Source organism: Acipenser ruthenus, chromosome 47 (genome assembly GCF_902713425.1).
Source record: "Acipenser ruthenus chromosome 47, fAciRut3.2 maternal haplotype, whole genome shotgun sequence".
In the NCBI taxonomy this organism is placed as follows: domain Eukaryota; kingdom Metazoa; phylum Chordata; class Actinopteri; order Acipenseriformes; family Acipenseridae; genus Acipenser; species Acipenser ruthenus.
Window position 1 is genome coordinate 4,862,923 of NC_081235.1, and position 121,511 is coordinate 4,984,433.

At 43.9% G+C, this 121,511-nt stretch overlaps 8 protein-coding genes across 16 annotated transcripts; 5 read left to right on the plus strand and 3 right to left on the minus strand.

Annotated features, from left to right (window-relative positions):
- Nucleotides 1–523: 523 nt before the first annotated feature.
- On the plus strand, nt 524–9,315 carry LOC117428830 (Krueppel-like factor 9). The gene is made up of 2 exons (XM_034047788.3): nt 524–1,358; nt 5,796–9,315. The coding sequence occupies exons 1-2, from the start codon at nt 890–892 to the stop codon at nt 6,053–6,055; spliced, it is 729 nt and encodes a 242-aa protein (XP_033903679.2). The 5' UTR covers nt 524–889; the 3' UTR covers nt 6,056–9,315.
- Nucleotides 9,316–10,676: 1,361 nt separating this feature from the next.
- LOC117401416 (AP-3 complex subunit delta-1) lies at nt 10,677–39,310 on the minus strand. 5 transcript variants are annotated; one of them, XM_059014123.1, is made up of 34 exons: nt 38,998–39,309; nt 34,225–34,320; nt 33,435–33,515; nt 32,276–32,356; nt 32,040–32,147; nt 30,421–30,550; nt 29,792–29,931; nt 29,612–29,685; nt 29,153–29,202; nt 27,075–27,124; nt 26,269–26,317; nt 25,774–25,919; nt 25,158–25,306; nt 24,468–24,698; nt 23,020–23,251; nt 22,621–22,766; nt 22,050–22,191; nt 21,787–21,858; nt 21,305–21,380; nt 20,587–20,792; nt 20,371–20,444; nt 18,242–18,398; nt 17,826–17,969; nt 17,467–17,520; nt 16,704–16,769; nt 15,880–16,017; nt 15,411–15,458; nt 15,118–15,150; nt 14,414–14,603; nt 14,065–14,153; nt 13,716–13,801; nt 13,459–13,580; nt 13,220–13,299; nt 10,677–12,642 (listed from the first exon to the last, which is right to left on the minus strand). In XM_059014123.1, the coding sequence occupies exons 1-34, from the start codon at nt 39,091–39,093 to the stop codon at nt 12,544–12,546; spliced, it is 3,735 nt and encodes a 1,244-aa protein (XP_058870106.1). In that variant the 5' UTR covers nt 39,094–39,309; the 3' UTR covers nt 10,677–12,543. The 5 variants fall into 5 exon arrangements, with proteins under 5 accessions (XP_058870106.1, XP_058870105.1, XP_058870110.1 ...); XM_059014122.1 differs by having other exon boundaries at nt 16,698–16,769; XM_059014127.1 differs by lacking the exon at nt 17,467–17,520 and having other exon boundaries at nt 38,998–39,310.
- Nucleotides 39,311–46,920: 7,610 nt separating this feature from the next.
- Nucleotides 46,921–84,426, plus strand: LOC117401515 (histone-lysine N-methyltransferase, H3 lysine-79 specific-like). Of its 3 annotated transcripts, XM_059014118.1 has the most exons (29): nt 46,928–47,493; nt 54,695–54,738; nt 56,845–56,919; nt 57,763–57,826; nt 58,748–58,976; nt 59,403–59,497; nt 59,881–59,943; nt 60,992–61,047; nt 61,897–61,976; nt 62,735–62,803; nt 63,013–63,119; nt 63,647–63,688; nt 64,300–64,392; nt 64,696–64,930; nt 65,422–65,535; nt 66,166–66,257; nt 66,575–66,676; nt 67,281–67,418; nt 68,496–68,621; nt 70,100–70,530; nt 70,881–71,007; nt 71,421–71,567; nt 72,219–72,342; nt 73,398–73,933; nt 74,124–74,335; nt 74,851–74,918; nt 75,238–76,014; nt 76,890–77,530; nt 78,434–84,426. In XM_059014118.1, exons 1-28 carry the CDS (start codon nt 47,413–47,415, stop codon nt 77,480–77,482), a joined length of 4,920 nt encoding a protein of 1,639 aa, XP_058870101.1. In that variant the 5' UTR covers nt 46,928–47,412; the 3' UTR covers nt 77,483–77,530; nt 78,434–84,426. The 3 variants fall into 3 exon arrangements, with proteins under 3 accessions (XP_058870102.1, XP_058870101.1, XP_058870103.1); XM_059014119.1 differs by lacking the exon at nt 71,421–71,567 and having other exon boundaries at nt 46,921–47,493; XM_059014120.1 differs by lacking the exon at nt 76,890–77,530 and having other exon boundaries at nt 46,933–47,493.
- Nucleotides 84,427–88,015: 3,589 nt separating this feature from the next.
- On the minus strand, nt 88,016–93,647 carry LOC117401294 (pleckstrin homology domain-containing family J member 1-like). Its single transcript, XM_059014143.1, has 6 exons — nt 93,099–93,647; nt 92,006–92,073; nt 91,370–91,436; nt 91,118–91,208; nt 90,820–90,883; nt 88,016–90,116 (listed from the first exon to the last, which is right to left on the minus strand). The coding sequence occupies exons 1-6, from the start codon at nt 93,190–93,192 to the stop codon at nt 90,051–90,053; spliced, it is 450 nt and encodes a 149-aa protein (XP_058870126.1). The 5' UTR covers nt 93,193–93,647; the 3' UTR covers nt 88,016–90,050.
- Nucleotides 93,648–93,955: 308 nt separating this feature from the next.
- On the plus strand, nt 93,956–98,858 carry LOC117428980 (splicing factor 3A subunit 2-like). Its single transcript, XM_034048054.3, has 8 exons — nt 93,956–94,056; nt 95,253–95,470; nt 95,874–95,920; nt 96,094–96,203; nt 96,689–96,738; nt 96,981–97,121; nt 97,947–98,015; nt 98,290–98,858. Exons 2-8 carry the CDS (start codon nt 95,273–95,275, stop codon nt 98,707–98,709), a joined length of 1,035 nt encoding a protein of 344 aa, XP_033903945.3. The 5' UTR covers nt 93,956–94,056; nt 95,253–95,272; the 3' UTR covers nt 98,710–98,858.
- A 156-nt stretch (nt 98,859–99,014) lies between these two features.
- LOC117401371 (muellerian-inhibiting factor-like) lies at nt 99,015–105,369 on the plus strand. The gene is given in 7 exon segments (XM_059014130.1): nt 99,015–99,990; nt 100,875–101,059; nt 101,661–101,781; nt 103,097–103,190; nt 103,455–103,476; nt 103,478–103,892; nt 104,263–105,369. Coding segments are annotated over 7 exon segments (1,830 nt in total). The 5' UTR covers nt 99,015–99,458; the 3' UTR covers nt 104,724–105,369.
- A 59-nt stretch (nt 105,370–105,428) lies between these two features.
- Nucleotides 105,429–112,511, minus strand: LOC117401378 (junctional sarcoplasmic reticulum protein 1-like). 3 transcript variants are annotated; one of them, XM_034916098.2, is made up of 8 exons: nt 112,240–112,511; nt 112,014–112,107; nt 110,112–110,236; nt 109,340–109,389; nt 108,738–108,837; nt 107,768–107,923; nt 107,102–107,193; nt 105,429–106,535 (listed from the first exon to the last, which is right to left on the minus strand). In XM_034916098.2, exons 3-8 carry the CDS (start codon nt 110,227–110,229, stop codon nt 106,068–106,070), a joined length of 984 nt encoding a protein of 327 aa, XP_034771989.2. In that variant the 5' UTR covers nt 110,230–110,236; nt 112,014–112,107; nt 112,240–112,511; the 3' UTR covers nt 105,429–106,067. The 3 variants fall into 3 exon arrangements, with proteins under 3 accessions (XP_034771989.2, XP_034771988.2, XP_034771990.2); XM_034916097.2 differs by lacking the exon at nt 112,014–112,107 and having other exon boundaries at nt 112,240–112,505; XM_034916099.2 differs by lacking the exons at nt 108,738–108,837; nt 109,340–109,389; nt 112,014–112,107 and having other exon boundaries at nt 112,240–112,509.
- Nucleotides 112,512–114,023: 1,512 nt separating this feature from the next.
- On the plus strand, nt 114,024–119,855 carry LOC117401526 (ornithine decarboxylase antizyme 1-like). Its single transcript, XM_034002299.3, is given in 6 exon segments — nt 114,024–114,204; nt 118,052–118,109; nt 118,111–118,197; nt 118,501–118,670; nt 118,989–119,074; nt 119,376–119,855. Coding segments are annotated over 6 exon segments (651 nt in total). The 5' UTR covers nt 114,024–114,085; the 3' UTR covers nt 119,507–119,855.
- The last annotated feature ends 1,656 nt before the right edge of the window (nt 119,856–121,511 follow it).

Genomic DNA, 121,511 nt, shown 5'->3' on the forward strand with positions numbered 1-121,511 from the left:
CCGGATACACGATGCAAAGCTACATGTAAAGCATATCTGGTACACTGAAATGCAGTGCGTACCCCCTCGATGTCGTGTCACTGCACAACCTGTAAGACAAGAAATCTAATGGATTGATAGTGCCTTCATCTCTTAATAAAGTGTCGTCGATGTTGTCTGACTTTCTGTTCCTTTCATTCGTTCTTCCTTAAAACTCAAATTTGCCTTTGTGTGCCCCTCAGGGACCGTATTGTTGTGTGTGTGCGTGTGAGTGTCACGTGTGTGATTGGGGCGCACCCACGGTTTCTGTGCGCTTCCAGTAATCCCTGTATGAAACATAGGAAGGGCGCTGCGTGTAATATCCACGTGTGTTTCCTTTTGTGAAGAAACAGTATTAACGCTAAAACAAACGTAATACCCATACAGCCAATGAGCGAATGATATTACATTGTTAAATTATACATCATTGTTGAAATCTAAATAAATTTTAAAAAAAACACACAGAGGGCCGGTGGTGTCTTTGTTACCTTTTTAGATTGCTTTTGTAAAACAAACATCATTCTCCAAACTTGCACTCGTGTTAACAATCCACCCCCCGCACGTCCTTATGTAACATCCCTGCGTCTGTTATGAAGATATCGGGTCAAACCGCTTAAGAGTACCCAGCCTCTCCTCTCCTCTCCTCGCCTCCGCCCGGACGCGTCACTCGCGTCATGGCGCAATCTGCCCCCGGGAGGAGCGAGTGGGCGTGGGCACCATCGGCTTTTCAGTCGACACAAAGAAAAACTGCCCTTCTTAGCGCTGCTGCTACTGGTTTCGGGTTTAATCTAAAGCAGAGAGAGAGAGATACACACACAGCACCTCGATATATATATATTTTTAAAAGGTGTTTGGTGGAAGTCCAGGAATAATGTCTGCTTTCGCGTACTCGGATTATTTAGCCGCGGAGTGCCTGGTGTCTATATCCAGCGGCGCTGTGGTGCATACCCCCTCTCCCGTCACCAGCCACCGCCAACAGACAGAGCTCGAAAGTTCAAGCGAGGACAAAGAAGTTAGAGACACGCTGAAAGAAGGTGCCAGCATGCTCGCCGTGGCCGGGATCCTAACCGACCTCCACAGCAAGTTCCGACCCATGTCTGCCTTGTCGGAGAGCAGTAACTCGTCTTTGGGGGACCCGGACACTTTCTCCTGCGGGGAGAGCGGGTACACCACGCTGTCTGATTCCACGACCCCGACCCCGACCCCGACCCCTGGCCAGAGGGGAGACGGGCGATCAGATACGAGATCGCCAATGAAACGACACCAGTGCACCTTTGAAGGATGTGACAAGGTTTACGGCAAATCGTCTCACCTGAAAGCGCACATCAGGACACACACAGGTACGCAGAATCGTGCGTTGTTATATTGTATTCGCCTACCTCCATTTCACGGGTAATAACATTCGTTTTAAATTAATATAGTCGCTGTCTTTCTCATTTGCAGTTAGACCAACCGTACTGCGTTTCTAGTTACGGCGGTACAGTACTAATTACACTATTTTATTTCGCTGTGTTTTTGAAGAAAATGTTCCTATTGTGGATAATGTTTTACGACATTGTAGGTTTGGTTTTATAATGAAATTACGGGTCATTTAAATATTAATTCTTTCTTTCTTTCTTTCTTTCTTTCTTTCTTTCTAACGGAAAAGAGACGGGGGAGGGGATCATTCAAAGCATTATAGTACAATACAAAGTGAACAAAGACAACTGGTATAAACTCTTAGAACAAAAGACACGCTGACCAGAAAGGAGGAAAAATGTTTTAAAAAAACTGCACTTAAATTGAACATATTAGTATTGGCGCTTAAGTTATACAATTTGACGATCTATATTATTATTATTCAATATTAATAATAATAATAATAATAATAATAATAATAATAATATATTATTATTATTACTTTACACGTTGCTTCTGTTTCATCATTCAGTATCTCCTGACAGTATATACGTGTGAACACACTTTCTTAGGAAATTGCTTTTAAAGGAACAGCATTCATTTTTAATACTTTTAAATTCTACGTTATCAACAGTACTATTATCTAATGTACTGTCCTAATAACATAATCAATAAAGAACCCAGCAGCGCATTGCTGTAATTCAGGCAGTACTGTAATAAGCCATTATTAAAAATACGCAGGCGGCTTTACATACAATAGGTTATTAATAATGATATTGTACACGATAAAGGACAATCCACAAGTGGTTTCTGTCCTGCAATCCCCAGGCTGCCATGTTGCTGAGTACAGCACAATGCGGTACACACGTTGCTTCTGTACTTGCTGGGCGTCTTTCCTGCCCGCCCTTGTCGCAATCCCCAGCATGGGCAGACTTTTTCTGTAGATATATATACGATGTGCTGTGATATATACGAGCAGCACACGTGTATAGGGGACTGGACGGGACGACAAACGCATAAAACACAGAAATATAACCAGTACACTATATGTGTGTGTGTGTATATATATGTATGTATATATGTGTGTGTGTGTGTATATATATATATATAATCATGCATTATATATATAATCATGCATTATATATATATATATCATGCATTATATATATATATATATATAAATGCATGATAACTAGCATTTGAAAGCCCTGGCCCGCTGCCAGCACGTTTGGACACGCCCTCTTCTGGTAGACGCGTGCTGAGGCCGTGTACAGCCAGTAGTCCTAATAGTAAAGCTATTGTTTTTAAGTGACTTTTCAATTATGAACCGGTCTCGCTTTCTGATGTATTATTATGAAGTCAAGTTATCCGTTCTTTTTTGTACGCGCCTATATAACTAGCTTTAACTTTATGCCGAAACTAATGTGGACATTATAACACGGTGGGGATATTTTAAAATATGCCTGTGTGCTAGGAGGAAAAAAAAGGCCCCAACCTACAAATATGCTTATTGTACATATTAAAGAAAAAAATGTAATCTCTGGGCTAGTTTTATATATGTACCGTCCTGTTCAGTATCAATGTTCGCCAAACCGCATTTCCACAAATCGTTACTTTTCGTTGAAAGATGGGCCAGGTCCCTATTCACAAAACATCTCAATTTAATTAGTGTTTTGTTAAGCACAGTTTTTATTTTATTATTTTATTTTTAGATCCCATTTCCGCTCACTAAATCAAGTCTGCAGTTTATGCTGATTTGTTTTTAGAGAGGTTTAGCAGTAAAAAAGTCAATTTTAAATCGCAATATATTTACATATTTACTGTATAGGGCTCACGCGCTGCTGCCGTGTGCGTTTCCAGTTGCTTGAATCACGACAGCGTGTCGGACGCGGTTATCTTTTTATTTTCTGGACTTTCCTGGACTTGTTTCCTATTCAAAGTGCATTTAGGAAGCTTCTCTAATTTAAAACAGACGCCCCAGCTGTTTGTACAATTACTACGTTTGCACGCACAGGGATGGAAGTGAGACTCCTGTTCCATAGCAGCTTCACCCATTCCAGGTTTTACTGCCAGCTTGATTAGACACAGTGTATCGGTAACAAGCTCAGAGAGTAAAACCAGGAATGGATCAAACCGCTATGCAATAGGGATCGTCACTGAACTCATTGTTTTGAACCCGAAAACCAGTGTGCAGGGTTTGCATCACCATCCCAACCCCGATCCAGCTGCAAAATAGTTTCTATGCAGGAGATATATTAGGGGATCGAGTCTCCAGTCAAATGTGTGTATTGTGCTCGCTCTCTAATTCTCTATCTGAATTACACACACAAAACCCGAAAGACTGAAAACCGTGTGACTGGCCCTTGCACAGGAAAAAAAAAGACTTCCAATTTTGTGTCCACGTGTCCTAACTGGCTTGCCAGCTCGCCCCATAATTCCGGGGACACTTTAAGACGGGTCAGGTTTTTTCAACTCGTCTCTGTAAACGGCAAATTAATTTTACTGAACGTGTAAAGTGAGTGCGAGGTGTTGCTAAAGAAGTGAATTGTTTTGCTAACTAGTTACTAAAAGCACACACTTGTCCGGGGACGCGGAATTACTTCCTGTGAGGATCGTGTCCATCAATCAGACCGATACAGCTCGCTGATTTGCTGTGTGTGTCTGAGTGTGGCGGGACTGTGTGAAGCAGGAAGACATCTTAAACAAACAGAAACTTAAACACACGGTTAAAAAGAAAGCATGCGGGTGAGTGCAACATTCTCTGTGACGGAGGAATTGCACTGTTATGATTAGATATCGTGCACCATATTATAACATTGCAAGCAATACGATTTTAATACATGTTGTTAATATGCTCTCCGGATAGAATCGCCACCGCAATTAAAAGTTCACACCCACTTGTTGATTTTAAAATCGACCCAGAGGTGAGTTTTTAAAAAAACAAAACCTGACCTGTCTTAGTGCCCCGGAGTTATGGGGCCAGTTGACAACCCTTGTCCTAACTGACCTATCGAATTTCTGTCTCACTCCCCTCTTTCTTTCTTTTTGGCTTTCCCTCTCCTCCCCCTCCCTCCCTCCCTCCATTTCTGTCACGCAGTAAGCTGCTCTCTCTGCGGTGTAGCTTCACGGTTGTATCCGTTACAATAGTTCCCAGCATGGCTGGTCAAACAGGTTCCTCCCGGGGCGCAGAGTTTGTGTCGTTGTTAAAATGGTACAGTGCTGTTTCTCTCACAAGAACACTGTCTTTTAAAAATACAAATGGGTAGTCAAATATCTAATTAAACCTCTGTTTTTATTCATTTAAAAAAAAAGTGTTCTACTCCTACACATTTGACGCAGACCAGTGAATTGACTCTCGCATCTCAGCGCTTTTCTATTTAGGGGGTTGTAAACCTAACGGACCGTCACTTCTCAAAGGGCTAGCAGCAGTGGACTACACGCAGCCTGGGAGAGAGGCCTGCAAAGCTTTGTAAAGGAAGCTGGGGGCCAGTGAAGCGGGTCAGCCGTCGAATGGGTTAATTGCAAATCATTCGAGAGAGAACAAATAGAAGAGAGAGAGGATGATAACGAACAGGGATCAAAACACAAATCTAGTTAAAAAAAATAATAATTAAAACTCCCAACATTAATTCTGCGACATAAATCCATGTGTTGCCTTCAGATTATACTGTGTGTGGGGGAGGTAATTGAAAATCAGTCGAAGACAGATGAGCCATTGTTGTCCGTAAGAAGGGCACGGCTATCTGTTGCAGACTGGCATCTCCGACAGTGAACATGTGCCTCTTTCACAGCCAGGGCTTATCGCTGTGTCTCTGGACAGGAGCTTAGAGGAAGCACCCTCTCATCCCTCTCATCCCTCTCATCCCAGTCTCTGAGCTGCTGGGAGAGGGGGGACAGGAGGCAGGCAGATGGACGGGGTCTGTCTCTGCAATACAGGGGGACATCTGTAGCTATTGTTTGTTCTATAAAAAGAACTGTATTTTATAATTTCATCCATGGTCTGTATTTATCGTAATGCTCGGACATGAATCTTGAAACAAAGCCACGTTGTTTTTGTAACTCGTCCTTCTTGTAGATCTCCCATCTTTGAGACATTGTATAAAGAATACTGGAGGTTCTTCACGGCTCTGGGGCTCCAGTACAGAGACTGCATGCAGTTAGACACGAAGCAACTGCAGCCATAGGCACTGCAGTGTGTGAACCAGAGCTGGGGCAGTTGCAACTGGAATTGAGCAATTCAGAATTCATTACAATTAGAATGATGCCATGTAATTGATTGATCACAGTTCAATTCCCCATTTATTTGACATGTGATCACTGTTCTTGTATTTTCTAGTAAGTTTAGTATGTTTCTGTATTTATTTTATTTTATTTTTTAGGAGAACGTCCTTTCCCGTGCACCTGGCCGGCCTGTGCCAAGAAGTTTGCCCGTTCGGACGAGCTCGCCCGACACACGCGCACCCACACCGGGGAGAAGAAGTTCTCGTGCCCGCTGTGCGAGAAACGATTCATGCGGAGTGACCACCTGATCAAGCACGCCCGCCGCCACCCCCACTTCCACCCCAGCATGATCCCCCGGGCCGGCAGCCGCAGCATGTCCCCCACGGGGTCCCTGCCCAGCCCCACCGCCTTCCTATAGGCAGGACCCAGCCCCCACACATAGCAGACTGGAGCCCTTCAAGAACATCACCCATGATCCACCTGGAAAACACATTTTAAAAGAAGCAGCAGCGTGTTTGAACTGCATTATCCCCTTTCGAGCAACACTGTGTGTGTGGGGCGGAGTGTCTGGCAAACCCCCTGTAAAGTTTATTAGTAAAACCCCTTTCTTATCCCCGGTATGTGGGACATACAAGTGAGCTCTGGTAGCAGAAATTGCCCTTGCAGAGCGCATCCTCTTAGATTAGCAGGGTATGGTTGACCAGAGCTTAAGGTTTGTGTTGTCCGATCTGGTTCAAACCGAGATCTGCAATTTTGATGATCTAAAACCGCTTGTAAATATGAATGCAGGGCTCTCTCTTACCCTGGGGTTTCGGTGGGACTCCACAGTGTAGAAATCCGGTGAATAACAGATGCAAATTCACGATCCGCCTCTGCGCTCCCAGTTTGGTTAAAATGTTTTTCTGCATGTGAGAAAGTAGTTTTAAAATTTGAAAAAAAAAAAGGAAGTGGCGTTGTCTTGCAATCTCGGGCGCTGTGCTGACTTTTGTTAAATTTGTAGTCGAATTATTGGCACTGGCTTATCCCCACTGTCTCGCTGGGATAGACGTCACTGAGACTGGTAGAGTTCCACCCCTTTGGTCAAGCTATTGGGTCATTCCAGATCAAAGGGTTGTGGGGGTGGGGATGGCCCTGCAGTCTCTTCAACAGAAACTGAGCCTTGAGTGAGGCTGTGCAGTAAGCCTGAGTGAGGGGCCGGTCCATTTGGAACCAAACAGAGGGGAATGAACAGCTATTCAAATTTAAATACGTGAACCTGTTCAGCCAACCGCCTTCTGACGAGATTTGTTTTAATTTTGTTAACATTCTAGCATTAGAACACAAGACCAACGTTTCTTTTTTTTTAGTGCTGCTAATTGAGCATCTAAGGCTGTGGATAAACTTACAGCCACACGGTCAGAGTGCACTACCTAGTGGTCAGAGCTTGAACAGCATCCCCCGCCTGCAGTCTGGGGAATACAAATGTTAATACTGAATACTAAAAATATGCATGCTGGCCAGGGTACAACCGCCCCCCTGTACTGTAGACTGGACTGGCCCCACATTCTGCCCATGGTTTTGTTTGTACTGAATCCGCTTATCCAAGGCTCAGTTAGGCAGGTTAGAAGGGTTTGTGATGTGCCTGTTTCGACATTCCTCTCATTTACGTAGAACCTCCAGTGTCTCAGGGTCTGATGCTGAATGCAGTAAGTTACATATATATATGCACATTTCCTCAATGCAGATTTCCAGGTAAGCTTATAGCTTCTCCTGTTATCGTAGTCCTTATATTAGGGTAAAGCGTATTCCTTCTCTGTTTCTTAACTAAGTTACAAATCTCTGCAAGGATTTAGAAATCGAAAAGCAGTTTCAGGTGTCATAAATTATGATGTGTGTGTTTTTTTTTTTTTGTTTTTTTTTTTAAACAATACCTCAACTCAACAGCAAAAGTCTTAAATATTTTATTTAAAATATTTGAGCGATTTTTCTACAGATATATATCTCTATTTATCACAATCAGCACATTGACAATATTGCACATTTTATTTTTTTTTAACAATGCTGCCAGTTTCACATTACTGCACCACGGGGAAGCGGGATTCTAGTTTCTATCCCTGACGTTACTTTAAATGCATGGATTTATGCTACTGTTTTATTTATTTTGTAGTATTGTTATTATTATTACTATTATTATTTTGTTTAGCGAAAACTGATTAGCAGAAGGAGCCGTGTGAAAGATAGACACTAATGTCACTTTTAAAAATAAATGAAAAAAAGGAAAAACAAACCTGCCGGTAGCTTTTTATTTTTATTTTATATATATATATATATATATATATTAGAAACAACTTGAGTCCCATTAATCCAATATTGAATACTGCCCTTGTTTTATAAAAGCATAACTTTTACTACTCCTTATAAAATGGCAAGACTAGAGGGAGCAATCTGATTCGCTAACAAGTGTTCCAACCTATGCAAATATATCGGTATCCCGGCACCGCTCGGAACTTTCAGAACCATTTATTCCTGATTCACTTGACAACCCATTCATTTTGCTGCGCGGTTTTATTAAATTGTTCCCATTCCGAGCCTTATTCCCATTGTTGTGATGGATGCAGGTGGCTCTTTGAGTATTCCGAGGTCACTCTCTTCCTGACAGTCACTGGGACCCCTCCTGCTTTTACTGAACAAATAAAGAATGTAAAAAACTACAGAAGGGATTGTTTGATGTTGTGTAAGCGCTGACCTGTTGTGTTATTCTGGTTCCTGTTGTAAATCCGGTTGCAAATCTGTGTTATTCTGGCTACACATTTCAATAGTGTGTGTGTTTTTTTTTTCTGCTTTTAAATAGATGTTTTCTGAAGCCAGATTTCAAAACGGGATTCTCATTATTGTATTTAATTATTATTATTTTAATTTCTGTGCATCTCATTGAAAACGCTTCACCGTCCCAGCTGTGTAAAGATGGAAAAAAACAGCTGTGGGTGTTATTCAGCCACGGCCTATAAAACAGGTGTCAGTATTCTCGGTTCAGGATGAGAGTCAGTCATTCTTCTGCTTTGGTTTCATATGAATCAGTTTGGAGACAGTAAGAATTTTGATGTGCATGTGTGTGTTTTTTGTTTAATCTATTATTATTATTATTTGTAGCTGTTTTCATCAGCAGATCTGTCTGTTTTGAGCTGCAGTGTCATTTTTATTTACACTTTCCACACCGTTGCAGAATGCTGTTTGTTTGTTTGTTTATTTAAGTATTTCGTTTTCTTAAATGTTCAGATGACTGAAGCAATGGTTCAGGTACTAAGTGCACGACACAGTCATGTCAAATTCAACTATCAGAACATTTTGAAATCTGAGAGCAAGAAGTGTTGCACTTTAACTCTCTATATACCGGAGGCATTTGGCAAACTGCTGGCAGTTGCCTTGATTATTATAAAGTGTCGTGACTTCAGGATAGGGGGGCTCCTATTGTATTGGTGATTGAGAGAATCAGTCCAGGATTCATGTCCAGTGAATTGAGTGTTTATTAAAATTCACAAGAACAAAGGCCATATTTTCAAAGTGTTCACTCCTATTTCTTTGATTAGAAGAAAATTCAACAGCAATGTACAAAAACAAAAAACAAACGACTTGAGATGCTTGAAGAGACCTCGGATTATTTGACTCGGATGTCTGTTTAAAAAAAAAAAAAAAAAAGAATAGGAGTTAAAGACTGGAGTAAACTCTGAAACTATGAGCCACGTTGTCTGTATTTAGCTTGAAGTAGCATTGAAGAGAACACTAGTGTTTTATAACACACACACACTGCCTCCTCCTGTTCATTTCATGTACTGCAGGCACTGGTGAACACGGACAGGAACGTCCTGTGTTTGCAATGAATAAACTATAGTGTTGTGAGTGGAGACGGGGACGTCTTCAGTCCAGTTTGAACAGTTCCGGGTTTTACCTTGAGCTTAAATTGATCCTGATGGTTTATCCTAATTTAAGCTCCGGTGTGGGTAATTAGTAAAACCTGGAATGGCTCAAACTGCTCTGCTACGGGAGTCTTGCTTGCACCCCTGCAGCTACTCGAGTTAAAGAAGCATGCGCTAAAAGCAGCAAAGACTGCACGTTCGTTCCAGCCAGTAAGAAGTTCTGAGCTCTGATCAAATCAAATGCAATAACTATAACGTGCTGCACAAGTAGAAGCAGGTTCTGTACTTCCTTGGGATCCTCTGTTCTGTATAATTGACTTCCTTCCCATCTGTGTTTTTGAGTTGTGTTTTATCTCATTTCGTTTGAGGGTCTGCACAAACCCTGTGCTCGTGTCATAGTTGAACATAGACATTGCTTGCTGTACAAGATTTTCTTTTTCTTCTTTCTGATACTAGCTTGTCGTGGTGTAAATATCTGTCTGAATTGGTCTTACTGGATTTAACTGTCACTGGTTCTTTTAAACTAATATTAATAAAAAATATATATACAAAAAAATGACTTCTGTTTGGAGTAACTAATTCAAAGACTGTTTGTCTTTCATTAATGGATTTACATATGCATTCAATTTTATTTATATATATTCTAAATAAAACCTTTAAGAGCTAAACAAAGCGATTTAAATGCAATATACAGAACAAAGGAAATTCCATTCTGAATCGGCAAAAATGTCCTGGAAAAGCTTAGTATTTTAACATGGGACAAACATTCATACTCAGTTAATCTGGTCTCCATTATCACTTTATCAATATAATATTTTTATAAGGTAAAAAAAAATAGCCTACTTAAATATGGATGGCTCTGGAATATCTTTTAATTCCATTTTATTTAACATTTCGGAATAAGCAGTTTAGCTAAACATGGAGAGAAAATGGCTTTATCAGAACTTCACACTTTCAGGACCATTATAAGAGAAGACTCCCCTGTACCTGGTTTCTATTCATTGAAATAATTCAATCTATAAGCATTACCCTTCAGCCTCTGTAGTGCAGTGGGTGTTTCTAGACCCAGTCCTGGAATAGTAACACATTACAAATCTCTTACAAAAATAAAATTAAATTAAAAAAGGCTGAAAGCAGAGACACCTGGATGGTTGAATCATTTCTTATATTTTTATTGGTTCATCTCGACACAAAACAAAATAAAATACAGCAGCTTGTCATGTTTTATTATCGTAAAGGGAATGTGGATAGCAAATTAATTATTTTATTACGAATTATATAATAACACATCATACAGTTCAAAATGTATAGAATCACCACACAGGGTTCTGGAATAGAGGAAAAAAAACAAACTCTACAGGCTAAAATGAGAGGCGTATCCAATCGACAGAACATCACTACGAATAACCGGCATAGACACGATTTAAGACATTTGTGTTTGTTTGCTTTAATATGTAGTTCATTTCAAGAGACGTTTATCCACAGAGCTGACTGAATCTCCCTTCTCTGACACGCACAGACACACCCACCCCACTCTCCCTAACCCCACACACAAGGAAACACAACACTCAACAGCAACTGCCAGCGGAGCAGACAGAGCTCTGCTGAAGGCATCAACGACAGAGCTTTACTGCAAAACAGAAATAGGAACGTGTCCTTTTGCTATTTTTTTTACAATGGTAATGCGATTGTTCAGTGATCTTAGTACAAGATCTGTTTCATCCACACCTTTCTACTGCAGCGGTGAAAGAAGCGATTCATACACACCCAACTGAATCTGCTTCCAGTTGTGGAATTCAAAGACAGTGAGCATGTCTTAATATCTAAAAGCACTGTGCTAGGGAGGTACAATTAGGTTCAAGAGAAATCAGACACGAACAACCAGGAAGCGTTCTTCCACTACAAATCAATGACACAGGACTTATAGGTCAGGTGTTTAAGGCAGGTTTGAATGCACACCATCATAATCATACAATCTACCACAAGAATACTTTCGGAATGGGACCATGCTGGGCGCCTAAACCTGCCTGACTCCAGCTAGCAGTGTCACAGTCACTACTGAGCGGGCCGTCCTGGAGGGGGACTTCCCAACCCAGACCCGCTTCCCCAGGGAGCGTCTAACAACGTGCCACCCTCCATACAGAACTCTTTAAATAAAAAAAACAGGATGGGTGGACACTAATTAACATCTTCAGAAATCCCATCCAGTCCACAGAACCCCCCAGGACGAGATCGCTTGACGTTAACCAGTGTTTGTCTACAGAGGCCACCTGAATCCATTTAATTAAAACCAGCCATTCACAAAACCGTTTTTTCCTATAGATATGACCCCTTACGATGCCGAATGAAAACCCTAACAATTCTTGGCTGGCTATTTACAGTAAGGGGCAGTTGGGTATCTTAAGGCTATCCCTGTTCCTCTGTAATCCCAGTACAGCATTCCAGTTATATAGTTTACAGGGACATACAGCTCAGAGAACAGGCAGTGTGTATGCCAGTTTGTCTGCAAAAAATAAGGATTTAAAAAGAGATCCGTATCTATTCAAGCAAGATGCACTTTATTAAAGGAATTGTCAATCTATCAAAAATACCACCAAGGGATTATTTCCTGGTTTTTAAATAATATAGGACAGGCATTGCTTAGATTTCTGTGTTGCTTGCTTGGGAGTGTTACAGATATGGATACAAGGGCAGGAAAGAAAGAAAGAAAGAAAGAAAGAAAGAAAATCTGGGGATGACAAAATACAAACTAAAAAATACCCTGGGTTGGAAAAGGTTTGACATCCAGAGAAAAGCATGAAAAAACAAACCAACAAACAAAAAACTCTTCTTAAAACATACAAATTGAGAATGCTGAAACTGCAAAGGACTGTGGATATAAAGTGAAGCGCGTGCCGCTACAGTACATGCGCAGGGGAGAGTGGGAGCAGGGCTCTTCTTGTTTTAGTGCCTTTTTCTTTGATTATTATTATTATTTTTTTTTTTTTTACAGTTGCAGAATTCAAAAAGACAATCAGCATGTCCCAGCAAATGTCAGCTTGATTTCATCCAGCACGTTACTGAGGAGGGTCGACTCGTCACATTTTGCATCAATGGACACACTCTTGTCCCCCTGCAAGAAATAAAAACATGCATATATATATTTTTACATTGCAGACCCTGGTATTGATGTGATAGAGCCATCTGAAAACAAATTTGTATCAGACAGTTAGTACCAGATATAGATATTGTATATGTCACTGATCTGCAACAGTCAGTGCTCTTAGCCACAAAAACTTCAGTCAATACTGCTGACACAGTCATAGGGCACAGATCATTTCAAGATCCTATAAAAGTATGGGAATGTAACCCATGGTAAATATAGCCGTTACCCCTATGGCTGGTTTCACAGACCTTGGTTAACACAATGTAATCCCAGGTTAGTCTGTGAAACCAGCCTAGCTCTTTACACAGCAGTACGTTTGCAATGCAAGACTATTTCATTTCAGATTTACTATGCATTCCATGGAAATTCACCCTAGAGGGCAGCTCCTGCTGGCTTTTCTGGTTGCAAAACACTGCTTGTTAAAATAAAATAAAAGGTAAGTCCTAGGAAATTCAACGGAACACAGCCACCCTGCAGTAACGATGTTTGGAATCAGGCTCCCAGTTGGCAGGACAGCGCGGGTGAGTCGCTGATTGACGCTTACCGTTTTCACTAGAAGACACACGTGATGCCCCTGGATAGAGCGGCTGTACATCGATGAGCACGAGTCGATCCGCTCCACCACTGCAAACGGGAAAACAAACCACGCTTCAATCTCCCTTTCATGAGCGAGAACAGCAAAGCAAGCGAGGAAACTGACCTGCGTCCGTAACTCTTATAAACGAGTCCACGCTAAAGGAAACCTTTCACTCCAGCCTTCCTCGTGCTCCCTGCAGCTCGTACCTGAGAAGTGGTGGTGGAAGCAGATCTTTGCAAGCAGGTGGTGGAAGGGCATGGTTATTCCTTCCAGTTTCAAAGAGTTCATCTTCAGCTCACCAGACTCCAACAACTTAGCAAAAGCATCGCTGGGGAGGGAGGGAGGGAGGGAGGGAGGGAAATAATATATATATATGAAACATTGTTCAAAACACACTATAGATTTTTTTACAGATGTGCTCTTTCAATGGCACGGAGGAGCAGATATGCACACCACTACCAACCTGTAACAGGGCGTTGTGATCAGGTACGACGTGCATGTGAACAGCAGTTTGAAATCAAGTTTTTCATGAGATGATCCGTCTTCTGTCTGTTTAAAAAACAAAAAAACAAGTACTCTCTGTGTCTCCATAGTATTTGTTGGTTTGCCTGGAGAGTGTAGATCTGTACTATTTAAAACAGAATACAAGTTATGACATTTTGAATGGTTTACAACACAGCAGAACACTGTTGTGGACATGCTAACAGTGTGGACTGTCTCTAGATTAGTAATGGTTTTTGCTGCCGATTTCTGGTTTAGCGACAGAGTGATCACTAAGACCCGCAGCGTTGCAGCTGTGCTGCTACGCTTACCTTCACGATGAAGGTCAGGGTTCCTTTCAGTTTCTGAGGCATGATGATGCTCTGGACGGTGAACACAAACCGGGCCTCGTTCGAGACGCCTGAGAGGAGAAACACACACTGCTCTTACCTACAGTACAGCACACCCACATACCGCACAGAGTGGAATAAAAGCCATCAATTCAATGACAATCTCTTAATTTCTTGGAAGATGCATCTAATCTAGAACTGTTGTTACACTCCTACCTCGCTTGTATTATATTCTTATTAGAATTACTTTTATTGGGTTTAAATTGAACACTAGAACAAACACAGGGAAGTATACTGGTACCCCCCCACCCCCCCGGGTTCCCCCTCTTACCCGGGGGCAGTTGGAAGGGCACAGCAATGCCGTCATGCACACTGGCTCCTTCGGGCCGCACCAGCTTGGTGTTGAGAGAGTCCATCACGTTGAACTCCATGGACTTGAGGAAGCTGCTGCCCTTGTTCTCGAAGATGACCGACACCACCACCTGACTGCCGTCCTGCAGGTTCCCCTGGATATCACACACCTGCAGAGAACCAATCACATCACATGACTGGCGAGGACAGGCCAAATCACATCACATGACTGGCGAGGACAGGCCAATCACATCGCACACGTTTGTGGGACAAACCACACAAAACGAGCGCTTAGGAGTCTAACCAGTCACATCACAAAAAAGAGACACCAACCAAAACACACTCTTAACATGCCTGCAGAAGAAACAAACTGATCGCTATTCACACCACTGGAGGATAAACCAATCAGGTAACTCTAGCCAGCTACACCAATCCCATCGCAAGCCTTCATGGATCAAACCAATCACGTTACAGGGTAGGTATGGCTAAAAGAAAACCAACCAATCGCAACCCACTCCTGCTGGCAAGAAACCAATCAGCCCCCCTTTTCACAAAGGCCAGGTGGTTGCAAGAGCAGGCCCCGATTGGCTACCAAAAAAGAATAGTTTTATAGGCCCCTGCTAATCCTTATTGCACCACACCCCCCCCCCCCCCCTGCATGCATTTTACAAACAGCACACAAACCTTTCCAGGTACCGGTCCTTGTTCCTTTATCAACTTAAGAAACAAAAAAATATGAAATGACATGATGATATGACTTATATGATATAGGACAAGAACTCTGCCATTTCTGAGACATCATCCTTCCCTATTAAACACTCAATAGTGCCAGATTTAGAGAGGTTTAAGGGTTAAGAGACTTAATGCATTCTAATCCGAATTCTAATTCTGAGAAACGTGTGGGTAGGGAAGTAGGAAGGCGGTAGGCAGGTGATTTATCTAAACCAGCCGAGCTCCCGGCTGTGCCCTGTACTCACCATTTTAATGTCCGAGTTCTCAGCAAGAAGGCTGTAGTTGGACATAGGCTGAAAAAGAAGAAAAAACAGCTGCGTGTCAGCACCTTGTCAAAAACACACATGTAGGACACAAAAAAAAAAAATACTTATTAACAGAGGGGCGCGACATTAAAAAATGTGAATAGCGAGGTGAGCATGCAAAAGCGTCATCATGTTTGCTGGGTTCCTAAAGTGTAGCATCTCAGGGCGCCAGGTCAACTGCTTTCACAGTATGTGCAGCAACTTTTAAAATAAAACTGCAAAGGACTGCGATCACGGATGTGGTGTGCAGACCAGCTGTGGGAATCGAAGGAAGGAGCACGGGTACGTCGGGCCCAGCAGTGCTTTCGAGGGCATTGAGGATTAACGACCTGCTGTACAGACCAGTAGAGGAGACTGGAATAAAGAGCAGGTGTGCAGGGAAATATGGACCGGCAGGGGGAATACGGACCGGCAGGGGCTCCTCCTCTTCCTCCAGCGTCCCGTTCTGCACAGACTCGGCCGCGCCCTCATCCTGGTGCTTCTTCTTCTTCTTCGATTTCTCCTCCTTCTCCTTCCTGTGTTTCTTCTTCTTGTGTTTCGAAGATTTCTGGAGTTTAAAACAGGACAGAGATCGACGTGCATTATTATAAAAAACGAGTAACAAAAAGTGAAAAATCCCAACACGTGGGGTCAAAGTTCAGGTTTACAACGATTCCTTGGCGTCTCTTTAATTATTATTATTTTTTAATATTTGAAGCACAGACAGTGACACTTCGGTTCTAATCTTTACTATTCCCAGATACTCAACGACTGTGATGCAATGACGTCCCTGCAAGGCTCTCAGCAAACAGAACAGCAAACCAGAACACGCCATCTGCTCAATATCTTTAACAGTAGCAGATCCTGGTATTAACATGTTTACAAACCCTATCAAGATACAAGGAACATTTCAGAGAGACAGACAGTATAGCTAATCTTAATACGACTCATTTCTGTCTGATAATTCATATTTGAAGTATATTTTATAGGGTGCTGCGGAAAATAAAAGCAGATAATTATCAAATTGTATTGTACAGCACCTCAGGGACAGAAATACGACTCCCATTGCATAACAGTTTGATCCATTCCTGGTTTTACTATGAGGCTAATCAAGCTTGTAGTAAAACCTGGAACGGGTGTAACTGCTATGCAACGGGAGTCTTATTTCCATCCCTGGGTCACCCTCTACGATATTCTGTAAGTATCAGAGGGAAATGATGTCTGGATGATCGGGGACGGGGTACTCACGCTCACCTCCCTCTCCTCCTCGTCTTTGGGCTCCTCTGGCTCGGACGAGGGGGCAGGATCTACTAGCTCGGGCTGCGGGAACAGAAACCAGAATCCCACGTGAGCAAAAGACACCATCAAACCAGCAATTAAACATGAAAATGAATGAGCAGTGAAGTCCCTGCACCACCTGAAGAGACTGCAACAAATCAAACAGCAAAGACAGCAGTGTTAATCCAAGCCCACTAGGGGGCGACGACACACCCAATCTCACACATGCTGTTGATAGACGGTGCTGCAGGTCAGACTAGATCTGGCTGAACAAGTGTGTTGGCTACACACACACACACACACACACACACACACACACACACACACACACACACACACACACCCCTGCTGCTACGACTGCAAAAAACGAATCAGATCCATCAGTATTGTACGCATGTAGGTAGAGAAGGAGAGGGACGAACAAAAGGACAGGCGCCTTCATACACCCCAGATTCTGAAACTGTCAATAATTTGCGCTACGGAATGTCCTTACCAAGTTTTAGCACAATTGCACAAGCGGTTCTCTAGAGATACTTAAAAGCGTGACCAAGTGGGTTTCACAGAGAACAGGTCATAAATCCTATATAACTAACTGTCGGGATAACGCCAGTAAACCACCATACTGACAGTGTGAGTTCCAATGAGAGAAAAGAGAATTGCATGGAGAAATGGGGATGTGGTTGCATGCAGTATGGCACAGATTATGGCACAGATTATGGCACAGAAACACGATTCCAACCTGGGACTGAGAGGGCACTGGAGCGCTGGAAAGCCAGAAATCCAAATCAGAGTCCTGCAAAACGAGAGAAGGAGGGGAGGTGAGGCAGGAAGGCATTTCTGGCCATAAAGAGGCAGGGAGCGGCGGGGCTGTGAGATCTGCACTGGGATCACAAACAAGACAGGAGGACTGTACAGTACAGGGAATGGATAAGACCAGGCTTCTACACAAACCACACAACAAAAACAGGTTATCATTCGCATGTGTTTAATCCTTTTACTCACTTCCAGTAGCACCGTGTCCACCCCCCTCCCTCCCTCCCTGTACTATCCCAGTCCCTCCCCACCCCCCCGATCTCGGTGCCTGTTTCCTGGTTTTACCTCCGTGGGTGGGGCTGCGGGCGGGGCTGTGCTCTCGCTTTCCGCTGCTGGAGGGGCGAGCTTTTCAACTTGTCCCTCCTCTTCCACTTCCTTCCCCGAAGCAGACTTCCTGTGCTTCTTTCTCTTCTTCTCCTCTTTGCTTTTCTGCAAACGGAGGAAGAAAACGCGACCGTCAGAGGACCCGCTGAGACGGCACACAGCAAACCACAAAGCAACACTGTGTATTTGAAGCCTAATTAATCTCGTTCACGTTTGCTTACTTTTAAAGCACAAACAATGTCCCCATGTTTAAATCAGTTTGTCCCCCCAGTCCACAGGGGGTCGGATATGCGACCCCCCGGAATAAAGGTTAAGATTAATGTTGCACAAGCATTACTCAGCCCCCACACATGGCGTCCTCTCCTCTCCCCTTGTACCTTCCTCTCCTTGTCCTTCTTCTCCTTGTCCTTCTTGATTTTCTTGCTGCTCTTCTTCTCGCCCTGCTCCTCCACTCCCGCCACGGGGTCGGGGGATTTCAGCATCTCCGTAGGCCTGTGGGTCCGCACTGGGAGCTTGTCACTGTCCACCAGGGGCCTGTGGGGCCAAACCAAAACATGAGCATGGGGGGGGGGGGGGGGGGATTAACAAACACTCCGGGCTGCAGCTCTCAGCCACGCCACTGTTCAGCACCGTCTTAGAACAGAAGAACTTAAGATCTGCTTGTCCGGTTCCTAGTATCTGACTGATCCCAAAAACAGGGAACTGTGTCCTCTGGTCAAAGTATTTGGTTAGGGTTAGCTTTGTCAGCTACTTTTAAGATTTTAAAGACTTCGATCACTGCGATCCTGTAAGACTGGAGTAGGAACTGGACAAGCACTGATGGAGTGGTAAGTCCTCCTCTCGTTCGGATATTATCTTACACGCACACATGAGAGTGCATCGGGTTCACTGTGCTGCACTGCTGAGCCCAGGCGTATCCTTCAGTCCCCTAGGTGGATAAATAGCCACACCACTGCGGATAAAACCAAAACGAAATGCACAGGCTAAAATAGAACGTCCTACTGATTTAAATGTAATGATTTTGCCAATACATGGGAAGGACATTAATATAAGGTATGCTGGGCAGGTCAATTCATCCAAGGTTTCCAAACTGCGTCTCACATTCCTGCAGGTTATTAACTAAACAGACTGGTGCAAATACATGTGCGCCGAGACACAGTACCCAGGGATCGTACAGACCAGGATGGGGTTAACCCTTTACGGTACAAGGGACACGTGCGTCCCACAAATACAAATGATTCGTTTTGTAATGGAGGTGCACAAAACAGGGTTTAAAATTTACTGACAGGTTGGATCTTGTGCTCCAAACTGTCCGATTCCTCGTGATCCTCGAGTCACTCTCAAATGGATTTTAAGAAGAAACTGTTTGAACTGCTCAATTTTTTGTGGACCTCAACAGGATAATTGACAAGGAGGTGTGTGTGGACCCTTTGCAGCACTTACCGCCAGACTCCACCTCCTGACCCCAAACTGAACAGCAGAAGAGTGCATGGAAGAGACAGAGAGAGAGAGAGAGAGAGAGAGAGAGAGCGACAGAGAGAGAGAGAGAGAGAGCAAGACAGACACACACAGACAGAAAGAGATAGAGATGGTAAGGAGAGCAGAGACACGGTGAACGGGTGAGAAGAGGGAAAATAAACAGATCAGCTGCAACATAAACACAAACATGCCGCCAGCTCTCCCCCTGGGGTGGGGAGAAGAAAACGCGTCCGACTGTCTGTCAAGCCACAAACACGTTGGTTTGCTTAACCTGCTTTAGATTTTGAAACACAATACAGAAGGTGTTTTGCTGGTGGTATGAACATAGAGTTTTCTGTTTTTAGTTACTGAAAACGATGCAGGCCATTTCTTTTGATTGTAATAAAAACATGACAATAGGGGTAGGGGTTAAAACGACAGGTAGGGCAGGATACAGCAAACCAGTGTGTTTCAGGATTCAACTGTAGACAGTGACGCAGACAGACAGACAGACAGACAGACATGCAGAGGCCATAAGCAAACAGTCATGTTGTTCTTCAGTTACAAATCCAGTTCCTATACAACACTGATACAGAGTGTTCCACACGTCAAAGCACTGTGTCAGTTACAATCATACTGCAGACTTAAGTTAGTGACAAAATGTAAGGTATTTTAGTTTGTAGTGTAAATACAATTTAAGGTATTATTTAAGGTACAACTACAAAAGTCAAGCACACTATAGATGGCACTAGCTAAACCTGACTTGCTTTCATCTCGTTTTAGCTTAGAATTGTATTTGGGTTCTATAAAGTTATGGATCAGGTATAAAAGAAAGGCTTACATTGCACAGCAGTTTAAGTGGAGACACACCACAGACCTCTAGTACAGGTCATTTTCAATGAAGGCTCACAGGAAAGCCTGGACTGGCTCAGACTGCGATGCACTGGGGGTGTTGATTATGATTAGTATTGCCTGGGCTTGGTGGCGCTGTGAGAGCTGGATTTGTTGCTGCAGCAGCGTTACGCAGCGAGTGGGGCTCGGCACCTACTTGTCCAGATCGATATCCAGGGCCCTGTAGGGGTCGTTGGGGTCTTTATCGTCCTCGTCGCTCGGCAGTGCGTTCTGAAACACAGGGGCGGACAAACACACAGCGTTAAAACCACCAACTCAGTAGAAAAAAAAGAAGAATTACAAATATGAAGCTCCTGTCCTGTTTACCGTTATCCAGGCCTGGATTGAGAGTTACCTCTCCCTTACCCCTCACCTCAGGCATCTCCTCCGTCATGATGTCCACACTCTGTGCCGGCGCGATGTCCTCCTCGCTCTCTGTGTGCGCAGAGTCCAGGCGCCGCCCCTTCCCTCGCTTCTTCTCTTTCTCTTTCTTCTTCTTCTTGTCTTTCTTCTTGTCCTGTTTCTGCTTCTGCCGTCTATCCTCCTCCAGCTTCACGTACTGGTCTGACATGGGCATGCCTGCCAGCACACAGGGGACAGAGGGGGGCGTTAGAGGGACACCTAAGGGGCTGGAGGAGGTACTGCACAGTTAAGACTGGGCTACACTGCAGGGCAACAATCTAGAACAGGGGGCCCATTTAATGACATGAACCTTCCTGATTAGGTGCAGGAGGTTACTGTGGTCTGCTCATGCAACACTCGCTACCTTGACTTTGCCTCAATCCTCTGGAGCACTGCAGGCTACACTGCAGGGTTACAGAAACCTCTGGAAGACTGGAGGTTGCACTGCAGGGTTACAGAGACCTCTGCAGGACTGGAAGCTGCACTGCAGGGTTACAGAGACCTCTGGAGGACTGGAGGCTGCACTGCAGGGTTACAGAGACCTCTGGAGGACTGGAAGCTACACTGCAGGGTTACAGAGACCTCTGGAGGACTGGAGGCTACACTGCAGGGTTACAGAGACCTCTGGACGACTGGAGGCTGCACTGCAGGGTTACAGAGACCTCTGGAGGACTGGAGGCTGCATTCACCTGGCACTTTCAAGGGCACCGTGAGGTCAATCTGCACAACAGGGATGTGATCAACATTGGCCGTCTCCTGATAGCACTGAACAGAAAAAGAGAGAGAGAGAGAGACATCAGACAGAATGATTGCATTGTCATAAAGAGGTAAGCGAAACAGTAGATGCTCTCTAAAAGCGAACAGGTCTTGAGAATATTCAAACTGTTTTTTTTAACAGTGGCATCCATTTCAAGCAGCAGGTACTGAGCACAGCGCCGGAATTTAATGGTCCTAAGAACTGGGATCAGCTTGGTTCTGTGAAACAAAGAACGTAGTTCTGGAGGACTCCGTCCAGCTTCTACGGATTTTGGGGATCCTCACCCCAACTATCATCGAAATAAAACTACCAGAAACATCATGTCTGCTGCGTTTTCCGAACGCGGCCCCTGCGCTGTGATGGATTGCTTTAATAAACGGCTTGGAAAGCCCGGCCTCGGTCTGCACACTTTACCTTCTGCGGGGACGGGGAGCTCTTGATGTAGAACGGGTTGCTGGCCTGCTCCTGCTTCCGGACTTCACGGCGCTGGAACGAGAGGAGAGGAGCAGAGCGGGTCAGAGAGTGGGAGAGGGGAATGAAACGTGGAGATCAGGGATGCGTACACGTGTGAGTGTGAGACTGCAAAGGGGTGTAGCAGTGGTTGTGGTGCACGCTGGGTTATCCTGATCTGTGTTCTTGTCTAGGGGGGGGGGGGGGCGTGTCCGAGGGGGCGTTACCTTGGCCAGCTCCTTCTCGTCTATCTCAGGCAGTCTGGGTCGGCTGTGCTGTGGCTCCTCCTCGTGGAAGATGGCTCTGGGTTTCTCGTCCTCGGATTCGATCTCACGGAGGGGCTTATTGATCCACGAGTCCAGATCCAGCCTGCAGGTGGGGGTGGGTAGATGGGTCAGAACCAGGACAAGAAGCAACAGCATCAGAAAAGCAGCAGCTCACTGATGACACAGAATATGTGAGAATAAAAGATGTAACAGTATGCTAAACCTCAGTAAGACTCAAGTGTGACTTATTCAAGCTGTGATAAGAAGTGCAGTTAATTCAAAGCAAATTTACCAGGACGTTCAAACTCATGGGCACCTGATCATTTCAATAAAGAAGGAGAGTTCTGAAACCCAGGACTGGGTGCAGCAGCGGGGCTAGTGCAAGTTTCTAACCCTGCTCAAACGCCTGGCTCCTGATCATTTCAAGAACAGACTTCTGAGGGGAGTTCTGAAGCCCAGGACTTGGGTGAGCAGGGCTGGCGTGAGTTTCAAGCCGTGGAATGGGGTTGAGCGGAGTGAAGTCCTTGCTTACCCGTCTGGGATGGGCACCTTCTTCTGCGCTTTGGGGGCCACGGGGTTGAGCTCCCCAGAGAAGAGCGCGCTCACCTCCTCGGACACGCTCACCTCCTTCGCCTGCAGCTTCTGGATGTACTTGATGAGCTGCAGGATGCAGGATGCCTGCAGGGACACACAGACAGACAGACACAGTGAGCGCCGCGCTGCAGAACCGACACCACAAATATATTTGTATAGACTCCATCAGAAATCCCAATATACACAAAAAAAAAAAGTGAAAAAAAAGTTCATATCAGTTCTAAGAGGAACCTTTTTTCTCCTCCAAATCCTGCCAACCCTCCCCCCCAAAAAAAGAAAAGGTGCACAGAAGTGCATGCCCAGGTCATGGCGCTCTGAAGCCCTCTCTGTCTCTTACCCTCTCCTGCACCTCCAGGTCTGAGCTCTGTACGAACTGTGGCAGTTTCTCAATGAGCAGCTCTGTGGTCTCCTGCGCGGCCTGCCTATCTCCTGCCCCCTCCTGGCGAGCCAGCACAGTGGCGAACAGCTTGACGGCGTTCTGCACGTACACAGCCTGGATGTGCCCCGGCAGGGTGGTCACCTTGGGCCGCAGCATGGCCTCCAGGGTCTGCATGGGCTCCTCCAGGTGTCTGGAGAGGGGAGGGGGGGGGGGGGGGGGGGGTTGGGTTAGAGACTCCTGGCACTCCCACTGCAGTGCGTCTCAATGTTTCTAGTTTGAAAAGTGGATATGGTGTGATCACCCTTCCTCTTATTCCAAAAAAGCCATTTACTGATAAGCTTCAGGAATGGAAATAAGACTGGTTTCACGATGGGTCTAATAAGACAGACCTGAGCTTGTTACCTATACGCTGTGGCTAATCAAACTTGTGTAAAACATGGAATGGGTGAAACTGCTATGCAATAGGAGTCTTATTTCCATCCCTGAGCTTGTTATAGAAATATCTAAATCTAGATATACATGAACAGCAATAAAAGCAAAACCAGTTATTTTTAGTTACTATCAGTGTCCCAATAATGTTTAACCCTTTGCAGTCCATTTATTAACTGCGCGTCAGGCACGCCAGGTCTAATTAATTTTCACACGCGCAGTTAATTTTAGACGCGCTGTTTAAAAGTATTTTTTTTCACAGTCAAACGGGTTTAAATGGCCCTGCATATCAACAAAGCACTCACTAGGCATCTCCAGCCCCGCCCCACCCTTTCGTTTGCTATAGCGTTCACCTATGTAAGAAATAAATAATAATAATAATAATAATAATAATAATAGTCGTACATACCGATCGATCATCTCCGGATCACTCGTTTTATCACCAAACTCCTCAATAATGCGATCCAAGTCATTATTTTATTACTATAACATCTGAAAAAAGCTCTGCAAATGTCCATGATAGTCTCTGTGCGCTGACGCACTCAGCCAGCTTGTTTACTATGACCGCCCCGTTATCTGATACCTGATACCATGTATGACTATTCATGAGATACGCCTTTTTTTTTTTTTTTTTTTTTTCGACTTGTCTCGGCTCCTGTCGCTCCCACTCGGCAATTGAATGGTTTTCTCGGCTTTTTCCGGAGAAAAAACGACTAAACACCCGTTTATTGCGTTGCTATAATGATGTCGGACCCAGTCCGACAAAGGACCTGTGAGGAATAATTGCAATGTTGGACCCAGTCCGACAATGGACTGCAAAGGGTTAAAACAAAACAAATGATATAAGAAAACATTCAATGCAGGGGGCGAGTCAGTGTCGGAGTCTGTGTGTCCGTGTGTGCACGTGAGTGTCTGTGTGAGAGAGTGTGTCTACGTGTCTGATTTGAGTTTCTGTGTAGGAGTGCGTCCGTACGTACTCTGAGAACTCCCCGCAGATCCAGGCCGCCGCGTACAGGACCTCACAGATCCCGTTGCGCTGCGTGTTCCCGGCCAGCAGGTGTGCGTTGTCCAGCAGCATGGCCATCTGGGACACTGCGAAGGAGCGGATAGCCTTCACTCGGATCGCAACGTCCAGCATCTGAGAGGCAATGAGGTGACCGTGCCGAGTCCCCTCCAAACGAGTGAGCTCCACCAGGATACTGATATACCTGAGAGAGAGAGAGAGAGAGAGAATCAAAGATCTCCCAAAAAATCTCACTGAAGGACGAGGATGGTAATTATTCTGGGCGAGAACAGTGACACGGCACTCACAGCCGCTGAATATATCAGACAGTGTCATGAGCGAGACAGGCGATCTGCTCCCAAGAAGTATCTTTACATGTGTCTGTTTTATTTGAAATATTTTTATATAGATTTATTTTCTGTAATAATTTGGTATGATGTTTTTATTTGTATTTTTATTATTATTTAATGAGTAACTGCTTTGGCAATACTTCTGCTGTAGTCATGCCCCAATAAAGCATCTTTGAATTGAATTGAGAGAATCAGAGAGAGAGAGAGAGAGATGCCATGGTTCTTCACAAGGACAGAAAGGTAAACCCTTAATGAAACCACACAAAGCAGGCGCTGCATCTTTGTGAACGCAGCAGTGGCAGGAGGGAGCGTACCACTCGAAGTTGGTGATGTACTGGTAGTTGGACTGGCTGCAGATGTCGATGATCTTGGTGAGCAGCTCATCTCGGTAGGTCGTCCCCTCTGCCTTGTCCACGTGGATCATCAGCTTCTTCACTATCTCCATCAGGTTCTTCTTGGACACCTGGAGGGGGAAAGAAAGGGGGGGGGGGGAGAGAAAAAGAGAGAACGAACGAGAGCGAGAGAGAGAGAGAGAGAGAGAGAGAGAGAGAGAGAGAGAGAGAGAGAGAGAGAGAGAGAGAGAGAGAGAGGACACTTGTTCAGTCACTAGCTCCAGAACATAAGAACACGAGAAAGGGGCTATTTGGCCCATCAATGCAGTCGTTTTCAATTTGTGTCTGCCGTAGAGCAGGTCAGTGTTAGTGTGGGGGTCCTGTCTGTACAGAGTCAGGGTTAGTTTGGAGGTCCTGTCTGTACAGAGTCAGGGTTAGTTTGGAGGTCCTGTCTGTACAGAGTCAGGGTTAGTTTGGGGGTCCTGTCTGTACAGAGTCAGGGTTAGTTTGGGGGTCCTGTCTGTACAGAGTCAGGGTTAGTTTGGGGGTCCTGTCTGTACAGAGTCAGGGTTAGTTTGGGGGTCCTGTCTGTACTCACCATGCCGTAGAGTAGGTCGAGGGCTCGTAGCCGGATGGACTCGTCCTTGTCATCGAGACACTGCAGAATGAGGTCCTTGTGGGACTGCACAGACTTGGGGTGAGTCTTCAGGATCTTCGACATGGCCAGGAGCCCGAGGTACTTCACTGCAGCACACAGACAACATGCATTAAACTGGACTCCCAAAAACAACGACTCCAAAGTGCAAAAAAACCAACAGTTTCAGTTCTAAAATGAAGACACAGCTTCGGACTCCTCACAAGCCCCAGCCTGTTTATTTCTGGTTTGGTAAGTAAGAACTGTGCTGATGACAGTCTGTAGTAAACAGCTCTGAGAATCTAGGCGGTGTTGTTTTCAAGCTCCACTGAAGTACTGCGTGTCAAATAAAAACATAACGTGCTGTAATGCGCGTTGAGTTAACATAACGAATTCCAGCGCGTGAAAGACTAAAGCGCGTCAAAAAAACATTGGAAATGTTGCAAAATGAATACTTACGGTTCTGATCAGAGTCTTCAATCAGGATTCTCAGTTTCTGGACACACAGCTGAGGATGGACAGACAGACGGACAGAGAGTCAGACGGGGGGGGGGGGGGGGGGGGGGTCAAATCAGCAAGTGCATCACAATGCAACATTAGCAAACACCAGTGCTGTACAATGCTCTAAATTAATCCAGCTGACCCCTGTGTATACCAATGCATGCATGCAATAATTCTTGACTTTCCGGACCACTTCTGAGGTCTATTCAACTGATCCATTTAAAAAATTGTAAAAACGGGTCCAAACTTACTTGACAAGACAAACAGACTCACACACACTGTTCAAGACGTTCCTGAAGCCCGCTTCTTTTAATGATTTAAATGGCAGCAGAATAGCGCTCCCCCTTTTTATAACGCTACAGTCGGGAGCCGCAGTTACAAGACCGTTGAGATCCTCTGAATGGCTCTCTTGTTCTTCAGCACAGTGTAAGAAGTCAGGTGCTGACCATCAGGTGAGGGTCACTGGTGTCGACTGGGATCATTTACCATTCAAAGTGAAAGAAGTGAAGCCTCTTGGATTTGTGACGTTTGCTGCTTTTCTTAATGTGGAGAACAGCGATCCACACAAACCCAAGCAGCTGTTTCTTCACCTGTTTCACCTGGAATGGTAAATCAGCCCGATCGACACCAACGACCCTCTACCTGTGGAGTTTGATCTGAATAATGTTAGGATCGGTTCGTGCAGCACTACTACGGTCTATAGTATTATGTTCAGTTTCACCCCTAGTTACACTGTATAGCGCTGAAGACAGACCGGGACCTACCTGGATGCTGGCGCTGTGATTGGGCATTCCGGAAGACAGGGATATTAAAACTGGGAAGTAAAAAAAAAAAAATCATGAGGTCTACAGAAATAAACACCCCTCTCCAGCCCGCCACCCCCACCAAGAAACTGTACAGATGTTTCAGGGTCAAGGGTTTCAGGGATGGGAAAAAGACTCCTGTTGCACAGCAGTTTCACCCATTCCAGGTTTTACTACGAGCTTGATTAGCCACAGTGTATAAGTAACAAGCTCAGGCTTGTCAGAGTAAAACCAGGAATGGATCAGACTGCTATGCAATGTGGTCTCATTTCCATTCCTGCTTAAATGTTATTCACCAAGAGCTTTAAATAAAAATACCATAAAAAACCAGACACACACACACACACACGTACCATAAGGTGTGTGTCTTTATGTTAGAGAATTAAGGAAATACATATTAGGTGAGATTCGGGTGACAGGGCTTAGAACATCTTTAAAACATGCATTTATTTAACTACTCTATGAAAAACTGTGCCATCACTTGAAGCAGCACATAACATACATTTGAAAACTCTGCTAGGAAGTGGCAGCGATGTTTTACATTGTGATGTAATCCCTTTCCAGAACTGCTTTGCAAAGCAGTGCCATGAGGTAATGCGGGGTTGCGAGGGGAGAGCGGACGGCTTTGTTTTCTCACATTAATCCGAGGAGACAGACACCCCAGTGAATGTTCCTCTGCCAGCCTCCCTGGCCGTGCAGAAACCAGGCTGCGTTTCATTAGGGCTCACAAAAGGACAGCAGTGTTCCTACAATTGAATTAGCTGGGAATGTGATCACAGTACTCTCTGCCGGGGGCCAGTAGAGGTTCAGCTGTTTCTTCACTAGCGCTTCCTCTAAATGCATTATTATTATTAATGTCTTAGCAGATGCCCTTATCCAGGGCGACTTACAGTCGTAAACAAAAATACATATTTCTCATTGTGTGCCATGCACACCAAGTCTAATTTCTGTGGGAGAGTGATGCGTTGCTTGTGCAGTATGAATCACTGAATTAGGGCTGGAACAACAAGCAAGTATTGTGTTATTATTGGTTTGTTAAATCTTTATTTTTTATTGTACCGACAAGCTATTATCTATATTTATTTTTCCTTGTGTTCTCTCTTTCTTTAGACAAACTGACTTGTCCATAAAGAATTGCTCTCTCCCTTACTGCCTAAGAGAAAGGGTGCTCCCTCCAGTCCAGGGCAGGCTTGAGGCATGGAGACTGAACTGCTCCCTCCCACTCTCACATCTCTAAGAGGTGCTCCCTCCAGTCCAGGGCAGGCTTGAGGCATGGAGACTGAACTGCTCCCTCCCTCACTCACATCTCTAAGAGGTGCTCCCTCCAGTCCAGGGCAGGCTTGAGGTATGGAGACTGAACTGCTCCCTCCCTCACTCACTCCTCTATTAGAAAGCATGCTCCAGTCCAGGATAGACTTGAGGCATGGAGACTAAACTGCTCCCTCCCTCACTCACTCCTCTATTAGAAAGCATGCTCCAGTCCAGGGTAGACTTGAGCCATGGAGACTGAACTGCTCCCTCCCTCACTCACTCCCCTATTAGAAAGCATGCTCCAGTCCAGGGTAGACTTGAGGCATGGAGACTGAACTGCTCCCTCCCTCTCTAACATCTCTAAGAGGTGCTCCCTCCAGTCCAGGGCAGGCTTGAGGTATGGAGACTAAACTGCTCCCTCCCTCACTCACTCCCCTATTAGAAAGCATGCTCCAGTCCAGGGTAGACTTGAGGCATGGAGACTAAACTGCTCCCTCCCTCCCTCACTCCCCTATTAGAAAGCATGCTCCAGTCCAGGGTAGACTTGAGGCACGGAGACTGAACTGCTCCCTCCCTCTTTCACATCTGTAAGAAGTGCTCCCTCCAGGCTGAACTGCTCCCTCCCTCACTCCCCTATTGGAAAGGGAGCTCCCTCCAGTCCAGGGCAGGCTGGCTAATGCTCGCTTTGTGTACAGAGATTAAATTATTTTTTTCTTGCTAATCGACACAGTCACTTTCAAGAGCAACAACAAAAACAGATAAAAGAAAACGCAGGAGTCTGTGCTGACCTGCAATGACCGTGTTCACACACTCATACAGGAGGGACATGGCTGAGGTGCTGCAAAGGAAGCACACAGAAGCAAACATTATGAACACCTTAAACATGGTTAACATTACTAACAAGTCAATGCAATGCAAGTCACGGCACAGGGACCTGATCAGACAGGCAACACATGGGTACAACATTCGCTAGACTTATTTTTAACCCAGTAATTAGAAATATTCAGATACGATGTCTAAATTCAATTAATTAAAATATATTTCTCCACAACCGACTGCACTGCAATGCACACAAGAGGCTTGTTAGCGTCTCTCTCTCTTACCTGTGTATGAGGTTTGTTAGCGGCTCTCTCTCTTACCTGTGTATGAGGTTTGTTAGCGGCTCTCTCTCTTACCTGTGTATGAGGTTTGTTAGCGGCTCTCTCTCTTACCTGTGTATGAGGTTTGTTAGCGGCTCTCTCTCTTACCTGTGTATGAGGTTTGTTAGAGGCTCAATTAGTTTCTTTCCCAGTCTGGGTTCAAGTGGAGTGAGGGCTCCAAACTGTGGGGGGGGGGGGGAGAAAATCAGCCATTACTGCAACTATAAAACCCTCAACAGGGCTTGACTTTTCAACTAGGTCGCCCCAGTGTTTTTCGGGGGTACGCACCAGCTTGATGATCTTGATAAGGACCCAGTTGTTGGTGGAGGAGGTCATCAGTTTGAAGAAGAGTGGGGCGAGGGACAGGTAGTTTTTGGGGTTGCGTCTGGCGAGCTCACAGATAACGTTCACAGCAGCTGACTGTACCCCTGAACAGCAGAGAGGGACAGAGAGAGAGAGAGAGAGAGAGAGAGAGAGAGAGAGAGAGAGAGAGAGAGAGAGAGAGAGAGAGAGAGAGAGAGAGAGAAAGAAAGACAAGAGATATTATATTAAACAGGTTCAACTGCTGGGAACTACTTGTTAACATTCTGCCGCTAGTTCCAATGATTTCATCACTTTGTCAACAAGAGCCTCTACTGCCAAGGTACAATGGTACGGTTTATCCTATAGGATATACTGTGACTCATGAGACATGCTGGTGTTGACATGGTAGGATTTGTCTTAGCAGTCACCTTATCTGATACAGCACAGGGCAGTGTTTTTCAGTCATTTCAAGAGGTGCAGAATAGACAGGAGTCAAAGTGTTGTCTCTTAGGAGTTGGGGGGTCCACAATAAGACAGGTCTCATGAGACAGCGTCAGTATCAGGGTAATATCCAGGGGTTCACAATAAACACTGTTACTCTGAGGGGTACTAACCTGGGTCGGGGTCCTCCAGTTTCTCTTTGAGCCGGGGGAAAGCGGGGCGCAGAGACTCGGGATACTTCAGGAACACCTTGTACATGATCAGCACTGCCTTCTTGCGGATGTAGGGCTTTGTGTGTGACATCTGCAGGGAGGAAACACAGAGTCTACCAGGGGAGGAGCACACTGTAGCCAAACCTGCCGACAGAGAGCCCAGCAGACACTGGACTTTGAGCACAGCAGATCTTTAATTAATGTGTGAAACCGGCCACTTTATTAGGACCGACCGTGCCAGAACTGCACTGGAATGGTTTGAGGAGCACAGGACTGGCATGATCTAGGACGAGCATGTTTAGGACGAACTCTCCAAAGCATTCATCGGAGCTATCGTCTTCCTACCCTTCAGTTCCAACTGCAGGAAATATTAATGACTGCATGGACCCCTCGAGACACCTCCCAGCACCTTGTGGAGTCCATGCCACGTTGTGTCAAGGCTGTGATGAAAACAGCTCCGGGCATCAGGGGAGATGTTCGTGTCTGAGCTGCATCAGGGGAGATGTTCGTGTCTGAGCTGCATCAGGGGAGATGTTCGAGTCTGAGCTGCATCAGGGGAGATGTTCGTGTCTGAGCTGCATCAGGGGAGATGTTCGTGACTGAGCTGCATCAGGGGAGATGTTCGTGTCTGAGCTGCATCAGGGGAGATGTTCGTGTCTGAGCTGCATCAGGGGAGATGTTCATGTCTGAGCCCAGCTTTCATGGCACAGAGGTGTTAGTTTCTGAGCCGCATCAGTGTAGATGTTTTTTACAGATATACAGCTAGCTGACGTAATTTCATTAAAAGTTACATTTGCGTTTCTTCTTTACCAATGAACAGCAGAAACCCAGTTAACAAGAAGTTACATTTAAGAACAATGCTATGAGTTTTGCTCAATTCTCGCAGGCAGCAAAGCGCTATACCCACGCATCACAAGGTCGAACGACAAGCCTGGTGATTGCAAACGTCTGATGTGCACCAGCTATGCACAGATTCATTTTATGACTTCATTAACACTGCGTTGATTCAGAGCTTACATTAAAACACAGGAAAATCACACAATGTTTACAGACAGTTTCAATGATTTCTCACTTCCTTCATCATTTAAATGGGAAGCATAAATAACGAGTTGTATGATGAAAAGGAACAAAGGCTGATGAAACAGTAAGAGCTTGTGCAATTTAACTGGAACAATGTGTACCCTGCCCCACACCAGGTGCGTGCTTATCAGAAAAAGCCTACGTGCTCCAGTAGTGTGTTTCAATTGGTTTGATTATGGTTTGTATATAGGTTCAAAACAGTTTATTAAAGCAGAAACAATTTATGCGAAAACAAAAGTGTTATCTGTCCCGAGGCCACAGCTGCAGGGAGTTATGAAAAGCCAGTCACTCCCTACATGGGTGTGTTTTGGGCCACATGCCAAGCTAAAGAGCTACAAGGTCAGGGAAATACAAAGGCAAAAATCCTTACATATATATATATATATATATATATATATATATGAGGTACTGATCTTTTTTCTGAAGATATAATTGGATCAGGGTTGCTTGCTTGCTTGCTTACTCACTGGCCATGCTAAGCGCTCACTGTTAACACTCACCAGCGTCATTATGTCATTGGCCAGGTCCCTGGCAAGGTCCGGGGTCACGAAGCAGGAGAGCCCAGTCAGCGCCACGCCCGTGTCGTACTGATTGGGGCTGCTGAGGTCCTGCAGGCAGAAAAACAGGGTGCTTAGGGTACTAAGGCATGAGCCAAACACAGTACAGAACCAAACCGATAAGCAATCAAAACAGTCCAGCACATCGAGCTAAGCAACAACAGACCCAAAGAGCTCACCTTGCGAATCTGATTGGTTGTCAGCATGATGACATCAGTCCCCTCGTGGAAGCACTGAGAGGCAGCCAGGTAACCTATCCGCTGGAGAGAGAGAGAGATGGACAGGGAAGAGCAGTCAAACACCTACTCTGACCAACTGTCCCAAAGTGTTTAATGGAAATGAAAGTAGACTGAAGGATTTTGAAACAGAAATTGTAATTGTAAATCCATTGTAAATAAAGTAAATAATTATATGCAGACTAAGACTAATAATAATCATAATAATAAAACACATAACTTCAAAAACATAAATAATTAAAAGCTAAATTCAAACTGTAAATTCCTATAGGAAAAAAAAAAATCCTTGTTTCCACTGCCTGGCGCTACAGCCTTCACCAAAATCAATAAGATTTGGTGCTTTTTTCCAAACCTGGCCACCCTTGGGACTTCTTGCAGTGGTTCAAAGGTCACTGGGGGATTGAGTTTTGTTTTACAGAAACCAGCCGGCAACACTGCATTCAGAACAAAGCAGAGCGAGCTTTCAGTTTGCGTGCTGCTCTCTATTAAAAATTATTATTATTATTATTTATTTCTTAGCAAACGCCCTTATCCAGGGCGACTTACAATTGTTACAAGATATCACATTATTTCACATTAGACAGATATCACATTATTTTTACATACAATTACCCATTTATACAGTTGGGTTTTTACTGGAGCAATCTAGGTAAAGTACCTTGCTCAACGGTACAACAGCAGTGTCCCCCACCTGGGATTGAACCCACGACCCTCTGGTCAAGAGTCCAGAGCCCTAACCACTACTCCACACTGCTGCCCACTGCTAAACACAAAACAATAAAATATACATCAGGTAGAAATGCCTTAATAACCTGTGCAGCCCCCTGACGTGCAGGAACAATGGTTTGTTGGGTTTCTTTTTGGACTAATGTCGCTTAGTTTTTATATATCAAGCTCCACATGTTTCATTATGGCTGTAAACAAACAGCTTAAACACTGGCTAGGTGATGATGCACTTCCTTTGCAGCCAGTCTGGAAACATCCTGTTTTGTTGCCGTGGGCAGCCGTAGCCGGGATCGCCAGGCAATGGAAACGGGGGATAATTCCTAATTGGGTCACTTTCCCCAGCGACAGACCCTCCAAGTCAGGAGCCCTGCCGTACCTTGAAGGTGAACTTGGAGGAGCTCATCACTTCGATGATGTTGAAAGCCGCCCAGCTGACATCGTACCCCAGCATCTGCAACTGCAGAACAAACACAACACAGGGTCACCTTTAACACATGGGGGGAGAGCTATTGAACTGGCCTCAGTATCAGCGCTCCTCACTCGTGCGACTCCTGTTCAAACCATGTCAGTTACATAAATACAGTCACGTGTTGAACTTTGAACAACATCCTGGTTTGGCATTGACTGAAGGGGCCAAAAAGTGGGCCGCATGAAAACTAGCATTATTCACAGTGCCCCTGTCACCAGGTATGGAAATAAGACTCCTACTGCACAGCAGTTTCACCCATTCCAGGTTTTAATACATCTTGATTAGCCACAGTGTGTATGCAACAAGCTCAGGTGTATCTTATTGAAACTCACAGGAAAACCAGAAATGGATCAAACTGCTGTGCAACAGGAGTCTTATTTCCATCCCTGATAACTCTTTAGTGCACAATGCCTGGGGAGTGGAAGAGGGTGTCTTATGTTAATTCAGCCCTTATTTAAACTAGGAAGTCAATGCAGCGGTGGACGATCCCCTTCAGGTAGTTTCACAATGATGAATCACAGCAATGGTATTATGCTTTACTAGTCACTACAAGCTTGTAAAACGTGTCTCAAATGGAGAGTTAAAAAAGAAAGCAAACTTTGATAAACAGTGTGGCATTCTGAAACACGCCTGCTGCTTTCAGTGCCACACACTGCGCTGATGAAAGAAGCCGACTCCAGTATAAAAGCACACTCACGTAGGTCAGCTTGCACACAGCATTGGCCTTCACCGCGATGTTGTCCTGCTTCAGCTCGTGCTTGATCTCGTCGATGCATGCTGAGATGAACTTGGCCTGCGAGAAACACCAGAGGAGAAACATCACTGTCAAGTCAGAGGTGAGGGGGACTGCCGAGTGATGTCATCACTGACGTTAGTTTCAAAAAAAGGAATTGATTCAAAGTGAAACCCAGTCTACCTGGAAGTGGCGAAATGAAAACCAGCATTGCCTTGCTTATTCCAGTGCATTCAACTTCCTGACAATGCTCATCAGCTACTAATAAAGTGGGAAGTGTCAATATAGGCGGTAGACACAGAGACTTGCAAGCACACAGGTTCTGTGGGGACTCGAACACACACAGACACGGCCTCGCTCACAGTTCAGTTGGATTTGTGAGGTCATGTACACACTGTCGTACATGACACACACACACTTAAAATGATGAGCCTGCTCATGTGTCTTTAGTCATGGGACACTGTAGCTAGGAGGGGAGGGGGCGATGGGAGCTGCTAATTACATTTCGCAATCATTTCTCCCAGTAACAGCTGATGGGGGATGGATTCCTTTTCTTTGATTCTGCTCCCTGAATGCTGAGAAGGTTGCACAAAAAGATCAGCCTGGAGTAGACAACAGGAATATACAATAATAATAGCAGAAGGTCGTTGCTCTAGACGAGGCCATGCATGTGGATTAGCCTGCGCCGTTCTGCTGATATTGAGAGATTTTAATTTCCTTTTCATTCAGCCAAGCTCATGGTGGGAATGTATACTCGGCTGAACAGAGAGAAATGTACAGGAGCTCTTGCACATCACTGTAAAGATTATAAACACAGGATTTGATTCGCTGTTTAAGAAAGTATCTCTGTCTCCCTCTCCCTCTCCCTCCAGCTGCACATCATCTGAGCAAAAAATATTAAAAAAATGAAAGTGAAACTGTGACACACATCTCGCTAGAAGACTCACAGCAGGAAGGCAGGCCCCCTGCTCCCCACACAATAAACACAGTCAATGCAATCTAAAACATAAAAGAAAATGCAACGATTCAAAAAGCTTGATTTCTCTCCTATCAATATTTCAGGGATGCGCTGCTCTGCACAGGAACAAGTGTCACCCAATCTCTCCTGGGAGATCTGCTTACACTGCCCGTCAGCACTGTGCTTCAGCTGCACTGTGGATTCGAAGCATGACAAGCAGGCAGGCAAGCCAGCTAGCGTGTGCCTGGAATGGATTTCACTGGACTGAGCAGAACAGTGTAGCCTCAGCAGTAGAAACTAAACGCTGGCTTCCTCCAAGACCTTCCAATAAAAGGGGCCATTACTGTTCATTGTGGCACACTGTGCTTACCAGCCCGCCTCAGAGAAAGAAAGGCATCCAGTTAACTTTGCGGTGGAGTCCCACATTGCTGACTCTTGAAATTCAACGTGAATCCAACAGGGATTGCGTTTCTCCCATTCCAGGTTTTACTATGAGCTTGAGTAGCCACAGTGTATAGGTAACAAGCTCAGGTGTGTCTTATAAGACTCACAGTAAAACCAGGAATGGCTCAAACTGCTATGCAAGTCTCATTCCCATCCCTGTACTGATAAAATCACTGCCACATATCTCGCTCACACAGGCAATGTTAAATTGAACTGGCCTGGGAGGCAGACAGTTACCTATACACACACCGATCAGGACCTTCAAGCAATATTTGAAGGTTGGCTTGTTTATGACTTAACTTGTGGAATAGCTTTGATTCAGCACCATAAGCCTAGATTTTCACTTATTCTTATACTGAATGGGGAACTGAAATAATTACAAACAGGCACATTCTTAAGAACGTCGCTACAAGTTTCATAAGAACTGGACGAGTGGTTTTCAAGTTATAAATAGCATTTGACGCATGACATATGCAAGCATTGGCCCCTCTCCACTCTACTGCAAAAAAAAAAAAATCATGCAGCTAAAAAAATTCCCAACGCAGTAACAACGAGGGACTCACTGGTTGGGTGAGCTTGTGTGCCTCAGGTGTTAATAACTGCGTGCATTCATTTGCACATTGATATTTCAAGAATGTGTTTAATCAAACATCTGCAATGTGGGGAAACTGGTGTGCAACACAGGGCATGCAAGAATCAACTCAAACTGCAATGACAAACAAGCCATTCCAGGTTTGAACAGCACTCCCCCTGTCGACTAGCTCACACCTGAGCCGGTCACCTCTGCGGTTTCTCTTGAAGTAAACCCTGGCTGGCACAGAATCCAATGCGATTCCATGTATAAGACTATATTGAACCCTGTATACTGTTGGTTTGCAAGCTGTGGAGGTTTGCTACATTCAAGGAAGTGAACAGGGCAACTGCTTTCATTATATATAAGCTATGGTGTTGACGCCATAGGCCACCGCGATATGGGGAAGATCGGAATAAATCTCTATGCAAAACTTCATCAAAATGCATTATTCAGAATATATAGCCTTCATTAGCTGAACCAATCAGAGGCCAGAATGCGCAACCATGGTCCAATGATATCCTCTGGAACTTCTGCAAAGGAATGCTCCAATTCTCTCTCAAGATATAGCGAAACCCATAATTAAGACACACAGCACCTCCACTGTGAGATACTCATCCCATCACCCACTGCACTGCATGGTAGTGAAACAGAGACTGTGGCACCCACTCCCAAACTACAGTGCCTGTGAAGCCTGGTTTCTGAGAAGCGAGCTGCATCAATCTAATGCACTTTGACTAACAAGCCAAGAAACACCCCCAGGGAACTGCAGAAATCAATTCACAAAGATCAAGTCTAATGCAGCCAGATATCACCGCGCACGGACCTGCCTTTACTTTCCACATCGCAACCGCGGCGTCCAACAAAAACCACAAATGCTGCGTCTCAGGTAACAAACCCGCTGGCACGAGATCGGACTTCACCCTTTCAAAAGCAACAGCTACACCCCCGGCCCCAGACAGACTTCAATTGCTGCACGGGGTCAATGCGAAGGGGGAGCAGCTCTTTCAACATGCGCAGTGTAATCGCCAGTGCAAACCCACACTCGGCTCACAGCAGCTAACGTGTCAGGTGGGTGAACACCAGGGGTGCAACTACACACGAATGTCACCATGCGATGCGTATCACGACATGCAGGTAGCAATGCCATATGGTCATGATACATGTGACTGTCCTGACTGGCTGTTTGCATGATGCATAAGAACACCAAATAATTAATGACGGACCAAATCCAATTGAGACAGACAGACGATGTAGCCATACCACCTACAATACTCTTTACTCAAGACCCACCTGGTGATCTACAATAAGCTCTGTTGTACAGACTTCTACTGTGATACGTCACGTAAATAAAGGGTCAGGACTCATCGACACAGATGAATCTTTACACCCAGAGTGTAAGCAAAATGATTAGACACCTGCAGTATGTACAGATCTGGATGCAGTGCTGCGGTAATCCACCCTCAACTCAATGTGATCACTAATTAACCAAGCAGGCCCACTGACTGACATGCTTCTTCCTGTGTGCGTGTGCGTGTGTGTGCGTACAGAACAGGCTCTCTGTTGACAGCTGGTGCATACCCAGTTCCCCCAGTAGCACAGCTGGCAGCCTGTTTCAATTCGATTTGAATTCTCTGTCTGCATGCAGGGTTTGTGGGTTCGTTTTTCTGTACTTGGCTGGTTATTTATCTCTTTTTTTTATCTAACTGAGAACTGAGTCACTACCCTGACAGGGTATTTTTAGCATCAGGCAGGCTACATAGAATCATTCCACCAATCAATCTATAAATACCATTTAAACAGATGCACTGAAATGAACGAGTAGGCGAGTAAAATTAGCTAGTAATCTTAGTGGATTTAACAAAAACTGTCTGCAAGGCAGGCCCGTGGGCTAATGTTACACTCATGATGTGGTGTAGTCGAGTCCAATGTATGCAAGGTGGAGAATATAATGAGAAACCATGCTTGCTCCACATAATAATACAGCAGTAAGCTTTATTTCAGTTTGTCAATCTGCATTCGAAGCATGAACGTATTGTATTACAACTTCAGTGAACAGAATTAGCCTACCGGAATATAAATTCAAATGCACTCAAAGGTTGTCTCACCCCCTTTCCTTGGTCGTTTCAAAGAACCATTCCCACATTGGATAAACTTTTCATTCAAAAACACTGCACGGAATATAACTATAATATCATCAATACGTCAATATCGCCCAACACCCAGCTGACTGCCACAATCACAGACGTCATTCCGTCTCGAATTCACGTTAACCGGGGAATGGGTGCATTCTGCACAATAACAATTAACGATTAAATCAATTCAGCCTTGCAATGTGTCATGATATTACGTGCATTTCACAAGGGCCAGTACGAAACTGTATGGTACTTGAGAACAGAAAAATGTAGCGAATGTTTTAAAAAAAAAAACACATAGCGTTGTTTAACCTGTGCAAACGCATCAGAGACTGGAGATTAATTTAAATACGTGTCAGTACGAAAGCCAAGCACAGATTTATGTAAAGAGACACTATATGTTTATTGTTATTCATTTCATTGCTCAGTTGAATTTTGACACATCCCTACCTGACCGGCGGAAGAGCTGCCTTCAATTTAAATAGCTAGCATTATCCTCGCAGATGGGGACAACCGTGTGCACTGTGCTTTGCATTAATAATACGCTAGGATTTCAAAATGACAGCTTGTTGTCGTTATTATTATCATTATTCCCAAACAACTTCCCATTTTCAATTCGCTTTGCTTACCTCGTCCTCCTTGTGATTCCTGATGCCACGTACCAGATCCTGGAGGTTTTTGTCAAACATGCGGTCGATGCTGCCTTTTACCATTTTCAGAGCCATGATTGCGGTTTTGTTGCGTGTCTGCTGGGGGACCCGTCTTATTGTGTCATGCTAAGGGGCCGGGGTTGTGTTTTTTCTCGGGTTGAAAGGCAGGCGCTGCCCAGCACTGTTTCTGCGGCGAGTATCGCTGCTGCTCCGGGAGGAAATGGCGGACAAAATGGCGTCGGGTCAGCTGACACAAAGAGGCCTCGAAAAACTACACCGGGTAAAATCCAGCGAGAGGGAGAGAGGCTGACGATAAATGTGTTTATTAATTTAAATAACTGTGTCACTCAACACTCTGGGACACGTATAGCTGTTTAAAGAAAATAATATATATAATATATATATATTTTTTTTTATAAAAACACAAGATGGTCAGTTACTGCTGTAGCATCTGCTTTTGTCATGGCTACGACGACAGCGGCCAAAATAGGATTTCATTGAATGAAAGCTCAAAGATTTTAATGTAACAAAAAAAACAACATGTATTTCTCGTCTTCTTTACATTGTAGTACATTTTGTTTCACAGATGCCATGGTTCGATATATATATATATATATATATATATATATATATATATATATATATATATATATATATATATATATACACACATATACATATGTAATAATTAATTAATTAATTAATTTATTTATTTTTTTGTTTTTTTTTTGCGGTGCATTTCTAGAAAACATGACTGATCTGTAAATTATTATTATTATTTATTACTTAGCAGACACCCTTATCACATTATACAGATATCACATTATTTTACATACAATTCCCCATTTATACAGTTGGGTTTTTACTGGAGCAATCTAGGTAAAGTACCTTGCTCAAGGGTACAGCAGCAGTGTCCCCCCCACCTGGGATTGAACCCACGACCCTCTGGTTAAGAGTCCAGAGCCCTAACCACTACTCCACACATATTAAGTAGATTGTGCCTGTGTAAGCGTCCTGTCAACCTGTCTTACGTACAGGGTGCCGTTTATATTACATATTAATTAGAATAATAATGAAAAAAAGAGAGATGCTGTGTGTGTGATTCCCCAGGGACGCGTGTAAGAAAGGCTGACGGGTAGGTGGAGGTGCCGCTGCCTGAGAGCTGATTCATTCACAATCTGCGTCTAGAATGTCACAGCAAACCTGACACGAGTTTTATTATTACATTAATATCTATACGCGGAATGCCAACAGGTCCCCTTATGAAAGTGCACCCCAGTAAACGCGTAACAAACTGTCATGTGGACGGAGGTGTACCGTGGTAAACTTTTCAAAGGGTCTAGCAACAAAAGGTGTAGCGACAGAGGCAAAGAAATAAGTCAATTCAAAATGATCCAGATTCAAAAAGTATTTAAACAGGATTAGAAATGGCTGCCAAAATGATTCTTCTGACATTCCAGGTGCATGCCAGGGAAGCTAACTGAACGTTTAATGCATTTGTATTGCAAAGAGAATGGTCAACTTCAGTTTTACTGCAAACTAATCCATATATATATATATATATATATATATATATATATATATATATATATATATATGGATTGTAGATACACACACACACACATATATATATACTGGTGAAATAGCTCACTTGATTTTCACCTTTTGACCGTTGTTCCATAGTCCAATTTCTGTGTTCTTGTGCATATTTTAGTCTCATTCCCCTTTCTTACCAGAGGTATTCTTACTGCAACACATCCTTTAAGTCCTGATTTCAAGAGTGACCTTCGTACTGTTGATTTGATGGACAACGACACCTGTGCCTTCTGCCAGTTCTGTTGTCAATTCAACTCTTGTCTTTTATATTTCTTAAGGATATTATCTTCAAGTATTGCTCATCCTTGTTAGACAGCTTTTTGGGTCTTCCAGTCCTGGGTTTGTCAATTACAGATGATGTTTCTCTGCACTTGTTGAGTATGCTTGAAAACCTTCTTTATGCAAGTCAAGGTTGTTATAAAAGTAGAAAACACTAGTGGAGGCTTTGAGGAAATAGATGCTCATAATCCATGCAACATGTCTAAGACTTTTACACAGCAGTGTGTGTGTGAGTGTATATATATATATATATATATATGTGTGTGTGTGTGTAAATGCATATTCCTGCAAAAAGATACATACACTTTAATAGGACTTTAATATTTTCTTTATAGAAATTGCTTGTTATGTACTCTTCAGACACAATGTAGTTTGTGCAGAATATGACTGTCAGACTGAGAAACGCAGTGATCACCTACAATAACATTTACACACATCAGTTTATTATTATTATTATTATTATTATTATTATTATTATTATTATTATTATTATTATTGTTTATCGTTATACAGGCAAATACCACACACACAGATTACACATTCTATTAGCTGGTTTTGAATTGAACTCGGGCTTGCATTGTTAGAGCTGCCCTCTTGTGGCTACTGCTGGAACTGCATGCTGTAATTCTAGCACTGAGCAGAGGGTGGAGTGCTTTGTGGACGTGATACCCAACCCTCAATGATACAGCACAGCACAATGCACACTGCATGATAAGTGTCAACAGAGGGCAAACGAGTCACCTTCCTCCCAGGGCAAGCGTGGAGCCTGGGACTATAACATAGAGACTGGACACAGATATAGCCGATGCCGTGCTTTGTACAGTGTGAGCAATGGGCAACAGACAGCGAAGGTCCACCATCCAAACCAAAATGAGTCCTGGTGGCTGTGTAGCCTTAATCTAATAAACATTGTGTTAATCGATTCATCAGATCTGCAGTGCCATTTAAATAAATCAGCAAGGAAAAGCTGTAAAATGAATATTTGAACACTGCCCCACTTACGACGTCTATCATGTCTTAAAGATTCTGTCCCGCAGCTTAAATTTAATACAAAAGTGTCTTGTTGCAAATCGTATCGACTTACAGGATATGCGATTTACCGAATACTAATGTCAGCAACATTCTCGAGTAAAATAAAGTTATTTAAAAAAACATTCATTAAAAAGATACTCCTTTCTTTCCCTTTTATAAGCCTACACACACAAGCAGACCCTGCAGCTTCTCCAGACGCACACACGCACTCACAGTATCTGTGTGGAAGTCACATGAGGGCTTCACAGAACAGAGGTCTCTGTCAGCTCACAAAGGAATTTCACACGTGTCTCACTCCGGTGAAGAGAGCCTGTTCGGGAGAGAGAGAGAATTCAAAACCAGCGCACAGCTCTCTATCCCAGGAGAATCTGGATCCAACAGGATACTCATTATTATTATTATTATTATTATTATTATTATTATTATTATTATTATTATTATTATTATTTCTTAGCAGACGACCTTATCCAGGGTAAACAAAAATACATTTCAAGAACCACTAGAAATGCTTAATGGTGAAGTAAAGTCACTGCTAAGCTGAAAACCTGCTATTGTAAAACGATTAGCTGCAACGTTTCGGCTTTCAAAGTCTTCAGCTAGCGAGGTAGAAATAACCTGATGTTGTTTTAAGTTTGAAATTTGCACGGTGACTTTCTGTGCTAAGAACACTGAGACGCAGACAGCTCTGAGCTGAAGTTCCATCGTCTCCCAGGTTCAGTCCATGGAAAGTCTTAAGTCTGTGAATATATAGATATTTATTACAGGTTTTGAAACACTACCAGATTGTATTTTTTCATCAGAACATTTACGAACGAGAGGGTATGCCACTCATCAGTGTTCGTAGCTGACTGATCCCAAAACGTTGTCTTAAAGGATCTCAGTGATTCAGCATCAGTTACGTTTTTACCTACCGCTCTCTTCACCACACCTCCAATCCCTCCTGTCTCCCGACACCCCCGTCTAGCTCTCCCCTCTCCTGGCTGACTGGCCATGCCTGCCCTCCACTCTCCATCCTCCCGAGCCCGCTGCTTCTCTTCCCTAGCCCCTCTGTGGTGGAACCAGCTGCCGGAGAAGTCAAGGACTGCCCCGTCTATAAATCGTTATAATGCTAACTGTATTTAAATACTGATTTTTGCATTATAACCCTGTACTGTCCTGTAACACCCGTAAGTCGACCTTGGATAAAGGCGTCTGCCAAATAAAATAAATAAATATATATATATATATATATATATATATATATATATATATATATATATATATATATATATATATATATATATATATATAAATAAACAACCCCCCCCCCCCCCCCTCCCTGTGATAAGAAGCGCCTCTGAAAACACAGAAGTGCACAGAAGGCAGAATTACATTTCAGCGTGAAATTGGATACAACCGTACGGTGGGACGCTACTGTCTGGAGCCTGATGATGTGAATCATTTGTGGATCAGATTTCGAAAATCCATTGTATTGTATTGTATTGTATTGTATTGTACTGTGTTGTGTTGTGTTGTGTTGTACTGTACTGTACTGTGTTGTGTTGTACTGTACTGTACTGTACTGTATTGTATTGTATTGTATTGTACTGTACTGTACTGTACTGTATTGTACTGTACTGTGTTGTGTTGTGTTGTACTGTACTGTACTGTGTTGTATTGTATTGTACTGTGTTGTATTGTACTGTACTGTACTGTACTGTATTGTATTGTATTGTATTGTACTGTGTTGTATTGTACTGTACTGTACTGTACTGTATTGTATTGTACTGTGTTGTATTGTACTGTACTGTACTGTATTGTATTGTATTGTATTGTATTGTATTGTACTGTACTGTACTGTACTGTACTGTACTGTACTGTATTGTATTGTATTGTATTGTACTGTGTTGTATTGTACTGTACTGTACTGTACTGTATTGTATTGTACTGTGTTGTATTGTACTGTACTGTACTGTATTGTATTGTATTGTATTGTATTGTACTGTATTGTACTGTACTGTACTGTACTGTACTGTACTGTATTGTATTGTATTGTATTGTATTGTGCTTCAGGGGGTGTGTCTCAAACCAACCCTTCCCCGCCCACACAGGAAGCACACCACCTCTGGTCACATGCCAGACTCGCGGCGTCATGTGACCTGGTGTGGGCTGAATGCTTGGCATTTCTGCCAGTTCATGATAACCCTCCTGCCCCTCACCACAGCCCGGGGCACACTGCCAGCCCGCCCGGCTCACTCTGACAAACTGGAAAGGATATATTTATGATTACACTCAGTAACTGGGTTCATTCTATCAAGTCCTTTCCACAGGAGCGCAGTACAGAGAAGAGCCACCAGGGGGCGAGGAGGCTCCTGCAGAAAGTGCGGGCGCTGCCTGTCTGGTACAGATAGTGTGTGTGCTGACTGGCAGCCACGCCATGTGCAATCGTATTAATAGCCGTTTTTATCAGGGCGTTTCTCACGAAGAGCCCACACCCTCGGTGCGTGTGAAAAGCCTTCCTACATAGATACAGCTCCCTCGTGCTCACTATGCTGCCTGCGTTTGGGTTTATTTACCATAGGAAAAGCAAAGCAAAGCGTACTAAGCACAGTGAAGCAGGGGAAGGAATGGGTAACCCATCCCCTCTCTATTTTGGAGGGGGATGGGGGTGATATCTTGTTCACATGTGGAGAGCTAATGTTCCCTCCCAGCCACCATTAACTCCCCACACATGACACGAATAAAGGGTGTTTATTTAGGTGGCTGAAACACTTTTCTCCAGAGCGCACAGTAGTCTGTGTGGTGTTTGTATTATATTAACAGTTAGTGCTTCAGTCCCTCCTCTTTATAAAGAGATCGAAGTGTTCCTAACCGTCAATCCCTTATCTGCTCCATACCCCAGCATGTGTGTTCTGTGTTGATTATCGGGTGATGGTTCTGCTTAGATCAACTTTTACAACAAGCATTTGGGGAGGAAGTGAGGTTGGGGAAGCATATTAGTGGTGAGCCTGTGCAACGTGAATATGCTTCCCCCGGGAACAGCGAAAGCATTTGACTAGTGACCTCAGACAGCAACAGGGAATGATTACAGAACGAAAGGGGATGTTATGATGTAAGAAATCGAATTCAATTAGGGTAGATATTATCCCTTTAATTCTTTAAGGTATAAAGGACATGTGTCTAAAAATAATGCAGACTTTCTTATTTTCTTATTTTTGCAATGAGGTGCACGAAACAGGGTTTAAAATGCACCGACAGGTCGGATCAGGCCATCCAAACGGCCAGTTTCCTCCTCGTGATACTCGAGTCTCTCTCAAATGTATTTTCAGAAGAACGCGTTTGTCAGCCGCTCGATTCCTTGCGTCCCAGGGGTTAGCATTTAGCAATGCGTTCGGTCTGAACAGAGTTGCTGCTGATGTTGCTCCGCGTCTTTCCACATGTTTGTTTTTTTCAGAACTCTGGTTTTGCCAGACTTACTGCAGCGTTTATTTTTGTACAGCATGTGTATGCTGTTGACATTTTTCCTTAAACGGCTCATGATGCTTTTAAATTGTAAACATATGGATTACATATCTTTTTCATTTTAAATTGTTTTCATATTGGTGGCATACGCTTTGCCTGGTTTCATTCAGAAACTTGTTCACCTCCCGGGACACCCACACACAAAACAAGACCGCTGAAACGTTTGTCTTCTTGGTTTAGAGTCTCATGGCTTTGTCTCAGAATTCTGACTCAGCGTTTGAAAGTGATGCGTCCAGCTGTGCAATAATGCTGCAGTTCCATCAAAGAACCCAACAAAAACAAACTACAACTGAGTGCAGTAGTTTCTTCACCTGCCTCCACACTCCAGAGCATGGCGATTCCATATGGAAGTTCTAGAGAAGACCATGCTGAGCACCGTGGGGCTGCAGTGTTAGCACTGCAGTGCTTCATTTGCAGTGTACTCAAGTCAGGAGCTGTCTTAGCTTTTTGGATAAAAGTGTCATTTAATTGAATGGATTAGCCCTCCATCCATCCAGGCCCTGAAGTAGTTCATCATATCATTTGACCTTTTACACCTGGAGCAGACTGGCCCTCCAGGACAGGGCCTGGACACCCCTGTTATAGCCAAAAAAGGGTTTGTTTACTTAAAAGCAGACTAAATAACAGCAACCACACTCTGCAAATACTGTGGGGACTTACCAGTGAGGTGATGAGGTGCTAACAGCTAACAACCAGGGCTGTCAACAAAGCCTGCTTTCTGATACAGCACAGAGTGCAGAAGGCTAAACTATAGTCGAATATTGCTATATGACAAGGCGTTACGTTTTAGTGAAGAGGTTATCATGATTGTAGACTCTGCAGGTTTTTTTTTTTTTTGAGTAATATTATTATTGGATGTTTGCATTTGGTTTGGGTAACGGGTTGCTTCCCTGTCCAAAGGTCGGTCGACGCATATATAATGCTCTAGCAAGCCCTTAAACATGATATGAGCAATTCTATTAAATATATCAGTAATGTTTTGTTGATATCAAAAAATACATTTTTTTTATGTCAACAAATGTTTTTTTTTTTCTATTTTTTATGTATCAAAAATAGAATTGTTGATATAAAAATGTCCTGAATAAATGTTAATAGGGCTTGCCTTACGCTACGTAATTTATTTTTGAGTCACTCGTCTAAATCACATTGTTCTGTTGCCACGATCGCTATGGTAAAATAGTACGCTGGGTGTATTATTAGGGACTCACAACACGAATGTCCCGATTCATGCTGCGCTACACGTCACACGAGATCGATATGAGTTTAGGCATTGAACAGCTTGCGTGGAAATGTGTCATTCGCTCCACAGAAACCCCCGTGTGTGTGGGACTGCTGACTCCACCGCCAGACGGGAGCGTGATGTCACAAGCAGTAGCCAGCTCACACAGACGTATACCAATCGTGTGGTTTTGAATTTCCAATTCACATGAAAAGAAAAACACGAACACGACTCTGCGAGCCCACCCGCTCACCTCCGTGCGTGCAAACAGAACAGCGCAGTTTGTACTGGCTTTGTCTGCAGGGGAGGCATGGAGTCATGGCGCCCCCGTTCCCGGGAAATGGTACGGTCCCGCCCATTGACGGTTATTGGCAGGAACATCACGGGTTTGGGCTTCCCAAATAAATAACCGTTGCTGGTTGCATCGTGTTTTGAGAAAGCAGGTGGCTATAGTAACGGCAACGTCAATCTACCGCCCCGCTGAAGCTTGGAAAAAAAAAACGCGCGGTTGGGCAGACAGACAAACAAATTTCTCACTGCTTACAACCACACCCCCCCCCCCGTGTCTGGACTTTGGTAGCAGCCGCGTTGTGCTCGTTTTTTTTTCACGCCGGTTGAAGATGGCGGCGGCGCTGGAGGGTAGAAGCCGCTAGGACTGAGAGAGAGCTGGATAAACCTCGTTTGAATTCGCGTGGATGTTGTTATCATTAATGCCAATAATGTTTGCTTTCTAACGTCGTTTTCTGGGGTCGGAGCGCGGTGCTGAGATGGGAGAGAAGCTGGAATTGCGGTTAAAATCACCGGCAGGAGCCGAATCGGCTACATATCCCTGGCCTTTACCTGTCTATGTAAGCGTGTAATTTGAATATTTAATTTATAATCCGTCCGGATCATACCCGGGAAACGTGACGGAGTGACTTTTAATATTTTAATGTTATTTGTGTTTTTTATTTTGAGATTGATCAAAGAGCCACGATGAAATAAAAACCCTGAACAAAAGGGCAACATAGAAATAATTCACAAGGGACGGAAGATAAATAGTTGTGATTAATGAATGAATAACATGATTAATATATTAGTCGCTGTAAGAAATAGAATCTGCCTCGCTTCTAATATGAATGATCAGTAAAAAAAGAATGTTGTTCCTATGCTGTTTTTTTAATATATATATTTTTTACGGTTAGACTGTTTAAACAAGATATTTCTAAATTAAAACCTCATTCTAATCTCTTTGTACTGAGGTTTCTGTTTTAATACATACTTAACTCGTGTATTTACTGTTTGGTGTGCAGTTGGTTTTTCATTCAAGCACTAAAGTTTATTGTTTATCGATAAACAGTCGAATGTTATGAGCAGAACAAGTTTGTTTAAAAAATAAACACGGTAAATAAAGCGAGATGTTTTCGTCAGATATATACTCGTTTTAATTGTGACTGCTGCTAGTTAGCGAGTTTGTTCTGAGGCTGTCAAAACACGTAGTAACGTTTCAATATTACAGACCTCCCCGGCGTTAAAATATTTATACAGAACAAATTATTCGAATGGGTGTTTGTTTTTTGTGATTGATTTTTTTTATTTTTATATATATATATACTGTGGAATTCGGAAGGCATTGTCTGTATTTACAGTCCATGGACTCTGTACGTTAATACGGGGCACACGCCATAATTCATATGAAACTATATATAATCAAAGCGAAGCCCTCACTGTACCACTACCTAGTAAAACCAGTGAGATTTTATTGCAGTATTTAGGTTGCTTAAGCATTGAAGTACTGTCTGTACGCGCTGAATGCAAGAGCCCAAACATCAAAGCAATACCGCGAATGACCGACTGTGTCGTCAGTAGGCAGTCACAATTATTTATTTATTTTTTTGTAAATTGTGCAGCCTTTAGTTACGCTTCCGTGCTTGCAGTCCGTCAAATAAAACGCATGCAATACAGTCTGTAGTGTACAGTTCGCTCCAGATGGCCGCTGCAGCTATGAGCTAGTTACTAAATGCAGGCTTGTACAGTAATCAGGTTACCGATTCGTTGAATGAAAACATTGACTTCAGGGGGTCATGTAAGGGTAGCTGCCCACTAAGTGTAATACAGCATGTAGCCTTATGTAAATAACTTCAGTGGTTGCTGTTTCAGATGTGTGTTCAAATGTATTTCTGGAGCACGTTCACTGGATGCAGAGGAAAGCCCAACATTCTAGTCATCGGGGCAATGCAACAGCGAGGATAATGCAATGAGAAGTGTTGAATTTAAATCAAGGGAAGTAATGTTAAAACTTTTCAATGCATTAGTAAGACCTCACCTAGAATATTGTGTTCAGTTCAGTTCTGGTCACCTTGTTACAAAAAGGATATTGCTGCTCTAGAAAGAGTGTAAAGAAGAGCAACCAGAATTATCCCGGGTTTAAAAGGCATGTCGTATGCAGACAGGCTAAAAGAATTGAATCTATTCAGTCTTGAACAAAGAAGACTACGCGGCGATCTGATTCAAACATTCAAAATCTTGAAAGGTATAGACAATGTCGACCTAGGGGACTTTTTTGAACTGAAAAAAGAAACAAGGACCAGGGGTCACAAATGGAGATTAGATAAAGGGGCATTCAGAACAGAAAATAGGAGGCACTTTTTTACACAGAGAATTGTGAGGGTCTGGAACCAACTCCCCAGTAATGTTGTTGAAGCTGACACCCTGGGATCCTTCAAGAAGCTGCTTGATGAGATTCTGGGATCAATAAGCTACTAACAACCAAACGAGCAAGATGGGCTGAATGGCCTCCTCTCGTTTGTAAACTTACTTATGTTCAGTGGTAGTGGAATAACCAGATACTGTAAACACAAACAGACCTTGAACCAGAGGCTTTGTTCAATAGCTTTCAGCACCCCCACTATGAAAGTTGTTCCAGCGCCTCTGCCTTGAACTGGAGGCCAGCGCAACATGATTAAACTCTTAGGTAAAGGTTTGTTTGAGTGCATCTGGGACAGAAGGATTGTGTGTTTTAAAAAGTTCAGATTAGAAACAAACATGGCAAACTTGAGTGGTTTGGAAGCGGCTGGAATTCACGGCAGTGTTTTTAGATTTGTTTGGGTCCCCAGTGCTTTCTTGCTGGGCAGGACGTTTTCCCAGTTAGAACCCCTTCCCAGTCACACCCCCACTTAACACCAATGCTGTGCTGGCCTGCTACGTTCCTGAAACTGTGGCACAGCTGAATGATGGTTCAGTCATTTCTATGACGGGGACACACACTCATGCAGAAGAGGGCTGTCTGGTGGCTACATCTGATCAAGTTGAGTGTATGTCTTTTGCACTCTGCTGTGCCAGGTCCGGGAGTAAAGTGCATGATACAAATTGAAAGAGAAAGTACACTCTCAACTTAGAGGTAGCCAACGCACACTTAAACATAGAAGTCATTTAAGCTAAATAGAAATCATAAATAGACAAACTTGATATAGATGTACTTCGTTTGATTTTATAGAACCTGTTCTGGTTTGATATAGATGTACTTCGTTTGATTTTATAGAACCTGTTCTGGTTTGATATAGATGTACTTAGTTTGATTTTATAGAACCTGTTCTGGTTTAAACATTTAGAATGCTTTGTCACTGGCTTTGAGTGCAAGATCTACCCTCAGCTAAATAAGTGTAGTTGGCAATAGGTCCCAATGTAGACGTGACTTCTCTCCAGTATTGTGCCTTGGTTGATTTTTCAAAGTTAAGATAACTAGGAAGCTATGAATGGAAAAGGTACTCAAGCAAATTAAGGAGGCTAAGGCAAAGTATATGAAATCCTTCATTTTGCTAACTATGTTTAATTTGGGTTCGGTGCCCACAGCTGGTGTTAGGTTTGTACCCGCCAGCGCGGCCCAGTCATCCTATTGCATAGCAGTTAGTTTCACCCATTCCAGGTTTTACTACAAGCCTGCGTGTCAGTTTCAGGGACTGCAAGAATAAGTGGTCTGTCCCGCACTGACGTCGGCACGCCGAGTGTGGGCTGAACGGATGTGGGCTTTCCGTGGGCACAGACCTGAAGTCCTCCAAGGGCAGGCGCTCTTATCAGATTGCGTGCTGCTGGGTTGTTTTAAGGTGTGGGTGTGAATGAGTAAATCTAGACGGTGCGCAAACACAAATGTTGGTGGTGTTTTTTTTTTGAGTGGGGTGGTTGGGGGTGTGGGGCGGGTTTTTCCGCTAAATTCTGTTGCTTGTGCATGTAAATGTGTGTGCAGTAGCATGAAAGTGACGTTGTTTAGGAGGAAAATACACGGTTAGAAAGTGAGAGATGTGGTTTCACTTTGAACTGGTTTTGTTCCCCCCCCCCCCCCCTTGATGTTTTAACGTTGCTGTATTTTGGTGTGGACATTCCACCACCAGTTCTTCAGGGATCTAGACCAAATCAAGTTGTGTTAAATTCAGGACTTTGGCTATTCAGCACTGCTTATTGATTTTATTCAGTTATGAGCTGATTTAAATGTCTAGCCAAACACAAAGTTGGGTTTCAGTCTTGCACATTTTTTTTTGTTTTGCTACATTTTTTTGTCTAAATTTTCAAACCAGACTCTGCAGGGATGCCACTCTTGTGTAACCCTTTACAAGAGATTTCCCCTTTCTGTGGAGAGAGAGAGAGAGAGAGAGAGAGAGAGAGAGAGAGGAGAGAGAGGAGAGAGAGAGAGAGAGAGAGAGAGAGAGAGAGAGAGAGAGAGAGAGAGAGAGAGAGAGAGAGAGAGAGGAGAGAGAGAGAGAGAGAGAGAGAGAGAGAGAGAGAGAGAGAGAGAGAGAGAGAGAGAGAGAGAGAGAGAGAGAGAGAGAGAGAGAGAGAGAGAGAGACGCGTATACATTGTACATAGTGTTGATGGACTGCAGCTGAAACTCAAGGCGAACAGACCAGGAATGTCAGCAGTCCCTCCTTTTCTGAGGAAGTGCAGGTCACAGCACAGCTTAAAACCGAACTTGAGTGAAGGTCGCAGCAGCTTTGAGACCTGCTGTCTGTCGGTCGGTGATTAAGGGAGGGGACTTCCCTTATGATTGTGTTCTAATATGGGGCTTTGTGTGTTTCGTTTGCTGGCCTTCAGGCGGCTTGGCGTGTGTGTGTATGAGAGAGAGAGTGAATGCTGCTGAGCACTGAGCTCCCCCGAGACTGATGTCACGTCACACACTCGCACATCTCCATTTCTTCCTTGGTTGGAGGTCATTGGGAGGACCAGTTTCTGTCTAGGAATTTACACTAGCCAGTCTGCAACAGGGCCAACTCCATGAAAACGTAATGTTTGTTACACTGCCAAGGTCATCCATATTGTGATACAGGGCAGGCTAAAGCTGCCCCTTATTGGGATTGACGTTACACACTGTGCTTGCCAGCCAGAGAAATATACTGAATCGTACTTTTTACGAGCGTCTGTTAACAAAGGGAAGTTATTTAAAAAGAGAGTTGGAGGTACAAGTTCCTTCCTCTGGTTTGATTGGAAGCAGCTGGGACTGAAATTGGTTTGAGGAGATAGTGTAAAATGATCCTCACATGCCAAAACCTACACACACACACCATGAAGGGGACTGCAAGAACATCATCAAACTGTCCTGGAGTCACAACAGACGCCAACTCAATTAATCCCTAAAGTAGACTCTCACTAATCTCAACCAGTTGGGACCAGATCCAGTTTAGTTTAGCGATCTGCTCTGAGTGTAGATTGTACCGCAGTAGAAAACAAAGGGAGAGAAGTGCCTTCTTGTCTAGTCTGTGTTTTGGTTGTAAATGTGTGACTGCACATGCTTGCAGAATTATCAAACCTTGGTTGCTGCAGCTGCTCGCTGCATGACTTCTCATGTCAGCGTGGTTAAAGGGTCAGGCTTAGTGACTTTTTGCTGCTTCAGATAAGTCTCTGGTTTACAATTAAAGAACGGAAGCCCATTTGTAGAGCAGTTTGAACTGTTTTTTGCTGATGGTCTTAATTAGCCACAGGGCTTGCAGGTTACAAGCTGGTGCTTCCAACGAATCCCATTTTAAAGTGGATTAGATCAGCCTCCTATTTAGTGCTAATACCATTCCTGACAACAGTAAGCCAGGATATTGAAATCGACTAGGACAGCCAGCGGATGTGATGATTTGGGTGGAACTCCTGTGAAGGTCTGTGATTACAGGTTTAACTGGTGTGGTGCGGTTAAGCATGTCTCCACCGTTTTACACTTCTTATTTCATCTGTCCTAGCAGCTTGCCAAAAACATAATGATACGTGTGGGTGGGGGCGTGGGTGTGTGACGAGGACGAGTGAGGTTGACTCACTGACGACGTCTTTCTTCTGAGTCACTCTCCCGGCTGTGACCCTTTGGAGAAAAAAAAAAAAACGCTGCCTAATCGTACCTGTTTATTTATAGCAGTGGAGGCTGCCTGTCCTTGTTCTGAGATGCACACAAGACGCAGGAAGGAAACCGTGACTGCTATTTGTAGGGCTGCGTGTGCGTGTGTGTGCGTGTGTGTGTGTGGTGGGGTGCATACTGAAATAAAGACCCTTTCTACTGCAGCCTTGTGTTTTAGTTTATAATGAATTTGCCCAATGCATTAACCATGATAATCCTAGTAAACTTTATCGTGGCAATAGTGGTTTAGCACAGTGTGCATCCTGCTCTTTAATGTCATTGTACAAAAGAAAAAAGCATTGTGTGAAGGTCAAAGCACATTGACTTTTTTTTTAATCCATTTTAATGCAGGCAGATGTTGAAACTACCTTTTGGAGAATGTAAGCAATCTGTCAGTTCTGGGCTGTCTGCTTTCTGATTCATGTGGAATGTGCTGGAGGTTAACCATAGAAGAATGGAAACAAGACTCTCGTTGCTTAGCAGTTTGATCCATTGGAGATTTCACTGTGAGCCTTAAGTATATTAGTAATCCAACCCTCTGCAATTATACCAGTCCCTGATCTGATGAAGACCCAAAAGTATTACTGTGAAACTAAACGCGATTGTGGCACACTGCAGCTTTGGCTAATACAAATAGACAAGATCCTACTGATATCACAGGGATGACTGACCTGATGGGCTGTCGTATACTTCTGCATTTTCAATATTTGTTTTGTGAGCATCTGTCTGTCTGTGCCTGTTTATTCTGTGGTCTGCTGCAGCGTGTGTGTGTGTGTGTGTGTGTGTGTGTTCTACCTGCTGTCTAACTACTAAAGTTTAACAGGACTAGGAAAGTGGTTTCAGTGGGGCGGTATTAGCAACGAGTGGAATTCCTTGCTGATTCAGTTGGCCTCAGTCACTGCCTCTCACATACACAGCAAGCACAGAAGAGATTATATACATGATTATATGAAGTGTGTTTGAAAACAAACAGTGGAGGTGCTTACCTGTATATGCTTTTGATGCCCTGGTAAAGCAACTACACTCACTTATTTCTGTTTAAATCTATTAATGTGACGCTACATAGTTAATGAGGTAACAATCTACTCTTGTTTCCTTCCTGTTTCAGCCTTCAGGCATCAGTATTGAATCTATCCATTTATTTTTCTTTTTTGTGTATTGTGCATTATCTAATTTTGTTTCTTTTTAAAACTCCACATTTTTAGGTCATGTTATTACATTACGCAGCTTGAAAGTGTAGAGTATTCAGACCAATTGTCCTCTTGTATGCCAAGTCTGGGAGCTGCAGCTGCTAATGTATCAAGGTCTCCTGAAAGCAGTGACTGAAATATTTACAGATTGTTCCTCTAAAAAGCCCCACAGCCTGCTGGCTCCAGCCTGTGATTGAATGCTATTGATTTGATCTGCTGCTCAGTCAGCATTTTGAATTGTCTGTTTACCTTTCCACAGCTGGTTCAAAGCCAGTCTTCTCTCGAGTCCAGCGTTGTTTACATGCCCTCTGTTTCACAGAGTGTCCCTATGACAATGTTTGTAATGCTCGAATAATCTGACCTGCTTTTGCTCGACTGTGAAGCAACTGTTAAGATATTTTAGCTGATATTCACGCACAGATAGAAAGGACGTGGCATTGTAATTAGTTAAGTTATTCTCATTTCAGTTAACTATATATTGTTTTAACACCGCGGTTTTGTTTTTCTCCATTCAGGATAAACACCATGATGCTGCTCATGAAATCATTGAAACAATCAGGTAAGAATAAGACCTGTCAAAGTAACCCTTCTAGATCAGCTCAGGATCCCCTTGTCTGCTGGAATTGCAGGCACTACAACTGCAATCAGTAGTGGTCTTAATTTCCATCCCTGGTTAAATGTTTACAGTTTTGCCTAAATGTTTACCATTCTCAAAATACCAGTGACACTCAAAATACCAGTGCCCATTACGTCAGGGTAATTCAGTCATTCATTTGGCTCAGGGCCACCTTTAATCACATGTGATCACTCCAACAAAGAAAAGGCAGCCCAGGGCCCCCGTTTCGATGCAGGACCAGGGACGGGCTTTATGTATATATGAACACACAGCAGACTTGGGCCGCCTTTTTGTATCACGTTACCGATGAGATTTTCTGTGATAACACAGAAATGCAGATTTTTTATGATGTCGGAGATTTTTTTGCATTACATTTGGGTAAGGGAAAAAAAACATGCAAAAAAAAAAACACTTGGCTTTTTTTGTTTGTTAACCAAATCAATACACGTACCATATAGAAACATTAACACAGACAACTTTCGCTTTAAATTTCCATAAACATACCTGTCTTATTATTATTATTATTATTATTATTATTATTATTTATTTCTTAGCAGACGCCCTTATCCAGGGCGACTTACAATTGTTACAAGATATCACATTATACATTATTTCACATTATACAGATATCACATTATTTTACATACAATTACCCATTTATACAGTTGGGTTTTTACTGGAGCAATCTAGGTAAAGTACCTTGCTCAAGGGTACAACAGCAGTGTCCCCCACTGGGGATTGAACCCACAACCCTCCGGTCAAGAGTCCAGAGCCCTAACCACTACTCCACACTGCTTCTGGTATTCAAGTTCTGTGTTGAAAGAGGCTTCAGTTTACTTGTTGGTATCCAGAGATGCCGTAAAACAGTAACAATCACCCCTAAAGATCGGACCAACGAGTTTGGCAAGGACGAATTTCACCTCGATGTGCTGGTTTGTACTTCAAGCAGCAAGGCTGTAGATTGCTGCAGCTTTATTTTACAATAGCCACCCGGATGACTAAGACTAACTCTGAGCTGAACCTACATGAATAAATATGTATTCCACTGGCAGTAGCGCAGTAGTTTATTGTGTGTCGTGCATGTTGTTGATATATGACGGTGTATTGCTGTATTGGATTAGGGCACTTCCCTTAATGATGTTGCTGTAGCTTCTTGTGGAACAAGGGTTTTGTTATAGCCATATGTTCGGTAATCTTCCAAGAGAAGGGGCAATGTTGATGTTCAGTCTTCATTTGTAATGGTTAGGGATTAGAGAATAATAATGACAATGATAATAACGAGTAAACAACAGAACTGCTCAACGATCGCGTTTGTAAACAGGTTAAACAAATATGTATAACTGAGAAGAAACGTATCATGTAAATTATATGAATGTTTATTGTAAATGGAATGAATGTTAAATAATTAATTTTTGTATAAAATGATTCCAGGTGTAAACGTTATTGACTAATGAATTATTTTGTAATGCCGTGTCTTTCCTTAGGAGGGAGCAGTAGTATTAGATGGTCAGTCGTGAGCTTGTCTTGTGAATGCCAGTCCTTGTATGTACAACCTGTTAGTCATTTGCAATTTGAGTGAAGTATCCGTTACGAAAATATTTATACCTGTGAACGCTAGCAGGTTGCTATTTCCTGTGTTCTAAATACCCCCGTGTTCTTGAGAGGATAATGTGATTGTGGCTGGGGGGAAGCTCGGACCGTTACCAATAATGTTTTTTTAATATATACCATAAAATTGCTACTGTGCTGCTTTGAAAAAAAATATTAATAAGAAACATCTGCTACAAATCAAGGATTACTGTATATCCCGGTAGCGCTTCAATTCTGAGTGCAAGCAATCATTCCATCAAAAAAAACAAAAAGCAGTTTGCCACATTTCTAGGCAAATTGTGAACGGGGTTGCAGACCTAAATCTGAGGCGGCCCTGGGCCGTTAGTTTTGAGCTGTACTTTAACATTTCTCTGGAAATACTAAATTGTTAGCTTGTTCCATCTCCCTGAGAGCAGGTGAAGGGTCACTGTATGTTAACCCCACGTTGTCCTGTTACAGGTGGGTGTGTGAGGAGATACCTGACCTGAAGCTGGCCATGGAGAACTATGTGCTGATCGACTATGACACAAAAAGGTGAGGAATTTAACAGAAGAGAGGGGAGGGGGACGGGGAGCAAGCCTTTCAAGAGTATTTATCATCAGAGTGAGAAATTCCTCCCGCCTCTGAAAGAACGAATGAAAGACAGTAGCTGAAAATATTGCTGTGCTTTGTCTGGGGAAGCTCTCCAGGGGAGCTGCTGTGACTCCACTTGTTTCTGTAGCCCTTGCTTTGCCAATTCTTACCCAGCTGTTAAGTAGCGTCGCCAAGGGAGGACAGTTGACCCGCACATCATTCAAAGTCAGTTGCTGAGCTTGCGTTCAGACGATATCTCCTGGCATTTAGACCCGTACTTTTGCCATTGTTACCCAGATAGTGCTGGGACAAATATTTGAACAAATACAGCTTGAAACGTAGTCAGAAATGAGCATGTTCGCATTCGCTCCTGTAACCACGTTTATAAAATATATGATGCAAAAGAAACCAATGCATACCAGTGTCTGAAACTAATCATACATTCTACTGTGCAGGAGAGTATGTCTCTGCTGTCTAACTGGTAGTATGATGGAGGTACCACTGGGTTTATTTTACTCAAAACTAAAGAATAGTCAAACCCCAGCAATAAAAACAGCAAACAGTGTTCCTCCCCCCGGGTCTGCAGAGGTTTTGCCTGTGATGCCCTGCAGAAGGTGCGGCTTGCCAGTGGGATCTGGGTGCCACATAGCGTGTGGAGTAACGAGGGATGTTGGTATGAGAACTGCAGTAAAGTCGCTGATCTCTGTGCTTCCTCAGCGCGGTGACGCTAATCCAGCTTTAGCAGAGCATTGAGGGTGGAGCCCTGGATTCAGCTCATGTCTTATCTGCTTGTCTGTATTGCAGCTTCGAGAGCATGCAGAGGCTATGTGACAAGTACAACAGAGCTATTGACAGTATTCACCAGCTGGTAAGTATTCCTCAAGATAGAGGCCGCTCGACAGGGGCCAGTACTGGCTATACACAGCGGCCAGCCCCATGCTGTGCTTCTATAATGTGTGTGTGTTATACACACTTGTCTATAGTGACTTGTGTGGGGGATTTCCTGCCTGAATGCAGAGATGTGGTGGTTGTGTACAGCTGGGCATTTGTTCATTGTTTCTCACCAGAGTCAATTATTCAACAGTTGACTGCACTACTTGCTGTTGACGTAACGCTTCAGTAGAATTGTTTATAAGTTGTAGAAAGTCAAATCAAGGGTGTGATATTATCATTTTAACCTTCCTGATGTATGCAAATAAAAAGGCTTCTGTTTGTTATCTTGTTAATTCATATTCAGGCCAATTGGCTCTGTTTAGAACCATTTTCTTGGGTTAAACATTGCTATAAAAACAGTAATTGAAAAAGACTTCACGAACTGTGAACTTGATTTAATTAATGAAATTGGACATTAAGAACTTCTAAACTAAATAAATTCAATGACAAAAGTTTCGACAAGAAAAAATAAGGCGTTTCTTTTACGTTTGGCACTATTGAGAGTTTTATAGTTGGATCAAATTGCACATTTGCAAAAACATAAACTGTCCTTAACAAAACAGGGATGGAAATAAGGCTCCCATTGCATAGCAGTTTGATCCATTCCTGGTTTCACTAGGAGCTTAATAAGACACACCTGAGCTTGTTTCCTATACACTGGGGCTAATCAAGCTCGTATTAAAACCTGACATGGGTGAAGCTGCTATGCACTTGGAGTCTGATTTCCATCCCTGCAAAACCTTCCTAAGCTTTGTGAATCGGTCCAAGTAGCCCAGTAGAGCATTAAAAAAAATTGCAAATGTATGAATTAATGAAGGACAGCACATCACACCCTTGTCTCTCCTCCTCCGCGCAGTGGAAAGGCACGACGCAGCCCATGAAGCTGAACACTCCTCCCTCGAATGGGCTGCTCCGCCATATCTTGCAGCAGGTCTACAACCACTCGGTCACCGACCCGGAGAAGCTCAACAACTACGAGCCCTTCTCCCCGGAGGTGTACGGAGAGACCTCCTTCAACCTGGTGGCTCAGATCATCAACGAGATCGAGATGATGGAGGAAGACACCTTCGTGGACCTGGGCAGCGGTCAGTACCCGCGGCCCGCCGGAGCCTGAACTGCAGGGGCATCGGCGTGGGCTTCCTGGTGGCTTATCGTAGGGCTATAGGATGGGGAATACCTGCGTGTCAAAATCAACAGCATCATCCAAAATGCCCAATCAGTATAAACTAGAAGCAGCTACAGAAACAGCTTAGCAAGAAAGCAGGAGACAAAACCTTTGTCCACTTGACTTGGTTTCTTATACCATTGCAGATTTAACCCATACACAGCCTCTCGCCACCCTATAATTCTAGAATTATTTCTGGTCGTAACAAACCTTTATTTTAGTCCGTTGTCACTTAGTTCTGCAGAAGCTGTAATTATCTTTAAGAGGTGCCTAGTTCAGTGTTTAGATTTTGGTTTTCTATGTGCATGCAGTTGAATCTTTCTCTCTGCCTGCTGTTTGATTGCAGGTGTGGGCCAGGTGGTGCTACAGGTGGCTGCAGCGACGAACTGCAAACACTACTACGGAGTTGAGAAGGCAGACATCCCATCCAAATACGCAGAGGTGCGCACTGATCTGTTATATCTTGCATGGCATCAGAACAGGGCTGGAAATAAGACTCCCATTGCATAGCAGTTTCACCCATTCCGGGTTTCACTATGAGCTTGTTAGACACGGTGCATGCAGCAAGCTCAGGTGTGTCTCATTAACGTCATAGTAAAACCAGGACTGGATCAAACTGCAATGCAGTGGGAATCTTATTTCCATCACTGTCATCAGCCAAAAAAAAAAAAACATGAAAAAAATAAACTAGTCAAACCCAACAAATGTCAATAATGCTGGGCAAATAAAATGCTATAGCATGATAAATGAATTTAATTGGTTGACCAACGTTTTTGGTGTGTGTGTGTATATAGGATGTTTTTTCATTGTTAATGCATTTGCAGGCGATGGACTGGGAGTTTACAAAGTGGATGAAATGGTACGGAAAGAAGCATGGCAATTATTCGGTGAGTTTATGATGATAGCCGTATGAAAAGTTTTATATATTGTATATGAAAAGAAGTTAGACAGACATTTAGACGTCTTTTGTGCTGTATGCAAGCCCTTCAACAGAACACAACACGTAACAGGGATGGAAAGAAGACTCCTATTGCGTTGCAGTTTCACCCATTCCAGGTTTTAATACAAGCTTTATTAGCCGCAGTGTATAGGTAATAGGACTGTCAGTTAAGCCTCCAAATAGCAATCGATTAATTGGGCACTCAAAATATAATTCGAAGATATCAATGATTGTTACGCCCACAGAAATGTTCGCTGAGCTCTCAATTACTTAACTAAGCCCTTAACTGAACTCATAATTAGCTTAAATCGACCTTTATAATTGTTCTCGGCTCCTAAAAAGTTGCTGAGTGCAAGTTATTTATAATTTTATAATTTAAGTTGAAATCTCCAACTTGAAGAGCTAAAAATAAATGTAAAAGACCTAATTAAGCATTTTATTAGTGCAGTTAATGGTTTATTTAAGTAATTGCAAGCTGATCTGAAATGAAAACCAGCAGGCACAGGGGACCCTGAGGAGCGGGGTTGGAAACCACAGATCTAGAGCATCAAACCTTTACTTGCATGCAGAAAGCCATCCCACCTACTGGTTCGTTTTTTCTTTTTTTTTTTTTAATGCTGACAAACAAGGTCTTCCACCCTTGACAGGGTAGACATAATGAATGAAAGGCTGGAATGACGAGTGTGTGAGAGAAAGCCCCTGGCAGGGCTCAGGATGGGGATCTGCTGCCATTGTTCTCTCAGCGTTCTGGCAGAATGCTTGTCCCGGATGACTGACCATGCTGATGCGTATCCCAGGGTGCAGCTGGGGTTCTGCAGTCTCTGTCTGTGAGAGATCAGCGGGGGCTGTAGTTGCCATCTGCGCCGCTGGCATCGACACCCATCAGAGAGCGCCATCTCCTGGAAAAGATTATAACTTTTTTTTTTTTTTCCTAGGCCCATTATTAAAATCTTTGAAATCTATTTTATTTTTACTTATTTTATATATTTTTTTAGTTGGAAAGAGGGGATTTCCTTTCTGAAGAGTGGAAGGAGAGAATCGCAAACACAAGGTGAGGATTCTGGTTTTCACATGTTTGACGGGGGAGGAACGGTCATCGTAAACAACCACGCATGGGACCACACAGTGTTAGTTTTGTTGGCCACCCTCCCCCTCCTCTTGTACCGTTTTTTAAATATCTATAATACTTGGATTGCGAAAGTAATGTAATAATGCTCAAGGAGGCTGTGTGGTCCAGTGGTTAAAGAAACCGGCTTGTAACCAGGAGGTCCCCGGTTCAAATCCTGGCTCACTCACTGTGTGACTCTGAGCAAGCCACTTAACCTCCTTGTGCTCCGTCTTTCGGGTGAGACGTTGCAGCTGATGCACAGTTCACACTCCCTAGTCTCTAAGTCGCCTTGGATAAAGGCGTCTACTAAATAAACTAATAGTAATATTTATAATAAAAGCTTATTTGTATACAAACTTTAAAAATAAGCTTTAATTTAATTGTTGGTAGTTATTTGATGATGCTTTCATCTATATTGACATTGATATGTAAATGTTTAAATGTATTGTGTGTGCCGGCATCTCTTTTAATATTTGTATTTATGTATTCAAATCTGTTTGTACAGGGGGGTGCTTGAGATGCAACATCTCCTTTACAAGTACTTCTTGCTGGCAGGCAGCATCAATGCCGATGCAGTAAAAACTAGAACCATACAAGATACAGTATGTGGCCCACATTATATACAGGCATAACATGGTTCTGTTTTGTTTTGGGTTCTGCCAGGAAGCGATTTTGAAATGGATGTTAAACTCTCCCTTTCCCTTTCTCTTCTGCTCCTGGTTGAATGTGTTGCTCTGTATTTCTCTGAATCGTTCCCCTTCTGTACCAATAATCCACAGTGTTGTCTTGCAGTGTGATTTTTGTGAATAACTTTGCCTTTGGTCCCGAGGTGGACCACCAGCTGAAGGAACGGTTTGCAAACATGAAAGAAGGTGGGTCTGGTGTCCCAGCTTTTACTGTTTGTCTCCATGCGTCAGCCCTGAGGTCAATTACAATCGTGATTGTGCAGTTTGTAATGAATTGCAATTGAACTTAGGCACACCTGCATCATTTTAAGTTTAATTGGAATTATACCATACATTTGATCGCTTGCAGTTCAATGACACATGTATTTGCCATGTGATTATTGTTCATGTGTTCTCAAATACTTTTAGTAACCCCATTTATTTCAAGTTCTATAGTGTGTGTCTGGATTTGTACCTGCGATTTATTGCTGGGTTATTTAGAATATACTGAGTAAATGTGTTTGTGAGTAGTTGTTTACGTAATTTTTTTAGTGCAATTGAAATTGTAATTGCTGCAGCATAACTGTAACGGATTGAACAGAAGAGCTTTGTGATTGTAATTTCAGCAAACGAATCTGCTGTGTAATTAAGATCTGCCATGCGTGAGGGTGTTTTTTCAGAAACTCGATGGCCAGTTCCTCGGGTCAAAACAGAGTATCACGTGGACAAATACAATCCACGCACTAACGTATCTTCGGTGTAACCACTGAAGTTTAAACTCCAAACTGTATCGGAGTAGTATGAAGATGAAAAGGATCATGTTTCTGCGTTGTAATTACAGTTGCATTGAAACGTTCGGGCCGGTTGTCAGGTGCAGCAGCTCACTGAATTCTATCTGGTTTCATTTCTGAAACGCCTAACTTTTTTTTTTTTCTTTCTCTCCTTGTTTTTGTTTTTCGTTCCAGGTGGCAAAATCGTATCCTCTAAACCTTTTGCACCTCTAAACTTTAGAATAAACAGTCGGAACTTGAGCGGTATGTGGAAGTCTGTTGCTTAATTTTCATGCAACCAGTTTCTTACATCAGGTTCTTAAACCTAAATTAGTTTGAGAGAGAGAGACTTGGTGACTTTCTTTTTCCAGTTTGTATAGTACTAAAGTAATAAGAAATGTGTGTAATATGTATAATTTGTTTGATTTATTTTGTGTTTTTTTTCATATTGTGCTCTTTCTCTTCCCTTCCAGACATAGGCACAATAATGAGGGTTGTGGAATTATCACCACTGAGGGGCTCTGTATCCTGGACAGGGAAACCAGTTTCTTACTACTTGCATACAATAGACCGCACCATAGTAAGTATAAAGACTATCCAGCAAACTCTAACCACCAATTATAACATGCTAACACCGATACGAAACTAAGGATATCTGATCAGCTTTTTAGAGCATTTTACAGCACCAGGGATTCCCCCTGGATTCTGTCAACCACTTATTTTTAGGGTAATCCCTGGATAACCACCGATGAGTGGTTGACACAATCCAAGGCGATTTTTCCCCAGCAGTGTAAAATGCTCAAAAGTCCATCTGCGGCTTGTACACACAGGGTGTAGGTCACTTGTTTTAATTCAGAATGCGTAAATGAAGTGTTTAAAGGTTGGTGTCCCAACCAAAACCAGTTTTCCACCTCTGAGAAGATGGTTGTACTTTGATCCTGTGTTTTGGAAATCTTGCCACTTGTAGCTCTTCAGTTAACTGACTGCTAAGACCGGGGTAGCTGTTGGTCCGGTGTGCTGCAGAGAGAGCTCTGACTGTTGCTGTAGTAATCTTCCATACTGAGCGTGCCGCGCTCATGTAACTCTTTCTATCATTGTCTCTTTCAGCTTGAAAACTATTTTTCTAGTCTCAGAAATCCAAAACTCAGGGTAAGTTTTTTTTTTTTTTCTTTTTAAATGATTATTATCTTTATTTGGAGAGCTGGCGTGGGAGAAAAGTACAGTATAAACATATCTGGCAAGTGTTTTAAATCCTTTGTTCAAACCTGAGTGTGGGTGGGCTGTGTATTGACACTGTGTAAGGTTCAACTAATAATACCTTGTATGAATTACATTTTTAAAAGAATAGGTGCCGATTTAAAAACAGTCATGACTTGTAAATGTAGCCTCCCAATGTCTTTTCTACATCCACATGCGCTGTTATTGTGAAGGTTGGTAGTGGCGTGTAAGAATGGGGGTTGTTCTGTTTTAGAATTGTTTTTTTTCGTCCGATCTGCCCGTGTTCAGGTTAAGAAGGGGTCCCTGCAGTGGTCTGTTTTGTAACAGTAGCATTGCTGTTTGTAATCAGTCTCCTAGCGGCTGATCGGTCAGTAATGCAGACATCCACGCAACGCTCATGCTTACCTCTCTGCTGCAGAGCTTGCTCTTTAGTTGAATAGTAAGGCGTTGGTCTTTGAACCGTGTGGTTTGTGGTTCACGTCCAGCCCTTGCCTTCCCATTCAAGTCAATGGGCTGAGATTCCATCTTGTTGCATGTTTCAGGAGGAACAAGAGGCAGCTAGACGTCGGCTACAAAGAGAATCTAAAGAGAGCAAAAGCAACACGACTACACCGACCAAGATCCAGGAACACAAGGTAAGCGGACCTTCTGAGTTTCTTTGTGCTCTCGGAGGCAGGGGGGCGTGGAGCAATCCACTGGCCCTCTGTGTCTCTAAATCAGGGCTGGCCAAAGTTGGCCTTTCCAGTCCTGGTATTTGTTCCAACCCTGTTAATTGTTTAAGTAATGAAACCTCTGTCCAGACCCTAAAGTAGTTAATTATATAATTTTATCTGTTAAACCTGGAGTGGATTGGCCATCCAGGACCAGGATTGGACCCCCCTGCTCTAAATCAAGCACATGGTAGCGCTGTATTTCAGTTCCCTCTCTCTCTCTGTCAGGATTCTGGGGGTGAAGATGAGAAGTCGGGGTCCGTGGCCCTGGTGAAGAAGGGGTCCCCCGCGAAGCCGCGCAAGGCCCGTATCGGCAACAAGGGGCGCAAGATGGCCGGCAGGAAGCGCGGCCGCCCCAAGAAGGCGAATCTCATCGCAGCCGCCGAGCGCAAAGCCAAGAAGAACCAGTCAGCCCTGGACCTGCTCCACGCCAAAACCGTGTCCCAGACAGCGCCCCCTCAGGGTCAGTGTGGGAGCGTGTTTCTCTTACTTGTACTGCGTTTTAAAGCTATTCCGAAAGCTACGTGAAGCATGTGACACCAAGCTTTTCATACATGTGCACTGTAAAGCAGACCAGCGTAAGCTTGAGAAAAGAAGAAATATTGTTTTAAGGGTATTATTATTATTATTATTATTATTATTATTATTGCATTTATGCATACACATGTTCCTGTGTGAAATATTAAGACTGTAGCTGCTCTATTATAAAGGGAGTATTCCTCAGTATACATGCTTTACCACACTAAGGGGTCTAGTTTATCTTACTGTATCTAAACAACCTCCATTCTGTGTTCTTATTGTATTCAGTGATGTTAATAATAGGGAAGGTCAATAAATCGATCCAGGGAGGGAAGGGGTATTCATGTAGCTGTGTTTTGACATCTGTTTAGTTCATTAAAGTAGATTACTGTGTAAAGTAACCTTTTTTTGTTTTCTCTCTTGCCTGACTCTCAGATGCATACAAGTCACCTCGTAGCCCATTCTTCCAACTACCTCCCAAAGTGCAACGCTATTCGTCAGGGCAGCTGCTGCTCAGCCCCACCCCCCCTGCACTGCAGCAGCTCCTGGGTAGGAGGGTTACCTTCATTCATAGGCACAGCTGGACTCCGTTACAAATGGAGTTGTCTGATTTTGTAATTAATTATAGTTGAACCTTGGCACGCCTGCTTAATTAGTTCTAATTGTAATTATACCAGATAAGTAATCGATTGTAGTTGAATTCCACACCTTCCCAAGCTTCATTTGCAGTTCCATGTTGCTTTTCACATTGAGTGACCATTATTCTCGTATTTTAAACCACTTTTAGTGACCCTGTTAGTTTGAATAAATAAAAGGCTGTCTAGCATGTTTCTGTATTCGTACCTGTGATTGTTGCTGGGTTATTTTGAATATATAGTGTGAATGTGTGTAGTGTAGTTACTTTTTAGTATAATTGTAATTACTGCAGGATTATTGTAATTAAACAAATATTATTTTAATTGTAATTTCGGCAAATAAAGCTGCTGTAAGTCTGTTAATAGGTATTAAACATGTGATTGAGCTGAATATAGAAATGCTGTCAGATTACAGGCAGAGCAACATTTGTGGGGCTTTTCGCCGACACCATCTTGTCTTTGAGAAGGGGTTGTAATGATAAAAGCACAGGGAGATGGACAAGGTGTATAACCCGCTGCTCTGCGGTTGATTTTTCTCTCACAGACTCCATCAAAGTCCAGTACCTGCATTTCATGGCCTACATGAAGACTCCCCAGTACAAGACCAGCCTGCAGCAGATCCTGGAGCAGGAGAAGGTGATTAAAACAATGCAGGGGTAACAGTATGGTGCACAGTGCTGAGCCTGCAGGGGAGGGGTTCCTGTGATGTAAGGTGATCCTGTAATACTGCCTTCTTCAGTGTAAGGCAGTGGGGATTTCGGATTTACAGTATTGGGGTGTGGCATAAGAATCGTCATTGGGGTCATAGTATGAATTTTATCAGTGATTTTACAAGTTAAATATTAATTTCTGTGTCTCTCTAAATTTGTTGCTGCTTAGGTTTCCCCTTGCTCTAGAATAAACTCTCTTGGAGGGCTTTAATGACTATTCTTTCCCTTTCTCTCTCTCTCCAGCAACGAAACAGCGAGCTGTCGGGCCGGGTTGAGCAGCTGTACACTCTCTGCCAAGCCCAGAAAGAGAAGACCAAGGGGCTCTTTCAGCACAAACTCGAGGAGGTACGTTCCTCCGCGTCTCCCACTCCACGGCAGGGGGAAGGCTGGATATTCAGTAGTTTTTGTTTAGAAGCAAGTCGAAGTGCGAAAGCAAAGCTTGTGTAACCTGGTTAATGAGCCTGTTTGCAACACAGAAGCATTGCGCAGTTCAGTTACTGTTTTGTCATTGAAATGGCTCTTTCAGTCTAAAAGGATGGAGAGCTCTGGCTCACAGCAAGCTTAATTAGACTCAATTTTATTTGAGTCATTTCGGTTTTTACTGTGTGCTTAACAAGGCCTACTTGAGTGGGAGGGGAGGGGAATGATGCAGGTAGTATCTGAAACCATTTGTCTACTGTTTACATGATCCATAACTTGCAAAATACTCAATAATATAAGTCAAAACTTCTGAGAAACTAAATCAAGTACATAGGTTTTGGCTTGTGCCTTCATCGGTGTACACACACCTGCTTTCCCTTGAGTTCCTCCCAGTTTAACGTCTGTGTTCTGTAGTTTATGCAGAGATGGGGGTGGTAAGGCTCCTATTGCATAGCAGTTTCACACATTCCAGGTTTAACGACAAGCTTAATTCGCCACAATCCCTGTGAACTTGTTTCTCTCCCCCCAGCTGGGAGTGAAGGCCCTGACGTACGAGGACCTGGTCCAGGCGCAGAAGGAGATCTCCGCCCACAACCGGCAGCTGAAGGAGCAGACCAAGCAGCTGGAGAGCGACGCATCGGAGCTGAGGGAGCAGAGCCTGTGCCTGGTGAGTGAGCCAGGGCGCTGGGGCTGGAACATTCATCAATACAGCCCTGAGATTGATTGCATTGAAAAATCAATAGTGGTGTTATCGGCGACAGTCCCATTCGTGACGCTAGTCTAAAGCTATAAAGGATCAGCCCCACTTGCTGTAGTCAGCCGATTTGTCCATAAAGAGGTGGTGGGCCATGGTGTAATGATAAAAGGTTTGTTTATTTCTCATAATAATTCCAGTCCTCTTCATGCGATTTTCAGTTTTAAAAAAAAGAAGTTTTAATTCCGGAACAAACAGGAAATCCAGTGATACAGTACAGAACGTAACCACATGCAAACTGCACCAACAAATCTTCAAACAAAACCGTGCTGTAGGTATCCTACAGGACACTCTATCGATCGGAAAACCTTCAATGCCAGCTTGGATAAAGAGAGTAAAGAGTACAGAAATACACAGGTTTAAATAGAAGGCAAAACCAGCTGCCCTTCTTGGAGTCTCCCAGCCAGTCTTTTGAAGATCAAGTCGGCCCAGGCTTGAGACTTTGTACCTGTGATCGTAATCAGTGTTTTAATGAACAAAGGGTTCTCATCCCGAGGTAACAATACTGTACATCATTAAACAAACCAGTTTCTTATCTTGTCTGTGTGATAGAAGCAGGCACCAGCCCAAGGTGTTGTGATAACAACAGTTACAAAACAAAGGTTATTTTGAAACATCAAAAGAACCTGATCTTATCCTGTGTTAGATAGACCTTTTGGCTGTGTGCGAGGTTACACAGGGAGAGAGGGAATTAAGGATGTATTCCTTCTTATTATAAGAAGAGAAATGTAAAATGGTCACAATTAATACAATACTTTAAAATCTTAGTGGAAGCGCTCTGATAGGATGCAAGAGAATTACTATTGATGGGACGTGACAGTCGTGATTTTATTGCATTTTTTTAATTGGTAGTTTTTAGCTGGTAATTGAGACTAATTTCAGTTGTTGACCATCCTATGGGATGCACCGTACGTTACTCTGCTAAAGGAGTAAAGACTGAAGCCTGGTGTGTTTGTTTTTTATTTATTCATTTATTTCATTGCCTCTCAGCTGAAGGCCCGGTGTGACGACCTGAAGCTGGACTGGTCGAGTGTGTCTCTGGAGTCTCTCCTGAAGGAGAAGCAGGCACTGAGGAGCCAGATCTCCGAGAAGCAGCGACACTGCCTCGAGCTGCAGGTAGGGGGCGCTCACAACAAGCACTGCGCTGCAGCTAGAGGGGAATCGTGCAAAAGCAAAATACAATATAACTTGTTTTTTATAATGGGGTCACTAAGTGGTGGAAAATGAGAGTAATGATCGCACAATGTAAAACAACATGAAAATGTGAATGATTACACTTGGAAAGGTGTGCAATTCAGTTGTGATTGATCTGTTATATGGTATAATAACAGTTACGCAGGTGTGCCAAGGATCAACATTGTAATTGCAGTTGATCCTAGGTCTGCTCCTTTGCCTCAGGATAGCTGGCTGGCATTACAGGAGTGTTAGCCAAGGTTTTCCAATCTTTTATTGCCTTTTTTATCACCTTCTATATTCTTGTTTTTTCATAATGCCACTAGTCCTATTAGAGGTAAAATCATGGATTTTAAAAACCTTGGTAAAGAGATCTCTCTGTTCCATTCTTGATGGGTCTGCCATGGGGTCCAGCAGTGGAGTAGGGTGTGTATTGCATATGTCTCTCAGGATATCAATCACCAGCCAGTGTGTGCTAGTAGCATGCGGGGATGGAAATAAGCAGTTTCACCCATTCCAGGTTTCATTACAAGCTTGATTAGCTAGTATATAGGTAGCAAGCACAGGTGTAGTTTAACTCGTACTAAAACCAAGAATAGATCAAAGTGCCATGCAGAGGGAGTCTTCGTTCCGTCCCTGGCGCGTCTAGCATATCGATTACGAGACTAGAACTGGGACCTTTTTCTTTTTGTTGCAGGAGTTAATTGAGGGATTGGAACCAGAGCAGAATTGTCAGGGAGAGGGAAAGAGAGAGGAAGATGTGGTTAATGGCACTAGCTGCAGGAAGCACTGTTTAAAATGTAGAAGCCAAGGTGACTCATTGCAGAGGGTAGGACTATACAGGGTAGGGCTAAATAGCAGCAATCTCACTTGCAATGAAGGAGCTTGGGGATCCCTGTCCTGAGATTGTAATAAGAAAAACCATGTGCGAAATAGTGTGCAAAACTTTTAACTGTGTCGCCATAAAATGGAGGGCATTCCACAGTCAAACACCCAAAACTTAAACGTTTAAATCCAAAGCTTCGGCTATTGCCTCCTTCTGTGTACGCCAACGAAGGTAGATGCCGAACTATCTGCTGGGATGGAAATAGGACTCCTATTGCACAGCAGTTTCATCCATTCCAGTTAATACAAGCTTGATTAGCCACTTTATAGCTAACAAGCTCAGGTGTGTCTTATTAAACCCCTAATAAAACCAGGAGTGGATCAGACTGCTATGCAATGGGAGTCCTGTTTCCATCCCTGTATCTGCAGCTGCCTAATTGCAGTATACGGAACTAGAAAATAATCAAAAGATCTTAATTTTAAAAGTTGTGACACTCCTTTTAAACCTGAATGCAAACACCACCTGTTTTTTATAATCAAAACGTTTGTTTAATTTAATCCACTTTCGCTGTGGTTCCTTCCTTTGGTGTCTTCAGATCAGCATTGTGGAGCTGGAGAAGAGCCAGCGCCAACAGGAGCTGCTGCAGCTCAAGTCGTACAGCCCCTGTGAGGACACCCTGCCTTCCCACTACAGGAGCAAGGGGCCCCCCTGCCTGGACCTGCAGCCCCCCTGCCTCGACATGGAGGTGTCCAAGCTGCCCCTGCCGGCCTTCAACGGGCTGAGCCCGGAGCTGTCCATGAATGGGGGCGACGGGTTCGACAGGGGGGGCAAAGCGGAACTCGTCTCGCACTACCTGCCCTCCCCTCATGATCAAGACATCGTTCCCCCTACCCCCGGGGCCAGGCAGAGGCAGCCCAGCCACGCCCTGCCCGATTACACACGCTTCTCCCCGGCCAAGATTGCCCTGTGGAGACACCTCAACCAGGAGCCCAGCTGGGGCCAGAGAGCTGCACTGGGGCTGCACAGGTGAGGTGCACAGGGGAGGGGCATTTATAGAAAGTGTCACGAGGGTTTTGAGTAAATTGTACTTTTAAAATTTTTTAGTGTAAAGTATAAATCTGCTTTGTTTTATTATTGTAAATAAATATGATTGTAAATAATGTCTGTATATGTTTTGAACCAAGACAATAAAATGTAATCTTTTTTACATTTAATGACATTCATAAATACATTTTATTGTCTTTTTTAGTACATAATTAGTTATAATTTAATAGTTTAATTTGATTACCCTTGACTCTTTCAGAATACACATTAGAAGTTCTCGATTGCAGCATCGTGCGAGTGTCGGTCTGATTTGTTGCTTTCTCTCTCTTCAGAGGTGAGGCTGGAAGGGATGGGGCTCTGTCTCCACTCACCCCGGGGCTGAAACACGGACAGACCTTCCCATTGCCCCCTTCACCTGGGAGCCAACAGAGCGGGGCGGCCAAGACTGCTGACAGCAAGGTACCTTCTGAGCGCCTGTTCAGTCTCGCTCTGCTCGAGACTCGGTCTTCCTTTTTTATTTTATGAAATGCTGCAGTTCGTGTTCTTTTCAAGGGGCCAGCAATTCAGTAAAAAACAGCTATTACAAAGGCACATTTATATTTAGGGCTTCTGATTTTCAGTTTTAACCGATAAAACACCCAGATACAAAAAAAAAATGAAATCTGTGTCTCGTACAAACTCGAAATTATGATCATGATGAAACACTCTTTTCTTGCTTGCTTGCTGTCCTGTTTTTTTCTTTTTTTATATACACGGTTCTGCAGGGGTGGAAATGCTTGTGTGTTTTATCAGGGTATTTCACCCTCTCTGTCTCTCCGTGTGTCTTCCACCTTCTCCCCTCCTCCCTCCCCACTCCGCCTCCATCCCCTCAGGGCTGTAAAGAGAGAATCCCCCCTGGAACTGCTGACACCATCACCAGCCTCCCCGTCAGTATCCCCTTGAGCACGGTGCACCCTTGCAAGCTGCCAGTCAGCATTCCCCTGGCCAGCGTGGTGCTGCCCAGTCGCGCAGAGAAACTGGTGAGTGTGTCTGTCTCTACCATCCCATCACCCTACTCCCTGCACCCTGGGAAAGGTTAGTTCTGTCCAGAGCACCTTGAGGAGGTCCTGCAATGCCTGTAGCCCCCTCGTTCATATCCTCATTTTATCAGTATTCCCTTGTGCGCTGAAACTGGTGGGTTGCCACTGCACTCGATCACCAGTCCCACCCGCCCCGCTGACACAGTGCGGTATCCACAAACATTAAATGGCTTAAACAGCTATTTTATTTCTCCATCCCATTTTTCCTACGCTTGTTCCCCGTCTCAAGTTCCATTGCTGCAATGTGTGTGTTGTGTTTTTTTTTTTTTTTTTTTTTATAATTCTATTTATTTCCCAGTTCAAGCATCATCAGCTGGGGTATTTCAATTCGGATGCCCCCACCCCTGCTTGTTATTCTATAATATTATTGGTAGAGATGACATTAGTGGGGGAGAAAGAAATGAATTGACCTTGGAACCACACTGAAGCTACTTGCTCCTTAGACCTGCGCAGCTTTTGTCTCCTCTTATCTGCTGCACTCTAACTTTGCAGTGTGCTTAGTAAACTTTCCTTCCTTTCAAATCAATATTGCATCATCCCCTTTACTCGATCTTGAGATTGTGACTGACGTTGTCTGACTCGGTTTTACAGAGGAGCACGCCTAGTCCGGTACCACAGACCCGAGACCCGGGCTACCCTGACAAGCTGAGCAGCTCCACCTGCCAGACCAACGGCAGCGCGACGGGACAGAAACTGCAGCACACACCTACCTCAGGTAAGGCTGCCAGGGGCGTGTTGGGGGGCTGGGTCTCTGAGTAACCGAGTTGGCTGGTTCTCATATAGGTGTAATTTTTTTAAAGAAATGTCAGTAGACCTGTGGCACTTCTGCAAACCTGATCATACTGCTAGCCATTGGAGATTAGCCAGTCTCGCTTGGAGATATATGCAGGTCTAATCAGTTGATCTTAGTGGTGGTGAATCTAAATACAGTAATCTTTCGCGTATCCACCTGTCACATATCATCTCTAACCGTTTATCCACCATGATCAAGCTCCTCAGCACAGTGTGTGAGTGAGAGAGAACCAGAACTAGGGTTGCATACCCAAGATTGAGTAAACAAGTCGAAACCGCAGACAGCTGGGCAAGTAGCCAGAGTTTATTATTGAACAGAGAAGATTAGTTCAGAGATTGTAGATCCCACCAAAGTTTTCGTACACTGTGTTGTATGTGTTCCGTGCTCTACCGTTGCTGGTAGTGTCACGCGAGCTGTTCAGTGTGTTGATATGTAAATAAATCCTGTTTGCCTGCGAGGCGTATCAACTTCAACCTCCGTCTCGATCTCCTGCCTGTCACACAGACGGCTACCCTGCTAGCATTAATACCGTGTATCTTTCTAAACGAGGGATTTAGGGGAGCTCCCTAATAAAAGCTGAATCTCAAAACAGTAATTGTGTGAATATAGTCATTGTTACAGCTGTGTATAATGGTATTTAAAAGAGGAATTGAAAAAAGAAAAAAAAGGAACTTTGTGAAAATCTCAAATTTTGAGTGTCTCTTTTTTTAAGAGTGTTTTTTATCTTGTAACAAACATGCCAAGTTTGGTCCTGGTTTAATATTTAAACAGAAGCTGTGTAAAGATCCGGCATGGTCTTAGATCAATGTAACAGACCCCATAATGTGTTCAATTTTATATGTATACACACACACACACACACACATTATGTACACGTTTATTTGCAGAATAAATAAACTGTGTGCATTTTGCATTGTTTACTAGTTAGCCTTGTTTTGCAGTCTAACCTTCTTGTGTCTTTGGGGTTTTTTGGGCAGGTTTTTCCTTCAGCTCTGGCTCCATGACTGTGAATGGAGGCTCCCATCCAGGCTCGGGCTGTTTCTCCCTGGATCCCAGCTCCCTGGACGGGTCCCCAGTGTCCCGGGGCTCCCCGCCGCAGACGTCCTCCTTCCTGGTCATGCAGGCGCGCAGCTCGGGGCAGGCCTCTCCCGGCAGCCCCCATCTGGGGGGAAGCGGAGGGGGGCTCCACAGTACAGGAGGGGTGCTGCAGTACGCTGACGGGCCCCCCAGAATCCTACCTGAGGGGAAGAGGGAGCTGGGGTCGGACATGGAGCTGCTGGAGAGCGAAGCCAAGAGGAAGATCATCTTCTCAGGGACCCTGGGGGGTAAACAGCCCTCCTCTGCTAAGCTGGGACCTCCAGCCAGCCATGGCCACGCTCTGGAGGGCAGGAAGCGTGGTAGGAGGAAGCGTGGCTCTGCAGGGACCACATCCATGGGGGGCTCCCCCAAACGCAAACCCGTTCCGGGACTCTGCACCCACGCCTCGGGGTCCCCTCTCAATATCAACTCCATGGTGAGGAAGGATAGTGTTTTTTTTAGAGTGACGTTGCTAAAGGCTACGTTTTGTCTTTTGAATTTATTAGGTTTCTTTTAAAATGTAGCCCTATTACGGATGTATAGCAATGCTGCGTGGCAGTCCGTGTTTCATTATTTCGATAATGCAATCTATTTATTTGTGTTAATGTATTTCTTTTTATTTGCAGGTGAACAACATAAACCAGCCTTTGGAAATCGCAGCCATCTCGTCCCCGGAGAACTCTCTGAAGAACTCCCCCGTCCCGAACCTGGACCAGCCCCCCGTGCTCAAGAGGGAGCGCCCCCTGGAGTTGAACGGGGCAAGGCGCTACTCCCCCTCCCCCCCGTCCAGCTCTGACGAAGAGCACTGTGGCTTCCAGGACGACAGCGGCAGCATGCGGTAACCTGCGTTCAGAAACTAAATAAATCGCTGAGATCTGTGTGCCTTCAGTGTCTCTGACACTGTCTGGCTGGGGGGGTGGGGTGCTGCTTTGCTGACTGGAAGCGTATAGCAAAACCTGGACTGGATTTAACTGCTATACAGTGAGAGCCTTGCACTCCTTGAGTGCTATGAATATCAGCTATACTGTAATTTAAATTTGAGTAACTAAACTGTATATCTAATCTTGGTGTGACCTCATTTCTATCTGAACTATTTGATGAAAACTACCATTTTAAATGTCTAATGCAGCTCTATGAAACACTATCGTCTTTTTTACTGTTTTTCGACCAACAGATACAATCGTGACGTGTCCTTTTCACGATTTTGTCCTTTTTGATTCGACTCGTATTGTGCATCATTTCTGGTTCCTTTTTTTTTTTTTTAATGCCAAAAGCATGACATTTGCAAAGCACCCTGTGTATCTTCAGGAGCCCCTTGTTGATTTTTTTAAAGCAGCTCTCTCTCTGTTGTAGCATTGAGAGGAAGATTGCGACCATCTCCCTGGAGAGCAGCCCCATCAAGGCAGGGGACAGCGACAAGGGTAAGTGGCAGTGCATTTATTATATTGCTGGAGGATCTGCTATTTTATATATATTTTTTAATAATGATTAATAAAACACACCTGAGCTTTTTACCTATACACTTTGGCTAATCAATCTCGGAGTAAATCCTGGAATGGAGTGAAACAGCTATGCAGTTTTTTTCAATCCCTGTGCTACACATGTGTCTTTTGTTACTTAAGTGGCCAAATGTAATATAGACAGAATTATATTTTTTTTTTTTTTGGAGTATGATCATTGTCATTCATGTGCTCTTCGGTAGTAATGAGCCTGTCTGCTGCTTTGTTTTTGCACATGTAGGTGGAAGCTCGGCAGGCAGGAAGGCTGCTAATGGCATTGAAGTATCCCCCTGTTCCTCCTCCTCCTCCTCCTCTTCATCCTCCTCCTCCTCCTCCTCCTCCAGCAGCAGCAAGTGGAAATCCACCTTCTCCCCGATCTCGGACCCCAAGCAGCCCGCTTCGGAGTGTCTGCGGCATGGGGGCTCTCCTTTCGGGGGGCGCTTCTGTGACTCCGACACGGACCACAAACAGCAGCAGCAGCAGCATCACAGGAAAACGTCGGGGACAGGGGGCAGTGAATCCAGTGGGGGTGACTCCCCGTGCCCGCTCAACAATGGCTACCCCAACCAACACCAGAACTCCAAACCATTCCAGACCGACAAGCACAGCTCATCCCACCAACACCACCACCATCATCATCATGGCCACCACCACCACCAGCATGGGGCAGCGTCAGTGGCTGCCCAGGGGAGGGCGAAGTCTCGGGACTGGGAGGTTGTGAAGAGCAGCAGTACTAACTGCAGCAGCAGCAGTAGCCAGAACCTCTTCTTTTCAGCGGCTGGGATCCTGAGTGGAAAAGGGGTCTCCCCGGTTGTGGTTTCGTCCTCTTCTCCCTCGGGGGTCACTGTGGGGCCCTCGCACCCCTACCTGGGGCCTCAGTTTCCTCTGGGGGGTGCCTCTGTGCTGCACTCGCTGTTTGGGGTCCAGTCTCCGGCCGGGGGGGCCCCCAGACTGGTGAACGGACACACGGTGATGGGGGCTTTTTCCAGCTCCGGCCTCGCTGGGGGAGCAGCAGGAGGTAGGACACGCATGTGTGTGGGGGGAGGGGGGCATGTTTATAGTGCTTACAGGGTCAAAAAGTCCCCATTTGGTACCTTACAAAACCTACCTCCTTGAGGACATTCACCTTTCATTTTTAAAACAATTTTTTTTTGTTAGAAATAGAATTTAAAACAGCCTCCACTTTCATGATTGTGGTGACCCCCCGTGCCCTGTAGAGTTTAGAATAGGAAGTCTTGCACTATATTTAGTGTCAGTCTTCAAACACTATAAACAAATGTGTGTTTAATATCCTGTCCACATTACATTAAAACGCAGTGATTGAAAGTCAAAGGATTTACCTTTCACCCTTGTTGAACTTGATTGTACCATTCGGGTTCAGCTAAATAATTAAGAAGCTGCCTGGAACAGCAGTGTTGAGTGGCGCTGCACGGCGTATCCGTGTGTGGTGAGCACATTACAGGACATATTCAGGAGACTGCAGGAGGTAGGTGACGCATGGGGCCTGAAGGGAGCGAAGTGGGTGGTCGGAAGAGCTAGTGTTCGAAACTGTATTTTAGAAAAAAATAAATAAAGTAGATTCTGGCTTTGGTCAGCACAGTTCTGAGACTAGCAGCCAGAAGGTGTTCAACTCCTAGCCATAAGAGTAACAAACACCTCCTGGCCGCGCCATTGAAATGAAATGCATGTGCAGGTGTTGCAGTCATCTTCTAAAGGTAAGTGCCGTGCCTGCAATCCTTGCTGCATTGCGCTGCTTTTTGTCTCTCCCTCTCTCTGTCTCAGTCTCTCTGCGCTGCTTGTGATCTTTAATTTTTTTGCGTTTTCTGTTTTTTTTTCCTGCTCGCTTTCCACCTGCTGTGCCAAACGCCTGAGTCTCTCCTCTCCTATTTGCAGGTATATTTAACCACGTGATGCCTTCCATCTCTTCCCACCAATTCGGAGCTGGCTTGAGCAGCTCTATCAACAGCACCAGTGGTGCCGCTTTGCTGAGCTTTGCCCCATTGCAGCAGATACATGCAGCGCCAGGCCCTAACCCCTCTAGCACGGGGGTCCCCTTCCCAACCTCCTCTACCCAGTCTATCCCCCAACACAGCCGGACTCAGTCTGTGCTCCACACCCCTCCTCCCCCTACCCTGTCCCTTCCCCCACCCCCTGCTCTCCTAACCTCCTCTTCATCATCCCAGTCTTTGCATGCCAGCTGTGGCAGTGATGCTTTCCTGCCCACCTCTGCTCGCCAGCTCGCTTCTGCTAGGCTGCCCACTGTGCAGCAGCTGCAACAAACCCATCATCCGAAATCATCTTTGCCTCCTTCGTCGTCTTCTCTTTCCTCCTCCTCTTCTCTGTCTCGACCGTCCTTCACCGTGCACCACCCCCCTGTGCCCCCTCGCTCTGTGCCTGCTCCTGCCCCGCCTGCCAGCACGCTCTGGGTGACTCTTGGCATGCAGGCTCCCTACAGTTCCAGCCTCCCTGGGGTCCGCCCAAGATAAAGGGCTGCTTTCCGGGCTGCCTTTTATTTATTTTTTCCCCACGATAAGGTAAGAGAAACAGTGATCAGGGAAACGCCTGTTGCTAACCGTCTTGAACTTGAGCCTTATCCTTAGTTGCCTATGGCACTGAAAAGGACGTCATTCTGTGTGTTGGGTCTGCTGAATATTGGTCAGGACAGAGTTCAAAGACAGTGTTTTTCTCCCTAAAAATAAACTCCTTCAGTTCTGGGTGTTTATGCTGAGAATATAGTAAATCTCAATTATTTTTAGTTCATAGTATGATATGAATAGAAAGAAGTAGGTTTGTCTCACGGAACACTGTGGTAGCTTTTAATAGAGTTTTTTGCAGGTTACAACCACCCACACCCTCCAGAAAATAGATTAAAGGCTACTGAATGTGATGAAGCTGTATTTTTACTGTGAACATTTTTTTGTTTGTTTGTTGGGGTTAGGTTTCCATTTTCAGGGATGAAAGTAAGTCTCCCATTGCATAGCAGTTTGATCCATTCCAGGTTTTATTAAACTCATAGTTAGACACACTTGAGCTTGTTGCCTATACGCTGTGGCAAATCAAGCTTGTATTGAAACCTGGAATGGGTGAAACTGCTATGCAATAGGAGTCTTGTTTCCATCCCTGATGCTGAGAAAGATGCTGTTTTTTGCCAATACTACCATTCAGTCTCCTGTAGAATCTCCTACTAACTTGAGATTTGATACTAAAATGATCAGGGGCCAGCAATCTGAGCCGTCCGCCCCATGCGTGCTAAATCTCCCCCAGCACTGAACCGCTTATCGGATTGCACTTGTAATTAGTGTGATGGGGCAGATTTATTCTGGGGCCTGATCATTCTAGGAACAAAACCCAGAAGTGCAGTCCAAGTGGATGTTTCCTGCCCTGACTTGCTTTTTATTGTCAGATTGTTGTAATTGAATTACATTTTTGTTTTGCAGGTAACTAAAAATTCTACCTCAACCCAATGTGACCTATGCAAAGGACAGCTGTGGACCAGCGGGACTCTCTTCCACTGACTTGGTGCTCAATGGGGGTTCTGTGTTCAGTATGGGTGTGAAACTCTCTCTCTCGCGCACGCACACACACACACACTTACACACGGGGGGGGGGGGTGTGGCTCAGGCTCAGCACTGCTTTCTGAAAGGGGGCGGTGAGCCTCTCCATGTTTTCTCCACAGCAGCAGCAGTGCTTCTCAAATACCCAGTCCAGGTTTTCGTTTCAGCCTCCTTTTCGTTTTCTCCCATTTTGTGTTGTGGTTTCAGATTTAAGGCTGTGCTGAGTGCTGTGTTTTTTGTGCAGCTGAAAACCAAGGCAATATTATTAGATGGGGTTGAAACAGCTTGAGGACTGGGGTTGAGGGCCACTGTTCTGCAGCAGTGTTACTCAACTTGGATCTGAACTACAGGGACCCCTAGAACTGTGTTTCCGAACCTGTTCTCATTGAGTGCTGTTGTCCATTGAGCTGCGTGGTTAATCATGGCCAATGGTTTTGAAATACAAAGCTGTGCTCAGGAAAGGGGTGAGGATGGTTAATTGGGTTACAGAGCTTGTGTGATTGTGTTATCCTCCTTTCAGCCTCTATAGTATTGTATCTCACCCGATCTGAAGAAACCTGCTTACCACAGAGCAGGATCTTCAGCAGTGAAGACCAAAAAAAATAAATAAATGAAAAGCCTTTTTGCTTTTAAACCATGTCCCTTTAAAAAAAATCAAATAAAGAAATCAAATAAAAGCAGTAATAAGTGTCTGGTAGCTGGATTTCCACAGAATAATTGTCTCCCGATGGTAAGGTGTGGTTTTGTTTTATGTAAAGGGTCTTCATTCAAAATGCTGGCCCTTATGCACTGATTGTCTGTCACACTCTCTAAATGGTCTTGAATGTTCTCCAGACTTTTAATGTGATAAACTATCCCGTTTGCATGTAATCTAATACACTGATTTCTTTTATGCACATTTTTACAAAGTGTGTGCAGTGGATAAAATGCTGTACACACACTCCCCTCTGCCGACAGCGAGAATGCTATACTAACATTGTTACTGTGACCTTAAATGAACTCGCTGCTTGCCCATCTTAGCAACAGCACAGTGCTCATTGAGACTGGGTTCGGGACAGGGTTCGGACAGTGGAAACGCAGCTTAATAAATCTTGACTGTCCTTGCAGGGGTCTAGCGTTGAGAATCGGTGCTTTTTAGGGCAGCTAACTGCACTGCGCCCTGTCTCGCTGCGTTGTGTGATCACTTGTTCAACGTAACCTGACCCCTGGACTGTGCAGTCACCTGCTCAACTCTGGCCTGATGCACTGTACGTTTCTTTATGTACCAGCATAATTTTTTTTTTAAATCAGAAAAAAAGCTTGCTTATTAATTTATTAAATGAGTGTTTTTAAACATTCTAAATCTGTATTTAAATCCTAAACGTTTGTACATTTCTCTTTTGTTTTTAACAGCTTGGCTGGTTTGTCAGTTATGACTGTGTGGGTTGTGATCACATCGTTTTTGTAGAGTAACACTTGACTTTTTTTTTTATTTGTCTCTCCTCTTAAAGCACACACCTTCTTACTACTTTTGTATTGTGCATTGTTCTCCACGAAAGACCATGGCTTGCTTTTTTGCCTATTGAATTTTTGATAATGTTCTAACATAATGGTCTCGGTCTAAACTTATTAACTTGTCAATTCACTGTACCATAACAATGCCTTCGCTTGCTCTCTCCCCGACCTTAAACTATTACAACACCCTTAACAATGAACCGTGATGACCCAAATCCATGTGTTTGGAACCGGCTCAGATTTCAGGCATACTGCGCAGCGAGGCTCATCCCAGGTTGAACAGTTAACACACACACTGTAGTGGGTGTTTCACAAATCCCAGAACAGAGGTGATTGTTGTGGGCTGTTATGCAGCTAACGATGTGGCGTCCTTCCTTCTCTGCTGGGCCGCTGGCACTCGGCAGTAAGTGGCCAGTCATTTGGCAGCATGACTCGTTTGACCAAACAACTCCTTGTGGACTTCAGCTCTTTGGATATGGTGTTGCTTGCCTGCCTGCCTGGCCAAGAAAGAAAGCAGCCTGGAGACTTTGTCTCCCTGTTCTGGGAGTTCTGCAACACGCGCTGCCCTAGAGAATGTACCAGTGGTTCGCTTGTATTGTGAACACTGATAGCTAACTGTCAACAGACTGTTCGGGACAGGGAGAGGAAGAAGGGGTCTATGTTGAACAGTGGAGGATCTAAATTGTAGCGAGAAGTGGGGTTCATTTTAGATCAACTGCTGTTTTATTTTTATTTTAAATCATTACACTAGACCCCAGTGCAGTAGGTACACAGTGCAACTAGCTGTCTACAGTACAGGTAGGAGAGGGGTGTGCTAGAATGGAACACTTGAAAATATGCTTTGTGTATGTCATGTCCCTGGAGATGTTTAGGAGCCTGTATACTGCGTTATTGTATGTGTGCATGTGTTATTGCAATTTGTTTAACCTCAAATCCCTGGTTTTATTTGTAATGATGGGTTGATTGTTAATGTGATTGCTGCTCCATTCTAGCAGGGAATCACCCCCCCTCCTCTGTATAACTGCATAGTGTACACAGTATAGCTTGGGGGGGTTCTGATTTACAGACTTACGTGGGGAGGAGGGGGACTTGAATTAAAAACCAAAACAAAGTATGAGGCTTTATTTCCTATGTGTTTTTGTCATATGCTACTGTACTTCCATATTAACACTTATTAAAAATGAAATGCCTTTTTTCTAAAAGGATAAGCTATATAATGGCAACGCTTTATTATTGAAGTCTATCCAGTGCATCACTCTGCATTAAACATTCTGCTAAGGGAGTTGGAATCAAGATGTATTGAGTGAAAAGTTAATCAGAACCCCTGGAGCTAACTGCACTGTGCACGCACACACACACATTCACACGCACACACACATGCTAGAGGGTTTGGCTGGCTGGTAAAGGTGTGCACAGGTACCAACCTGTGTTCCTGTATGAGATACCAAAGAAACAGAACTGGATCCCAATACTCTGAGAGCTTTCTTGACACACTCTGCAGAACTGGGATTGGTCAGCTGGGGCTTATCTATGTACAGTTCAGACACTGAAATTCATTACTAATATTGGTGCTACAGAGGCAGGAATTGCATGGATAGCTTTTCCAGTCCTGTTCCCTCCTTCTCCTACCAGGTCTGAATTTACCCATTCTTAAATCTAAAGTGTAGCTGCAAACTGGAGACTTGGGCGGTGTGTGGGTTTAAGTTCATGAACCTGTGCGGGGTGGAGGAAACTTGAGGACTGGAGTTAAAAACGTGGTGGTTCACACAGTGATCCGATCCCTCAGGAATCCAGTTCCAGAGAGTATCTGCAGCCAGCCCAGCCTTGAAGGATGACCAATACTACTGGGGATTCATTATTTTTAGAGCAAAATAATTATTGTTACTGTGAATGGGGGAGGGGGGAGTCTGCCTCCTTTCGGCTGTATAATTGTTTATAATTTAGAAATATTTATCCTTTTTTATTATTATTTTTTTTTTGGTTGATGTTATTGGGTTTATTTAATTCCAGCAAAGCAGTAGAGAAGCAGTGTAGGGTACGGGGCCATTTTCTGATGCTCTGTCTGATTTTCTTTTTTCTAGCCTGTACCTGGTGCTATCAGTCCGACTCAGAACTGTGCCTGGGGGTTCAAAAAACAGAACAACAAAAACATAAACTTGGTGCTCTTGTACACAGGGATGTCCAATACCCAAAGGTAGCAATAATCCTTAAAGCAGGGGGTCCCAACCCTGGTCCTGGGGACCCCCTGTGTCTGCTGGTTTTCATTCCAACTGAGCTCTCAATTACTGAACCAGACCCTTCATTGGACTGATCATTTGCTTAATTAGCTTTTTAAAAGATGCAGAGTTCAAGCTACTTATAAAATGTTACAGCGAACTTGAAATCTGCAACTGTTTAAGAGCTGAAAACAATTCAAAAGGTCTAATTAAACAAAGGTATTAGATCAATTAAGGGCCTGGTTAAGTAACTCAGTTTGAATGAAAACCAGGCGACACAGGGGGTCCCCAGGACCAGGGTTGGGAACCACTGCCTTGAAGCATTAACATGTCTTTTATTTTTTAATAAGACCTTGGGGTTGTGTGTTTCTTGTTAAATCCATGGTGCAGCAAACAAAACACTGTACCTTGTTTTGCAATCCAACCGACAGGATAGCTAGTCCGCACAGGGAACAAAAACCAACAAAACTCTAAGTGGCTGCTGTACTAAAGGTGCTTGTAAACGAGAATCGATTATAATGCAAACCGAGCCTCTTAAGCTGTTCTTGCTCAGAAACTCCTGCTGAAAGGGGGTGGTGCATCGTTCTAGCCGTTGTGTGTGCGTGGCGTCTCTCTCCACCTCCACACTGACTGCGAAGGCACATGTGTATCGTGTGTTATAGCCGCTAACCACGAGGACAGCTTTGTAAATTAGATGGGTAGCAGTGAAATCAGCAGGTAGTAAAGGGATAGTTTGGCATACCGGAGAGGGCTACCACAGCAGTGGGTAGGGTACAGGATTGTGTTGGATAAAGAGCAGGTAGTGGTCAATGCATTGGGATGGTTAGTTCCTCATTGGAGTGAGTGTGGACCTGGATTGGAGTTTACAACCCAGTGTACCTGCACTACACAAGTGTGCTCAAGTCGGCTGGCTTTCTGGTCTGTGTGCAGGAATCTGGTCAGGTGACTGCTGTGTAGCTCTCCCAAGTTGGAATGTACAGCTCTGGCCAAATGTTTTGCATCACCTCGAAGTTTAGGATTGAGACATAATTTAGAAAAAGTTCAACTATACGAACAGAATTTTAGATATTTTATTTAACATCATGTAATCAAAAGAAACTACAAAATGATATCGCAAAAGTCTACCGTTAGTATATGGAAAACTACAAAGTGCTATGTAATTCAATATGTTCGCGTAATATTATTCAGCAGGTTTCATTCGAACTTTATGAAGCAAAATGAGTTAATTCTACAGGGAGATGTAAAAACTTTGGCCATAGCTGTATGCACAGGTTGATTAGAAAGGAAGTGTACCACATCAGTGGTGTGGTGCGTTGATGTGGTAAAGTCAAGTTTTGCACATCAGGCCGACAGTGTTCTGCATATGACCTTGAGAAATGAATCTGGCCAAAAACTTTGACGTGTGTGTGTGACAGCTGCTGAAAATCTGGAAAGGGAGGACTGTCATCTTTTTCTGAGGAGGCTGTGCATACAAAGAGTCTCCTGGATTGTCAGCCAAAGCAAGTCAGTGTTTGTGGGTTCTGATACTGGCACCTGTGTTTTTGTCACCAGCACTGAAGTCTCTTGTGTGTTATTATAATAGTAGTTATTGTTATTATTATTATTGTTGTTGTAATAATTATTATTAAGATGAATATGATGATCTTTACAAATGACATCCAGGTGAATAATATTATCTTACTGCAAGGTGCTCTTCAAACTTAAAAAAAGGAAAATGCAGCTATGAATGAATTACCATGAAATCATTTTTCCTATTTTAATGTTCGTATTAAGTGATCCCGTCCATGCGCTCCCTTTTTAGGGATATTGAAACCTCAGTACTGTGAGTGAGCAGCGTGTGCGCAGCAGCAGAGGTATGCTTTATACTTGAGATTCGGGGATTTTAAAACTTTTTAAAAAGACAAAAGGTTCCTAGCCTTTCTGCATATACTGTTTTGTAAGATGATTATCATTATTATAATTTTTTGTGTTTTAATAGTGTGTAATTGGTTTTTAAGGTATGTATTTGAATGCGTTTTTATTTCATTTTTGTATTTATTTTTTTAAGAAGATTATAACTTTTAAACTGCAGTGATAATTGTTAAGAAAATGAAGTTTGCGAGGTACAGCATCGTAATCGCTTTGAGAAATCCTATTAAAAAATAAATAAACATTTTAGTTTTGCTTTTCTGAATTTACTTTTTTTTGTAGAAATTTTACAAAAACACTGCAAATACCAGTGCTCAAAGAGCCACACCAGTTCCCTTACTGGTACAGTTCTTAATCCAAGTATAATATGTATTTCATTAACTGGTACAGGAGTTGAAATACCTAGCATTAATACCTGATCCTATTACTGGTAGTTGTAAACCCCAGTATAAACAATGTGTCCTTTTACTGGTATAATTTAAATACCCAGTATATACATATATTGCATTACTGGCTTAATAATGAAAACCCAGTATAATGAATTCCTTTATAATTGTGAGTCTCTTTTCTAAATACTATATTCTCCTCTAGAAATTGTTGATCCCAATTTACACACCCGGTCGCTTATGAGTTGTATATAAATAACCAATAGAAAACACCAGATCGTCCACTGCCGGTTGTAAATACACAGTCCCTCACTGTTCCTTCTCCGATAGTTAGTTGCAAATTCTGAAAACGCATGCTTTCCTCGCTTCAGTAACCATATTGTTCAATGCATTGTGTAAGTAAACAGGTGCTTGAAGTTGCTGTGTTTTAAGGATTGTGTGCCATAGTTGCCCTTTTCTATAGCAGAAACACTATAAACAGAAGTGAATTATTTAAAAATGTACATATATTTTCTATACAGTGTATCTATTTTGGTGATGAATTGTGTTTGTTTTGAGAAGTGAGGTAGATAGAGATAGAAAACCCCATGTAGGTATGGCTTTAACTGCTTATAAACCTCACACCTCCCCTGATTCAAGACTTATGGTATAACCGCACCAATGGGACAGTGTACTGGTATGCATTTGTGAGTGAGGCTAGTTTTAACTTTGACCTTAAAGACAATTTCAATGCCACAGAATATACAACGCTGTTGTATAGCAATACGGATGTCTTGACGTCTTAGCCAGGTCTCGGACTTGTGTTCGTCTGAAACCAAAACTGCATTTCTTTTTCGTAGCCTATACTCGAGTATTATCCAGATGTAAACCGTGTATGCTTTGTATTCGCGATGCTTTGATCAATGCACTGTGTTAGCATCGTGAACGCTAGTTGGTTATCCAGTGGGGATGGAGCTGGGGTCTTTCCCTTGTGTCCGAAATGGATTTCAGACACAGGGTAGTGTTGTCAAGACTCTGGGAGTCGTCCCAGTTTTGAGGAACAAGGTTAGGTTGAATCCATATTCAAAAGAAAAAGGCTAGTCCGCTGTATAGTAATCTTCTGGAATAGCCTAGCAGTAAGTGTAAGGGTGGTTGGCTTTACATCAAGTATAGCCACCATCAGTAATCGCTTTGCAGTGTGCATGGCTAGCAGCCTTCATCTAGAAAGAAGCGTGAGCCTCGTTTGTCTTTTTACGTATATGCAGTATAAATTTCAAGAATAGCTTATGTGATAGCCAGCTACTATAATAGACTGGAGTTCAGCCTGAAGGAGTAGCCTTGATGTGAGAGGGAGCATGTTACCCATTTAGCCTAGGAGTTCTGCAGACAGAACATAGACTGCTTGCCAATTGGGGGGTCTTAAGATAAAGAAAGCCCTTGTTCCTGTAGCAGCCGGGGAGCTCACACAGCGCGCTGCACTGTCCGGTATCCTGGGGGGTCTGCTTTGCCGTGGAATTGGGAGGATTGGAATACTGTCTGTGTTCAGTATCAGTGTGATGGAATGTGGTTGGTTTGGTGGTGAGTAGGATTGTATAGCTTTATTCCCGTAATGAAAAAGTGTTGCTAGATATGCTTGGGATGCATTTCTCGTATTTTAATGGCTCGGTAGAAACCCGGAGAGGAGTTTATTTTTTATTATTCAGCTACATAAGTTTTGTGCGTTTCTTTTTGTGTTTGTTTTATTGTGTGTGGGTGGGAGGAGGGTCCAGCATTAGGGTTAGATGACTGCAAGTCGGACGTAATTGGCTTCGTTGGGTGGCGTTGACATTTTATCTGACAATGTGAGTGAGTGGCAGCATTGAGTGAAGTGGCTGCTTAGTTGTACCTTGTAATTTAGTTGTTTTTTCCCACTTTTTTTATTTATTACATTTGTTTAAAGAACAGCGAAGCCTTCTTTATTTGATCACTTTCGTAATACCTTTCTATTTGATCACAAAGTGGTTGATTCAGTGGCTTTTTGTAGTTGATAGCTGGTAATTATCAAAGGGGATTGCAGTTCTTAATTACAATATGTGGTTGATTTAAGTTGACCAGTGACTGCTGTTTTAGTTGTTTTGTAGTCGTGATTTTTTTTTAAAAATAAAAGGGTGCTATATACTTGTCAATCAAAACAGCTTGTTGGGCTTGTCATTGTCTTTCATTGGAAGGGAATTTTAAACTCCCACTCGCGCATTAGTGATCTTAACAAACTGCAGTCTTTCTGAGCTGTTCATTTTTCACAAGACTAAACCGGTGCACAGTGAAGTTTGTTCGTTCCCACCGTATTGCTTGCAGGTCTGTTATCTTCTTATGCACAAATCCAGATGGCTCTTTGATTGACGCGTTCACCAGTGGTAAAGCTACCTGTGAGCTGTGATGCTTTTTATTACATTTTCTAACGCTAGTACAATTTCCACCAGTGGCCTTGCGTGCAGCATACTGTGGAAGCGACTTCTGTAAGCTCACGGTGACGTTTCTAAACAACAATGATGTATCATCATAATTTATTTGCAAAGAAAAATCCAGACTCCTGAAAAATAACCAAGGGGAATCTGGTATGGCATTACTCAGGAAGCAATCTGTAAGCCATTTCAAAGACTAGCATTCTTTATTTATTTTTTAAATAACATGCTCTCTCTTGCGAGCAGCAGGACAGACATGTCTGGACTGATCCGAGGTGCTCCGTGCGCGTGAGTTTCTCGCGCTTATAAGGTGCTTTCCATGCAAATGTCACTGCAGCTTCCCTGATTGGAAAACAGTGTGAGAAACGATCAGAATACAAAATAGGGCCAGGGGGTTTTGATAAAAGGCTGGGAACTCCCTTCATAACAAACCTCAGAAATAAACCCAACACATTGCTGAAACGTGTCTTATCACAAACCCCCACTCCCACCCTTCTCCTGGTACTGGAGTGTGAACTCTGGTCTTTCTCGGGGTTTCTATTATAATAAAGCTGCACCCCCACCCCCATACAGGAGGGGGGGGGCACTTGTACTGTGTAAGGGTTCACTTTGTGTTTTCTGATGCTATTTTCTGGAAGATCTTATTGTTATTGGTGCTCTTCTCTAGACCAAGCGTTTACAACAACAAAAAAATGCTTTGGAATTTTCCAGCTTTTATTATTATTATTATTATTATTATTATTATTATTATTATTATTATTATTAATAAAATGTTGTGTGTTTCCTAAAGACCTTGTGTGGCTTTTTTATTTTCTTCATTCTCTGTTTTATAATTGTGATGCATTCTTCTAAGCCGCTAAGCACTCAGACTGCTGATCCTCCCAGCGGTTTAATGATCGAAAAGAAGGTGACTGACCTTGAACCAGAATAATAGATATACTGTAGAGTGCTAGAGAGTGCGGCTATTTTAGATCACTAAAATTGACTCCTACACGTTTATCCAGAATTCCCATAAGACTCAATAAAATTGGAGACTGTAAAGTTGCTTGCTTTTTAAGTTTTATTTTAAAAAATATATATATTGCACAGATAACAAAAGAAAAAAACATTTACAGTAGCCAAACTAAATTACAGTAATCTTTAAAAGAAAGGATTCAATAGAAAAAAAAACACCCTATTTACAGAAATAAGGATGTGATCGCTACCCTGTACCATCAAGGGCTCTTCCCTTATTATCTCTACAATACTGCTGCAATCAAACAATCCCTTATAGCCTCCAGTCATCCCCAACAGCAAGACTATTAAAAGAGGCTCATTTCATACGGGAAAAACAATAGCAACAAAAATCCTCTTTTTGTTGCTCCTTTTGTAAACTTGTAAGGCGGAACCAACGACTGTGAATTTGTTTGCTGTCTGAACTGGACAGACCTGTGCGTCCACTTCTACCTTCCTGTCCGGGCAGAAGTGTCAAACTCTCAACACGGGGTCAAGGGCCAGTCTTAGGCCCTGTCCACACTACATAACCGTACTCGAAACCGTTTGAATTAATTCAGCTCAAAGCGTCCACGCTGAAGTACCGTTTCACGTTTAGTCGGATGTCATGCGTCCACACGCTAGTTCGGTTAGTTCCTAGCAGCGCAATGAACAGTGGAAAGGAATACGATAGCATCCCACCATGCACTGTATTTTATTTTAAAATAATGTGTTATGCTTCGTATTAAAAGAGGTGCATATGGCTAAAAAGAAATAAAACAAGTATTTTGGAAAAAGTAAATACGAACGTACACAAGTGGGCTTGAAGTTTTCAGGTTTTATTTTTAATCAAATTGAGATGATTCTGTTTACATAATTAAGCTCCGAAAAAAAGCTGTTAATTACAAAACAGTCTTTGTTTTTACCTTCGTAGCTTGCCTGCGCCTAATTCTGGTCCCCTTAATTTTATTTCAAACAGAGCTGACGAATGATGTGAATTGTTCATCACGATCCTTCTTCTAACTCGCATTTCATTTTTGCAGTCGCCTCATTTAACATTGTGCTTTTGCTGTTTTCCCTGCTAGTTTTAACAGAGATGTCCTGAAAGACTTTTTTTTATTTAAGCATAACATACCCATTGCTGAGTGTACACTGACAGCAAGTCCTTCAGGTATTTCAACAAACATACCCAAGTGTTTTTGGATACTGGATACACAAAAAACGCAGTATGATATTACAGCGTCCGGACTTGTAACAAACCACAGTACCTTATGTGATCTAATTTCAAACTCCCTGAGGTGGTCTCGAGTCCGGTATTAGACACTGCGTAGTGTGGACGCTAACCGTATTCAGCACTTTTGAGCTGGTTTAAAGGCATAGTGTGGACAGGCCCTTTTAGATTGATGTAGGGCCTTTATGACATCACTGCCCAGCCTTACAATCGCCTTTGGCTGGTCCCACATCAAACAATTACAACAGCCTGAAACGGAGGACAGCGGTGGATGGTTCGGCACATTGTCTTAATTCCAGCTACATTACATTAGGGTCTGCTACAGCAGAAACTGATTGAATTCTTGTTTCTGCAGTTTCCCATCACTTGCGAAAGAGGATCGAGTAAATCTGTAAATTTAATTCTGTGATATTTGTGTGCACTGAAAATGATCTCGCGTGAATTAAAGCAAGTTTGAGACATACGAAAAAAAAAAACACTTTAAAAGCCATAAAAACAAAACTATTTAATTCACACAGCTACTTTCAGTAGGGAGCTGAAGTTTTAATTGATGTGTTTTAGGTTACAGCTGCCAGAGGTCTAGCAAATCTGTGGAAGGGTGGCAGACGTGGGGAAAAACACAAGGGAGAGAAAACTAAACTACTGAGGGACAAAGCCCACCTCTTTCTTTTTACTTTATCCCATGCGTTATCCCAGTTTTCTCATTCAACAACTGGCTCATAAAACTGGTACAAAAGTCACAATAATGGCATTAAAAAGAACATTCAGAAACTACAGAATTCTCACTTATAAAAACAACTAAAATCAGTTCAGATTGCCAGTGACGTGCTGCTGCAGTGCTTTGTACCCCCCCGATGTGAAGGGGTTTGGGGTTCAGGGTCTTTGAGAGCTGACCTGGAAGCGTGCCTCCTCCGATATGCCGTACTGCTCCAGGGGGTCCTGTGCGGGATTAGAGAGAGACGGTCTGTTCACTCTGCGTCTCTTATCTCATTCACCCGGGTCTGAACCAGAAACCCCTTTGTCTCCGGCACAGGGTGCAGGGATGGAAAAAACACTCCCACTGCACAGCACTTTCACCCACTCCAGGTCTTAACACACACTTGAGTAGCCCCAGTCTATAGGTACAAGCTCAGGTGTGTCTGATTCTAAACTCAAACCAGGAATGGATCAAACTGCCATGCAATGGGAGTCCTTGTTCCATCCCTGGTGTGTATCTTTCCTGTATTGCTCTGCACTATCCTGTAGTACTAACACATTGGTTTCACATTTCTTTCTTGTAAATCTTAACATCCTAACTCAGCTGCAACCCCCTTGTGTCCCTGATCTCTGAGTTCGGCCGAGGCTGGCTGGAAGGCAGCCCCAGGATAACGATCCGAGCCTCCTGGTGCCTGGTCTTTAGTTGCCATGACCCTCCACTATGGAGCTCAGCACAGTACCTGCAGACATCCGGAGTGCGGAGAGAGGCGGCATTTTTAAAGCCAGGATAAAAACTTTATTATTATATCTATTTATTTATTTTTAAATAAATGTACCAATTCATCCACTAGCTGTGCCAAGCTTCGCATTTTTGAGAGTGATAAGGTACGGCATGCCATTCTGAACCCTGTCAATTATAATACTTCTAATAATAATAACAACTCACCTTTCCCGTTAGCTTGTGAATCTCACTGCGATAAAACATAAGACTTCTTCTCATGAACTCGTAGCTGTAGAGAAAGAAAGAAGATGTTATATATATATATACAGCCCCTTCAGTCACTGCATGTATAATTGTACCTTGTGAAGTTGGGGAATTTTTCTATTTATTTTTATAATAGCGAGATTAGCTGTGAGTGATTCAGACAGACAGACGGGTTACCTGGCCCTGGTGAGTGACAGACAGACAGACAGACGGGTTGCCTGGCTCTGGTGAGTGACAGACAGACAGACAGACGGATTACCTGGCCTTGGTGAGTGACTCGACCCATTCCTGGCACTGCTCGCTGCTCTCACACTCAAACAGGTACTTCTTCTCCGACTCGTCCAGGAAGGCTGTGCGGAGAGGGGAGGCAAACCACACGCTAGGAACCGACTTTCACAAAGGGGGGGGCGTTTCACACACCTTCTGCAGATAATTAAGAGCTTCTATTTTATAACACATCCTCCCTCTGCAGCCCCCTCTCTCTCCCCAGTCAGCCAGCCCTCACACTCACCCACTGAGAAGGCCATGGGTTCCTCCTGCTCCACCTTGCACTGCTCCAGCAGCAGGGCCCCAGCCGGCTGAGGGGACGGCAAAAACAACAGCCCCACAAAGTAGGGGTGAATACCATGCAGGCTACAGCGCTCCCTCAATACTGCACTATTGGATTTGGGTTCATTCCCGGTTAGGCTGTGCTGCCAGTATATTGTAAAAGCTCTATATCGTCCTGCCTTAGGGCTCCACTAATTCATTGTGTTCAATATTTCAAGTCTTGTTCACGTGTGGTCAGATAGTCGAGTAGAGAGGGAGCTCTGTATGCTGAAGCTGCAGTGCTCCCCGATCACGTTCAGTTTTACACCTAATAGATCCTGCTGTCCTTTTCTGACAGCCTTAAGTGCCCCTGACATTACCAGAAACCAGACCAGCTGTCTTTATTGACAGTCCAGTTTGTTTAGTCCCCCAAAAGGTTTTTATTATAAGGGAAAAAATCATACCTGCTTGCCACTGAGGAACAAGCTTGCTCCAGCCAGCAGCAGTTTATAAATGACATCGTCATGCTCAATATAAAAAACATTTTAAAAAGAGGGACTGTCTTGGAACACTCCCTGCCTGATCCCTAATATTGTGGCCACAGCCTCCTAGACCCTACCTCCTCCTCATCTGTCCGGAAGTAGAACAGGAAGTTGATCACTAGCTTGACCAGACGTCTCTTGACCACTGTGGGAGAAAGACAGGCAGGCAAATTAAAGACCAGGTGAGGCTCCCCTTGTTTCAGCAGCATAGCAGCTTCACCCATTCCAGGTTTTAATACAAGCTTGATTAGCCACAGTGTATGGAAGAAAGCTCAGGTGAGTCATTACATAGTAAAACCAGGTAAATCATTTGGCGAATGAAAAGTTCCACCTCATAATGATTTGGGGTGCTGTAAAAAAAATCTACTAGCACTACTGTGAGAAAACTACAACGCTGCGGGTAGGTTTCCTCTCTCAGTCCCAGATCCTCAAATGCATTTAACCAGGAACCAGAAATGCACCTGACAGCGGTGTGAACCGAAACGTGGTATTAATGATCTTATAACCAGAGACACCTCTCTTCAGTGTTGCATAATGAAGGAGATTGATTTACACAGTACGTCGTGGCGATAAAAAATAAAGCCCCATTGTTTGCATCGTCGGGTTTGAGGCTTTACAAGCTTACTGTACGACAAGCTAACTTCATTATAATGCGTAACACACACCCCACAACAAGATAAGATCATGCGGCTTTCATTTCGTCACGACGGTGTACCTGTGAGACAAGGGAGGATGGGCAAACGGAAAACTTCATTTATTTATGAGCGATGTGTACTGGCACTAAAAAAACAAAGGCAGATAATGTTTGTAGCTGCACAAAACACATTGTTCATTTAACTAGCAATGTTCGCTTTCTGTAGATTTTCTAGCGATAATTTTTTGAAACCTCAGGAGAAAGGCAGTTGTCAGACTGTTTTCTTCTGCTTCTAGTTAATATGCTTTCATTTATATTTAGGGGCAATGTTAGAAACCAGGAAATATACGGAGAAAATGATCATATGTAAACACTATACTGTATTTAAGCAAATCTAATCCAACCATGCTGTCCAGAAATAATGACTTCACACTTTACAGAGGAAGCCAATAGATTAGAGGCTCTGCAGACGGCTCAAATGGTGCGTGGTTTTATTACAGAGGACTCGCAATATTTAATAGAGACGCATTGCTCACCGTCTCCCTTCTTCGGCCCCCTCATTCCCAGCTCGGCCGCCTTTTCCGACGGCTGTTTCGAGATACAAAGCAGCTCTTTCTCGTTGAACCTCATCGCGGCGCCGATATCAATCCCCGAGTGCGTTTTCACATCCCTTTTTTAAATTCTTGGTCAGATCCGCCGCAGTCTCAGGAGACGCCAGCGGGAGATACGGGCAGGCAGGGTACGAATACAGTCAGGATCAGCGAGCCGAGCCCCGTGTAAAGGATCCCATCTCCACGAACCACTAAAGATAACGAATTACTTTCGCAAGGGAGACTCTTCCTTGTTTAAGTGATTGCCCTGCTTGCCCCCGACCACAGCAGGACAATAAAGTTGTTATTCAAACCCGGAAATGTTTTAATTCGGACTTTGTTGGGTAAACATTGTTTTGTTTTTTTTGTAATTGTCACATCGCGATATGAATCTTTACCTCGATGTACGCGTTCGCATTAAGCATGTCTTTCTAAAAACGAGCTTTAGAACTAGATATACAGATGACGTAGTTTGTGATATGCGATATATTGGCTTGTCTTTCAGAAAACTACAAATCCCAGCATGCTCAAGCTTGTTCTGGGCGGTTGTTTCCGCAATGCGCTCTGGGAGATGTAGTTCACCACACTCTGAACGGTCATTTTATGGCGCGTACATTTTATTGAAAGCCCGTTTACTTGCATGTATTATCGTCGAGGTAACGGTGTACAGTTTGCTCCCGATATTATACTGTTTATATTTAGCCGTGTATTAGTCCTATGAATAGTTTCCCCCTACATTTCTGTTTTTTGTTTTAAAACATCACGGTCAAAATGTATTGCACAATTAAATGTGCCAATAAAGTTTGTTGACACCTTGTGTCAGGAAGTGGTTGTTAATAAAGTATTTTATTAAATCAGTGCGCAAGCGCAGCCGGTGGGAGTTGTGCGTGTTGCAAACGTGAAGGTAAGACTCAAGTGTGTATTCTTGTTTAAAATGAATAAATAAATAAATAGCTTTAACATATTCACGGGGTGTGTGGCGTCGTATGCGAGATTAAACTGTACCGCATATCTGGACAAACTTTGGAGTAAAATCCGCTTAATGTATCGATTGGGTTTCATTTAATCAGCGACGATCGTGTAGTCTAGTATGAATACATGCACGTTGCCTACAGTTTTTTGGGTGTATTTTATATAGAGCAATGCGGTTCATTTTGCCCAGGTTCAGTAGATGCGGTGTTTTACTTGTTAACTCGGTGAAGCGTGACGGTACTTTGTTGGCGGGTATTCCAGGTTTTAAACACAGGCTCTGCGTTTACCAAGCCTGCCTCTTTAAACGTACACTACGCACTGCTTGCGTTTCATGACTAAAAATCAATAACAGAAAATGCGAATTCAGCTTCAAGAACTCGTATGTGTTTGTTCCCATGCGTCTACTCCTAAAACTAATGGAGACTCCTTAACGTTTTAACACAGGGAGGCCAGTCACAGCCGTGGAGGGTCATTCTAGTGGTGTTATTTATTTCTTAACAGACGCTTATCCAGGGCGACTTACAAAATATCACATTGCAGAGTATCGCATTACAGATCAGAGCAGTTATAAAATACAATAGAGCGAGCACATTCAAATAAGAGACTAAAAAGTAAATAATTACGTTTGAGAGCGATTTCGACAAAGCAGTTAAACTTATAGTACAGATATTTGCTTCTAAGAGTACATTTCATTAAGATTAAGTACGATAAATGGATGAGAACGATTTCAAATAAGAGCAATTGCATAAAACGTGAATACTATTACCATTAAGAGTAAAATCAAGTACAGGATACAGAAAAAAAATAGTTATAATTGAGAGCAGTAGTAGAATACAGCAAAGTGTGGAGCAGCTCAGTGCAAGTACAAGATAATACAAGTGGGTGCCATGTAGTCCAGTATAGTGGAGAGTTGTGAGGTTTACAGATGCTGTTTGAACAGGTGTGTCTTGAGGAGGCCCTGGAAGGTGGTCAGGGACTGAGCAGTCCTGATATGTTTGGGTAGGTCAAGGGTGGAGAAGGAGCGGGCTCTGGAAGCGGCGAGGGGGGGGGGGGTGTAGGATGGAGATAGGAGGGAGCAGAAAGGTGGAGGCCTCCGTAGTGTTGCTGACCCTGCGTCCCCTCCTGCAGTGTGAGTGCAGCCTGCGAGGATGGATTTCCAGCACAGACCGGGAGGGAAGACGGGCAGCGGAGGCGTGGCCTCCTCCTCGGAGAGTAACCGCGACCGGCGAGAGCGTCTGCGGCAGCTCGCCCTCGAGACCATCGACATCAACAAGGACCCCTACTTCATGAAGAACCACCTGGGCTCCTACGAGTGCAAGCTCTGCCTGACCCTGCACAACAACGAGGTACTGCAGAGCACTCACTTGAGCCACTGCAGGTTTTACTACTGTAACTGTCAAGCGTGGAGTAACAAGCTCAGGAAGAGGGGTGATGTTTCATTGTGTATCCATTCATCATGCAAGGTAGCATCAAGACCATCGCATGTATTGTAATGCGTGTGGTGTCGTGATGGGTTCTTGTATAGAGATCTTAGGGTGGTGTTACTAACCGACCCTCAGGTTTGGCTTGCGAAGCTCACAGTAAAACCTGGATTGGCTCAAACTGCTGTGCAATGGGAGTCCATCCCGTACCTGTCTATGGGAAACAAAATCCTGAATAATTTGCAAACTTATGTGTTGTATGCTGTGTGCAAAGACTGTGGGAGGATATAGGTTTGTAATCTTCATGTGTGTTGTTTTTTTTTTTTAGGGAAGCTATTTAGCTCACACACAAGGAAAGAAACATCAGACAAATCTGTAAGTAGAACCTACTATATATATAATATATATTTTTTTTTTCTTCAACGTTAATGATTCTAGTTCTCTAAATGTTTTAATAATAATATTGCTACTATGTGTCCAGATCATTAGAAAGCTATCTGAGGCACAGCATCTGAAGCAGCCCCTTGTCTCTGTTCCCTGTCCTGCAGAGCGCGGAGAGCAGCTAAAGAAGCCAAGGAAGCCCCTCAGCAGCCTGCGCCGGAGAAGGTGAAGGTGGAAGTGAAGAAGTTTGTGAAGATCGGCCGCCCTGGATACAAAGGCAAGGAGGGGGGGGCTGCTGGGAGCCAGAGCAGCAGAGACTCCTCTGGACTGAGACGCTTCTGGGACTGTCCCTTTTCATACAGTGCTTCCTCCATACCTGCACTTCAAAAATGCATTCAAATAGTGAAACGCTGAAAAGAGATCATTCGTGTGTTGTACAGTTTGTGCTCGGCATCTGTGAATTAACACGGGAGCAAGTGCAAGATTCGAGTGAACACTGTGGGTTACTCCAAAAAGCCACTGCCCATAAACACACCGTAGACAACCCCAATTATTAGGATGTTTAAAAATCAATTTCAAAGGTCTGGTGCTTTTCTTTTAAATGGATCAGCAATCCCTTTTAATGAGGTTCAGTAAGAAGTGATTTCGGAAGAATAATCAATTGAAATAATAATCCACAGTCTTGACGGGGGATTTTTTCACCAGTGCGACTCTTTGGTCATTCTATTTTATTTAGATTTTGTTTTATATTTTTCTTCACAGTAACAAAACAGAGGGACCCAGAAACAGGACAACAGAGTCTGCTTTTCCAGGTAAGCAAGGCAATTCAGGGTTGTGAAAAGAGACTCCCATTGCATAGCAGTTTGATCCATTCCTGGTTTCACTGAGTTTGTCACCTGCACACTGTGGCTGATCATAGCAAAACCTGGCATGGGTCAAACTGCAGTAGGAGTCTTCTTTCCATCCCTTGTGGCTGGGCTCGTGTGGATACACTGGGCGCTGGAGTGTGCCTCCTTCCTAACGCGTGTCTCCCTGTCTCCCCCTCTCTGTACAGATTGACTACCCGGAGATCTCAGAGAGCATTGCCCCTCGGCACCGATTCATGTCGGCTTACGAGCAGCGCATTGAGCCCCCGGACCGGCGCTGGCAGTACCTGCTGCTCGCCGCGGAGCCCTATGAGACCATCGCGTTCAAGGTACCTTCACACTTCTGTAGAACTAGGACTATTCATACTGATACTACAGCGACCCTTCTGTATCTCACGCTCTGTCTTGCACATCAAAAAAATAGTGACAGATTTCAAACCAAGGATGGAAATAAGACTCCCATTGCATAGCAGTTTGATCCATTCCTGGTTTTACTATAAGTTTAATAAGACACACCTGAGATTGTTACCTATACACCATGGTTAATCAGGCCTGTAGTAAAACCTGGAAGGGGTGAAACTGCTATGCAGTAGGAGTCTTATTTCCATCCCTGAAACCGTGAAGTGGTGAAGGGCACTTTTACATTAAGTATAGTACATAACAATTTACTGTCAACCTTGCCATGAATTAACCAAATTTGTGAATTATGGAATCATGAAATAACGATGGACTTTCAACTACCATTAAGACGATTGCTACTATTGTAGCATGGCTACTGTGGCTGCTTTAACCCAGGGGGGTCCAATCACAGTCCTGGAGGGCCATTCCATTCCAGGTTTAACAGATAAAATGAGAGGATTACCTGCTGCATGGTCTGGATGAAGGGTTTATCGGTTCAATTAAGAACAGGGTTGGAACACCCTTCTACTTTAGGACTCTTAATACTGTTGCTTTAGCTCTGCTACTACCTTAACTACTGAGGCTGTGAAGCGTATTGGAGTACTCAAGCACAATGAATTGTTAGCACTCAAATTATAGTCTGCAGGACAGGCAGAGGAAAACTTAGGTGTTCCGGTGACTGGAGGTAGTGAAGTGGGTGACGTTCTGAACTTGTGCCGTTCTGAACTTGTGCCAACTTGGGATTTGACTTTCAGGTACCCAGCAGAGAGATAGACAAAGGAGAGAGCAGGTTCTGGACCCACTGGAACAGAGAGACCAAACAGGTACTTTTTTTTTTTCCCCATTGGCAGTGACTTGCAGTCTCCGGGGTGCATTTGCAGTGCTTTGGTGTTCTAATGTTGACTCTCTATTGATATAAAAAAAAAATACAAATAAACACTGATTCCTGCTAACAAGGCATTAGCCAAAAACAAGTGCTGATTTCATTATAACAATTTCTTGCTGTTTAATAAGCAGTTCCCTGAACTTGTGATTCATGAAGCTCTCATGGTAGTAACACACACACACTCTCTCTCTCTCCTCTTTACCTCTCTCCAGTTTTTCCTGCAGTTCCACTTCAAGATGGAGAAAGCCATGCAGCCCCCCAGTGGCCCCATGCCCCCCATGGGAATGAAGAGACCCCCTCCCCTAATGGGGAGCCTAACCCCCCGGCCCCCTCCGATCGACTCCATGCCGCCCCCTCCCCCTGGGGGAATGCCCTTGCCCCCCCTGCCCCCTGGAATCCCAGCACCCCCGCAGATGCCTCCACAGATGCCTCCGCAGATGCCCCCGCAGATGCCTCCACAGATGCCCCCGCAGATGCCTCCACAGATGCCCCCGCAGATGCCTCCACAGATGCCCCCGCAGATGCCCCCTGGCCCTGGAGTGCCCCCTCCAGCCCCCCTGCCCCCCCTCATGAGGCCGCCGCTGCCAAGCGAAGGCCCGGGGGGCATGCCACCCCCTCCTCCAAACAACTGAACCCCCCCCCCCCTTTCCCCCTTCCGACCCCTGTGTTTTTAAACATCGAGGATCGAGGTGTTTTTAGTTCTGCTTGTTTGTTGAGGCTGCTGCCTGCCTCGTTGTTGTACTGATGAATAAAGTTTTTTTTTTTTTCTTTTCCAGAAATATCTGAGAGTGTGTGTTTTATATATCTGTTTGGTCATGTCCTATTGGCTCGATATTGTGGTGTTCACCGTCCTCTGTCTCCCAGTCTCAATTGCCGTGAATCCCCACGCAGGTTTATAGAAACGGCCGCTGTAAATAATAAAACTTACAGGGCACTCACTGCACCTTACTGTCGGACAGCGATGGGACCCAAGCAGAAAAAGAGAAACCGTCTGTACAGCCAGACATTATTATTATTGTGTTTGAAAATGCATTTCTTACTCCTTGCTCCTGTCGTAAAAACAACACAGCCCTTTATCAGCGCGAGAGACAGATGCACGTCTAAAAATACCCTGTTCATTCCCATCTGCACAGATTCACAGCAAGCCTTGTCCGAGCCCCTGCCTTTTTGGCAAGCACTCTGAGAATCCTATCTCCTGTTCTTACATTTTTTTTTTATTTTCTGTACACTCAAGGCCACCTGTTGTTCCGTCGCCTTGCAGCCCACAAACTCCCTATTTTTTTTTCCCCCTTTAAGAAACAAAAGCAACAAAAATAAAACCCAGCCCTACAGTCCCAGACAGTGCAGTTGCATGTAAATCTGTGAGCGGATAGTGAGCTCCATGGAAAGCAGAGCTGGGATGTGGGGTGCACTGCTTGGCTTCATCCTGCTTCAACCTTGCTTGTGTTTGCCGGACAGGGCTGATGTTTCAGGCTATGAGCCGAGTGACCAGGTCCCCAGAGCGGATTCGAACCTCTCGACAGGAGGAGCAGGCTTCAGGAATCCTTTCGGAAAGAATGCCGGAGAAAGGGAACCAGGGGTTGTCGGTTTAGAAGTGGGGGAGAAGATGAGTTTGGGGGGGGACGACTCCTCTCAGGGGAGCCCCAGGCAGTCCCTCGGGGTTACGAACGACCCTGTTGGCCAGGATTGCCGTCTGGAGTCCTGGGGTGAGGTTTTGGGAATCACCTGGAAGCATGAGAGGGAGTTCTTGTCAGACCTGCGCCAGTCCTGGAGGAAGGGAGAAGGGAGCTTGTCCCAGTTCGGGCTCTGTCCTGCAGCCCCCAGCCACCTGCTTTCCTCCCTGAAGGACCTGGCTGCTCATCTGCAGAACCCCAGAGAGGGAAGCAAGCTGCACACACTGCAGCCCAGACAAGGCAAGGACAAAATATGTTTTTGTTGCAAGTTATTTTGTCACTCGTTTCTTTTGCAAGAAGTATATTTTGATTCGAATGTTAATATTTGTATTTGCTTTGATGTGAAATAAAGGCATTTCATTTCATTCCAGCACGGGCATGCATTTTGAATGTCCAAATTCATTGTTTTTGGCATCCACTCCATAATCCTTTCAAATCCAGTGTAAATTAAAAGAAAAATAATAATATAATTTAATAAAAAGTAAAAAAATATGAAGGTAATCTTGAATCTATAGAAAGTTGAGTCATGAAGTAGGACATGAGGACTAAACTATATGCGCCAATACAGTATACAACGCATAGTAGGCAGCAGCATTGTGACAATGCTATCAAACTAAAAGCGACAAGGGGGTCATTGAAAGGGATGCCAGGAGATCTTAGATCTAATTATAGTGCTTTAATCTCAGGCTCTTATCAGTGTTACTGGCACAACTCCAATCAAGCCCAGTCCTTTATTGAACCAGTTAACAAACCAGTTGAGAAATAAGTCAAATAAAACCACATAATCCAAACCGTGCAGAGCAGACCATTACAGGTATCAGCCAGCAGCAAATCCAGTTTATGAATAAAAAAGGTTAACGGAAACCAGACTGATCAATTTCAACTCCCTCTGTAAAACATCCCGACTGTCTGCTGCTGTGAATTCAAACGGGTCTGAAGAAGAGAAAGATATTCTGGAGGTGAGCTGGAACTTTGCCAGTTTACCATGCTGGTTTATAGTAATGTAGATTAATAATCCTCTTGGCTTTGCATTCACACCTGTCTTCAGCGTTGGGGAGTTTTTATTCGGATGCAGGCCCCTGGTCTTATATATGAGCTGTTGTTTGATTTTTTTTTTGTGACAGAGCGTTGGGAGGATCAGGGGCTGCACCTGGAGTTCGGCGTGCCTGCTCACTGGCGCCCACTACAGGACCAGCTGACCTCCGCCCTGGTCTTCTATCCCTATAGGTCCACCCTGAGCGAGGCAGAGAGAGGGGTGGAGGGGCTGAGCATCTCCTTTGCAACGGAATCCCCCAGCCGACACAACCAGGTGGGCGAGATAACTTTTAGGCACTGCGGGTCAGTGCTGCTAGCTAGCAGAAACATCTTGCCTTATACAACAGTATCCACAGTAACTGAAACACAATATCAGCATTCATTAACCCAAGCCCTGCTACTCCAGTTACACCATGGAGGTCCATTCCACTCCAGATTTAGTGGGTACAATTAAATAATGAACTACTTCAGGGTTTGGATGGGTTGAAACAAAAACCAGAAGTGGAAGGACCAGCTTTGACCACTGAGTTATACAGTGTGTGGAACTGGAGCAGGGGTGTCCCAAGTTGGCCCTTCCAGTCCTGGTTTTTGTTCCAACCCTGTTCTAAATCTTTTAATGTAACCAATTAAACCTCCATCCAGACCCTGAAGTAGTTAATTATATCAAGTTTACCTGTTAAAACAGGAGTGGAATGGCAGGACTGGGATTGCACACCCCTGAACTGAGTGTAGTGTTCCAGGACAGGTCAGCGCACGTGCTGCCAACAGAGCACTGTCTCAGACCAACAACAGCAGCTGAGAATGACTCTGAAACTACCCGGTATTTACTGCTGTCTGCCGTGTTGCTGCTTCACTCTCTGTGTCTGATTCCCAAGACGGCCTGTTTCTCTCCGGACACCCGATACCTCGTCCTGGATGCAGAGGGGCTGCTGGAAAACTCCACTCACGGGCATCCTGTTTACAGAGTCCACCTGGGGATCCACAGCGCTGACACAGGTGAACCCCACACCCCTCCCTGTTCTCTCTCTCAGAGTCCACCTGGGGATCCACAGCGCTGACACAGGTGAACCCCACACCCCTCCCTGTTCTCTCTCTCAGAGTCCACCTGGGGATCCACAGCGCTGACACAGGTGAACCCCACACCCCTCCCTGTTCTCTCTCTCAGAGTCCACCTGGGGATCCACAGCGCTGACACAGGTGAACCCCACACCCCTCCCTGTTCTCTCTCTCAGAGTTCACCTGGGGATCCACAGCGCTGACACAGGTGAACCCCACACCCCTCCCTGTTCTCTCTCTCAGAGTCCACCTGGGGATCCACAGCGCTGACACAGGTGAACCCCACACCCCTCCCTGTTCTCTCTCTCAGAGTCCACCTGGGGATCCACAGCGCTGACACAGGTGAACCCCACACCCCTCCCTGTTCTCTCTCTCAGAGTCCACCTGGGGATCCACAGCGCTGACACAGGTGAACCCCACACCCCTCCCTGTTCTATCTCTCAGAGTCCACCTGGGGATCCACAGCGCTGACACAGGTGAACCCCACACCCCTCCCTGTTCTCTCTCTCAGAGTCCACCTGGGGATCCACAGCGCTGACACAGGTGAACCCCACACCCCTCCCTGTTCTGTCTCTCAGAGTCCACCTGGGGATCCACAGCGCTGACACAGATGAACCCCACACCCCTCCCTGTTCTCTCTCTCTCTCCTGAGGTCAGTGTGTAACTGTTAGTCGCCCTCCCCCCTCTGCCCCACACCCCAGACTCCCTTCCCTCTCTTTTACAGTGGGCAGAGATTTGAACTCTATTATATATAAATATATTATATAGACTTGGATAAAGGTGTCTGCTAAGTAAAGAAATAATAATATATTGCTGTCACCCTTTAAAAGTTACTTAACTGTATGCCAACTGTATATTACTGATACCCCTGTAAGCGACCCCAAAGGATTATAGCAGCTCTGTATAGTTAGAGTTACCATATGACTCCATGTACACAAGGACAGTTTGGGACAGTTCAGGCTTTTCAACTCGCATTGCAGTGCATTCTGGTACATTTTACCTGCAGGACTACACGTACCAGAATGCACTGCGGTGCGAGTTGAGAAGCCTGAACTGTCCCATACTGTCCTAGTGTACATGGAGTATAGCTGGCAGATAATAATGTGCCAGGAGTGTCCCTGACCTGGAACATGTTAATGCAATAGGCTAGCGAGTGACTATTCACTTTACAAGCCAGGGTTACCCCCAGAAGACCCCATACAATGTGTACATAGTGCACTGTACTTCAGTGTGCAACTCAGAATTCCTTCCCCAGGCTCTCTGCAGCAGTTCCTGATTGGGGAGGATAAGGAGTGCAACACAAGGATGAGCCCAACACTGCTGGTCCTGGTGGACGGACAAACGGACAGGTGGGTGCTGATGTGGCATTCCTTGAAGATCATTTAGTACCCGTGTACCCACCCAGTACATGTAAATACCACACAACAGCTGGCGTCATAGAGGCTATATATTTTTTCTAAGAGTAAGAGTCAATGCCATCTAGTGATCTGCCGCTTTGGATCAATATACAGTATCGCATAACAGCGCTTATCATCACCACTTTGGTTACTGCTGTAAATATCAATCATATTGGGCTATGTATTTTGTCATTGAAAATTGCCTGTGTATCCCAGCCGGCAGGACTCTCTGAGCATTCCCCCCCCCGCATCACTGGGACTCCACCTACGAGTTCCTCAAAGAGCTGAAGGGTTTCCTGAGCGCCATGCTGCGTGGTGAAAACGAGGGGCCCCCCCTGCAGCTGCATGTGGACCTCGACAGCCTGCAGTCCCTCCCGCACGGGTACCTCAACGCCTCCTCCGAGGACGTGGCTCTGCTCCGGCAGCTGCTCGAATCCCACGCCCCCACGCTGTTCCGCTTCCCACGCCGCCTCGAGGATCTGCGGGGCCACAGAGTGGAGCTGGTGCTGGAGGCAGACCTGCTGGACCTGCTGAACACCCGGCTCACCGACACCGTCGCCCAAATCCAGCGGCAGATGGAGCTCCAGAACCACGGGGGCCTGCCCCAGCTGCAGAGGCTGCTGCGAGGATGCTTCCACCTGACACAGGGACGAGGTACCGATACTGTGCCGTTATCACTGTTCTTATTGTGTGGTGCATTTTTAAAAGAGCCCCCACTAGCCTTTTTTATTCTGTTTGCAACAATTCTTAATGGTGCATATTTCACTCAATTCAGAACTTTTTGACGATCTGACACTTTTGATTAAGTTTCCATTTTGTTTTGCTGGCAATACACTAGCTGTGCACTAGATGGCGCTGGCCCTTACTAACAATACACTTTGTCTGATCTTGCCTCCTTTACATATGTCTGTGACACACAACTACAAATGAAGAGAATTCTGGACCTAACCCTTTCTTATATGCTGTAAAAGCTGGGTATTGCTTGTTTTGCATTCACATTGCATTTCCTGGGATGTTCTTGTAGGCGTGCCCCCAGAAGAGACGCCTGCAAACCCGCGGCAGAGGCAGTACCACTCCCTGCTCTTACTCAAAGCCCTGCAGACGGTGCTGTCCGCCTGGGATCAGCGAGGGCAGAGACAGAAACCGACCCGCCAGGACCGCAGCCAGGAGCACCACACGGACTGCGGGCTGCGTGAGCTCTCCGTCAGCCTGCTCGAGTACAAACACATCCTGCAGCCCAAAGACCTGTCCATCGGTAACTGCCAGGGCCACTGCCGCTTTCCGCTCGCTGACAGCGACCGGTATGAGCACAACAACCACGCGGTGCTGCTGCTGCGCCAGCACGAGAGGGGCCCCGGCCTGGAGAGGGCACCCTGCTGCGTCCCCGTGATGTACAGAGAAGTACAGGTGACAGAGATCACAGTTTACGGGTTCAAAGTCTCAGACAAGCCCAACATGATCGCTGTGAAGTGCGGCTGCCGGTAGCACCCTGTTTAAAATCTGCTCTCTCACACTCACAAATAAATGAGCTAAATCGTACACCCAGTAGGAGCTCCAGCAATTCGTATTAGACATTAGCCTACTTGTTAAATTATATTGTATGATCTAGAACTAGATTGTCAATAGTCTGGATGATAGGTCTGTTTCATTCACACAGAAGGTTGTACACACATCCGCATACAAAGCAATACATAATATAACCCAAGCACACACATACCCAGTCATACACACACGGTACTATTTTCTACATCTGTGTTTAATATTTATATTTGTGTGATCATTGTATGTAACCAGATGAAAACATTGAAGTTCTTTTTTTTTAACAATAACACTTTGCTTTTGCTGTAATGAATATTATATAAATATACATATATAAATGACATGTGATCAATACTGCAGGTTTTCTGTTTCTCAAAACCATTCAGTATTGAACGTGGGCACATTTTGCTGCTGGCCGTGGATACAGTATTATCTTTGCAGCCGTGGCGATTCTGCAACAGAGAACACTGAAGAAATAGAAACATCTCAGAAACAGGAGTCCTTGCTTTATGAACGGGGTATTGTGTAATTGCCTTGTCACATGTTTTTACTAGGCTTAACATTTCTTTGTGTTCTGTATTAATGAGCGTTTTAAGCCGTGGCGTGCAGCAGAAAAATAAATGAATACTTTGATTAAAAAAAGCAATGTGGTCACGCATCTGGTTTTTATTAGTTCAACAGCAGCTTCACAAATACAGACACAGGAGGTAAAAGGTACACTGTCTCTTTGCAACAAGTGTTTCATTGTTCACGTTAACTAAATATCATTTTGTATTCCTAGTCAGTGGATTTCACACTTATTCACACAAGCAGCCTCTTCCCAATCAAACCGTCTGACGCTCCCTTGATGTGCATCCTGGTATATATTTTTTTTGGCACCCTCACTGAGGGCATTCCCACGATCCCTTTATTGCGCTCCCGTTGAGTGATGCGTGGATGATTCCCGGCTGCTCCTCTCCTCTCTCAATCATCGGTACTGTTCACAGTTTTGATGGGTTAATCCTTGGATTGATGCCATTGCCTCCTCCCTTCAATACCAAGCCGTGGTGTACTATTTCATAATGCTTTTCATTAATTTTTTTAAAACTACATTTGGTTTTAAGGAGACTGCTGTAGCCTGCGCAGTATTAGAAACAGGCGATTATTCCTACAGAAAGATTTCAATATTTAAGTGTCAAAACTATTAGCCAAGGCACACCCCACCCCACCCCCGCTGCCATTTAAAAAAAAAAGAATCCTTCGATGCCATTTCCCACCCCCCTCGCAAACACTTTAAGGTCCTCCTTCTTGTTAATCGTTCCTCTTGCCACCCTTCAGCTGGTATTTACCACGTTCCTTCTTGGGCATGCCCTTGTCTGCGAGGAGACTCATCCTGTTCCCCTTGGAGCCGCTGTTCTTGTCATCGTCGCTGTCCTCCCGTCGTTTGCGCTCGTCCCGTTTCTGCTCGCTGCGCTTGTGCTCTGCCTGCTTTTGCTCCCTCTGTTTTGGGGGTTTCTCCTCGTGTTTCCGGCCTGCCTTGTCGTGACCCCCCTTCTCCTCTTTGCTCTTCAGGAGCTCCCTGATCCCCTCTGCTCTACGCCTCACCCTGTGCTTCTCTGCTCTTCCTCTCCCCCCTGCCTCCTGCTCCTGATCTCTGCGCCCTAGTGCTCTGGCACCCCTCGACTCCGATCTCCTTCCTCCAGCCGCAGCCTCCTCCGAGTCCTCTTCCTCCGGGACCCAGGACCACCACATCAGGCTGCCGAAGAACGAGGACTCTGGCTGAGAGGTGGGACAGGGAAACAGAGATGGGTGCCGATACCAAAAAGAAAATGCAAGGATTGTGCTAGGATCAAGCAAGGCCACGTGCAATTTTAAAGCAAGGACTACGCATGTATGGTACAGGGATAAGGAAGTATTTCATGTACAACTTGCACAAATTCAAAAATCTTGCAAATTCCTTATGGGATCTATGCATCCTTTGCATCATCCAAGCACAACTCTTTGTGCATGGAATCCATGAAAGGATTTTGCATAAAGTACAGAGAAGATGGGCTACACAGCTCTCATCATCCCCTTGGGCTAATCAGATTGAACAGCACGTGGATGCTGTTGAGCACAGTATCTCTGCAACATTTTAGAGGGAAATTGAAATATTGAATCTCGACCAGACTGACACACACATAAAGTCTGGAAATTTTCACCACCATTGTAAAAAATAAATAAAAAAAAAAAAAATAAAAAAAGGTTTGTCATTTGTTGATGTCTTGACCCACCTACCAACAAGAAAGGAGGTTTGCAAAAATGAGGTGTACACATTTTAGGATGGCAGTATTTCTAGCGCTTACCTGCTCTGTCTTGTCCTCCACTGGGTTGCTGTCGGACCAGGACAGAAGATCAGACTCCGGATCGCTGACTTCATCATCGGAAGTGATGGCCTCTGAAAAACAGGGGGCGCTGTGTCACACACTCTCTGCTTGGGGGTCATCAGAGTGAAAAGCGACCATTTGAACCTCTAGCTACAGTAGAACCTCAAGGCTTGGACCCCGCACTTATGAACTGACCAGGTCCACTGAACACTGGATACAGAGCTCCGACTGTAAAAGATGTGCGGAGCAGACTCTAAGAATTGCACCAGCTAAACACAGCTCCTCTCCTCGCCTGTTTTCCCTTTGTCTTCCTCTTATTCCTCAGGTTAAAGGTGAACTTGACCGTTTTATAAACGCAGTACACATTCATGAAGCCATTGAAAACAAAAGCTGAACAATGCGTTTCAGATTTATGAACACGCTCAAATTCTCTCTCTCTCTCTCTCTCTCTCTCTCTCTCTCTCTATATATATATATAGGTTTGAGAATAGTAGTTTACATGCAATTATAGTTGCTGGATTCTTGTAAGGGAACTTCCATTTGAAAGATCCGTTTGGATTTCGGTGGGTGTGTGCTTTTCAGTTTGTCCTTTGCTCTTCGATTAGCATGCCAGCTTGTTGCCTCTCCCGCCCCCTTGCCACTCACCCTGCAGCGTCTGGAAGCCCATGCTGACCAGCACGATGACGGTCGCCACGACGAGGCAGCGGTTCAGTGTGATCCCGTTCCAGGGAGACGGCTCTTCAGCACAGACCGGCCCCTCCGCGCTGGGCTCTGCCTTCCTCGCTGGCTTCTCTGGGACAGCTGCGGGAAGACCGGGAGTGTTTTCAGTAGTTCAGTTTGTTACTGACTGATTGTTTTTTTTTTCAGGCGTTGGAGCGGCTTCTGCTGTGAAAGTTGCTGCATAAGTTCAAGCCTGTTTTGTTATTGTTGCTGCAAAGGGAGCTCTGGCTTCTCCATAAGAAACAGCAGAACCCTTTAAAAAATCCTGAGGGGGTTAAGGATAGAGTTTAAAATAGCTTTTTTAATGGTATTTGATCACTAGAGTTTATACAGTGTTTCCTTTTTTAATAGCTATTAAGTGATAAGTGAGCTTCCATTAATGCTTTTTTTTTAGATAAGGGAAATAGGGTCTGCTTTGTGAAACAAGGAAGGATATTAAGAAACAACTGGTATCTAACAGCTTTTTAAATGGTAAATATAAAGATCAGGGGTGTCCAATCACAGTCCTACTTCAAGTCTAACAGGTTATATGAGATAATTAACTACTGTAGGGTCTGGATGGAGGTGGAATTGGTTCAGTTACTCAGTTCAGAACAGGGTTGGAACAAAGACCAGGACTGGAAGGGACCACTTTGGCCACCGCTGATATAGCTGAATGCTGTAGATGCCCTAGTCTAGGGGTGGCCAACCCTGATCCTGGAGAGCCGCAGGGTCTTCTGGTTTATCGTTCCACCCGAGTTCTCAATTATTTAATTGAACCAGTTATTTTCTTAATTGGTCAACACTAATATGTTTTCCAGGTCTTTAGCCATTGATTTAAAGACACACAGAAAACCTGCAGGACTGTGGCTCTCCAGGACCACGGCTGGCCGCCCCTGGCCTAGTCTTACTGTACCTGGCTTTGCTTTCTCTTTGGCAGGATGTGGGTTCGAGGGCAGCGCCGCCTCTTGAGCTTGGACCAACTCTTGCTCTACTGTCTGAAAACCTTCCACCTCCTGGAGGTCAGATCAGATCACAGTCACACAAAAAGAAATGTCCAGTTGACCCCTGACCCTGACTGAAAGCTGTTTATTCGCTAACGCAGGTTATCATTTGCTGGCGGTCTCCTCACTTACATGAGTCAATAAAAGAGGGACTACAAAGATGAGCATCTTTATCACAGGTATGAAAGCCTACAGAAATGTTTAGTTATTATTGCTTTAGTTATTTGTGACTACTGAAAAGCAGAACCTAAAGCACGGAGTAATGCAATCGCATTTGAAAAAGCTGCTTCTTTGTTGTGTGTGCGTCAGCTTAAAAACAACTACAGTCAGCACCTGAGGTATTAATAGAAGAGAAGAGGAACAGCACTAAGGGTTTTATAAGGCAAGCCACACAGGGGGGGTGTAAAGCCGTCTAATTCCTTGAAAACTCAACTGAGCAAAGACTTTACAGCGGTGAAAAGCAATATCTAACTGTGAAATATTAACAGAGAACAACAAAACAAGGGTTACTTACTCGTGATACCCCACTAGACTCGCCTTTGCTTGTCTTTGCAATCTGAGCACCTAGGAGGAGGAGGGGAGGGGAGGGGCGGGGCGTCAGAAATGAAAACTTTTTAAGAATCAGTTCTTTAAAGTGCTCTAATTCCAGTCAAGGAACAATGTGAAGTGTGGAGGCTGCTGCTGTTTAGATCGACTGAATAAACTTTCACAAATGATAAAGCAGGAGTACCCAGCGTAGCCAGCCTCACCAGGGGGATAATGGACCACAGCACCATCACAACAGCTTGCTGGCTTGCAGATCATTCATACAGTGGAGGATTACAGTAGAACCAATCTAAAAATATTGAATGGCACTGTACACGAAACTAAGATGAATGGTGATACAAACATGTAAATAAAACTGAGTCAGGAACAGTTCCTTTTAGCGTTTTGCAGAAGCCAAGAAGGGAAAAGGACTGGGGCACACCGAGAACTAAATCTAAAATTGTAATCTAAAATCGTAATCCAAATTTGTAATCTAAAATTGTAATCTAAAATCGTAATCCAAATTTATAATCTAAAATTGTAATCCAAAATTGTAATCTAAAATTGTAATCCAAATTTGTAATCTAAAATTGTAATCCAAATTTGTAATCTAAAATTGTAATCTAGACAGAAATATTTAATCAAAACTCAAATGAAATGCACACAGACACGCTGAAATCAGCCAGTAGTTGAGACCTCTCGAACCCTGAGCAGCAGGAGGGTAGGGTATCTGCAGATGGTCACTCTAGCTTGTACGGTACCTTGATTGCGGAGCTGTTTTGTTGTCTTGGGGAGGATCTCCCCCGGCGCTGGCAGCTCCTCCAAACCCTCCTCAGGACCTATATCTCCCTCAAACGTCTCAAATGTACTTTCATCCATCTCAGTGCTAGATAGAGAGAGAGGCAGATGTGACAATAATAGGAAGAACAATCAATACTGCATGTGCTGCTGCAGGCTGGGATGTGTGAGCTCAGTGTACAGCTAGGGCCAAAGGTTTGGCATCACCCTATACAATTAACACATTTCATAAAGTCAAACGAAACCTGCTGAATAATGTTACGTTAACATACTGAATTCCATCCTGCTTTGTAGTTTTTCACATGCTTTTTTTTTATAATTATGTCTCAATCCTAAAATTCTAGGTGATGCAAAACTTTTGGTCAGAGCTGTATGTGATCCCTGACATGTGAGCATGCAAACAGTGCAGCAGGCAGGGATTCAGAACAAGACTGCTGTGTGCAGCGCTCTCTGATCTGTCGCATGTCGATTTACCTCTTTGTTTTAGTATTGCAGTGTTGCAAGTGGAGCAGTTAATATGACTGCATAGTTTGAATTGATAGTTCCAGTGATCTCCCCTTGCTACATACTGTTAATATTTTGCGGCCAACTGACCTCGCTGCCCTGCTACTCCCTAGCAGATTTCTTTCAACACTGCATAACACAGCGTTATAACAGCGATTAGGACGTGGTTATGCTATTAAACGTAATGATGTATGAATTAACACATGTTCAAAGCTTTATGAAGATTGCTATGAGCTATTTTTTTTGTTGGTTTGTTTGTTTATCCTGAAAGGAAGGAACTCCGATTGTGAGTCTAAAACTAATAGAAAAAATAAAACCTCTGGGCTTCTTACAGTTCCAAACCTCTAAATGAAATTGGAGTGCTTCAGAGTAAAACATTTCGAGAGAGAGATCCAGCTCTTTCTTTGGTTTCCTGTGAAATAAATACCAAGTGCTTGCACTAGGAGTCACGGCACCTTCATCTTGCTTCAAATTCTGTTGACATTTGCGTGTGCGTTAGCAATATGTATTTTTGTTAGTTAAAGGGCGAATGAGGAATTTAGGGTTGCCAGTACAGAATGTTTGAGCTGGGTTGGAATTCTGGTAATGGTATTGAAAATACTCACAAAGTAGACCGGAGTGTCACAAACAGATCAATCTATATGAAGCCAAGTCAAGCACAGGAATGTTTCAACTAATGTCTGCATCAGTGTATAGCGTTTAGTAGAGATTAAAAAAGGTCTTCCCGGTGCTTTTCAGAACAGGTACACAAACAGACTCAAGTCCCAGTGTTAATTCCCTGCTTGTCTGTAGGTCAATTTTTACATTGTTCTCAAAATAAACAGCAGAAGCAGCGACATTCCAGCAATCTTTTCCCTAATTTTAAACACATGCAGTGCACAGACAGCAGCTGCAAGATCTCCACTGACTCAACATGACACAATCGGGACAGTTTTGAGCACTGGTGCTCTTATGCTACAAGAAATGCTATCTTGACATCTTGAATAACTGGTAGCTAAAATATGATTTATAATTATCTCGGTGGGGAGCATGTATTACTATTATTTTTTTCTTAGCAGATGTCCTTATCCAGGGTGACTTACAATTGTTACACAATATCACATTATTTTTTACATACAATTATCCATTTATACAGCTGGGTTTTTACTGGAGCAGTGGAGTATGGTTTTGCTGTGGTCTCTGTTGTTTTGTTAGCCTGGGAAACACAATCTAAAAAACAGTCTAGCAACTTCGAAGGCTGTAGAGGAGCTGGCAGGCTGCCACGTCCTAAAGCGACAGGAAGTAGCATTTTCCAGTACCGAACTGGTACAGCAAACCAATACAGACACATTGAAAGCTAGCGCAGTAAAGCTGAGGAATACCTTTTTTCGGTCTGGGCCGATCTGAGATGTCAAACCTGATATACTGTTGGGCTTGAAAAGCCTGGACTAATATGAAACCACTGCCAAAAATAGCCTTGCTCGGGACAGGGAAGGAAGGAGGGGGAGCAAAATAGTAACTTTTAAAAAAAGTGTTTAGCAGTTACAGACAAACACAGACACACAGACAGGTTCTAACTATGATATAACGTTCCACTGGAACACCTACCTTTGTAGAAGGCCGCTGTCCGCGCCGGACCTTGGTGACAGTGCTGGTAATCTCTACCTGAGACGGAGGATCTGTGTGAAACAGCCAGCCACCGCAGCCTCGCTGTCTGCCTGACAAGCAGGCACAGGTGCTCCCTACAGCAGGGGCAGAATATTGGCCAATCCTGCAAGGGCACAGCCATCATACAGACGCTTGTTTTGGTCTGGTGGCCTGCTTGCATCAACCAGGAACAAAAGAGTTGAATAAAATATATTAATAAATAACATTTAAACACAATTTTAAAGTAGTGTGAGGCACAGTTTTTTGTAGCAAAGGTCTAACACCTGTTGTTAACAGCACCCTGTACGATACATTATATAGGATTGCATTGAATTCATTGGGAGATATTTCTTGAAGGGGAAAATGAGGTACTGACTCTGTAATGTATTTCCATTCAGTTCCAGCTGATCGGTGCTTCAATATGCATTTCTTGAAAGCCCTTTTGAGCATAAGCCAATCGGCTTGAGGTACCAGCACTCATTAGCATACAGTAACAACCGCTGCAGCTGACAGACTGGGTGAGTAATAGGACACTTCAGAGGATTCTGTTATTGACAAAGCTCTGATTAAAGCTGTGACGCAGAATGATTGATGCCAGAACATTGCCTTACACAAGAAGCGTGCGTGTGCGTGTGCGTGTGCGTGTTTCTGCAACCTTGAATTTAAAAGCTTAATACGAGTAAAGGTCATGTTTTTTTTTTTTTTAACACTAAGCCTTTAGAAGTATCCTGTAAGTACTTAAACTTTTTTTTTTTTTTTTTTTAGCGGTGGAAAAAGAAAAAGCTATTTAGAATTTGACCCTAACCTCGAAATTTGAGAAGCTGCTTGCGCTGTACACAGAAGCATTTGGTTGGCTGTACCAGTGCGTTGTGTTTCACTCACGCAGCTGTGGTGGGTAGAGGTGCTGGTCATTCCTTTTTGAAGATTGTGAGTTGCAGTTTACATTGTTAATAACAGCAATGTGCACCACTGACAGCATCGATAGTTTACTAGACTTAGCTTACGCAAACTGACCTGGGACTGTAATTCATTCACAAACTACGACATACTTTATGAAGCAATTTTGTGAACATTTTACCATAGTGGAGAAATGTAGGATGTTATTGTTAAATTTTTATCGAAAAAAAAAAAAAAAAAAAACAGCTAATGTACCTGACACAAAAATATGTATTCATTTTGCTCCATAAAGTATTATTATTATTATTATTATTATTATTATTATTATTAAGATTTTTTAAATACATATTGTTATTCATTTTTCATAAAACAAAAAATATAATAATAATAATAATAATAATGCAACAATATATCGCTGTTTAGAGAACACATATACCACAAACAATATTTGAAATAGCACAGTTATTGTGGTTGAGGTCCATAATGGTGCGTCTTGCATGAGTGTCTTACTCAGCGGCTGTTACGTGCCAGCGCGCAAGTGCTTTTAAATGTTGTTTTGTGAAGGCGTGTGCACTGTGTGCGCGCTCACGTGATGTAATGAGATCACAATGCGTCGGTGCGACTTCAAGCCTCTTCGGAGTGGAAATTTTTTATTTCATTCCTTCGGCATCGCTCTGCCGCAAGCTTTAATTCGCATAGACACGCCCCTCATTATGACTCCGCCACGCCTCTCTCTGCATTTCAACAGCGCAGTCTGCCGGCTCGCGGCTCCACTTACTTTACCTTTTCCCAGCCTGGCCCCGCCCACTTGATCCACCCCACCTATAAAAGTCCGCAGTGGACGCGTTCTCTCTATTATTCTGCTCTAACCGAGAGACCCGAAGGATCTGCAGTAGTAGAGAGTGGCCGGATGGTGAAATCCAACCTCCAGCGGATATTAAATAGCCACTGCTTTGTCAGAGAAAAGGAAGGAAATAAAACCAACATGCCTCTTATTAGTATGACCAGTAACAAATCACGTAATGAAAGGTAAGGACGCGACGGTGAGTCGCTGGCTGGGGTGGGGGGATGGGTGAGGATTTAGCCCCCCTCCCCCCGGGTGGGGGAGGGTTCATGTTGGGATAAACAGAAATCCTAGGCCGTGGTTGAGCTTTGGGCCTGTTATTTATGAAATTATTACTGAATGTCAGCTAGACATGCGCTAGTTTAACTAGACTCGCCGTAGCGTGTAGCGGAGGATTGTTTATCATAAACAAAGCTGAGAGATTTACCGTCACTGAAAATATTAACTTTTTCAGAAAAATAGCTGAGCATGTATGTTTTAAATACGGGTCACGTTTCAATCAAATACTGCCAAATGATTGATCTCGGCGCATAGATCCTGGCGATTTGCATTTGTAGCTGCCCGTAGGAGTAAGGATTATCAGACGGTGTTATTACATAACATTTAAATACAAGCATCATACGGCGTGGTGTGTCTATTGAATCTACAGGGTATTACTAGCAATGGTTAAGTACGCCACACTGATGTGTGTAAGGTTCATAACATACTGTTAATGTTGTCTGACCGCATTCGTGTTGTTGGATGTTGTGATGTAAGGGAGTAGACGAATCTTCTAGATCCTTAACACGGCAACGGCACCAAAATATCGAGTGGAAATTCCCCAAAAAAACCGAGCGAGCTGCATTGGGTAACACTGCGGTGCGGTGCATGCCGCGTAACCTATCGCAGTGCGTTCATGTTAATTTAAGAGTAACTTATTTACACCTGTGCAAGACACAAATGACACGAACTGCTTGTGACGCATGCCGTTTATATCGCATTGCAGCCGTGTGTGTCCCGGACCTAAAACCGCTTTACACGGGGAGGGGTTCGTTAATTCAATAAACGAACCTAGAAACTCCTTTCTGATGAAACGGCATTCTAACATTTTTTTTTTCTTAATCCTAAAGCGAATTGAGATTAGTTTGTGGGTAGTGTAGCGGTACCGAGTTGAAAGCTGTGTATTGTTAAAATGAGCGATCAAACGAAAATACGTCATTGTTAGTCGTTGGCCACATAATCCCTTATCCCTTATCCCTGCTGCTGACGATAGGTGGGAATATCCTAGACTGACTTCATTGTGGTTCATCGGAGTTATTCCTTACACCAAGATCAAATGTTACAAAATACACGTCTTTAAACTATTATATTCTAGGCTATTTACAAGTGTCTTGTAGTCGGTCAGAATTCAACTGATCCAGCTACACTAGATGTTGTGTATTGAACATGCTGGTGTTTAAATAGCAAAATGACGCAGCGGCGAGGCAGTCACTGCTACTTACTTCCTGTCGAGTTAAACAAGCACTTTGAGGTCTTAATTGTTTTTGCATTCCTTAATGTAAACCAACATTTAATTTGGAATAACCCCTGTTATATTACAGTAAAATAAACTCCGGTACCCCAATTCAATGTCTCTAAAGGAAGGACAAACACCATTCTGTACACTAGAATGTGTTTCACATCTGGTTCATGTATTGGTTGGCTTCCACATTTAATTTTATAACTTCAGTTATAGGAACACGTTGTTCAAATAAAAAGACTCTGGCCCAGCACCACTTGATTTGTAATTCACTTTTGCCATTTGTTTAGGAAAATGTAGTCCAAGGGATGTGGTTTGAACATTTGATCCCTGTGTAAGGAGAAGCCAAGTTTGGATCAGCGCCTGCCCAGTGTGTGTGTGTATACACACGTAGATGCTAGATTACTTATGAACTGTAGGCTGGTCACTAACCTAACCTTGAACTCTGAGCTGAAAGTTGTGTAATAGTTGTCTTTCAACCACATGACTTGAGTTCTGCTTTTGATATACCCTCCAGAACAGCAGTCTGATCCAACTAGTGTCTAAAATGCACTGGATTAGCAATTAAACTAGGTTACTTATAAACGCAGCAGTGGAATCTTTATCCAGGGGCAGAACATCTTCCTTCTGCGGTCCTCCTGTGGTGTGCAGGATAAATGATTACAGCACTGAATTAGGGAGCTATTTGTAGACTACAGTAACATCTTGGCTTGTGTTTTGAGGTTTTTAAATTCTTGTAGCCAGCCCTGCGTGTCTAGTATGTTGTCCAGGACCCCCAAGTAATTGGGATGTTTATCCCAGACCCTCTAAACCCCCCTTATCTCAGTCTCTAACCCTGCCTCCTGGTGGGGTCTGAGGGCTTTCGTGTTCTCGGTTGACGTTGCTGGCATCTTGCCGTCTGTCAAACTAATATGAATGCGTTTTAATATCTTGTAGCGTTAGTGTAATTGTCAACAGAATTGAGGGCTGCTGACTTACAGGTGTGTGTTGAAGATTAACTCGGCTGCCTTCAATATGTTTTTGTTGCAAATGGCTGCCGGTTAGTTTTTTGGTGAGATAAGCGGAGTGACTGTGAAATCGTGCCAGGCTGCCTGCTGCATCTGCCATACTTGGTGTGTTGCGTCACTGCTGAGTGCTGTGGATCTGGTGCAGGGGAGGGGAGGAGCCATGCTGCCTAGCACATCCAGTACTGTGTTGTCAGGCAGCAGGCTGTGACAGTTGGAGCAAAGTCGGTCAGGGTAGCTCTTTACATCCCCTCTTTGTAACGTAATCTCTTTTGCCTGAACTGTTTAAGAGCTTGATTTTATTTCCATCTCTTATGCATGAGTTCTAGTTTAATATTGCATTGTTGGTGAATATTTCATTAACAGTGGGTCAGTGCTGCGAGATGCAACCTAACCTAAAATAAACCTTGCTTATTACCCCTACAATGGTAGACTGTTCCCCTGCAGTTGTACAGCTCCAGGTGGGGATGGCTGTCTATTTGCAGACTGGCAGGACGCAGCTGCGCACACACACGCTTTACCTCACACCTGTCCTCCATATCTAGCATGTTAATTTCAACTGGAAAAATGAATGTGAGCAGCACATGGGAGCAAGTATCTAAATTCCAGATCCAGGAGAGAGTTGCGTCTGAATTGTGACTGACTGGTAACCGCAGCACAAAAGTCCGATTTTTGAAGCATCCTCTGTCTGTCGAGATCTTGGCCTGAGAAGCAGTTGTTTTTCATGACTTGAATACCCACACGCCAACATGAACTAGCCCTCCTGTTTGTGTCCAGAAGCTTCCTTCAAATGGTCTCGGGGCTGGAAATAAGACTCCTATTGCATAGCAGTTAAACCCGTTTCAGGTTTTACTACGATCTTGATTAGTCACAGTGTATAGGTAGCAAGCTTAGGTGTGTCTTAATCCTAGTAAAGCCAGGAATGGCTTTATGGGAGTCTGATTTTCACTTCCATCTCTGGGTCTTCACACGCTATGAAGTGCAATTTTATATAGTCTGTTAATTAAGACGGTTCTTTGGAATAAATGGCTTTTTGCAGATTCCGGGTTCAGCCATACCCACACTCTATGAAAGCTGGTGTGTTCAGGTTGCTTTCCTCCAGGATTCTTATTGATTGGGGGTGTAACCCTTGAAGATGTCTGCAGCCCTTCTCCTTGCTCATCGCTGCCGTCTTGCTAAGTCCTACTCTGCTCGCTTCTAATCAGAGTGCCTCCTTGAACTGAGATCTGTTCTCTTGGTCAATTGTTGGTAACTGTAACCTTGGAATACCTTTTCGCACCTCTTGGATAGTATTGGTTTTTAGGGATGGCTTGCTCTTTCTTCACACTCTAGAGAGAGATCTATATAAATAAAAGCCTCTTATAAAAGCTTCATGGTATTTGACTGATCATAGCAGTTATATAATGTCATTTTAAACTGTTTATTCTTGTTTTTGAGGATGCATTTATATAGTATGTATGAAATGTGTGTGTTTTCTAGTATGTGGTATGAATTGCGACCCCTTGACTTGCTTTCTCTCTGTCTCTGCAGTTCCAGGGCTTCCCTGAATTGCTGTAGTAACCTGCGTCCCGGGCCTCAGTGGTGCTCCTGATGCCCCTCACCCACCCCTGAAGATCCCAGGTGGGCGAGGGAACAGTCAACGGGATCACAATCTTTCAGCTAATACAGTTTACTCGGTAAGCTGGTGCGCTTCCTTTTCACGTACTGTCCGTGATTGCGATTTTAAGTGTTCTGCTTAATGCAGGGATGGAAGGAACACTCCTGTTGCATAGCAGTTTCGCTCCATTCCAAATCAATACAAGCTTGATTGATTAGCCTCGGTATGTAGGCAACAAGGTCTGGTGTGTCTTGTTCAGGAATGGATCAAACTGATATGCAATTGGAGTCTGTATTGCATCCCTGTAACAATGTTTTTGGGCTGAAATCATGAAAAACATTTAATGGTTTACCTGTTTTGTCCCCTGTATTGTTTTGCTCAGGATAATCGGCTGATCGTGACCGAAGAGCCTTCTACCAGCAGGACTAGAATTCTCCAGATCCAGTCCAGGCTCACTGACTCCAGAAAGATCAGCTGGAGAACAGTGCTCAATAACAGCAACGTCTACATCGAAATCCCAGGGGGGGGGCTCCCTGAGGGCAGCAAGGACAGGTGAGGAGGAGGGGGGTGCAGGTCATGATGCAATACAATATGTATCGCGATACAGGTGATGGGATACCTGTATGATGCAGAATAAGATCATGTCATCTAATGATGGACTATCTTATTAAAAGACAAAGCGTTGAGAGTCTGTATCCACGCCAGCTGTAAGACCCGCCATTCAAGAACCACTTGGTAAACCACAACGAACTGTGTTGTGTTTTTGATTTTTATATCCCCCCCCGATACAGAGCGTAGTTACAATACGATAGCTTTGTACTGAAACGGCCGTGTTAAAGGGCTGGCTGTAACTTGTTCTCTCCCGCACAGCTTTGCCCTCCTGCTAGAGTTTGCAGAGGAGCACCTACAAGTGGAGAATGTTTTCATCTGCTTCCACAAGAACCGGGATGATCGAGGTAAGGCATGTGACATAGCTGGTGTATCGATTCCTCTGACTTCAGCTCACTAAATGTGTTCAGTATGTAATTGGATTATTTTACTGTAATAAACCCGTGATGTTGTTGAGTTGACTGAGATTAAAAGCTTTAATCCTAGTTTCTAAGTGACCATTGGTCTCATCCCTTTGACTGTAGCTTTTAGAGGAATGCCTTGCTTTCAGTTTTTGCTTCAGAATCATTTTTATATTGGTGGAAGTTGCTGCTCCACCTTCTGAAGGTGTGTTTTTGTTTGTTTATTTTTGCACTCCCCTTGTTGCAGCGGCACTGCTTCGTACCTTCAGCTTTCTGGGCTTTGAGATTGTGAGACCAGGCCACCCCCTCGTCCCGAAACGACCAGACGCATTCTTCATGGCCTACGCAATTGAGAGAGACTCTTCGGATGAAGAATAACGGACACCTTTGCTGAATCTTGAATTTCTTTCCTCCCTGATTTTGTAAACGTATGAACCAGTAGAAATCGTTAGCATTTCCTTTTTCTTTTTGAGTCAATCTGTACAGCAGGGTTTACACATTGTGTTGTGCTGCATTAGGGTTTGGTGATTTTTGTTTTTTCCTTCTGTTATCTGCACTGTGCAAAATACTTTTGTGTGCTTGCATGCCTAGCCACCCTAGTGGTGACTTGAATTTTAAAATAACAACAAAAGGATGTTTAATGTCCAGACTTCTATCATCTTTCTGAATTAAGATTTCCGACCTGCGTGTTTTGTGATTGTGTGCAAAATAAATTGCTCACCCTAAAGTTCAGCTGTGCATTTACTCAGTTTGCAGCTTTTTTTTTGTTGGTTTTTTTAAGTAATGCTTAAGATTGGAATTTTATTTGCATTTAAATAAAATTTTATTTTTACTGTGTAAGTTCTGGTTTTAAAACAAAAGAACTTTTCAGGAGAATAAACGGGACGGGGTTGGCTGGCTGCGGGTGGTAGACGTCTACAGGAACGCCATCAGCATCTCTGCACCTGAGATGATGTGCATACAGCTTTTGTAATGCATAGTGCAGAGACCAGCCCTTCAGCATTGCTCAATGCATGTACATCTAAAGTGTTTTATAAGGCGTTCCTTTGCACTGTGGAACAGATTCTAATGCAGTAAGGTCTCGTCTCCCATTTGCCCCATGATACCATTCCTCTTGCACTGTCATTCCTGTTAGAAGGCAGAACACCAGTGGCTCTTAAAGATTTCAATCATTCTTCTCTCTCTCTCTTTCCCCCCCCCAATTTGTTAAATGGCTGGAGATCACTGGAAAAACTGAATTAGTCTTCTGTGACAATCCATACTCTGCACCCCCTAACCTTTCTACCCTGCCTGCAACACATTGCTCTGTTTTTATATATATTTATATGTAAAAGCTCATTTTTAATGCAGTGCCCCTTTTATTCTGTAGTTTGTCATGAACAATACTACAATTAATTGCTCGCAGGTGCAATGTAACCATTTAAGAGTTCAGTTGAATTTCAGCTCCCCTCCCCCCCCCCCCCTATACAGACCACAGTATGTCTACAATCTGTCACAGAACTGCTTATTCAGGCATCATGGACAATATCCTATATTAAGCTGATTAGACTGTTCTCTGTTAAATTGGGCAGGTCCATCCCATTGCTTATGTAAAGAAATAGCGACATGAACAATGTTAACCATTCTGCTTCTGTTGCCAGACCTGCAGGATGTCCTGTCTGTAGAGTAAGTGAATACATCCCAGAGCCAGCTCAACACACACAAAACATTTAACAGCTGACTCTAACATAGTTTTGTGCTTTGCAAGTATCCTTGTAAAAATAAGAGGTTTTCTGCTGCTTGGACCTGCACAGCACTTGCTAGTGGAGATGATTATGAGAGAAGGTAGTCACAAGTTCCATCCTCAGCCGTAATATTACCAAAAATGAGATAACCAAGGGTTTCCCAAGGACACAAGTGAACCAGCAGCAGCAGCAGGAACACTGTGTTCTGAACGGTTTGGAGGAGAGGAGAGGACTGCTGCCTCTGCCCAGAAGCAGAGTCAAGTCAGCCAGCATCTGTGGAATGAAAGAATATGCAGTGCGGCCTATATTTGCGTTGGTATTGTGATCTATACGTAGGGGTCTGGTTGAAAAGCATTGCTCAGAAAGTATTTTGAGACATGCATTTATCAGGGATGTTTTCTCGTTCATTCACACGTTTGTTTTACCGTTTGGAGGTCACTGGCAAAAAAAAAAGAAGCTCCAAAGTGTTTTAAGTACAACTCCAGGTATTTCTTCCCACGACACCCCTTTACCCTGGGAAGCTCTTTGTTGTTTGGGTGTGATAAATGAGTGCTTGGTTACAATGCAATTGCACTGTAGTAATAGCATACAAGCGGCTGTGTATCTGCGATGCAAGCACTGGCCGAGTTCAAACATCCCACATAACAATCCTAGTGTTT

What these genes read in the sequence shown, in the direction of transcription:
- LOC117428830 (XM_034047788.3), top strand. Translation starts at nt 890, where the DNA reads ATGTCTGCTTTCGCGTACTCGGATTATTTAGCCGCGGAGTGCCTGGTG. An exon ending in GCACATCAGGACACACACAG is followed by an intron (nt 1,359 to 5,795) that starts GTACGCAGAATC and finishes TTTATTTTTTAG; the next exon opens with GAGAACGTCCTTTCCCGTGC.
- LOC117401378 (XM_034916098.2), bottom strand. Translation starts at nt 110,229, where the DNA reads ATGGATGAAAGTACATTTGAGACGTTTGAGGGAGATATAGGTCCTGAG. An exon ending in GGGCTTCCAGACGCTGCAGG is followed by an intron (nt 107,194 to 107,767) that starts GTGAGTGGCAAG and finishes CCTGTTTTTCAG; the next exon opens with AGGCCATCACTTCCGATGAT. An exon ending in TGGAGGACAAGACAGAGCAG is followed by an intron (nt 106,536 to 107,101) that starts GTAAGCGCTAGA and finishes CCCACCTCTCAG; the next exon opens with CCAGAGTCCTCGTTCTTCGG.
- LOC117401294 (XM_059014143.1), bottom strand. Translation starts at nt 93,192, where the DNA reads ATGAGGTTCAACGAGAAAGAGCTGCTTTGTATCTCGAAACAGCCGTCG. An exon ending in TCCGGACAGATGAGGAGGAG is followed by an intron (nt 91,437 to 92,005) that starts GTAGGGTCTAGG and finishes CCGTCCCCTCAG; the next exon opens with CCGGCTGGGGCCCTGCTGCT. An exon ending in GAGTCACTCACCAAGGCCAG is followed by an intron (nt 90,884 to 91,117) that starts GTAATCCGTCTG and finishes CTTTCTCTACAG; the next exon opens with CTACGAGTTCATGAGAAGAA.
- LOC117428980 (XM_034048054.3), top strand. Translation starts at nt 95,273, where the DNA reads ATGGATTTCCAGCACAGACCGGGAGGGAAGACGGGCAGCGGAGGCGTG. An exon ending in TGACCCTGCACAACAACGAG is followed by an intron (nt 95,471 to 95,873) that starts GTACTGCAGAGC and finishes TTTTTTTTTTAG; the next exon opens with GGAAGCTATTTAGCTCACAC. An exon ending in AAGAAACATCAGACAAATCT is followed by an intron (nt 95,921 to 96,093) that starts GTAAGTAGAACC and finishes CCTGTCCTGCAG; the next exon opens with AGCGCGGAGAGCAGCTAAAG.
- LOC117401515 (XM_059014118.1), top strand. Translation starts at nt 47,413, where the DNA reads ATGGGAGAGAAGCTGGAATTGCGGTTAAAATCACCGGCAGGAGCCGAA. An exon ending in ATACAATAGACCGCACCATA is followed by an intron (nt 63,120 to 63,646) that starts GTAAGTATAAAG and finishes TGTCTCTTTCAG; the next exon opens with CTTGAAAACTATTTTTCTAG. An exon ending in TCAGAAATCCAAAACTCAGG is followed by an intron (nt 63,689 to 64,299) that starts GTAAGTTTTTTT and finishes TGCATGTTTCAG; the next exon opens with GAGGAACAAGAGGCAGCTAG.
- LOC117401416 (XM_059014122.1), bottom strand. Translation starts at nt 39,093, where the DNA reads ATGGCTCTGAAAATGGTAAAAGGCAGCATCGACCGCATGTTTGACAAA. An exon ending in CCTCCAAGTTCACCTTCAAG is followed by an intron (nt 32,357 to 33,434) that starts GTACGGCAGGGC and finishes CTCTCTCTCCAG; the next exon opens with CGGATAGGTTACCTGGCTGC. An exon ending in GCCCTTCCAACTGCCCCCGG is followed by an intron (nt 14,154 to 14,413) that starts GTAAGAGGGGGA and finishes TTCTCCTCTCAG; the next exon opens with GCGTCTCGAACGAGGCCCGG.